The following is a 129,368-nucleotide window of genomic DNA, read 5'->3' as shown; positions in this document are numbered from 1 at the left end:
ATGGATAAACACTGTGTGGCATATATAGATGATGGAATATCATTCAGCCTTGAAAACGAAGGAAATTCTGACACATGAAACCACATGGATGAACCTTGAAGGCACTGTGCTTAGTAGAATAAGTCAGGCACAAAAGAAAAAATACTGTATGGTTCCACTTACAAGAGGTACCTAGAGCAGTCAAATTCACAGAGACAGAAAGTAGAACAGACGTTGCCAGGAACTGGGGAGAGGGAAGAATGGGGAGTTACTGCTTAATTGGTATAGTGTTTGTTTGAGTGGATGAAAAAGTTTTGGGAATAAACAGTAGTGGTTACCCATCATTGTGAATGTACTTAAGGCCACTGAATTGTACACCTAAAAGTGGCTAAAATGGTCAATTTTATCTAATGTATATTTTACCACAGTTTTTTTCAAAAGAGAAAGGAGATATGGGCCTAGACTGGCCTCTGCCTCCAGCTCTTCTCTGGCTAGTATCCTCCCATGCAAACGAGGGGTTCCATGGATGGACTTCAGGGAGCTTATTACAAAAGTTGTGAGCAAAATTGAGGCCTCTCTTCAGATGCAAGGCGTTCAAGATCTCCTTTTTTTTTTTTTTTTTTTTTTCAAGATCTCCTTTAAGCGGGAAAAAAAGAAAAGTTCAGAATAGTATGGATGGTACCATGCTGCCACGTGAATAAAAAAGGGAACAATTATATATTGTTTGTACCTGCATTATCTATTTCTTGGAGAATACATAGAAAATTCATAAATCTGGTAACGTGCAGGCGGGAACTGAGTGGCTGGGCAGGGGAATGAAGTTGGGAAGGAAGAAACTCTTGACCTATACCTTGTACCTCTGAATTTTGTAGATTGTGCAAATATCTATTCAAATAAATGTAAGTACATTTTGGACAAATTCTATGGCACTTTTGGAAATACAAAGGCAGGGCCCCACCCCCGATATTCTAATGACTGCAGTGGGAGAGGAGTCACCATATTTTCAGGAGAACAAGAGCAATAATTCCGAGCTCTCTGTTCGGGCCGTGCTCACAACACGTCCACGTACCACGTACATTATCGCGCTGAGCGCTCCGAAAGGTTTATTATCTCGGTTTGCAGATGACGAAACCGACGCTCAGAGCGTCTCTCCGCCTCACCCTGGCTCACGGTTGGGGGCGGGGGCGCGAGCCCGGGGCCTCCTCGGCTCAGCGTCCCCGCCCTCGCCCTTGTACCAGCTGGCGGCTCTCGGGCGCCCCTCGCAGGCCTGCCGGCAGCCTTTTCCCGGATGAGGAGGGCGGGTGTTCTCTGGTTTGCAGAATAAAGCCACCTTAGGCTGGGGACAAAGCCTGGATTTTGTGTGCGTGTGTGAGAGCTCAAGTGTGCATAAGTGGATTGTGTGAGTGTGTGTCTCTGTAAGGAAAAGTGTGTGAGGTTCCTGCGTGTCTGTGTCTAACTGTGTGAGTCTGTTGTATGAGTGTGTGCTGATGGTGTGAGTGTAGACTCCGTGTGTGTTAGGGTTGGGTGGGGTGTGCATCGGTGGAATGCGGGTGTTTGTGTGCACATGTGTGCACATACGCGCGTGTGCATGTGTCCCGGCATTGGTCAGTCTCTGTCCTTGACCCTGTACAGCTCTGGTATCACCTCCGTGAAGCCACCCTGACCTCCCTCACCAGCATGGCTCAGTCTCTCCTGGTGCTCTCTGTGTTCTGTGTACAACCCCATCACCCCGCCTGACACACTTTATTAAACCTTGCTGCTAGCATTCCTGCCCCTCCCCAGTCTGGGCAGGGAGCCTGAGTCCGCATGGGACACAGCACATGGTAGGGGCCCCATCCATGCTTGTGTGTGTGTCTGATGTCACATGCTTGTGTCTGAAGGTGTCAGGGTGCATGTGTTTGTGGGGATGGGGAGGGGTCGAATCTGACAGAGCTGAGTATGCCCATTCTGTTTGGATCCTGGGGGCCTAGAGTCCTTCTCCCACATTTCTCACCCACAGACCTCCTGCTCAGGGCTGCCTGACCCTGTGACAGAGTGCAGGCCATCTCTCACGTGGTTACTTGTGGGCCCAGGGTCAGCCAGACTGTTTTTCCTCTGCGGCCTGATTTTAGGTTGAAGCCGCTGTCCCTGGGCTGGAGAGGCCAGGGGCTGCTTTGGGGCACCAGCCCCGCCTCCTATTGGCTGCTTGGGACTTGGATCTCTCGGAATTTTGTTCTTTCAACTGGTCCTGGAGTCAGTTCTAAATTGTCAGGCCAACCTTAAATGTCCCTCTCCAACCCCCAAGCACAAAGCCTGAGTCTCCAGCCCCTGAAGTCTATTATGTTCACTCTGGTAACAACTTTTGTCCATCTTTATTTGTTCTGTCTTCTATACATAGAGCCTAGGACCCCAAGCTCCTATCCCCTCAGGAAGTCCTTCCTACTATCTATTTTCTTTCTTTTCCAACCAGGGTTTGAGGCTTCTCCCCTTTTCTTCCACTGAAACAGTCCTGAGAGGGAAGGAATGGAGCTCAGTGGTTACAACTCAGACTCTAGAACCACACTGTCTGGGCCTGAATCCCAGCTCCACCACTGCCAAGATCTTTAGCTCCAGACAAGTGTATCAGACCAAAGTCTTTCTCAAATTAGATAATTTGAGGAGTGTTTCATAAGAGGATTATGTGCAAAGGTATGGGCAGGGTGTTGATAAACCACACAAGGGATAGTGCATTACCCCAGAGCTAGTAGCAGTGGCTTAGTTACCACCCTCAGGGGCCCAGGAGCTGGAGGGAGCATGTTTCCTAGAATCCGGAGAGAGAGGGCCCCCTGGCAGGCCCTACAGCAACCTCACAGAGGGGAGGGGCAGGTAAACGCCCAGGCTTACTCTCCTCCATCTCATCTCCTATTAGTGCCACTCTCCACAGCCAAGCCCTACAGAAGCCATGGGGCAAGGCCTTCAGCCTCCTGGCCACAGAGCAGAGTGGAAAGGGTGGAGAAAGGATCTGGAGTGGCAACAGAAGATGCTCAATGCACCCTGCTAGCTTCTGTTCCCTCACCTGTAAAACAGGCTATTAGGGGACTTCCCTGGCAGTCCAGTGGTCAGGACTCTGCGCTCTCACTGCCGAGGGCTCGGGGTTCAATCCCTGGCCGGGGAACTAAGATTCCACAAGCTGCGCATCGTGGCCAAAAAAAATTTTTTAATTAAAAAAAAAAAAATGAAACAGGTTATTAGTCCAACCTTCCTTCTAGATCGTCATGATGATAAAAGGCGAGGATGTGTATGAGGCCTTGAATGCTGTTCCAGCATATGCTGAGTGCTCAGTGAACATATCCAACTGTCTGCGTGTTGATTTTAATGATGAACTGACATGTCAAACTTAAACCGGTCTAAAACAGAAACTTTGAATGTTTTCCCCTGCCAACCTCTTTCTTCCCTAGTCTTAGTGAGTGGCACGACTATCTGTGCAATGCTCAAGCCAGACACCGCAGTGTCATCCTTTAGGGATGAAAGCCTCCCTCTCCCTCTCTCCACATCTCTCCATCATTCCATCCTGTCTGCTTTTCTCCAAAATACATCTCAAATCTGTCTCCCTCTCCCCATTTCTACTGCCACTATGCTAGTCCTCCTAAAAGCCCTCACTGGTCTTGCTACACCTACTGTCTGGTCTCCCCCACCCAGCTAAAGTGTTCTAAAGCATCACTTGGGTGTCACTTCCCTGGGTGAGCCCGCTGCCCTCCAAGGCCCTGCTTCGGTCCCCAGTTTCACCAGGGACCACACCCCTCTACCCCAGGCTCATGGCCTCACTGCAGCTTGCCCTCTTTCTAGCACCAGGCTTTTTCCTTCCTTGGAGCCTTGGCATATATTATTTCTAACCCCTCAGAAAACCCTTTGCTCCAAATTGTCCCCACTGGTTCCTTCTCCTCCTTCAAATCTCAGCTTAAATACGATCACTTCAAAGAGGCCTTCCCCAATCACCTCATCTAAAATACATCCCCCGGGACTTCCCTGGTGGCACAGTGGTTAAGAATCCACCTGCCAACGCAGGGTACACGGGTTCGAGCCCTGGTCCAGGAAGATCCCACATGCCGTGGAGCAACTAAGCCCATGGCCCACAACTACTGAGCCTGCACTCTAGGACCCGCGAGCCACAGCTACTGAAGCCCGCATGCCTAGAGCCTGTGCTCTGCAACAAAGAGAAGCCACCGCAGTGAGAAGTCCACGTGCCGCAACGAAGAGTAGACCCCGCTCACTGCAACTAGAGAAAGCCCACACACAACGAAGACCCAATGCAGCCAAAAATAAATAAATAAAATAGAATACATCCCCCTGTCAGGACTTCGCCGGTGGTCCAGTGGTTAAGACTCTGCACTCCCAATGCAGGGGGCCGGGGTTTGATCCCTGGTCAGGGAACTAGATCCCGCATGCCGCAACAAAGGTCCCTCACCCTGCAACAAAGATCCTGCGTGCGCCAACTAAGACCCTGCGCAGGCAAATAAATAAATAGCTTTAAAACAATACATCCCCCCCCTTCTCCTCATTGGCTTCTTTGTCCCAGCAACCTGATTCATTCCTTCATAGAACTTACAAAGCATGTAGTTATATATTTATTTGTTTGACACTTGTTTATAGTCTGTCTCCCAAACTATAAATTCCATAGAAGGGTACAGGTTCTGTCTGTTTTGCTCAGCACTGTATCTTCAGGACCTGGCACAGAGTAGGTGCTCAATAAATATTGCAGATGGTCAATGAGCAAATGGTAGCCAACGTGATAATGACAGTGATGCTATCAGAGCCCTTCCAGAGAATCCCACTACATGATCAAAATGCTCCCCATCCCCTTTCTTCAGTCTCCAGTCCCTACCCTAGATCCCCTGCTTCCTAGATTCATCTCGGACTAACTTCAGTAAAGTACAAAAAAAGGGACCATATCACTGGCAAAAAAAAAAAAAAAAATCTCTCTTCAGGTTGATGACCGGACAGTGTGAATGGATTGAAAATTTATCAGGAAAAATGGATGAGAGAGGGGGGATGCCAGAATACAGGGGCAGACAGCCAGCAGGTCTGGGGGAGGGACTCTGTGTGGGGACAGGGGTGGCCTATTGGGTGTGCCCCTTTTCTTTTCTCTGGTGCCCTTTGATAAGACCAGCAGTTTTGTTATCCTCTCCCCCTCTCTCTCCACAGTCCGGGCAGCCCCACCTCCACATTTTGGAAGCATGTCAGTGCAGGACAACATGCGACCCATGTGGCTTTGGTCATGGATCTCTAAGTCCCAAAGGGATTTAGCAAAGTCCATCCTGATTGGGGCTCCAGGAGGTAAGAAGGGGCCGCAGATGCCATTGAAGAGAAGGGGAAAACGAGGGTAGAAATCAGGAGTGGGGTGGGGATGTACAAATGATCCATATCTGCTGCTGGCTACGAGGTATTTGGGGAGGATCTGTGTTCATCGGAGTCTCCCCTGTGTTAATTTATGGACCCTGGTCTGGGCTTCTTCTCCCAGCTTCTCGCAGCATGGGAGCCACGGGGTATTCTCGTGGTTCCTGGACTCTGGCCCCTGGTGCACAGGGCTTCCAGTGACAAGGGAGACACTGGTGACACTTTAACCAGGATGCAGAACTGATTCCCAGCCCAGCTGGGCCTCATGCCTCTGACAGCCTGACAGCGTGGATCAGACCCCCAGAGATAGACAGGTGTGCAGTGGCATGGAGGGTGCGGCTGGCAGTGGGGCTCCTCTTCCTCTGGGTTGGGCTAGGTCAAGCTACTGGGACCTCAGGACCTGGAGTAGCACTTAAGGGGCTGAGGAAACTCAGAGGAGGGGGTGGGAGGCCAGCCACTTGCCCGGCGTTGGAAGGAAGAATACAGGGACCTTAGGAGAGGGAACTGGGTGATTCTCGGCCTGGAAATGAGGGGCCACTGTGAAGTAGATATCAAGGGGTTGCTGAGGCTGAGGGAAGTCAGCAGCTAAAGGGCAAGAAGTTGGGGGTTGTGAGGGATCAAATAGCTGGGTGATCAAGAACTTGAGCCTGGAGTTAGTCAGACCTGGATGCGAATCCCATCTCTGTTAGTTAGAACTGTATGACCTTGGGCAATTTATTGAAACTTGCTCGGCCTCTGTTTCCTTACCTATAAAATGGGGATAATTACAGAGCATTTAACAGAACCTGCTTCCGAGCACCCTTGAAACTAAACAAGATAATGTATGCATAATGCCCAGCTCATAAGAAGACTCAACAAAAACTGGAGAACTGAGGGCAGGAATAGAGACTGTGCTGAGATGAAAGGATGGGGAGGAGAAGCAGGTGCCCACGCAGCCCCCCTTCTACTGCAGGACCAGCGGGGTACCTGCGGCGGGCTAGCGTGGCCCAGCTGACCCAGGAGCTGGGCACTTCCTTCTTCCAGCAGCAGCAGCTGCCAGCTGCTATGGCAGACACCTTCCTGGAACACCTCTGCTTGCTGGACATCGACTCCGAGCCTGTGGCCGCTCGTAGTACCAGCATCATTGCCACCATTGGTAAGCGCCCTCTATCTGCTCCTGCAGCATCACAGGGCCTCTTGGGTGTTTCTCAAGGTGCTGCCTCATCTTTTGTGTCCTTTGAGACTTCTCCCTGTTTGACTGAGGTCATTCATTCAACAAATATTTGTTGAGCGCTTGATAGACAAGCTTCCGGGTCCTGGGAGTAGATCAGTGAAACGAAATAAACAGACAAAGATCCCTACCCTTGGAGAGCTGACAATCTAGCTGGGTGGGACAATAATTAATAAACATAATAAATTATTTTTAAAAATAAGGGAATTCTTTAGTATGTTAGAAACTGATAAGTACTGTGGAAAACAAAAAAAAGAAAAGAAAAATCAAGGATGGTAAGGGGCATCAGGATGCACGGGCAGGAGGGAGGTTGCAGTCCTAATAGAGAGTCAGGGTAGCCATTGCTGAGAAAATTAGACCTGAGCAAAGACTTGAGGGAGATGAGAAAATGAGCCATGCAGATGTCTGGGGGAAGAGATTTCTAGGCAAAGGGAAGAGTCAACGCCAAGGCCCTAAGTCAAGGAGGCTGGAAACCATCAAGGGGAACAGTAACAGAAATGAAGAGGTTGGGGGAAAGGGAAGGTCATGTAGGGCTTTGCAGGCCATTTTCAGAATCTGAGTTGAGTTTTCCTCCAAGTATGATGGGAAACTACTGCAGAGTTTTGAGCAGGGGAATGGCATGCCCTTACTTATGTCTTAACAGAACCACCCTGGCTGCAATATTTGAAAGTAGATTGGGGGCGGGGGCGAGGGCAGAAGCTGCTGCTACAGTATTTCTGGTTTAGAACAGGTGGTGGCAGAGGAGCTGGTGAGAAGTGATCAGATTCTGAATGTATTTTGAAGGTAGAGCCAACAGAATATGATGGATTGGATATGGGGTGGGGGTGGGGGTGAGGGTGAAAAAGGAGTCAAAGATTACTCCCAGGTTCTTGACGTGAGGGACTAGAAGACTGCATTATCAACTGAGCAGGAAAGGCTGTGGTGGAAAGGTTTAGGGGGGAGGAGATCAGTTCAGTTTGAGGCATGTTGAGTTTGAGAAGCATATTAGACATGCAAGTGTGGTACAGAGTAGGCAATCAGATACACAACTCTGGGTTCGGGAAAGGGGTCTGAACTGGAGACATAAATTTGGGAGCTGTCGGCATATTGATGGTATTTAAAGCCATGAGACTAGTTGAGACCACCAAGGAAGTGAAGGTAAAAGGAGCATCTAATGTTAATGGGGGTAAAGAGCAAGAGAGGCTGAGAAGGAGCAGCCAGTGAGGTAGGAGTAAACCAAGAGAGGGTGGTGTCCTGGAGGCCAAGAGAAGAAGGGACATCAAGGATGTGTGTCAAATGCTGCTGATGGACCAGCTAAGATGAGGACTGAGAACTGACCATTAGATTTAGCAGCAACACAGAGGTTTTTGGTGACCTTGACAAGAACAGATGTAGTGGACAGTGGGTACAAGGAGAATAGGGGGAGGGGAATTGGAGGCAGCAAGTACAGAGATAACTCTTGCAGTGAATTTTGCTGCGAAGGTGAGCAAAGGAATAGGGCTGTAGCTAGAGGGGGAACTGGGGTTAGGAGTTTTTTTTTTTTTTTTTGGATGAAAAATAACAGCAGGTTTACATGTTGATGGGAATGACCTAACAAAAAAGGAAAACTGATGACACAGAGGACTGGGGAATGGCTGAATCTGTTTTTGAGCAGGTGAGAAGGAGACCCAGGGCACAAGTGGAAGAACTGGCTTTAGGGAGGGACTGGAGAGGTTGGTCAACTGGGTCTCAATTACACAGCCATCCTATCAGCAGAGCAGGGATGGGATAGAACTCGACTCTCCTCAGTCCAATATGAGCCTCTCAGCTCTAAAGCCTGGTACCCCAAATGCCCTCACGTGGCACCCACCCCCTTCTCCTACGCTGGGGTTACCCCCACACCGCAACACTTAACATCACTGCCAACAGTTACTTCAGGTCTGGCTGAGCCCACCTTTCTAGGGCCTCACAGTGCAAGGAGGCTTGTGTTAGCTGGAGAGGGTAAGGGAGTTTCTGACCTGCGAGCAGGGGTGGCGTCAGGGAACAAAGGTCAGGTAACAGTACTTCTGTGGCCTGGGGCAGCTCTGAGGGTGGTGATGGGTTCACCTGTCTCTCAGGTTTGGGGAGAAAGTTGTCTGAGTGGGATCTCTGGTTCCAGGGCCGGCATCTCGCTCCGTGGAGCGCCTCAAGGAGATGATCAGGGCCGGGATGAACATTGCGAGACTCAACTTCTCCCACGGCTCCCATGAGGTTCAGGGCGGGGCCGCGGGGAGGCGGGCGGGGCTAGAGGATGCCCCAGGGTCCCGGCCACCTTCCCCTGAAATCCTCCCTCTGTTCCCATCCCCAGTACCATGCTGAATCCATCGCCAACGTCCGGGAGGCGGTGGAGAGCATTGCGACTTCCCCGCTCAGCTACCGACCCGTGGCCATCGCTCTGGACACCAAGGGACCGGAGATACGCACTGGGATCCTGCAGGGGGTGAGACGCGACCTGCGACCCGCCCAGTCTTGGGGACCGGGAAGGGGCCGTGCGGTGCGGAGGCAGTTGCCCGTAGGGCGGAGCATGGGGAGGGGCCGGCCCCCACCGAGGCAGGCAGAACTCAGTCCTCCTCTGGCTCCGCCCCTAGGGCCCTGAGTCGGAAGTGGAGCTAGTGAAGGGCTCCCAGGTGCTAGTGACTGTGGACCCTGCGTTCCGGACGCGGGGGGACGCGAACACCGTGTGGGTGGACTACGCCAATATTGTCCAGGTCGTGCCGGTGGGGGGCCGCATCTACATTGACGACGGGCTCATCTCCCTAGAGGTCACGAAAATCGGTGCGGACGCGCCTCCCGCCCTGGCCCTACGCAATGCGCGCACTCTCTTCCTTTTGGCTCCCGCATTCGCCCTTCACACCCACTACACCTTCCCCTGGCCACCCGTCCTGCGAACCCTCGGCATCCAGACTCCTGGGCTCACCCTGGGTTGCGGCTGGACTGGCGGGTTAGTAGTTTCTTCCACAGAAGTCCGCCCTGTGCCTATTCGGTGCAGAGCCCAGGCCAAGGACCAAGAGATGAATACGACATGGTTCCGCTCTCTTGGGGGTCCAATCCTCGTGTTCCCGCTGCCCTGACTAAGCCCCCGGCCTCACCCCTGACCTTAGCTGACTCTTTCCATGCCTGTAGGTCCAGAGGGGCTGGAGACCCACGTGGAGAACGGCGGTGTCCTGGGCAGCCGGAAGGGCGTGAACTTGCCAGGGGCCCAGGTGGACCTGCCCGGACTGTCCGAGCAAGATGTCCAGGACCTGCGCTTCGGGGTGGAGCATGGCGTGGACATCGTCTTTGCCTCCTTTGTGCGGAGAGCCAGCGACGTTGCTGCTGTCCGGGCTGCTCTGGGGCCGGAAGGACAGGGCATCAAGATCATTAGCAAAATCGAGAACCACGAAGGCGTGAAGAAGTGAGCCTTGGTCTTTGTTCCCATCAGGCCCTATCCATCCCCATCGCCCCTCCCCTTCTCCTGCCTGCCTCTCCCTGGCATCTCCTGGCTCTTCCCCAGCCCTGACTCCCCCAACCGCCCAGGTTTGATGAAATCCTGGAGGTGAGCGACGGCATTATGGTGGCACGGGGTGACCTGGGCATTGAGATCCCAGCCGAGAAGGTTTTCCTGGCTCAGAAGATGATGATTGGCCGTTGCAACTTGGCGGGAAAGCCCGTTGTCTGTGCTACACAGGTCTGGAATGAGCCCTGGGGGCAGGGCCCTCTGTGGGTCTGGGGACACCTGAAGGTGAATACCCACACCTTAGGTCTCTAGCACGTTTTGCTGTCCAGTGTTTGACCCTCAAACAACGAAGCTAGGAAGAGATACTGGGACCCCCATTTTCAGATGAGGAAACAGAATAGCCAGGATCACATAGTCTGTGAGTGTGACACTGGCTTTAGGGGCCCTCAGAGAGTGTGGGAGTCCGAGAAGTACTTCAGGGCAGGGTCCCCAGTCAGAGTATGACTCCTACAGCTCTGACATCCAGATGTCCCCCAGATGCTGGAAAGCATGATCACTAAGCCCCGGCCAACCCGGGCAGAGACGAGTGATGTGGCCAACGCCGTGCTGGATGGGGCAGACTGCATCATGCTGTCGGGGGAGACTGCCAAAGGCAACTTTCCTGTGGAGGCTGTAAAGATGCAGCATGCGGTAGGAGCTCAGAATGCAAGGCAAACGGGCTGGAAAACCACATCCCTTCCAGGTCCCAATAGCCTTGCCCAGCCTGACCCCCTGGTGCCCACAGATTGCCCGGGAGGCAGAGGCTGCTGTGTACCACCGGCAGCTCTTTGAGGAGCTGCGCCGGGCGGCACCACTGAGCCGGGATCCCACCGAGGTCACCGCTATTGGCGCTGTGGAGGCTGCCTTCAAGTGCTGTGCTGCTGCCATCATCGTGCTGACCACAACTGGCCGGTGAGGGGGACACTGGGAACGCCAAGACAGGGCTTTGGGCCAAGGGCAGGCTGGGATGGGCCCCAGGCTTGGGTTTTGTCTCATCATCAGAGGAGAGGCGGCTATGGGAGCTGGAGGCCTAGAGAGGCAGATCCTGAAGCACACCAGGAATTGTACCTGCGAACCCCAGGGGTTTGGAAGGGTAAGGTGGCATCACTGGATGCATTGGCTTGCAGGCCATTTAGGCTCCTAGGGCTCAGAGGCAGGTCCTCTGCATTTAGCCCACAAAGCCTTACAATGCTGGGGTGTTGCAGAAGGGCCCAGAAGGTCTGAGTTCAAGTCTTTGCCTGTGATACCTTGGGTAAGTCACCCAGGCTCTGTAAGCCTGTTTTGTTCATGGGGTTGTGAGGATTAACAAGAGACATTTGTAAGTTAAGTACTATATAAAGGTGCATTCCCAGAAGGGTTTTCTGTTTTTCAAAGCAGTTTCTCCTTATCTCATTTGATATTTTTAAAAATCATCTCATATCCTCCTTGTGTGGTAAGAAAGGCGGGTATTCTTATACCCACTTTACAGGTGAGAAAACTAAGGCCCAGAAAAATATGATGACTTACCTAGGGTTACACAGCTTATTGCTGGCACCTGGAACCAGAACCCAACACTCTTTCACTCTTCTGGGCTGACCTTGTCTGCCTCCTTCAGCTCAGCCCAGCTTCTGTCTCGGTACCGACCTCGGGCAGCAGTCATTGCTGTCACCCGCTCTGCCCAGGCTGCCCGCCAGGCCCACCTGTGCCGAGGAGTCTTCCCTGTGCTCTACCGTGAACCTCCAGAGGCCATCTGGGCAGACGATGTGGATCGCCGAGTCCAATTTGGCATTGAAAGTGGTGAGCCACCTAAGCTCCTTCCCCATCCACCCCTGGACTTGTATCATGAGTCCTCCAAACCCACGCCCCACGCCCACCCAAAAGGGCCTTGCCTCTCTCCTCTGGTCCCAGATTTTCTCTGTGAGATTCACTAAGACTGAGATATTTGGGCTTCCAGGGGTGGGGGGAATGTGCTGAGGGAGGAGGGCAGAGGGAGAGAGGTCAGGGGTCAGGGCCGTCCCTAAGAAGTCGGCTCAGCTGCTGCCTGCACCAGATGGCTAGAGCCAGGCCTGACCCAAGGAGCAAGAGGTGAAAAGAGAAAGGGGAACCCAGTCCCCTGCAGCTGCAACTAAAATCTAATTGACAATTGGCTATGCTCATACCCCACCTCTTCCTATCAGCATAGCAATACAGGTAGACAGACTTGCTACTTAGCAACATGCCACCCCACGGGCATATGTGCAGCTCTGATATACTACAGTGGTCACATTCCTGCGGTGCCACCTGTGGGACACACTGTACAGTTTGCCTCAGGCCCCTCATTACCTACCTAGTGGGCTTGAAGAGGCGAAGGATGGTAGCTCGTTCTCATTACAGGGCTGGCCTGGGTTCCTCAATGGCTGATTAGCATCTTCTCCCCTTCCTCCTCCCAGGAAAGCTCCATGGCTTCCTCCGTTTTGGGGACCTGGTGATTGTGGTGACAGGCTGGCGACCGGGCTCCGGCTATACCAACATTATGCGGGTGCTGAGCGTAACCTGAGGTGCCCCTCCTCCTCTGACCGAGCCAGCTCTGGACCCGTCCCTCCTTTCTGCTCCCTCCTACTGCCCCACCTCTAAGTCTTCTCTACTCCCAATCCTCCCTACCCTAGGCCACATCTGCCATCCAGGGTGCCCCCTCCCCCTCTCCATTTCGCACAGGCCTTGAAAGTCTGTATCCAATTAAGCCCTGGCCATCCAACAGCACCAATGGTACATTCCCTGCATCTGATACTCTTAACTGGTCCCTAAAATACTCTGAGCCTTTAATCCAGTTTAACTGATTAATTCTATTCCCCTAGTCTTCCTGTACCTGGGGGCAGAGGTGAGGGGAACAGGACAATCATGTCCACAGTCTCCACAAAATCTCTATTTAAAAATTATTTCACATCCATGCAGTTTGATGTCCTTACGTGGCCCTCACGATAATCTGGGCATCCCCCGAGAAGAGTGCCACCTCTTTCTTCATTGTCACTGTCAGTGATATCAAAGCACCACCCTTTTGGGGAAGCTAGGGTAGATGGAAGGCGGGGAGCCCCGAGAGCCAGGCAGGCTCATCCTGTCACTGTCTCTACCACCTCTAGGCTTGCAGGCCGCTCCCTGGCTGCTCTCATACCCACCTCATGGCTTGCTGGGTCAGGTGTCCTGCTACCTCCTCCTGTACCCCAGAATGCCCACTTTGTTCCCACACACAAGCCAGGAGCCAAAACAAGTGTCTCTATTTTCTTTTTAAACCCAGGTGTTTGGAAGCAATATAAAACCTCTCCCACACACCCAGAACCCCAGAACTGCCCACCCAGGAGAAAAGGAGATTTAGGGTCCTGGCCCCTCATTCTTTGATGCTGTAGAGTAGTTGTGGGGACAGAGGGGTGGGATAGGGGGTTTCTCTTGTCCCTGAGAAGGCAGAGGTACTGGCTAGCCTGCCCTTCCCCAGGCTTGGATACCTCGGGCCCTCCCCTTACTCCTGCACCAGTAGCAAACTCAGTAGAAAGGAAAAAAAACCTAAAAATAAGACCAGTCCTCCTCTCCCTCTCAGGTGGCCTTCCTGCTCCTACCTAGTTAGGGAGAGGGCTCAAGTATTGCCACTGATGGGAGTTGGGCAAGGACCACAAGAGCTGGCATGGAGGGGCTCTGCCCATTCCTGTCTCCCTACCAGGAGGGGATGGGAGAGATGAATAAATGAATGGGTAAATAAAATGAATTGATAATAAATAAAATTAGCAAATGAGTGAATAAATACAATTATTAAATGATTGAATAAATAAGAGTAAATAAATAAGGAAGGGAGCAAGGAAAGAAAAAATTCCATCTAAGGATTCACTTGCCCCCAATCTGTGGGGAATCTACGCTGGCACACTAAATAAGGGGGCGTCAACAATCCCTTAGCTTCAAGGGGGTCGTCACCGGGACAGGGGCATAGGGAGGAGGTGGCTCCCAGTTTACAAAAAGGCAGTTCTATCACAGAGACAGAGAGTGCAAGGAACTTGTCAGGAGATGTGTGTTCCCACTCAGGGGGTATAGACAGGGAGGGTCCACGCATGGCAGTAAAGCTGGATGCCCACACCAGGGACCCAAGACATTTGTTGACAGCAGCGGGGGGACAGGTAATTGGCAGTGCCCAGCTGTGCTAGCGGACAGGAAGATAACCGTGCCAGGCAGAACCTGCAAGGTCATGGGCAGGAAAACAGAGACATCTAGTTACTTGGCAGTGATGGTGGTGGCAAGTACCTGTGCTTAGTAGGATGGGATCATGGACCCAGGCCTGCACCTGGCAGGACCACAGCTAGGGGAATACCCTCATCAGAGGGCTTGGAGTCACTTCTACTTGGCAGTGGAGACATACAGCGTCTGGTACAGTGCCTTGAACATGGTAGGCGCTAAGTATCTTTGATGAATGGGTGAATGGATTAGGAGAATGTCAGGTTGCAAGGCGCCTGAGCTGAGAACAGAGACCATCTTCTTGGTACTAAGCGGAGATACTCCCATAGGGCAGTGTTTCAGGTCCCCTTGGTGTCCCCAAGAGGCGTCTGCCCTCTGGCACATGCTACGGCACCCGAGAGCTTACCCAAAGGTTTCACATGTTGGAAGAGAGTTGGGGGCCCCGGGGAGTGGCTGGCTCAGGCACTGATGGCCTGGGGGGCTGGGCTGTCCCTGGAGGCTTAGCCAGGAGCCCTGAGGGGGGCAGGCGTTCACCTCCTGAGCCCTTACACCCAGGAGAGCCATCACCTGCTGCCCGCTGAGGCAGAGAGGGCTGGGAGGCTGAGAGTGGGCGTCCCCGAGGTCCTAGTCGCCGTCCACCTCCTCCTGGGGGAGGCCCCAGCAGTGACACCTGGGAGCGCCCAGCCCGGGATAGGCTGGCATGGAGGGTTCGGGCAGGTGGGGCCGGCAGGCGGGAAGTGGATGCCCAGGGTCCCCGGGCCAGCAGAGGGCCGGCTCGGACAGGGACAAGTGGGGAGGCTGGGGAGCCCGCTCCTGCTGATCTTCGAGCAGAGCGAGCAAGGAGGGTGACTGGAGAGTCGGGGGAGAGGGGGAGAGGGCCCCGCTGGTGCGTCAGGGCAATGGCCACATTGGAGGTCGCGGCGGCTGCTTGCAGGGGTGCGTGCACTAGTGGCTCCCACAGCACCGGCTTTCCGCTGAGCCGAGCTCCTGTGCCTGGGGCCAGGCCCCGAACACCCCGAGCCATATCCCTGTCGTGTTGCACCAAGTGCTGCTCCATGATGCCCCCACTGCTGCCTGGACTTGGCTCAGAGCGCTTCCGCTGCAGTATGGAATTCTTCTTGCCTAGAAATTGTCCCGGGGGAAGGAGTTAAGGATAGGAAAGGAATCCCAGATGAAGGTTGGATATCAAAAGTATGAGGGTAACAAGATGGAGTCAAGGGATGGTGGTGGGGTGAAGGTAGGGGATAGGGGTCAAGAGTATGGAGATGGAGTTGGGGGATGGAGATTGGGAGATGGGGGTTGGAGGAAGAGGGTCAGGGGATGAGTATGTATCACAGATGGTGAGGGTCAGGGACTGGTACTCAGGGAAGGAGGATTCAAGGCATGGGAACTTGGCGTGATATCTCCAGGGGTAGGAGATGCTGAGTGGTAAGGACAGTGAGCCAGTGTTGAAAGCCCTATTGGGGCATTTGCTGGGACTAGGTTGGGCTGGAGTGTGATGCTGAGGTGCTGGAGCCTGGGCCCTAGGACGCTGGGGACTCCTTGCTATGGACAAGGGGTGAGGGCACAGCCTGGACCCAGAGCAGACAGGGTGGAAAGGCCTCACCAATGCGGCGCAGCCGATCCATGGCCACTGTCTCGAAGGCCCGGCGCATCATGGGGAACTCCTCGAGCACGGCGTTGAAATGGTCCACGCTGAGCGAGTAGAGGCGGCAGTAGGTGTCAGCACGCACACTGGCTGTGCGTCGGCCCCGAGTCAGCAGACAGATTTCTGGTGAAGTTGGGAGGAGGCCTTCAAAACCACTGTCCACAGAACTCCCTCTCACTGGGCCTGCAGCAGCTGACCCAGATTCCTCAGGCTCCTCCCCAGATGGGAGAAACTGACAATTACCCACCCACCCAGGGTCCCTAAATGCTCCAAGCATGGTTGCTCTCCAGACCTGCATAATTACTGTCCTTCTCAGTCTGTCCAAATTAAAGCTGATAACCAGGCAGCTCTTGCTGCCCCCCAGACTCCTAGTTATTCCACTCCACTTTAATTCCCAACCCACCTCCACTGCTTTAGCCCAAGGGGTAGGCCTGGGGCAATGCCCTCTGTGTGCCCTCCCCTCCCACCCCTTTGAAGGAACACCAAGGGCAACCCAGAAGGAGAAAAGCAGTGCCAAAGGGCAAAGGGTAACACAATGGGGAGGTTGGAAGGTGGTGGGTGATTTGGGGACTGAGAGAATATATGAGCCTCAAATCACTTTGGGTAGCAGCTGGCAGAACTGCCCCCACTGCCACAGGCTGGGTCCCTGATTCATACCACCAAGGCATTCCACAAGGGAGCCACAGAGGTCAAGCCCCTGGGAGAGCACTGCTTTGTTCCTATCTTTCCCTCATGGAAATCTCATGAGATCCTTGGATTTCACTGCTTAAGGGTTCTGAAAGGCCCACTGGCCCAGTAATTTTCAACCTGGCTATACATTGGAATCACTTAAGAAGCTTTTAAAAATACAGAACTCCAGACCCCAGACCCAGAGATTCTGACTGAATAGGCCTGGGGAGGAGCTGCAACCCTACGATCCCGTAGCATAGCCAGGTGAGGACCCTGATCCAGGGGAGCAGTTGCCCTCTGCTCCAGACCCCCCGACCTTCCCTGAGGCCTGCTGACCCCCAAAGTATGATCCATCAGTGAGGCGGGTGTCCCGGGCGCCACGTGCCAGCACACTGAGCAGCCCATGCTGGATGAAGTACATCTTCCTGCCCACGGAGCCCTCACGCACCACGAGGTCCCCCGGCTGGAAGACCTCAAAGCGTAGCTTGGTGAGCACGGCCGTGACGAAGCTGGGGTCGGCGTGGGCGAACAGTGGCATGTGGGCCACAAGGCCCCGGCAGGTGAAGTTAATGATCTCCTGGGCAGGGGAGGGGCCTGTCAGGCAGGCTGTGCCCCCTGCCCCAAGGTGCCCCCATCGAGCTCATCTGTCTCCAGAAGCCCCACCCCTGGGGTCACGATCTGCCAGAGGACGGGTATGCTTCAGTGGGCCTGGGACCATCTCTAAGCTCCTGCCTTCAGAGCTCTCCCATGAGCCTTCACGGGACCATCCCCCACAAATAGAGACCCCTGCAGCCCTCCCCAGTATATTTCACCCCTATAAGAGCTTCAAGAAAGATCCTAGCCCCTAAAAGTCCTCCAAAGGCCTGACCTCCCATGGGGCCCTCTGTAGGCCCCACTCCCTGTAGGTGCACCTGCTGACCAATAGCCCCCACCCCAGATGGCATCCCAGAAGCCCAGGTCCTTGAAGAGCCTCCCTCCAGGGCCCCGCCCAGTCCCACCTCCCGAAGTGGTTCGCTCAGCTCTCCTAGGATGCTTTCCTCGTCAAACATCTTGCCCTGGTAGCGGTGCTCATAGTACTCATGGATGCGCTGCCGTGTGTCAGCTGGCAGCTTGTGGAAGGACATATACTGCTCCACCTGCTTGTACTGGAGAGCCAGCCGATGGCCAGCAGCAAGAAAACACAGAGACAGATGTGGAGCCAGAACAGTGTGTGGGGAGCGGTGTGTGAAGGAAGGTCACAGACGTGGGCCAAACCCAGAGGGTTGAAACATGGAGGCAGAAGGGTATATAGATAATGGTGGATACAGGGAGGACACAGAGCACAATCACAAGAAAAGCCAGACATGGCCGGGGGTGGGGGCGGTCCAAGGACAGGTGCATTGGTCCAAACAAGGAAAAGGTACACACATGGCACAAATGGACATGGGGCAAGGCAGGACACAGAGATCCAACAAGGGCATGCGTCAGAGTGGGCTCCAAGTTGAGCTACCCAGCCTCCAGCACCCCTCCCCTGCCTTCTCCTGCCCCTGCTGACCTTCTCCTGGTACTGACGCCGAGAAGAGTCCAGGGACTGGATGAGGGCAGTGGCGTGGCCGATGAACATGGCGTAGCATGTGGCACCCACGATCATGCTGAGCATGGTGAGCCAGACGTCGGGCATGCCCACAGGTGCCTGCTGCCCGTAGCCAATGCAGAGCATGTGGCTCATGGCCTTGAACAGGGCGTGGGAATACTGGCGGCCCCACGAGTAGTTCTGGGGGCAGAGTGTATTGCAGAGCTGGGCATAGACCCCTCAGAGCCTCATTCTCCTCCTGCCCCCTCTTCTCTTTCAGTCCTTCTGTCTGCCCCCTTCTACTTTAGACCTGCCTGCCAGGGGAGGAACTTAGGTTTGGTTCTGGGGGGCCTGAGACAGAAGGGGCCTCTTTTACAGCATGGGGGCCGCAGTTTCTGCCTAGGTTTCCTTCCCTGCCTGCTCCCTCCAACACACAGACACTTCTTCCGGGCCTCTTTCCACTTTCCTCTCACCTCCCCACCTCCTCTCTCCTGTCTTCTCTTTTGGCCATCTCTCCATCATCTCCCACCTCCTGCCCCCTTTGTTCATCCCTCCTGCTCAGGGAGAAGAGCCCTTGGAAGGCCCAGGAGGGGCTGAACTGTGGGGAGTTCTCACCACCATATGGTTGATGGAGACCCAGCAGTCGGGAGGGAAGTCCTGCAGCATGGGGACCAGGAACTGCAGACAGCCATCCCAGTGACATAGCAGCAGCATCATTCCGATGAGGTTGAAGATGCGAACCACAGCACTGGCCAGGTCATAGGTCATGTGAAAGATCTGAGGAGTCCGAGGAGGGGCTGCTGTGGACAGGAACCCCTCTCTGCCAGTACTTCTCCATTCCCGGCCTTGCAAATACTCTCTTTGAATTTCTCTCTAGCCCCGGCCCTCATGAATGTTAAAACTGTGGCTATTATTCGCTCGTATAGAGCTTTACAGCGTATATAGCTAATACAAAGGAGGCTGTATTACTACTCTCATCTTATAAAAAGGAAAATCGATGCCAATCATGTGCCCCAAGTCACACAGCAAGTGTCACAGCAGAGACTCAAAAAGGTCTGCTGCACAAGTTGCCCAAGTGTAGCCTGGGAAAGAGAAGAGAGGGCATTTCACAGTGTAATGTCCCCGGGGCATATATAATGTCCCCGGGGCATATATATTTTTATTCCCCTCCAATAATAAAAATAATAATAGGTAATTTACTGAGAACTTACTATGTGCCAGGCACTGTTCTAGGTGCTTTACAGGTATTAACTCCTTTAATCCTTACAACCTTATCATGTGTAAGTATATTTAACATTTTCATTTTATAGAAGGGGAAACCAAGTCTCATACAGTAAACAGTAAAACTGGGATCTGACCACAAGCAATGAGATTGCAGAGCCCACACTCTGAACCACTAAACTCTGCTGCTGTCCTGAAGCTGAAACTCAAGCCTCTCCCACACTCTGCAATTCGTAACTCCTCTCCTACACCTTCCTCCCAGAGTCCAACTAACCCTCAAGTCTTTGTCCAGCAGTTGTGCTCCACCCTCCTGCACCACCACCTTCTCACCTTGAGGACCCATCCCCTGAACACTCATTCTGTCCCTGCTTCTCCTCTATCAACTTTGGAGACAGCCCTCCCTTGGAAGCCCCACCCATCTGCCCCACCCCATAAAGTCGCCAGGAGCCCCACCCATATCGCTGTCTGGAGTAGTCTGCAAGCCCCCTGCCCACCTCCCCACCCCACCTCCTCCCACTGGTGTATGTAGCGGATGAGGCGGGAAAGGCGGAGCAGCCGCAGCAGGCTGAGGATCTTGGTGAAACGCACGATGCGCAGGGCCCGAGCTGTTTTGTAGACCTCGGTGTCCAGTCGTGGCTCCAGCTCCACCACCAGGAAAATGTAATCCACAGGAATAGAGGAGATAAGATCAACCAGGAACCAGGTGCGCAGGTAGCGTGTGCGGATGGCCCGCGGTGCCAGCAGGATCTCAGCACCCTCCTCTACCACGATGCCTGTGCGGAAGTTGAGCACCAGATCCATCAGGAAGAAAGTGTCAGAGAGGACGTTGAAGACGATCCAAGGTGGGGAGTTCTCCTCCTTGAAGAAGGTGATGCCCACAGGTAGCACAATGAGGTTCCCCACCATCAGCAGGAGCATGATCAGGTCCCAGTAAAACCTAAGGTAGGGATGGGATGGGAAGTAAGACCACAGTGATATTTCACAATGATGGTCAGCCACTAGACTAAGGGTAGATAGTCTCTCAGACAAAAGTGGGCAAGGATACAGAACAACAGAATGACCATTCACAGCTAGTGGGAGTGTAAATTGGGACCACCATTTGGAAAAATAGTTTGGAATTATCTAGTAAAGTTAAACATTTGCATCCCCTGCAACCCAGCAATTCTATTCCTAGGTATACACACATTCAAGGGAAAAACGTGCTCCAGGAGATATATACAGGGATAACAGCATTAAATCTGGAAATAATCCAAATGTCCATCAGTAGAAAAATGTAGATAAATGAGATAAACACAATAGATAAATACACTATGATACACTCATACCCTGGAATATTATACAACTGTGAAATCACCCAACTGCAGTTACATTCCGCAGTACGAAGGAATCTCACAAATTTAATGTTGAGAAACAAAAGGATACACACTGTATGATTCCACACATACAAAATTCAAAAATAGGCCAAACTAAACTGCGTCATTTAGGGATTCACAGAAAAGTGGTAAAACTATAAAGAAAAGTAAGAAAATGAGTACCAAAAGTTAGAATAGTGGGTTTGGGAAAGGAATGTGAGAGCAGCAGGGAGCCTTCTGGGGTATCAGCAATGTAGTCTCTCTTGACCTAGATAGTTGTTACATGTGAGTTTGCTTTACAATTATTCTTTCATATATGTGTGTGTGTGTGTGTGTATATATATATATATCCTGCTATGTACTATACTATATATATATCTACCTTATATATTCACTATATATCTCTCTACTATATATATATCCCTACTAAATATACCCCTAATGTGCATATATATATTCTTTATATAGTAATATATATGTAATATCCTTACTATATGTATATGATCTATGTCACTATTATTAAATATTCTTATTATTAAATATTTTTTAAGTTAAAAAAAGGTAAATACCCTGTGCTGATCTCATAGGCTTGTTGAAAAAATACGCACTGAGACAACGGATGTGACTGTGCTGTACAAGCACTATTTGGATTATGACTCACCCACTCTTTATCCCCAGATTTCTGAAGAGGTTGCTGCTTTTCCCATCTCTAGCTCTCTGTCCATTCCTAGTCTAGGACTTCATGCCTTCCCTAGCCCTCCCCAGCTTTCCCCACCCCATCTCTCCTCCCCAACACAGTTGGGCCCATAGTTCCTGTTTCTCTGCTGGGATCTGCTCATCTGTGTCCCAGGGTGGAGATGATCTGTCCTGCCTCCCAACTGAACTACCTTTTCAGGTATGCCCCTCCCTCCTCCACAGCACCTCAGACAGTGCTGCACATACAGAGAAGCTCTATAACAGATCCTGAGACAGCAAGGCTTGAAGCTCTGCACTCCTTTCCTCCCCTAACCTCCCTGTGCCCAATGGGACTCTGGCTGAGCCCAGGCAAGGGTATGGGCAGGGGAGAGCCATACTGCTGTGGTGGAAGCTGTGAAAAGAAGAGGTCAGGAGGGAGTGAGGTGAAGCCTTCATTCAAAGAAGTTCATTGGACAATCTCAGGGTCCCAAGTAGCTATGGTGGTTTCAATTCCAGGACACACCTAGATGCAGTATCAACCCAGGACCCAGTCCCTTCTGACTCTGACTGCAAAAATCAACCCTTTCAGCCCCAGAAAGAAGTTTGGTGGTCCCCAAGTCCAGGTCTCCAGGAAGCCCTTCAGACTGTGTGATTTCAATCAACAACAAATCCTGGATCCCCTCTTCTTCTCTTTCCTGGCCACTGGAGAAATCCTGTACTGTAAGCTGGGAGAGGAGAGGGAAAGAGGGTTTGCCTAGCCATAGAGCATCTTCACAGCCTGACTCACAGGCAGTCACAAGCCTGGCGTGTGATGCAGGAGAGAGGACAGAAAAGAAGCACAATAATAAGGGGGATACATGGCTTCTGGGGATACATCTGAGGGTGAAATGGGGGAGGGGAGGGAGATCCACAGGAGACTAGAAAAGGTGCACTGGTAGGGTGAGAATGAGGCAGTAAAAAGGAGGGAAATGAAAGGAAAAATGAGAGAAAGAGGAACATTTAGGGAGTGTGTATGTCTGTGGATTAAGATGATGTCTAGGTCTCCAATTGTGTTTCCAGGCCCCTGATTCACACCTCATCCTTTCTGCTCATTTAGCTCCCCAGGTTAGGTGCTTTGCATGCATCCTTGCCACATCCAGAAGCTGTCCTTCATTTCCCCCAAGGACAGGGTTGCTCTCCTCCCCTAACGACCTTGATGTAGAGGTACAGCCTGATGGGGACTATGGAATGGCCCCACCCCCACTCTTCGTTCCTTCGGTCTGGTAGTCACCTGGGCGGTGGTCATATGGGGGGTGGCCTTGCCCCTGTGTTTCTGTCTCAAATCGCTCTGCGTCCAGGCCCTACCCTGCCGAATGCCGCCTTCAGCACCAGGGACAGCGATCAGAACTACTGTCTGGACACTCCCTCCTCCCCTTCCGCAGCGTCCCTATTTTTTCTGGTCGCCTGCCCTGCTGAACTAGGCGGGTGCTGGGGGTGGGAATGGGGACAGTGGGAAATGGCGGGGCTTGGTTTCTCCCTCAGGCTGACCCAGAGCCTCGGAACATGACAAAATTCCCGAGATCCCCAGCAAGCAGGACAGGAGGAGAGAGCAGTCCCTAATTCCAGTATTCCCTGTGGTGCAGGTAGGGTACCGGGTTCCTGAAATGGGAAATCCAGGTCTCTGTTGTCCGCTTGTCCCTTCCGGCGCCCCCAGCATGAAAAGTCACCAAGGACCTCCGGCTGGTGATCCTTCACCCAAGAATTCTCGGGCTAGGTTGGGGGAAGTGACTCTGTCGGCCCAACAGGGGACCCCTGAGCCGGAAATGAAGTGTCCGTGGAGGGTGGGGCAGGCCCGGCCCCCCTGTCGCGGCCCGTGAGGGTGGGATCTGTGTCCCCCGCCCTCCCTGCCGGACCCCCAGTACCGGAAGTCGCTGTAGGGGTGGATGATCCAGGCCCCCGCTGACTTGACCCGCTCCTGCTCGATTTCCACTGCTTTGTGGCTGCCGAACACGCGAAGGGAGAACTTGTTGACCGTGGGCTGGAGCAGCGTCCCGAGCTGCCTCCTCTTGGGCTCGGGCCCGGTCCCGGGCCTGGACCCAGGGATCGGATCCGAGGCCGTGGTTGTAGACGCCGGGGCAGCAGAAGGCGCCCTCTCCAGCCCAGGGGTCGCCCCATCGCTGGCCCTAGTCGTCGGCCTCTGCTCCGCCTCCATGACGCCCGTTAGCTTACACGTTTGGCCTCCTAGACCCTGCCGCGGCCATTCGGGACCCCCGACCCCTCCCGGAGTCGGAGCGGGCGCAGCCCGGCTGACTCGGAGCGGAGGCGTAGTCGGCTGGGAACCGCCGGCGCGCGGAGAGGAGGGGGTGTGTGCGACAGACTCTCCCGCGGGCGGCGGGCGGGTTGCGATGCGCCCCCTGGCGAAAGCCGAGCGAAGGCTGGGCAGGGCGGGCGGAGGCGGGGCGGACCGAGAGCCATCCCGGGAGGGGGCGGGACCAATGTAACCTGTAACCCGAGGGACGCCCCCCAGGCGGGCGTGGCTTAGCCAATGGGGGCGGTCCTCCAAGTATAGGAAGAGAAGGAGGGGAAACGAAGCCAGTGCCACGGAGAGGGCATGGTCTAGAGTTGAAGGGCTTTTATCCCCTGAGTGCCAGGGAGGCGGAGCCGCCTGCGAGTGGCGGGTAAACCGGATGCTGGTTGTAGCTCGTGAGGCTCGGGAGGGCGAAGAATTGGGAACCAGTGGAAGAGATGGGGAATAGCTTTTAAGATTCTTCTTACCCACTCTCGCTTATGGACTTACTGCGTTTCACTTTTTTTCTCTGAGCACTCTCCTAGGCATACTCCTTTCTTCTGACCTCCTCCATACTGCTCCTCCTCGTATTTCATTTCCGAACTCATCTGCCAGCCCTCACCAAAAGCAATTCTGCCAGTTACTGAGTGGACGCTGAGGATACAAAGATGAACACAAAGTCCTATCCATAAAGCCAGTGCTCCTCTATGCCCGCAGATGAGACAGGTAAATTACAGTGCTATGTGATGTAAAGGGCTATTTTGGGGGTTTTTTTGGCTGTGCTGCGCGGCTTGCGGGATCTTAGGTCCCCGACCAGGGATTGAATTGAAACCTGGGCCTTCGGCAGTGAAAGTGTAGAGTCCTAACCACTGGATCACCAGGGAGTTCCCTGAAAGTTCTTAAATATCTCAAATTCTTCCCCTCATCTCCACTTCTTATTGTCACTGCCTTATTTAAAGCCCTCAGAATTTTTTCACCTAGATTATTTCAGACGCCTCTAAACGGGTCTCTGAACTCTCTCAGGCCAATTATTTTTCCAGTCTGCCAGAGTTACCTTCCTAAATCCAAATGTAGCTATATCACTTGCTTAATGTCCTTCAAACTTCCCCATCTTCTATAGGATTACAGTTAAATTCCTTAGAATGACATACAAGGCCCTGCAAAATTTGGACCTAGTTTCAACAACCTTTATTGTGTTAGTCCCTCTCTTGAAAGCCAGGAGTCCAATTCTGTTTAAATGTTTTGTTCTGCTTTGTCTCCAGACCTTTGCAAATATATTCTCTGCCTGCTATCCTTCTCCTCCAATTCACTTTCCAACAGTTGGTTCAGATGTCATCTCCTCTAGGAAACCTAATTAGAAACAAATTTATAACTCTACTTTCCCAAGCTAGGGTCTAGTCTACAGCTTTCTTAGTGACCAGGGCACCGCTGTTTATAACACCTCTTGTCACACAGCTGCCAATATTTGTTTACAGGTCTTTCTCTTCCATTAGACCATCGGTCCCCAACCTTTATGGCACCAGGAACTGGTTTCTTAGAAGACAATTTTTCCACGGATGGGGGGTGGGGTGGGGGATGGTTCAGGTGGTAATGCGAGCGATGGGGGGATGGTTTAGGCAGTAGAGCGACGGGGAGCGATGGGGAGTGGCAGATGAAGCTTTGCTTGCTCCCCTCCTGCCGCTCACCTCCTGTCGTGTGGCCTGGTTTCTAACAGGCCACTGACAGGACAGGTCCATGGCCCCGAGGGTTGGGGAGGGGACCCCTGCGTTAGACTGTGAAGCTGTGAAGAACAAAAGCCTTACGCCTGCCACAATGCTGGACACATAGTGAACACTTAGTAAATGCTTGTTGAATGAATAAGGGAAGTGTTCATGGAAGAGCAAGTGAACTACACTGCCCTCTTCACCCCTTAATTATTCTTCCTCTTCTATTTTAGGAAACTTCCTAAACCATTTCTGGCCATCTGATTATCCACCATCCTGGCTTCCCTCAGATATTTTACTTGAATATAGTTATACTCAGGTTATTTTTTTCATTTCCCTTATTATTTCTCAATTCCTTTTGTAGCGTCTCTAACTCTGCCCAGTTTGTCTCAAGGTCCTTCACTTTCCTTTTAATTCAGTAAATTTACACTTCTCATATATCATGTGTAAGTACGTAACATAAAGTTCTCAAAAAATTTCCCTTTCTTTGGCACCTGATTCTCCACCCCTCCATTTCTCAAACCTTTCCTCCAAGGCCATACCCCGCTCCCCCACCCACCCCGAAACGTGCGTAGCTTTTGCTCAGGAGGAAAGGTGGGAGCCATTCTTTGCTGTGGTTAGGTTGCCGAACTGTTTTAAGAAATGAACTTTCACAGGCTATGCTTGAGAATCACACCTCACCACCAAGTCTCAAAAGGTTTGCGGAGCGGCGACATTCCGTAAACAACAACCCCTTCTTTTCAACCTCCAAACCTAACAAAACAAACCACAGAAGTCTCATGGAATAGGTAAAAGATCGAGGAAGGATACGGAAGGACACGAGGGGCTTGGGGGGGGGGGGCGCGGGCCTGATAATCCCCGACAACTCCCTCCCCGCCCCCACGAACTTCCGCCCTAGCACCTCCTCCGCTCTCACGGACTGACTGCCGCGAGCTACGCGAGGACGCGCTGGCGTGCGCGGTCCTGGGGGCGGAGCCCAGGGGTAGCTGGGAAGCGACGCAGGGCGTGCGTGCGTGCGTACGTGCTCGCTCGCGGTGGCGGCGGCGGATCGGAGAGGCCAGAGCCGGAGACCGAGCTGGGATCGGGCCCCGGGCGGGGGCGGTGCGAGCGGCGCCAAGCGGATCCTGGGGGCGGGGACGGAGCCGGGGCGGGCGGGACTGGAGCGGAGGCCGGGAACTAGGCGGGAGGTCCCAGGGTCTCGGGTTAGGGGGGTGGAGCCGCACTTCGTCGCCGCGGGGGTGCCGGGACTCCGGCCTCAGTGCCGCCGCCATCACGGACTTCCTGTGGGACAAGCGCACGGGCCTCGCCGCCAGAACGGTGAGCGCGCGGGCTGGCGGGCCGCGGGGCCGCGCGGAAAGATGGCGACCGCAGGGCGGGCGGGAAGAAGATTGGATTGGGGGCAAGGGGTCTGGGCGAAATTAGGAGAGGGGGAGGGCTGAGAACTGGAAAGTGGCAGAGGTGAGGAGTAGGAAGATGAGACGGAAGGTCGACCTGCCCTAGATGTATTCTGGAAGACAGGTGGGGAAGTTGGGAGGGATCAAAGTAGGAGAAGGGGTGATGAAGTACGGATAGGAGTGGTTCCAGAGATGAGAAAGAGCAGAATATCAAAGTTGGACCAAAGCCGGAGAGGGGAAAGACACCACCGTGTCACTTGGAGGATATGGAAAGAGTTTTACCCTAGGAGTTATTTCTGAGTGAGAAAGAGAAAAAAAAGATGCACAAGTTGAGAAAGGTTGCAGGCTGGAGATCCTTGGGGGAATATGGAGAAGGACAGCCAGTGAGGGACTTTGGTGGCAGTATGTATATGGTGAGATGACATTTGTGTGGCTGTGCTAAGCAAGGTTGGATTACCTGGGAGAGTCTTGTGCTTGCATCTTCTTGGTTTCCTACAAGCCCTGTTAGGCCAGGAATGAATCAAATGCCACCCTCCTCAATTTGAGAAGTAGCTCAGAATGGGAGCCAGATGTTGGAGCCATGCCTTTTCCACACCTAATCCTACCCCACCTAACAAGACTTCTGTCCCTGGGCCTATTTAATTGCTTTCTGCTCTCCTCTTCTCATCTTCCTGGATTGTGACAGTGATGACCCTCTGATTCTTTCCTTGAAGGAAAAAAAGGATTTGTGCACCATGCCATTCCAATTCCAATAACCAGAAGGTGGCCAGCTTTTAGCCAACTGGTGCTGATATTAATTAAAAACCAGTTATTCTGTACTTAGTAAGCACAAAAGGGGAGGGGCTGGATGGGAAGTTGACTGCAGCTTGGAGCCATATGTATTTAAAACCACTCAAGGGGGATTTGGCCAGTGATGTGAGAAATGATTAAGATAGTTCAAGGGGCCAGACCCAGATCCCTGTAACTTGCTTATATTTGGTTTATACAACTATATGTAGAAACCTGGGAAACTGGATTCCTGCCTTCAGGACATGGATGGCCTATTTGGGGAGATAAGATACACTTTTAATGATTGTAAAACATTTGTGATAATAGTCTGTAGTAAAGCATTATTTTGTTGAGTTATGAGGAACTTAGCATGGCACAGATCTATCCTAGATACCAGCCAATGATGAACTGTTGCAGTCTTCTTCAGTTACACAGTCTCAACTGTAATGAGCTGTGGCCCAGACCTGAATGTCTTCATGAAGGCATGTTTGAGGAAAATCAGAATAGAACAATGAGCTGAGTGGGGGGGAAGATTCCTAAAGTTTTAGTGAGAGTTAGTAGGTGAATATATATACTCCATTAAGGAGGAATTGTAAGCACAGAGGAAGACTGAGGAAGTTGTGAATGGTTAAAAAAAAAAAGTAGAAATTGAAGAGCAGAAAGCAGCTTAGCATCTCTGGAGCAGCCAGTCCTTGGAGGGGACTTCTGAAAACTCAGAGCTCGCCCCACTATTGCTACTTTTCCTTCCCTTCCAGATGCCTCATCCTCGAAGGTACCACTCTTCAGAGAGAGGCAGCCGGGGGAGTTACCACGAACACTATCGGAGCCGAAAGCATAAGAGACGAAGAAGCCGCTCCTGGTCAAGCAGCAGTGACCGGACACGGCGGCGCCGACGAGAAGACAGCTATCATGTCCGTTCCCGGAGGTGAGCCTTCAGGAAGAGAAACTCACACTTGGCCCACTCACTTATTCGTTTATTCAACAAAGATTTATTGGTTTCAAGCTAAGTAGCTGGTGGAAGGTGATGCTCAAAACGGATAACAGAATAACCCATTTACACTGTGGTGTTAAGAGTCTTATCGTAGAGGAAGTATATAGTAAGGGGCTGAGGAAGCATCCAGCAGGTTTGGTCGGCAAGATGTGTAGTTCAAGGAAAACGTCCCAGAGAATGTGACATCTAAGCTTGTCTGAAAGACGAGAGAAGTGTCCCAGACAAAGGGAAAGCAAGTGCAAAGGACTAGGGCCTAGAGGTAACTAATGAGCTAATAGACAAGACAAAGTAAGGCCTCCATGGTTTTAATAACTTAGCAGCATGTTCAGTGGGAGGGATGGGTTAGGGATAGTTTGGAGCAAAGCTGGATATCAGTCAGGAATAGCTCAGAAAAGAAATGGCTCTTTATTCCATTACATCACTGGAGGGGAAGAGGAGCTCCTCAGAGGGAGTTGTTCTGCCGGTGTTTTCAGAGGTTTTGGTGATGTGCAGGTGTGGGCATCCTCCTCTGTGCTTAGTTACTTCACTGCCCTGGGCCTTGGTCCTCACAGAGAGACTTGAGTGTGTGAGAGCAACTTTTCTAGCGATACTCCTTGTCCTCGGTGAGGGAGGACCTTGTTACATGGTATGACAAGGAATGTGGCCTGAACAGATGCACTTAATGGGTGTTTGTTGTCCAACAGCAGCTATGATGATCGTTCATCCGACCGGAGGGCGTATGACCGGCGATACTGTGGCAGCTACAGGCGCAATGACTACAGCCGGGATCGGGGAGAAGCCTACTATGACACAGACTACCGGCATTCCTACGAATATCATCGGGAGGACAGCAGTTACCGCAGCCAGCGCAGCAGCCGTAGGAAGCACAGACGGCGGAGGCGGCGCAGCCGGACATTCAGGCCGCTCATCTTCGGTGAGTGTCAGCCCAGGCCCTTCCTCTCCCCACTCTTCTTCAGCCCTCTGGGACCCTGGTAAGTGAGAAGTATCCTTGTTCTCATCTGAGCATTTGGGGCATGAACACTAAGGTGGGCACTGAGTCTGTCTACTCTCTTGGAAGCTCTCCGACTCTTGGAGGGCCCTGGAATCTGCTTTGGAGATTGATGGGCACAGAGCATTTGTGAACCCCAGTGCCCTCCCTGGCATGCTGGGCTTATTGTGTTGGGAGCAGCTCCTCCACCCCCCAAGGCCTCCACTTTCTAATGGGGACCTTGCTTGTGAACTGCCTTTCTCCCCCATGGACTCCATGGCCCCGTCAGCAGGTGGGCTTGGGTGGGGGCAAGGGGAGACCTGTGTCCGCCTGGAAGGGCATAGTGTAGAGCATGGGGTTGTGGGTGACATTGGCAACGACACCACTTCTCTGCTCTGCCCGTGCCTCTCCCCGTTCCCATTTTGGGTTTGGGGACTTGGGATTATGCGCCGCTCTCTCTTCTCACCCCGATCCGCCTTACTGCATCTGACGTGTTCCCTTCCACTGTCCCCCATCATCGTCTGTCCCCCCTGGCTGGGCGCCTGTGACCGGTGACCCCTCCACCACCCACCCCGCCTCCCTCCGGCCCCCGCTCCGACACCTGGCTTGCTCCGACCCCCCCCGCCCCCCGACAGCAGCACAGCAGCCGGAGAGCCAAGAGTGTAGAGGACGACGCTGAGGGCCACCTCATCTACCACGTCGGGGACTGGCTACAAGAGCGATGTACAAGCCAAATCGTAACAATCCTATAGCCTGTAATGGTCCCATAGCCATCCTAACGTCCCAAGCCAACCCAAGTCACAGCCTCTTTTGCCTTTTCTCAGTGGTGTTGTTTATCTGGGTGGTTTGAGTTGCTGTTGAGAATTGACCTCTGCTGTCCACTCCCAGCTCTCATGGCCCCTGGGTTAAAGGTGGTGGGAATCATGCAGGGGTTTTCTTCCCCTGTGACCATCTGTATCTGTTCCCCCTTCCTTCATCTCCTCACCCCAGGTTGCTGTACCCTTTTTTCTTCGAACTCAGCTCATTCCCCACCTTCTCTCCCTCCCTCTCCCCGACCCTGCTCTTTTTCATTTCAGATGAAATTGTAAGCACCTTGGGAGAGGGGACCTTCGGCCGAGTTGTACAATGTGTTGACCATCGCAGGTAACTGTCAGCCCCGCTCTGTACTCCACACCTGGTAGCCATAAAGAGATAGTGAGGGTTATCTGGGGCTTTTTTGCTAATGAACCATAGGTAGGATATCTTAATCCCCAGGCAGCCCTGTTCAGTCTGAGATGTTCTTGAGATTCCAGCAAAACCCTCTCCTGCCACCCTATAGGGGCGGAGCTCGAGTTGCCCTGAAGATCATTAAAAATGTGGAAAAGTACAAGGAAGCAGCTCGACTTGAAATCAACGTGCTGGAGAAAATTAATGAGAAGGACCCTGACAACAAGAAGTAAGTGAGTGAAGGAGTATGTGGGAAGTCTGAGAGGCTCCACCCCTACACAGGAAAACCTTCCCGACCTGGACTAGACAGGCAGGGGAGTTGTAGACCTTCTCATCCATCCATCTTTGGTTCATCATCTTAGAGTAGTAGAACATTAGGGCAGGAAGGGAGGGTCTGTGACATTCTCTAATCCTTTCCCCTTGTTTTCAGGGCAGTTAGATTGCTCTGAAGTTTGGCTCCGACCCAAGATGGCCTCAGTAGGGATGTGCCCTGGAAATGGCCCTGAGACTGAGAATCAACATTTTCATCAAAAAATTAGTTGTGCTTTTAATACCTAGAACTATGCTAATGAAGCCACAGACATTTATGTGTAATTTTTCTGATCACACACATTCCATAATCCAAATGTAGAATAAGAGTATTAAGCAAAGACATAAGTAGGTATAAACATGGGCCCAATGATGGCTGATGGTGAGTGAATTTCAGGAGCGGGAGTTGGGGTCAGAATGCAGAAGTGGCAGTTTGACAATTTACAGTCCACACTGAAGCCTGGCGCTTGGCAGCTCCTCAGCAAGTAGAACTTTTTTAACTATTTAAAACGTTGCAGGAAAATGGTTTGAAGTTTCACAGGTAGTACTTCTCTCCTTGGGTCTGCCAGAAAGGCCATTGCGTAGCTGAACTGAATTTTCTTGGTGATAATAGCTGGCATGTTTTTATACAAGTATGTGGAATCAACAGCTATGCAGTCCCTCTTTGTTGGAGGGGTGGTGGGCAGATGGGAGCTCATCAGACATCCCCCTTCCCCCATCTCTCTTCCCAGCCTCTGTGTCCAGATGTTTGACTGGTTTGACTACCATGGCCACATGTGTATCTCCTTTGAGCTTCTGGGCCTTAGCACCTTCGATTCCTCAAAGACAACAACTACCTGCCCTACCCCATCCACCAAGTGCGCCACATGGCCTTCCAGCTGTGCCAGGCCGTCAAGTGTGAGTGGGGCGGGCCGAGGTGGACTCTGGGGCAGCCCCTCCCTCCATTGGACCTCTTCTGTCTCAGTTGTGCACTGCTGAAGCCCCTAAACAGTCAACTCAGTTATCTGCAGTTCTTTTATTCACTATCATGGTGACATCTCTTTCTCTTCTGACTTAACTCCTTCACTGATGTCCTTACCATCACTGATTACTCTTACTCCACATTCAACCTAGCAGGAGCTGGAAGAGAAAGTGTTTGAAGTCAAAGCACCTAATTACCTCTTTTTTCCTTTATTCCCCTTCCTTGGGAAAGTTGAAGTCAGGCAGCAAGCACAAAGAGACAAAAAAGATTCCTCGAGCTAGAGGTTTACATTTGTCTGAGCTGAGAATGCTCTCTGTTCCCAGCAAACCAGGCGGGAGCAGGGAGTAGTGCACCCAAGGGGCCAGGTAGGGACTAGTACATACTTCCTCCTGAGTCTTCATAACAGTACAGTTTCACAGAGTTGAATTCACAGGAGTCAGATAGACACATGTCAAGTCAGTGTAAAAATGCAACCCATAGGGACTTCCGTGGCAGTCCAGCAGTTAAGACTCCATTCTTCCACTGCAGGGGGTGCAGGTTTGATCCCTGGTTCGGGAACTAAGATCCCGCATGTCACTTGGTGTGGCAAAAAAAAAAAAAAAAACCAACCCGTAGCAAGCCATCTTTATACATTGGTTGAGAAGTACATGTATATCTGATGTTAATAAGTGTAGGGCTTCTGACATGGATGGACCTAGAAACTGTCATACAGAGTGAAGTAAGTTAGAAGGAGAAAAACAAATATTGTATATTAATGCATATATGTGGAATCTAGAAAATGGTACAGATGAACCAGTTTGCAGGCAGAAATGGAGACACAGATGTAGAGAACAAACGTATGGACACCAAAGGGGGAAAGTGGCAGGGGTGGTGGTGGTGGGATGAATTGGGAGATTGGGATTGACATATATACACTAATGTGTATAAAACAGATAACTAATAAGAACCTGCTGTATAAGAAATAAATAAAATTCAAAAATTAAATAAGTACAGGGCTTCTTAGACTAGGCATTTCATTTGGATGTAGAGCAGAAAGCAGCTTAGTGCTTCTGGACCTGCCTTCTCACCAGCTTTGAGATAGGTGACCAAGCCTGGGGTCAGCTGGTACCAGTTAGCTCTGGCCACCTGGACCAACCCTGACCTGGCCTTCTCCTCTGCAGTCCTCCATGATAACAAGCTGACACATACGGACCTCAAGCCTGAAAATATTTTGTTTGTGAATTCAGACTACGAACTCACCTACAACCTAGAGAAGGTAAGATGGACAGGGTCCACCCCTTGGCGAGTGGGCACAGGTGGCCATGCCACTTTGCCTTTCTCTTAGCCCTTTCTGTCCTCCCTTTTACTTCTTTCTCCCACATTTTCTGCTCTGGCTCTGACTGAGTAAAACTGCAGTACCAGAATAGATGGAAGGGGAGAGATACAAGACTTAAATTGGAAGAGAATTTGGAAAAAGAACCTCAGTTAACTTCCCAGTAGAGTGAAAATGCTTTCAAGGTTCTTGGTTTGGGCTTCCTTTTCTTTCTGTAAGGAAAGCTCATCTCCACTGACTAACTGGAGATCATGGAGATCTCAGCTAAGGAAGCTATTCCTCACTTTGCTACCTGCTATATATTTTGAGAAATACTGTACACTAGTCACCTGGGTATACTCTTCAGATGCATAGAGACTTGCATGCTATTCCAGTTATTTCTAAATCTTCTTCCTCCCCCACTCCTAAAGTAGTCTGCTGGCTGTGGGGGCGGCTGTAAAGCAGAAGGCATGTGTGAGAGCAGGCAGGAGGTCAAAGTTGTTTTTTTAAGGCTCAGAAGTACTTTAGAGAATAGTGGTGGAAGCTCGGTCTGTTCATTCTCAGTCTCGGTGGCAGAGGTTCATGTTCTTCCTGCTTTGCTCCTAGAAGCGAGATGAGCGCAGTGTGAAGAGCACAGCTGTGTCGGGTGGTAGACTTTGGCAGTGCCACCTTTGACCATGAACACCATAGTACCATTGTCTCCACCCGCCATTACCGAGCACCGGAGGTCATTCTCGGTAAGGGGGGAAGGACAAGGTTGTCCAAGTAATGTGAGGGGGTGTGGTGGTGAGGATAGGGCCCCCCTGAGCCTCATAGTACCTTTTCCTTCCCATTCCTACCCAGAGTTGGGCTGGTCTCAGCCTTGTGATGTGTGGAGTATAGGCTGCATCATCTTCGAATACTATGTTGGCTTCACCCTCTTCCAAGTAAGTGGTGGGTGTTTTATATGACCACTAGGTATTCTACCTAATTTCCTTGTCTGCTGAGGAGCTGCCTGCTCACTCCACATTGCTTATCTTCTTGGCGGCTAGACCTCAGCATCCCCTCTCGGTCCCATGCTCAGTTCTGTCTTTGTTTCCCAGACCCATGATAACAGAGAACATCTAGCCATGATGGAAAGGATCTTGGGTCCTATCCCTTCCCGGATGATCCGAAAGACAAGGTGAACCTCGAGCGGGAGGGACTTAACCCTTTTCCTTTTCTCTCCACAAAATTGGTCTCTATCACATCATTTCTTTTTCTTTGACACCTGCCCTCCCCTCAGCTACTCTTGAGATGAGGGAATAAGGGAATCATCCCACAACAAGAGGAACCTCCTGATTCCTCAACTTCCCCCTTCCCCTCTAGGAAGCAGAAATATTTTTATCGGGGTCGCCTGGATTGGGATGAGAACACATCAGCTGGGCGCTACGTTCGAGAAAACTGCAAACCACTTCGGGTGAGCCGGGCTGGGAATAAATTGTGCCCACCACCCAGAGGTCACTTCCTTCTTAAGGTGTTTTGCCCCTGGAATGCATTTCACAAGCCGAGGGTTAGGAAAGAAGGGAAGGAAAACTGAAAGAAGACATCTTTTGTTGATAGAAGAGAGATAAGAGGGAGTGGTTTTATGGAGGGAATGAGGTTAGACAGCCATGTTTTTCTTGAGCCAACCAGAGATGAAAGCAATGTCCTGGATTCTTTAGGTCAGGCAAAAAAGAATAAACTACCTTTGAAGAGGTTACATTTTATTGACGAGCTAAAGAAGATTCATGAAGTTGACAAGGATATACAAGTAGAACTTTCAAAGAGTATGAAGGAATAATTGTGCTAGTGGGAAGGTAGGGTGAGCTGTGACATCAGAAATGGTCACGGTGTGGTCATTCATAATGGTAGCAAGCAGAGCTGTGGTCCTTCAGGATTGAAATCTAGGGCCTTGAAGAACGCAGGGTTTGTAAGGCATCGTGCCTCACCTTTTTCCTGCCCTCCATCACCAGCGGTATCTGACCTCAGAGGCAGAGGAACACCACCAGCTCTTCGATCTGATTGAAAGCATGCTAGAGTATGAACCTGCTAAGCGGCTGACCTTGGGCGAAGCCCTTCAACACCCTTTCTTCGCCCGCCTTCGGGCTGAGCCACCTAACGCCAAGTTGTGGGACTCCAGTCGGGATATCAGTCGGTGACGATCAGGCCCTGGGCCCCTCTGCCACTCTAACAGCAGTGGGTGTCCAGTCCAGGACACTGGTGCTTTTTTATACAAGAGAACAGAGCCGGAGCCCACTTCTTCCTACTGGCTCCCTATGTACCTGTGAATATGTGAAATAGTGTAAATATGAAAGAACTTGGACCTATCGCTTCAACCCCTGCCTTGTACATAATGCTATTCCATCTCACACTCTTCCCACCCTCACTTGCCCCTTCACAGATGAGTTGGATGGGGGCAGAATGAGGTAACCAGATGGCATCTATCCCATGTTTTATAAGGAATTTTGTACAGTCTTTGTGAAATAAAATGACGTGCTTCATCCGACCCCCATCCCTGGAATTTGAGGTTTGGGGGTGCTGGGGTGGAGGGATGAGAAGATTGGCAACGAAGGGAGCCCCATCTTATCCTCTAAAGTTAACTATAGTCAGGTTACCAGTTTACCTGTCCAGTTTGTCTCGGGAGGAGAATGATGGGTGGGTAACAATTCTTGACGGTGAGAAGGGTTATCTGGAATGATATGGTTTGGGAAGGAGGTTCGATTACTCTTAGGCTGGGCCCCAGGATAGAGCCAGAAATCCAGATAAAAAAATTTGCTCAACTGGGTTCCTGGGAGAGTACCACCACCGGTCGGAAGACCCCGGTCGTATGTCTCGGAAGACTAGGAGGGACCGGGATTCTGACGCGAGGCCTGCTGGGAGGTGTAGTTCGTTAATTGAGGGAAGTCACGTGGGGAAGGGGCGGTACTTGGCGACCGAGACTGAGTTAGAGGTGTCACGTGGGGCACTTCCTTCTTTGCCTTTGACCGAGACGCAGGCGCAGCCCTCCTGCTGCTGCGGGGATCCTTGTGACCCTTCCGGTGTGTAAAGCCAATCCGTGCACAGAGAAGCGGGGCGGACCTAGAGGAGCGGAGGGAGCTCTGAGAGCCACTGCCGCCGCCACTGCCGCGGCAGGGGCGTGGAGGGCAGGGGGCGGCCCAAGCCGAAGTTGCAAACATGGCTCAAAGCAGAGACGGTGGAAACCCCTTCGCCGAGCCCGGCGAGCTTGACAACCCCTTTCAGGTGACTTGCGCCGGCCTCTTTGGGGCAGCTGGGGTGATTTCTCGAGTCTAGAGGGTCGGGCTAACTTGTATTCCCGTTCGTGACATTTGATCCGAGGAAGGGCCGCCACGTGGGAGTGACGACTACTCCAAACCAGTGAGCATCCTGGGGGGGCGGGCCCTGCCCCTTAAGGAGCTGGTACTAGCAGTGTGGCGTGAAGCATTGGGGGCAAATATGGGGACAACAGCGTGGCCCCCAAGCTGCAGTCCTTGGAGCCACAGCAATTGAGAAGAGGCCCCTGTGAGTTACCCCAGAGGTACCAGGTGCCAGCTGAGCCCCAGATCTTTGCCCACAGGACCCAGCTGTGATCCAGCACCGACCCAGCACGCACCATGCCACGCTTGACGTCTACAACCCTTTTGAAACCCGGGAGGTGAGATTCTGGGAGCACGGGTGGGTGAGGAAGGGTAGGGTATGCTAACAGGCCCACTTTGTTGGGGTATAGGGGACGTTTTTGCACGCAAAGGAAGAAACACCGTGATCTTAGCTCCCTGAGAGAGGCCAGTCTGCCATGGGATGCCTAATCCTTCTAAAGACACTAAGGCCAAGGATCCATCGGTTTGAGCTCTAAATGTCAGTCTTGGGAGGACCTAGAGTCTGGCAGGGCCTGATGAAGACCCTGTCTGGGGAGCCTTTTTTGAAGAAAAAAAGGGATGGGGTCGGTCGGAGTTGTGGAGAAAACACACTATGTTTAGGTATACAGTTAGAAAACAAAGGTTGAAGAAGACTAGACCTGTTTGTCTTACTGCAATAGAAAAAGGTAAGAGTTTTTAAAAGTTTAAGGAGGTTGATACAGTAGATTAGTGCTTTGAGTCCTGGGTAAGGAACTCGATGTGAGGGGTTATGAGGGCTGCTGCAGGTTGTAAAAGAGTTCTCTGATACAAACACAAGAACTAGCTTTCTAACAACTGGGGGAGGGGCTGCCACCTTAGGTAATGAGTTCTAGGTCTAAAGGTATTCAAGTAGACTCTAGATTCCTGTGTTATGAAGGACTAGATGATCCCTAAGGTTTTTTCCAAACTCAACAGCCACCACCAAGCTATGAGCCTCCTGCCCCTGTTCCGATAGCTCCACCCTCAGCTCCCCCTTTGCAGTCTTCAAGAAAGCTCAGCCCCACAGAACCCAAGAACTATGGCTCCTACAGCACCCAGGTAAAGGGGGTGTATGGGTAGGGGTTGAGGAAAGGGGCCAGCCCTGGGGTTCAGGACTCACATTGCCCTCTGCTCATACTGGTCAGGCTTCAGCTGCAGCAGCCACAGCTGAGCTGCTAAAGAAGCAGGAGGAGCTCAACCGGAAGGCAGAGGAGTTGGACCGGAGGGAGCGAGAACTCCAGCATGCTGCCCTCGGGGGCACAGCTAGTAAGTGGATCCTTGATAGGGTTGGGGAGGGCATCTGACAGGTTCGAAGTCTCAAAAAAGGACCTCAGAGCATGGGCACTGGAGCCATACTGCTGAGTTTGAATTTGGGTGCTATGTCTTATTAAGGGTGAGCTCTTAGGCAAGTTATTTAATCTTGAGTGCCTCAGTTTCCTCACTTGTAAAATGAGAATAATGTTTGTACCTGTTTGACAGGATTGTTATGAGGGTTAGACAAAGTCATCTATACAAAATGCTGGGCACAGTGCTTAGAAGTTGTAAGTCATAATAAACACTCAGTATTAATATAACTTTTGCTACTTGCCCTTGTTTCTTTGAACCCTCAAATTGGAAACAGAAGAGAGGACCCGGAGGTGAAAGGAAGGGGGAGTGATTTGTTGGTCTCTGTCTCACTTGTGAGATCCTCCTGCTCTTTTTGTGCCTTACAGCTCGACAGAACAATTGGCCCCCTCTACCTTCTTTTTGCCCAGTTCAGCCCTGCTTTTTCCAGGATATCTCCATGGAGATCCCCCAAGAATTTCAGAAGACAGTATCTACCATGTACTACCTCTGGATGTGTGAGTAGTGAGAAGCCTTTTTGAAGGAAAAGTACAGGTAGTAACTTGTACATCTTTCTTTTCCTGGAGCCCACTCACCCAGAACTAGACACTTCACCTATCCTCAGCATTTGAGTTTAAGGCTCATTTCTCCAGGAATCTTCCTGGATTACCCCTTTTATAGTATTTAGAACTTATTCTCCAGCCTTCTAGCAAATGTATGTTCTTGCCCTCTCCCCCTTCCCCCTGTCCTTATGCATAAATGTATTCTGAATCCTTTAAATGTCTTTGCCAAGGGGATCACACATGATTGAGATTTGCTAGTTCTGTCTCCCCTGCTGAGGATGCTGTGAAGGCAGAAGCCGCCTTCCTCTCCTTAGTCGGCCACATTTGGTGAGGGCTGTGGGGTGGGCTTCTAGGGAAAGGAGCTTTCACTGACCCATCATTCTGGTCCTCTAACCCTTAGGCAGCACTCTGGCTCTTCTCCTGAATTTTCTTGCCTGCCTGGCCAGCTTCTGTGTGGAGACCAGCAATGGCTCAGGCTTTGGGCTCTCTATCCTCTGGATCCTCCTTTTCACCCCCTGCTCCTTCGTCTGTTGGTACCGCCCCATGTATAAGGCTTTCCGGTAAGAAGGGGGAGTGGGGATGGTGGAAAGGGAGGGGACTTGGATGGGTCCCATTCTGCTTCTCCAACCCTAATTCTTTGCCTACACTTCCCTTTCTTTCTCTTTGCAGGAGTGACAGTTCATTCAATTTCTTCGTTTTCTTCTTCATTTTCTTCGTCCAGGATGTTCTGTTTGTCCTCCAGGCCATTGGCATCCCAGGTTGGGGGTTCAGGTCTGTGAGGCTGCCATCTACCTTCACCCCTTCCTCCCACTCCTGTAGACCAAGTCAGCCTTGGGTACTGGCATAGGAGTTGTTCAGAAAAAGGAAATGTGGTTTTTATCCTTGGGAGGTGCTAATTTAACCAGAGAGACAAGATGTCCTCCATGATAGAGAGCCCAGACACAACTCTCAACAGACATAGATTAAGGGAAAGATGGCTGTGGTCAATCTGAAGAGGCTTCCTGGAGGAGACATGTGTAACCATGATTGGAGAAGAGGAAGAATCCTCAACAGAAAGGTCTGTTTGGAGTGAGGATGTCTGGAAGATCTTGGAGAGCTGGGAGCTGATCGTTCAGAAGCTGGGATTAAACTGTGAAGAGAGTAGGTGTAGTTTGGGATTGCAGTGCGTGGCAAGCTGCCAGACTGACAGGAAACCGGCCCCTGGTGGGAAGACATAACCAGCAGAGAAGCTGGGGGGACAGAGACCCAGCTGTGAGCAGCCCCTCTTCACTTCCACATACCTTCCCCTCCTTACAGTGGCTGGATCTCCGCTCTGGTGGTGCTGAAGGCCAACACAGCTGTGGCTGTGCTCATGCTGCTGGTCGCCCTGTTCTTCACTGGCATCGCTGTGCTGGGAATTGTGATGCTAAAGCGGGTGAGGGGCTGCAGATGCGGCTGGGAGAGTGAGATGGTGTGTCCCTGGGGGCATGGGTGGAACATTCAGGAGCAACTGAGGAGGGCCAGGCTGACGGATGGGTTCTCAGCTAATGGACCTGGGAGGCGGGTGTTGTGGGGTATGTGTGGGTGTGGGTTGGTAGGGAGCCACGAGGGAAAAGCTGGAGCTGCAGGCTGGTGAGTGGTGGTGATGGCGTTAGATTGGAGTGGGGTAACAGCGGCCAGAACGTGCTGTAAAGTCTGTGCCTCTACTTGCAGATCCACTCCTTGTACCGCCGCACAGGTGCCAGCTTTCAGAAAGCCCAGCAAGAATTTGCAGCTGGTGTCTTCTCCAACCCTGCGGTGCGAACCGCAGCTGCCAATGCAGCCGCTGGGGCTGCCGAAAATGCCTTCCGGGCACCGTGACCCCTAACTGGGATGCCCTGGCCCTGCCACTTAGGGGAGGTGACTTAGCCCCCATCCCTGAGGTCTCTGGGACTTGATGAGACGTCACTACTTGATGTCTTCACTATAGTGCCCCCAGTCCCACAGCCATGACTGCTGAACCTGACTTAAGGGTGTGGGGAGCCCAGTGTGACCCAGTCACTGCTTCCCTCCCACTCCCCTTCCCCCAATCAGGCCACACTGCTGCCACCTCTACACACCCCAACCCAGATTCCTTCTGCTGTGCCAAGGCTGTTGCTTCGGTTATTTAAATAAAAAGAAAGTGGAACTGGAACACAAATCACGCCGTTTCTGGAATTTTAACGGGAACTAGGCCTCATGGAAGAGAAAGTGGAGGAGACTAGAATGGAAGCAGAATGTGGACTCCAGAGGGAAGGTCTGACCTGGCCTTAGTGTAAATGGAGAGCTCTCGGGGGTGGGACAGCAGCGCCCGATGGCAGGCGCAGGAAGAGGGAGGGAAGTCCACGGCTGGGCTGGGGTGGAATCGCGGAGCTGCCAGGGAGCCTAGCTCCCTACCTTTCTCCATTAATGACAGGAAAGAAGCTGCAACTTCTCCTGGGAACACAGCAGGCCGAGAGGCCTGAGAGGCTGGGTGGAGCTCAAGTGGGAGCCGAAAGCGTTGTTAGCTCTCGCGGCCAGCTCGCCCTGCAACCCTGCCTCCTGCTCCCTCCCTCCCTCTCCCCTTCTCCTTCTCCCTCCCTCCTTCCTTCCCTCTCCCCCTCCCACAGGGTCTCTGGTGGGGACTACAACTCCAGGGGTGCGCCGCGCTGGCCCTCGCACCATGCCCCTCCTCCCGCACCATCCCATCCCCATCCCCATCCCCCGCCTCCAATCCCGGACCTGCTGCAGCCGAGCTGGGGCAGCGGGGGTGTGGTGGGGAGGGGAGCGGGGCTGGCGACCCAGGAGGCGGCGGCGCCGCCGCAGCCTCTCCCCACCAGGCAGCCTCGGATCCCACTGGACACTGAGGGCATACCGACCGCGCCTCTAGAGTCACGCCGCCTCTCCCCTCTTCTCTAGACTTCTTTCCCATCCTTCTCGCCTTCACCCTTCCCACTCTTCCCTGGGTTCCGGACCGCCGCCCTCTCTTCACTCCCGGACCGGCCCTTCTCGGCGCCTCTCTTCTCTAGGGAGATGCGATGAGCCGGTGCCCCCGCGTCCTCATCGCCGTCCCGGGCACGGTGCCCGTCCAGTGCCCGTGGTGGGGAGGGAGCACTCCGGGGCCCCTCCGTGACGCCCCTCCCTTGACCCCCTCCTCAGCTGGAGTCCCTGGGCCATGCCTCAGGGGACCCAGCCAGGGGGTGGGGTCTAGAGCGAGGCGGGTGGAGAGGAGGAAGGACGGGGCTTCGGGCGCCTCTGAGATGCTCCCAAGCGTCAGCGGGGCCCGAGCGAGGCTCAGGCAACCGGGCGGCAGGCATGATGCCCTCGCCTAGTGATTCCAGCCGCTCGCTGACTAGCCGGCCCAGCACCCGGGGCCTTACCCACCTCCGCCTCCACCGACCCTGGCTGCAGGCTCTGCTCACGCTGGGGCTGGCTCAGGTGCTCCTGGGCATCCTGGTGGTCACCTTCAGCATGGTGGCCTCATCTGTCACCACCACCGAGAGCGTCAAGAGATCCTGCCGTCTTGGGCTGGATTCTCGGTGAGTTGGGTGCACAGTTGTTGGGTGGGGGAGGCTCCTCGGGCCCCACCCCTCCACACCAGCTGCCAGTCCAAATCCTGGCCTCTCCTCCCTCTCCTGGTCCTCCTCCTCCTTACAGAGCTGGGTGCACTCTGTGGTGAGGGCTCACTCTGTGCCTCCCCTGTCAGGCTGAGCCTGTGCCCACTCTATCCCCAGCTGGCGTTTTCCGGGGTGGTTGGCATTGTGTCTTGGAAGCGGCCGTTCACTCTAGTGGTAGGTGCCAGGGTCTGATGCCCACGGGGAGGCAGGTGCCTAGCACCTGAGGGGATGCCTATTTATGCCTCGAAAAGGGAATTGACTCTCCCATTCACGCTGTCCAGGCACAAATGTCCTGTGAAGGAGGGTGGCTCCCATCTGCGGTAGAGGGTACTCTTGGGGTCCCAGCCCTGAGTCTGTGCCCTGTTTTCCCCCAGATTTCCTTCTTCTCCTTGCTTTCGGTGCTCTGTGTCATGCTCAGTTATGGCTGGCTCTGTTCTCTCCTGTAAAAACGCTCAGCTGGCCGAGACTTCCAAGAATGCATCTGGTGAGATTTGAGGAAAGAGAGCCTGAGAGTGCTGGTTGGGGAGGTGGTGCAGGACAACCTGGGCTTGTCCTGATTCAGGCTGCCTCACCCTTTCCACTCCCACTCAGGACGGAAAGGTCTGTGTGTGCTGCCCTCCTGTTCCTCTACTGCGGGCCCTGTCCAGAGTCAGGGCAGGAACTGAAAGTTTGCCCCTAACTCCACCCTGTGATGAAGCCCGAGGGGCCCTCAAGGTGAGCATGCACCCACCCCCCCACCTCCGCCATTCCTTCCTCTCCGGCCATCTTCCTGGTTCTCACCCTTCTGCCTCCTCCTGGAGTCCTCACAGGCCCCGAGTATGTGGGATTTACTCCACCCCAGGTTCCTCTCACATCCCTCTCTCTCTCTTGCCTTCCCCAGAACTTGCTCTTTAGCGTCTGTGGGCTCACGGTTTGTGCCGCCATAATCTGTACTCTCTCTGCTATTGTTTGCTGCATCCAAATCTTCTCCCTGGACCTTGTGGAACACGGTGAGTGGGGAGCTGGGGTCCAAGGCTGAGAAGGTAGGATGCGGGCAGGGTGTGTGTGCTGGCATTGGGCTTGAGGGGTGATGTTACAGTGCTGGCTTTTGAGCACCAGGGGCTGTGGGTCACCTGTTAGGCATGTCTGTTGCAGGGGTATTTAGGGGGTCCAAAGGAGGGTGAGGAGGGAAATGACAGGGAGTAAGAGAAGTACGTGATGCCAGTCTGGGGGCATTGAAGAGTGGCACTAAAAGTTGGGCGGAGTCAGGAAGGTCTTAGATGGGGGTGGGGATAATGGGTTGATGTTCTGGTGGGGACAGAGAACAGATAGTGATTCTGGGTGCAGAAAGGTCCATGTAGAGGAGGACTTTCTAGATGGGCAGGGCAAGAGCTGAAGGTCCTCGGCTGGGGCAGGGTTAGAGGAGGAACTGGTTTGGCAAAGGGGCCAGACACTGAGCTTCTTGGAGGGGGTGGGGCCAGAAAATGTAGATGAGAGAGGAGTTTGGGAGCCAAGGAGCTGTATTCCCAGAAACCAAGTTTGCTGACTTGCTTGCTCCCCAGCAGTTGGCCTCTGAGCACTCAGTCTCAGGCCATCTGGGGCCTCTGGCTGTTACATCCTCGCCCCCAGCCCCTCTCCTACACACCATGCTGGACTTGGAGGAATTTGTACCGCCTGTGCCCCCGCCGCCCTACTATCCCCCAGAGTACACCTGAGCTCAGAAACAGATGCACAGAGGTGAGGCCAGTGGAATCTGTGGGGAAACTAAGGAAGGCGACTGGGGCTGAGGCCGGGGATTGGTGGGGAGGGATCTTTTGGAATCGGAGTTCTTTCCCAGGCGTTTGACCCTCTCCCTCATCCTGCCAGCATCACCTACAATGGCTCCATGGACAGCCGGTGCCCCTGTATCCTACTGATTGCCCCCCTTCTTATGAGGCCCGTCATGGGGCTACGAGGAGACAGCCAGGTGAGAGCAGGGTTTGGTGTGGGCTGGGGAGTCAGAAATAGAGCCTGAAAAGCTGGGTGAGCTACTGTCACTGGATAAAGATTATACTATTCTCATGATCTTTATAGCACTAGCCACATTCGCTGTCATTTTTGATCTGCCTGAGAGCTTGGAGAAGTGGGTGGGGTAAGAACTATGATTTCCATTTTACCAGATGTGGAAACTGAGGCCCACATAAGTGACTTGAACAAAGTGACAAAGCTGGACTGTAATCTAGGTCTCCGAGCTCTGTCCAGCCTGTGGGATGGCCTAATCAGTGTGTAGGGCTCGACCCTTGACCCTTGTGTCTTCTGCAGGCCACTCTGTTTGATCCTCAGCTTCATGATGGCTCCTGCATCTGTGAGCGAGTGGCCCTCCATTGTAGATGGTGAGCAGAAAGTGGGGAGGGTGGACAAGGTCTGGGATGCCTGGGATAGCAGAGCTGGGTGTGGGGGGCAGAGGGGGAGAGATGAGACCGAGTTTGGTGGTTGAGGGACAGATGAGGGGCTGGGGCTTCTTGCAAACCTGGGCTTAGTTGTCTCCTCTGAGATAAAACTGGAGGCAGGATGGCCCGCAAGAGGCTGGGCCTGAGAAAAGAGGAACCGCCTGGGCCCGGCCAGGCTGGTGCTACCCGGCAGCCCCTACCATCCACAGTGTCCATGGACAGCGGGTCTCTGGTGCTGTCAGCCATCGGTGACCTCCCCGGGGGCTCCAGCCCGTCGGAGGACTCGTGCCTGCTGGAGCTGCAGGGCTCCGTGCGCTCCGTTGACTACGTGCTCTTCCGCTCTATTCAGCGCAGCCGCGCTTGGCTACTGCCTCAGCCTGGACTGCGGCCTGCGGGGCCCCTTTGAGGACAGCCCCCTGCCCCCGGCGGCCCCCGAGAGCTGCCCGCTCCTATTCCTGCTCTGCCCCCGAGGCCCCACCCCCGCTGGGTGCCCCCACAGCTGCCCGAAGCTGCCACCGGCTGGAGGGCTGGCCGCCTTGGGTGGGACCCTGCTTCCCCGAGCTGAGGCGGCGGGTCCCCCGGGGAGGCAGCCGGCCAGCTGCAGCCCCTCCCCCCCGAGCCCCGGCTCGCCGCTTCAGCGATAGCTCAGGTTCCCTCACCCCACCGGGGCACCGGCCTCCTCAGCCGGCTCCCCGACCACCGCTGCTGCTGCCACGGTCCCACAGTGACCCGGGCATCACCACCTCCAGCGACACCGGTGAGCCGCCACAAGGTTCAGGAGAGGGCAGGCACCGGGAGTTAGAGGGCCAGTGATACCCACCAGGATTTGGGACACTGTTGAGGTCCCTGGGGAGGAAGAATGGGTAAATTCACTCCTGCAGTAGACACTTCTTATGTCACCTCCTAGAAATACATCAATAGCTTAGTGGCTAAACGAAGAGGATTTGGTTTTTGGAACGCAGTCTCACAGTTCCCAGCTTGGGCTAGTTACCTACCCTCTCCAAGCCTCAGTTTTTCACCTGTAAAACAGGTATAATAACAGTTACCTCACCATAGGTGCTGTGGAGTTACTGAGGCGAGATACAGGTCAAGTGCTTAGCCCTGGCACAGAAAGTGTTTGTCATTACCATTATGTGCCAGGTACTGGAGAGGCTGCAGCAGGGCACGATAGTGCCTTAGTCCCTGATTTGGTGGATCGTACCATCTAGTTGCTGGTGGACCTGAGCAGAGATGATGCCCCCTTGGTTGGGAATGGGGTGTGGAAGCTGGGCTTGAGTTCTCAGGAGGGCCGTGAGATTGGAGGGCGCATCTACTGAGCACTCCCACTCAGTCCCTGTCTCTCTCTTCCTTCTCAGCTGAATTCAGGGACCTTTATACCAAAGTGCTTGAGAAGAAGCTGCTTCCATTTCCTCTGCAGATACAGGTGAGGCATGTGGTTGGTGCCCAGGGGGCAGTGGGTAGGGGAGTAATGCCTGGCCTTTTCTGCACCTCCCATTCCACCCACTCTCCCTCTCCCTCTCTTCTGTGTCTCCAGGGCTCTGCTCTGAAGCCTGCCTCTTCCGTCTAGCCCGTTGCCCTTCCCCAAGTTGCTACGTGCCCGCTCAGCCGAAAAACGGCACCCTGTGCCCACCTTCCAGAAGGTCCCCCTGCCCTCAGGCCCTGCACCTGCCCACTCCCTGGGGGACCTGAAGGGCAGCTGGCCAGGCCGCGGCTTGGTCACATCGTTTCCTCCAGATGTCTAGGAAGGCCCCAGACCCCATATGGGAATGGAGCCCATGGACATAAGCAGGTAGAGTGAGGGGATCCAGGGAAGACACCCGGGAAAGCCTGGTGTTTCAGGTGGGACCACACTGATGCTCTTTCCTGTGGCCCCATCTAGGTGCCCCGGAGCCCATGGGGCCGGCCAGGCCGAGAGAGCCTCCACCTTCGCAGCTGCGGCGACCTCAGCTCCGGCTCCTCCCTGAGACGCCTCCTGTCTGGCCGCAGGCTGGAGCGCGGCACCCGCCCCCACAGCCTCAGCCTCAATGGGGGCAGCCAGGAGACTGGGCTCTGACCTGGGCATCTTCCCACACTGAACAGATCCAGATGAATGCTGGGGCCACAGGCACCAGCTGGTTGGGACCAGCAGCCTCCAGCACCCCCTTACACTGGCTGACACAAAAAGAAACCTGCTGAACACCCCCAGAAGTATCCCTTTCCCTCTTACCTCTAGGGGCTCCTGCTGCTTGCCTCTGCCCCTCCAGCCTGGGGAGACCTTCTGTCCTGCGCTGCATGGGTGTTCAGGCTGTGCGGAGAGATGCCCCTGCTTAGAGAGTTGGAGGAGGAAATAAAGTCCTGTTCCTCCTGCATGAGAGTAACTCTCTCTGATTCACCATGGGCCCTGTGGCCAGGGCAAAGGCATGTCCCGGTTGTTCAAGCACAAGGGGCTGTATGCCTGTGCAATGGGATGATGAGGCATGAAGGGTCAGAAAAATCTGGGTGGCCTCTCAGCTCTGCCACCTTTAGCTGCATGATCTTGGGCAAGTTATTTAACCTCAATTGCCTGATCCATAAAACATTGTGAGGACGAAAGTTTGTAAAGCTCTTAACACACTAAGTAAGGCTTCAATAAATTTCAATTTTCCCTTCTCTTCTGGTTCATCCTTTGTCACCATTGAAATTTATTCTAGCATCTCTCATAGTTATGAAAACTCGCAAGACACTGATATCTATTTCCAGCTACCACACAATATCTCTGCCCCTTTTCATAGCCAAACGTTCTTTCTCTTCCTTCCTTCCACTCTTGAGCATGCATTCTCTCCTCGCCCATTCCCATCAGGCTCCTTCCCCTACCTCTCCCCAGGCACTGCTCTTTTTCTTTTTAATTTTAATTTTATTTATTTATTTTTGGCTGTGTTGGGTCTTCGCTGCTGCACATGGGCTTTCTCTAGTTGCAGCGAGCGGGGGCTACTCTTTGTTGCGGTGCCCAGGCTTCTCATTGCAGTGGCTTCTCTTGTTGCAGAGAACAGGCTCTAGGCACGCGGGCTTCAATAATTGTGGCGCGCAGGCTCAGTAATTGTGGCGCACGGGCTAAGTTGCTTCGCGGCATGTGGGATCATCCTGGACCAGGGATTGAACCTGTGTCCTCTGCGTTGGCAGGCAGATTCTTATCCACTGCACCACCAGGGAAGCCCCCAGGCACTGCTCTTGACAAATTTTTCAGTAAGCAAAAAAGTTAGACCCACTGGCCAATTCGCTGCCTGCATTTCACTTGAACTCTAAGAAGCATTTAACCCAGATAATCGGCATGATTCCTCTTGAATTTTTCCCTTTCTTGTCTTTGAAAACATCATACTCTCCTAATTTTTCTCCTACTTTACTGTCTTGGTATCATTTGTCAGAGTTCGCACCTCTGCCCAACTGCTTAACGCTGGCGGGCTCCAGGGCACTTCCCTTGGCCCTCTTCTTTTTTCTACCTCCAGTCTGTAAGTGGCCCTATCAAGATCCATGGCTTTAAAGGCCATCTATGTGTTCGTGGATAACTCTCTCCTTCACCTCTCCGTGAGCTCCAACCTCCAATTTGACATCTTTGCTGGATATTTAATGGGCCTCTCAGACTCAAGATGGCCACAATGGAACTCTTGATTCCCACCCCAGCACCTATTCCTCTTCCAACACCCCCATCTCAATAAGTGGCACCACTACTCACCTAGCTGCACCTTCCATAAGCTGGGAATCATCCTCATTTCTTCTTTCCCCTTATCCAACACATCTGATCCTACCCTGAATTCATCCATGTCTCACCAGCTACCTAGCCCTAGTCATCACCCTCTCTCCCAACCTCCTGATCTATTTCCATTCTTCCTACAATCCATTCTCCACCCAGCAAAGTGACAAGAAATCATGTTATATTAAAGTTCTGCCTAAATGTACTGGCTTTCCACTGTATTTAGAATAATCTCCAAACTCCTTATGAAAGTATGGTCAGGTACAACCTGGTCCACTCTGCTTCAGCCAAACTGCGTTGCACAAGGGCCTTTGCACGAGCTAGCTCTTCACCAACACGAAACTCGATGTCCTATATCTGTTGCTTTCACCTAATTCGGGTCTTAGTTCCATTCTCACGTTTTTGTTGAGCACTCCCCATTCTATCATACCGCCTTGTTTTGAACACCTGTCACTATCCGAAATTACCTTGTTTTTGTTTTCTGTGTCGTCCCACAGAATGCAAGCTCCTGAGAGCAGGGTCTTGCTCATTGCACTGGATCTAACACTTAGTAGGTCCTCAACAAACTCATTAAGTTATTAAAAGGCAGAGTGGGACCTTGTAAACAGCTTGGAGACCCTATGACTTTGGGGATAGCCGTGGGGCCCTACAGGAGAGGAAGCGGGTAGGGAGAGGCACTGCCCATAGATGGCGTCTGGCTGCAAGGCTTCCTGAATAATTCACCATCATAACAACCCAGCTTCAGGGAGGGAGAGTTAGGGCGCAGCCAGAACGACAAAATGAGGTAGCAGGGATTGGAGACTGGGATTCCCAACGGGGCAATTTCTGGGCACTGAATGTTCCCTATCCTGAGGCTCCCAAAGGAGGAAGTTCAAGAATCCATCTTCAATCTCCCCCAACCCTTAGAGTGTGCTGGCGAGTGTAAAACGAGGCGCATGCGCGCTTCTCCCTTCCCGCGCCCCCTTTCCGAATAGACCCCCAGATACGCTTGCGCCCTATTAGGGCTACGGCTGGTCAGCGAAAACAGTCCGTCCCCAGCACAACCAATAGGACGTGAGGAAAGGGCCTGCGTCCCGCCTCCTGACGATTCGGGGGTCTCCCTTCTTGAACTAGGCCCCGGCCCCGCCCCGCCGGCCTTGCGGGGCTCGCGGCTGCGCGTGGTGCAGTGCAGCCTAGCTCTGCTGAGCCCCCTTCTACCGCCCCGCCCACCCCGCTTTGCAGGCTGCTCTGGGATTTCCCTTCGCCTCCGTTTGGGGCTGCTGTTTCGCTTCCCCGACGGTAGGCGTAATGGATTTTGCACTTTTGGGATCTTAACTCTCCTTTCCCTGCGTCTGCACTTCACCTTTTTATCATCATTGTTATTATTAATTGTAGGGATGGTTGTATTTTACTAATGAAGAAGAGGGGGAAATCTTCAAATCCTCTTCTACCCACTTGCTTTTTTGAGGGGTGGAGTGGAAAGAAAGTCTATGTAATTTATCCATTCTTCAATCATCCGACAGATGTTCAATGAGCACGGGACGAGCACCGGGTGCTGTGCTACGTACTGGGGATACAGACTGATCCCCGCCCTACTGGGTTTTCTCACGGACAGATCAGCAGACAAAGGAGTTAGCAGGCCACTGGGTGCTATAACTGACATTAAACCATTTGTACAATTAATTGCAAATGTAATAAGAGCTACAAAGGAGATGTAAGGGCTCCTCACACACAGGAGGAGTGTGTGTGAAAGGAGAGAATTTCTTGGAGAAGATGACATATGAGCTGAGTTCTGAAAGAAAGATGAATAGGCACTACCTAGGCTAAATGGAGGTGAAGAGTGATGCATACTAAAGAGCCTTTGGGAGGATTCTGAGGCAGAAAGGATGTAGAACAAGGGGGCCAGTCTGTGGCAGCCTGTAATTGGAGGCTGGTCTCCGTCGTGCCCCTTACAGTCTGATTCCTACACAGCAGCCAATGTGATCTTTTAAAAATATAAATCTGATGTTGTCACTTCCCTGCCCCAAAATGTCCAGTGAATTTCCATTTTGGAACAAAATTCAGACTCCTCACTGTGGCACCCAAGGCCCTGGAGAAGAACTTGACCCCCAACCTTTTACTCCAAACTCACTGCTTATCACTGTCCCACTCACTCCTTCTGTCCAGCTTCCTTACTCCCCTTTTTTTTTTAAGATTTTTTTTTTTTTTGATGTGGAGCATTTTTAAAGTCTTTACTGGATTTGTTACAATGTTGCTTTTGTTTTATGTTTTGGTTTTTTGGCCTCAAGACACGTGGGAATCTTAACTCCCGCACCAGGGATTGAACCGGCACCCCCTTCATTGGAAGGCTAAGTCTTTTTATTTATTTATTTATTTATTTTGGCTGCGTTGGGTCTTTGTTGCGGTGCGCAGGCTTCTCTTGTTGCAGAGCACAGGCTCTAGGCACGTGGGCTTAGTAGTTGTGGCATGTGGGCTCAGTAGTTGTGGCTTGCGGGCTCTAGAGCACAGGCTCAGTAGCTGTGGTGCACGGACTTAGTTGCTCCACGGCATGTGGGTTCTTCCCAGACCACGGCTCAAACCCGTGTCTCCTGCGTTGGCAGGTGGATTCTTAGCCACTGAGCCACCAGGGAAATGCCTGGAAGGCTAAGTCTTAACCAATGGACCGCCAGGGAAGTCCCCCTTCCCCTTTATTTTGTTTCATAGTTCTCACGGCCACCTGAAATTACCTGTTTTTTGTCTTCCACCACCACTAGAACATAAGCTCCTTGGTCCATTTCTCCAAGGACGTCGTTGTTGAGCTGTCAAGGAGAAAAACTACCATGGCTTCCAGTTCTTTGACAAAACCTCAGATGCGTGGCCTTCTGGGCAAGCGTCTGCGATTTCATATTGTTGGAGCATTCGTTGTCTCCTTGGGAGTTGCAGCTTTCTATAAGTTTGCTGTGGCTGAACCAAGAAAGAAGGCATATGCAGATTTCTACAGAAATTATGATTCCATAAAAGATTTTGAGGAGATGAGGAAGGCTGGTATCTTTCAGAGTGCAAAGTGATTTTGGAATATAAAGAATTTCTTTGGGTTGAGTTCCATGGAAGTTTGTCACTTACCTGTGTTCCTGCACTATGAACTACTAATATCTGGGCTAAGGAATAGTTTCTCATGATAAATAAACGATTAACAAAAAAAAAAAAAAAAAAAAAGCTCCATAGGGCCAGGGACTTTATAATCTTATTCATTACTGTATCAACAGGGTCTAGAACAGTGCCTGGCACATAGTAGATGCCCAATTATGATTTGTCAAATATGTGTCTTGGGGAGCACATAGCAGGGGTGCACCCAGCTCATTCAGGGGTGTCAGGAAAATGGTACTGATGGTAGGGACATTAAGGCTGAGGAGTTAATGATGAAAAAGAATATTCATTTTTTTCAAGAGAGGAGAAGAAAATAGCATAGAGCAGATAGGCAAGATGCAATGTGGCCTATTAGACGAAATGTGATTGGAGCATATGGTCCAAGTGGAGAGGTGAGAAATGAGACTGGAACAAAGATGCCAGGTCCCGGTAGCCCTCTTAAAAGGCAGTATGGAGCCGTTGAAGGATTTTAGGAGGGAGAGTGGTAGCTTCAGAATTTGTATTTTAGTTAGACCATCCAGTTCTTGGTGAATGGATTGGAGGAGAAAAGTAGAGTGTAGGAGGCCAAGCAAGAGATGTTTCAGTGGCTTAGAAGAGAATAGACAGGGAGAAGGGTACAGGGAAAGGACAGAGTCAAGGATGAGCCCCAGGTTCTGTGAGGAAGAGGTTCTATTCATGGGGAAAAAAAACACAAGAGGAAGAGTGGGTTTGGCTGGAGGAGATGATGGTCCCGCTGAAGTGTCTGTGAGACACCCAGAGGAAAGGTCTGGAGGGCAGAGTCACATCACAGAGTCCATCCCAGGAGAAGGATTGGGATTGGAAGTGGAGATTGTGGAACCAGAAAACAACTAGAAGGTTAGTCAAAGCCATGGGTTATCTCTGTGGAGAGAGCATGACGTATGAGAGGAGAAGGCCTAGGACAAAACCCTAAGGAACAGACAGAAAGAGGACGCGAAGCCTGCAAAAGAGAAGGAACAGCCAAAGAAGTGGGAGGACATCCAAAGCAGCAGAGTGTGGAGTCATGAAAACAAAAGAGAGTGCTTCTAGGAGGTAAAAAGTCCAGTCGAATAAGGGCTGAGCAGGGACTTCCCTGGTGGCGCAGTGGTTAAGAATCCACCTGCCAATGCAGGGGACACGGGTTCGAGCCCTGATCCGGGAAGATCACACATGCCACAGAGTGCCACAACTCCTGAGCCTGTGCGCCACAACTGCTGAGCCTGCGAGCCACAACTACTGAAGCCCCGTGCCTAGAGCCTATGCTCCGCAATAAGAGAAGCCACTGCAATGAAAAGCCCATGCACCGCAATGAAGAGTAGCCCCCACTCTCCGCAACTAGAGGAAGACTGCACACAGCAACAAAGACCCAACGCAGACCGAAATAAATAAATAAATAAATTTATATTAAAAAAAAAAAAAGGCTGAGCACTATTCATTGGACTTAGCAACAGAGGGATCATTAGTGACCTTGGCAAGAGCAGTTTTGGAGCCAGGAGGGTCCAGTATCAGCCCGTGGAGTGTAGGAAGTGGAGAGAAGTGTAGCAACTCATTCCAGAGGTTTGGCTCTGAGTAGTATTACATGCATTGTTGCATGAAATCCTCATAACAACCCATGAGGCAAGAGTTTTGGAGATGAGAAAACTGAAGCTCTGAGAAGTCAAGAAACTTCCCAATATCTCAGTTCTAGTGAGAAATGAAGCAAGGATTTCAATCCTGTACAATCACTCGGGTGTTCATGCTGAAACACCCTTCCTTATTGCCTCTTCTTGAGGGGAACAGGAGAGAAATGGTGGCGGCTGGAGGGAGCAAGGGTGGAGGTAGAGGCCTCGCACAGAAGACTCCTTCTACTGTACCTGGAGGGAAGAAACGAAACCTGGATAACAATAACAGTAATAATTCCAGCCATCTATATGGAATTTTACAGTTCACAAGGAACACCTCAGATTTTTTTTTTTTTTTTTTGTGGCTGCGTTGGGTCTTTGTTGCTGCACGCAGGCTTTCTCTAGTTGTGGTGAGTGGGGGCTACTCTTCCTTGTGGTACAGAGCCTTCTCATTACAGTGGCTTCTCTTGTTACAGAGCACAGGCTCTAGGCGTGTGGACTTAGTAGTTGTGACTCGCGGGCTCTAGCGCGCAGGCTCAGTAGTTGTGGCACACGGGCTTAGTTACTCCACGGCATGTGGGATCTTCCCGGACCAGGGCTCGAACCCCTGTCCCCTGCATTGGCAGGTGGATTCTTAACCACTGCACCACCGGGGAAGTCCCTTCTCAGATACTGTTATCTTCAATGAGCCTCATTACAACCCTGCATGGGAAGCTCAGAACAATAAGGAATGAGCGAGCAGGCTCACAGTTGTTCAGTATTTGAATCTTACTTCCTGTTGCCTCCACCAAATCGCCTTAGTTAGGTCTCACTCTCACTGTAATAGTCTTGTTCAGAGCTAACCTCATTCTTCCTGAAGTTCACCACTCCTTTGCTTCAAACCACACCAAGGACAGTCTCTGAAACACTGACAAGCAGGACCTTAAACAGCGAGAAGGTGCGGTTGGTAACTTAACCCATTCATTCATTCAGTAAACTTGAGCCCCGATTCTGTGCTTGTCTCTAAGTGAAGAGTTCTAAGGTTTCAGAGAAATATTAACCATGAGATTTGCCCTGTGACCATTTATAAACTTACAGAAGACTAAAAATATGCAACTGAAATATCTGGGAGGCTGTATGACATGATGGCTAAGAGCTTCTTGGGCTTCAGGGTAGGACAGACCTGAATTTAGACTTGACTCTGCCACTCACTTGACCTAAGTCAGTTTTCTCGTCTGTAACATGGGGTTGTCAGGCTAATGCATGTAATAAGCACTCATGAAAGACTGGCTGTTGGTATCTTGAGAAAAATTATAGGGGAGCATGTGAGGTACAAATACTTTCCATTTGCACTGGGCTTTACAAGTATGCTATGGTTATTGTTTAAGAGTTGGTTAATCAGGGACTTCCCTGGTGGTCCAGTGGCTAAGGCTCCGTGCTCCCAATGCAGAGGGCCCAGGTTCAATTCCTGGTTAGGGAACTAGATCCCATATCCTGCAACTAAGCTTCCGTGTGCCGCAACAAAGATCCCACGTGCTGCAACTAAGACCCAGCACAGCCAAATAAATAAATATATTTTTAAAAAGAGTTGGTTAATCAAACTAACTTTATTGCCATAATCATTTGGCAACATATGCATGTATCATCAGTTGTACGCCTTAAGCTTACACAGTGTTACGTCATTTATATCTCAATAGAGCTGAAAGAAAAAAATTGGTTAATCAGATGAAGCCACACCCTAGCAATTAAGGGGCAGAAGGGTCTCACTGGAGAAACAAGTCATTTGATGTCAGTAATCAGGAGGAGTGGTGTATCTTCAGATCAGAAACCAGAGCTGAAAGGACAGGTTCCAGGTTGACTGGTAAGGTTTATCCATTCATTCATCTCTTGAGTATTTTTTGAGCACCTACTCTGCTATGCATGGCATAAGAGTGTCTCTCTTTGGCTTGACCATGGGGGTGACAGTGGGACTGGGAAGGAGGCACCCTCCTTGGGGAGTTGATTTGAGACCCAAAGAGCAAGGAGCCTGTGACATGGTACTTGCCAGGCTCCAGGGCTGGAGTTTGCTATCTGAGCCACAGGGCTGGCTGAAGTGGGATCAGAACTCTTGTGCTGGGTCAGCCAAACTATTTTTGTATTTCTGCTTTTCGCTTATATTTATTTCCCAGTTGTCCTCCCTTGGTGTTTAGCTAAGTCTTTTAAAAGTGCTGTACAAGGGCTTCCCTGGTGGCACAGTGGTTGAGAGTCTGCCTGCCGATGCAGGGGACACGGGTTCGTGCCCCAGTCTGGGAGGATCCCACATACCGCGGAGCGGCTGCGCCCGTGAGCCATGGCCGCTGAGCCTGCGCGTCCGGAGCCTGTGCTCCGCAACGGGAGAGGCCACAGCAGTGAGAGGCCCGCGTACCGCAAATTAAAAAAAAAAAAAAAAAAAAAAAAGTGCTGTGCAGGGACTTCCCTGGCGGTCCAGTGGTTAAGGCTCCGCACTTCCACTGCAGGGACACAGGTTCGATCCCTGGTCGGGGAACTAAGATCCCACATGCCTTGCGGCACGGCCAAAAACAAAACAAAATAAAATAAAAGTGCTGTGCAAAGGGGACCGAGGAACGCATTTGTGGCCACCTAGTACGTCCCTAGTGGCTACTTCAACCTGGGCGTTTGAGGTGACTCCCCTAAGGACAGTGGTTGTCAGTCACCCCCTAGCGGGCATTTTGGAAACGTCTCTTTAGTGGAGACCAGGATTAGGAGGCACTTTGAGGATTTAGTGGAAGGACAGGAAAGGTAGACCATCTATAACATGGAGGACAGTCCTGCACAAAGAAGAATTGTCTCTCATTCTACTTGACTTTGGGATGTTCTGCTCAACAATATATGCAAAGGGCTTCCCTGGGGGCTCAGTGGTTAAGAATCCACCTGCCAATGCAGGGGACACAGGTTCGTGCCCTGGTCTGGGAAGATCCCACATGCCACAGAGCAACTAAGCCCGTGTGCCACAACTACTGAGCCTGCGCTCTAGAGCCTGTGAACCACAGCTACTGAGCTCACATGCCACAACTACTGAAGCCCACACGCCTAGAGCCCGTGCTCTGCAACAAGAGAAAGCCCCACTCACCGCAACTAGAGAGAGCCCATGCACAGCAACAAAGACCCAATGCAGGCAAATAAATAAATAAATTTATTAAAATAACAACAACAATATATGCAAATATAAAATCAAATATAAATCAGCAGGACTTCATTATATAATAATGCAGAAAAGTTTTACAAGGTGTTTTTTTGTTTTTTGGAACAGCCCAGTAATTTAGGAGGAGATCATTATGGAGAAGGAAGCTTAAATAAAATACATTGTCTTGACATTATTGCATCTGTCTACTCAGTGTATTAGAGCACTTCCAGCTATGCAATATACTTCGTTTAAAAGAGTTTCAATACAGTAGCGTACCTGCAAAAACAATGAACCAACTGCAAATATGTAATAAAAGTAAAGTTTTTTTACTAGCTTCATTGAGGTGTAATTTACATACTATAAAATTTTCTCCTTTTAAGTGTACAGTTCAATGATTTTGAGTAAATTTACTGAGTTTTGCAACAGTTAATCTCCATTCCCACTCCAGCCCCAGACAAGCACTAATCTATTTTCTGTCTCTACAGATTTGCTTACTCTGGAATTTCATATAAATGGAATCACACTATGTGTGGTCTTTTTGTCTGGCTTCTTCCACTTAACATGATGTTTCTGAGGTACATTCATATCGTAGCATGTATCAGCATTTTGTTCCTTTTTTTTTTTTCTTTTTTTTTTTTCATTTTGTTCCTTTTTATTGCTCAATAGTATTCCATTTAATGAAATACCACAATTTGTGTATTTATTCACGAGCTGATGGACATTTAGTTTGTTTCCATAAATAACGCTGCTGTAAATATTCATGTGCGAGTCTTCGGGTGGACAAATGTTTTCATTTCTTTTAAGGAGATACCTAGAAATGGAGTTGCTGGGTCATATGGTAACTCTATGTTTAACATTTTGAGAAACTGCCAAACTGTTTTCCAAAGTGGCTGCACCACTTTACATTCCCACGGGAACATATGAGCGTTCTAATTTCTGCACATCCTTGCTAACACTTGTTATTGTCTGTCTTTTTGATCATAGCCATCCTAGTGGCCATGAGGTGATATCTCATAGTGTTGGGGTTTTTTTTGCGGTACGCGGGCCTCTCACTGCTGTGGCCTCTCCCGTTGCGGAGCACAGGCTCCGGACGCGCAGGCTTAGCGGCCATGGCTCACGGGCCCAGCCGCTCCGCGGCATGTGGGATCCTCCCAGACCGGGTCACGAACCCGCGTCCCCTGCATCGAGAGGCGGACTCCCAACCACTGCGCCACCAGGGAAGCCCATCATAGTGGTTTTGATTTGCATTTCCTTAATGACTAATGTTGTCAAGCATCTTTTCATGCGCTTGTTGCCCATTTTTATATTATCTTTGGAGAAATATCTACTCGAGTCCTTTGCCCATTTTTTAATTGGGTTATCTTCTAATTACTGAGTTATAAGAGTCCTTTATATATTTTGGATACTAGGCCTCTATCAGAGATATGATTTGAAAGTATTTTATCCCATTTTGTGGGATGTCTTTTCACTTTCTTGATGACATCCTTTGAAACACAAACACTTTTCATTTTGATGAAGTCCAATTTATCTTTTTTTTCTTCTGTCATTTGTGTTTTGGAATCATAAATAAGAAACCATTGTCTAAAGAGATTCTGGACTTAAGCTATAAGAAGATGAGACTTCTGGGAACCTTGGGAGGAAGTAATAGTATTTACATGTGGGAGGGACATGACTTATGGGAAGCCAGGGGATGGACTATGGCAGATTGCCTCCTAGATGGCCCCCAAATGATCCCCACCTCCTGGTGTTTACACCTTTATTTAGCCCCTCTGCCCCCCACACATCTGTATAGAAGACCTGTGTAACCAATAGGGTATTGTGAAAATGATAATGTGTGACTCCTGGGGCTAGGACCTTGTGGCTTCTGCCTTATAATCTCTTAGATCACTCACTGGAGAGGAATCCAGCTGCCATGTTGTGAGGACACTCAAGCAGCCCTATGAATTATTCCACATGGTAGGGAACTGAGGCCTTCTGCCAACAGCCAGCCCCAGTTCACCACCTATGTTAGTGGCTTAACTTGGAAGCAGAGCCTCAGCCCAGTCAAGCCTACTACAGATGATAGCAGCCCTGACCAACATCTTGGCTACAGTCTTTTGAGAAGCCTCAAGTTTGAACCATCCAGATGAGCCACTCCTGAATTCCTTACCCACAGAAACTATGTGAGATAACAAATGTTTGTTGTTGCCTAAAACAAAAGAAAAAGAAACCACTGGCTAATCCAAGGTCACAAAGATTTACTCCTAGCCTTCCTTCTTCCAGAAAATTAAGCATTTAGCTCTTACATTTAAGTCTGTGATCCATTTTGCTTTGATTTTGGATTATGGAGTGAGGTAAGGGTCTAAGTTTATCTTTGTTTTTAAAATAAATTTATTTATTTATATAATATATATATTTTTTAAATTTTTGTGCTGCTTTGGGTCTTCAATTGCTGCGCACAGGCTTTCTCTAGTTGCGGTGAGCGGGGTTTTCTCTTGTTGCGGAGCATGGGCTCTAGGCGCATGGGCTTCAGTAGTATGTGGCACGTGGGCTCAGTAAGTTGTGGTTTGTGGGCTCTAGAGTGCAGGCTCAGTAGTTGTGGCACACGGGCTTAGTTGCTCCGCGGCATGTGGGATCTTCCCGGACCAGGGCTCGAACCCGTATCCCCTGCATGGGCAGGCAATGCTTAACCACTGCACCACCAGGGAAGTCCCTAAGGTTTGTCTTTTTACATGATATCCAGTCATCTCAGCACCCATTTGTTGAAAAGACTGTCCTTTTCCTTACTGAATTAGCTAAGGCCTAGAATCAAATAGTGAATTTGTGAAGACATGTGGAATGCACTGAATCTTATTCATAAAGATTGACTTTTAAGCATTTGATTTATCATATGTTTTATGTTTTTGCAGCACAGAATAATAATTACGTATTGTAAAAATGACATATGATGAAACTTACATATTGAGTTATTAATTAATGGGCTGTTTTTTGCTTCTGTTAAATCCTAATTTATTCCATTTAGGTTAGTACATATCTGACTATTTTATAATGTCTTGTAGGTAATCATGCCTAAGCATTTACTTATTGAAAACATATTTTGCTATAAAAGATAGTCCCATTATCTTTTCCTTTATATGCCAATTAAGGCAACTATATTGATTCTCTTAAATTAGTGTGTGTAGGTAAGTCATATTATCTATCATATTATCTATCATATTATCTATAGGTTCATTTCAGGATAGTAGAGAGTATGTGAGGAAATACTTTTTATGAAAAAGGGGTTGCTCAGGCTGTTGGGCTGAGATCTCCCAGGACAGGGAGAGTGAAACTTGGGAAAGAGAGGCAGACCTGCCTCTCCCCAGCTGAAAATCAATCCATCTTGCCAACCTGGGAAGCCCTGGATTCTGTTTCATATTGACAAGTTATCCCCTGACCAATGCCTTTGAAGAACACAGATCCAGAAATGTTGCCACGTAGCCAGCACTTCAGAAGCCAACTTGGGCTTCATTTTTTTTTTTTTTTTATTTTTGCGGTACGCGGGCCTCTCACTGTTGTGGCCTCTCCCATTGCGGAGCACAGGCTCCGGACGCGCAGGCTCAGCGGTCATAGCTCACGGGCCCCAGCTGCTCCGCGGCATGTGGGATCTTCCCGGACCGGGTCACGAACCCGTGTCCCCTGCATCGGCAGGCGGACTCTCAACCACTGCGCCACCAGGGAAGCCCGGGCTTCATTTTGAGCAGGTAAAACACGGGTAGAAAACATGGGACGATTTTAAAACAATACCAAAACAAACGCTGCAGACCCAGCACAGCAGCTTTTGAAAATAACCGGCAGCTAATGTAGCATTTGGCACACTGGAGGCACTCATCAAATGTCTGACGTGTGTCATAGGACCCTGGATACAAATCTTATCGGACGCAAGTCCGGTGTGCCCAACGCGTAGTGAGGCCAAACAATACCACAACGTTGGAGTTTGGAGAGAGAAAGATTTATTTGCAGGGCCGTGCAAGGAGACGGGTGGCTTATGCCTTAAAACCCGAACTCCCGAGAAAGCTTTCGGCAAAGCTCATTTATAGGAAAGGTGAGGGAGGGCTGTGGTTAGTTGTTGCATACTTCTTTGGTGTCAGATCCTTTGTTCTTGAGGTCAGGTCACGGTCAGGTTACAACATTCCTGTAAACCTCCACCAAAACAAATGTTATTCTCTATTCTGAACGAGAAAGGGCAAGGGTCCCAAAGGCTCAACCTTACTCTCTGAGGTGCCAGCCCTGGCTAAAGGAGGGGGGTCCTTGTGAGGGCCAGTTAGCCTGCCTGGGAGCATTCATCCAGCCCCTGGTCTGGGTCCTCCTGCTAGTGCCGGCCCTGCTGAAGAGGCAGATCTCAGCTGGCGGCACCCTCAGGGCCAGGTCCCCAGACGCCCTGCCCAGCCCGTCATCACTGAGGGAGCCAGGCGCCCCAGGGACCCAGCTGGCCCTCAGGCTTTCCATTTACACTGGAGAGAATGATTTGTATAGGATATGATAGGAAGGACAGTAGTTGTAGCAGAATACCAGTCAGGTGAATTCCCAGCTCACAACGATTGCCCTTCTTTGAGAATAGCCCCAACCACAGAGGTGGACCTCAAATAATGATGTGCAGTGTCCTTGCAGGCTTAACCCTGACCTCTGGCCACCCTCCCGGCGGGAGACAACTGATCTAAGCTGTACCAATCATAGAAATGTGAAGGGATAAACTGAAAGCTGGTTGAAGCTGTTACCTTTTTTTTAAAAATTTATTTCAATTAATTAATTTAAATTTTTGGCTGCATTGGGTCTTCGTTGCTGCACGCAGGCTTTCTGTAACTGCGGAGAGCGGGGCTCTTCGATGCGGTGCACGGGCTTCTCATTGCAGTGGCTTCTCTTGTTGTGGAGCATGGGCTCTAGGCGTGCGGGCTTCAGTAGTTGCCAGTACGCGGAGCTCAGTAGTTGTGGCTTGCGGGCCTCTAGAGCGTAGGCTCAGTAGTTGTGGTGCACGGGCTTAGTTGCTCCGTGGCATGTGGGACCTTCCCAGAGCAGGGATCGAACCCATGTCGCCTGCATTGGCAGGTGGATTCTTAACCATGATGCTAACCAGGGAAGTCCCTGAAGCTGTTACCTTAATGGCAGTGTCCATATACTGCAGTTGCTGAGGCCTCCATGGCCTGGGACCCATGGAGACCGCCACTGCCATCAGGCTGCACAGGTGGGGATGGGGGAGAGGTTTGCTGCTGCTTTGAGGCCTGGACCCGGCCAGTGGGTGGCTGTGGTGAGGGCTTGTAGCTCTGCGGAACACAGCCCTCAGCTCGTCCCCGGGGCACCCCAGCTCACCCGCTGGCCCCGCGGCCGGGAGGGCCTGGAGGGTCCCGGCGAGAAGGCCGAAATCTGCCTCGGCCTAACCCACTCTCTGCTGAGAGGACCACTGCCCAGGCTGGACTGTTGGTGGAGTGGGACCTTTAACCGTGGCGCTCAGGGTCCCGGGCTAACAGCCGCGAGCTAAGAGGCCATGTGCCCGCCCCGCCTCATTACAAATCCAGGTTCCACAGCTGAGTAGTCAAGCGACTTAGGGCAACTTCATGACCTTTTCAGAGTCTTAGGTTCCTCATCTCTAAAATGGGGAAAAATAATAGTACCTGCCACGTGAGAATAAAATGAGACTATGAGCATAAAGCAGCACAGAATAAGTACTCAATAAATATTATTAGCCCTTATTATAACCAACTTTATTTAGAAAATAAAATATAAAAGCCTCAAGGGCAAACCACATTGCGAGAGAAGAAACAGGACACTCACAAACTCTGTGCCTGCAGAGGGAAACAGGGAGGGGAGTGGGGCTCTAAGGCCAACAGAGCACATAGCACAGGGAGATCAGCTCTGTGCTTTGTGACCACCTAGAGCGGTGGGATAGGGAGGGTGGGAGGGAGACGCAAGAGGGAGGGGATATGGGGATATGTGTATATGTATAGCTGATATACTTTGTTATACAGCAGAAACTAACACACCATTGTAAAACAATTAATACTCCAAAGTATAAGATGTTTTTAACATCCAAGATGTTAAAAAATAAATAAATAAAGCCAACAGAGGAGGTAGGGGCCAAATGTAGTAAGTACTTAATATCCATAAATATTTGTGAGAGTGAGTGAACTAGAGGGAAGTAAGATCACCTGCCCTCTTCCCAAGAACAAGCCCTGTGCATGCATTTCCTGGAAAAACAGGAAGTCTAGATGGGCAGATTTGACATAGTGATGATGGTTCAATTCAATGCCAACAAGCTGGCACCCTACCCACCCCTGTGCCAGGTCTTCTACTTAGAATGAGTAAGCCATTCCTTTGGGGAGCTCCAAGCTCCTTCCCATAAACACAGCCCTAACTCGTTGCAGTATTTGGTGCCAAGCGGTGTGCTAGACACACATTATCATACTTACACCTCACAACAATTTTGTGAGATAGGAGTTATCTCTTCCCTTTTATAGATGGGAAACAGAGGCTTAGAGTGATTAAGTAATTTATTGAAGGTCAAACAGCCAGTAAGTGGATAGAGCCAGGATTCAAACCAAGCTCGTCTCACTGAGACTGTATTCAGTATAGTCTCGGTGAGACTATAGCTCCTATAGGGCTACAGGAACCTAGAAGAAGGAATGGTCAATATTTGCCTGGAGTGTGTTCTGGAAAGACTTCACTGAGATAATTTAGAAAAAACAAAAAGGCACAACAAACAAGTGGTTCCCAAGTGTCTACTCTGTACCAGGCACTGTGCTTATCTCCCTGACTTCAGTAGTGACCTGGTGAGGTGGTGGTATTCCCTCCATTTTACAGGTGACGAAGTAGGCTCAGAGAGCTGTAGTCAGTCAGGTCATAATTCTGTGTGTCACTCCCACTGAATCAATATGATGTGGCCCATGAGGCAACACCATGGACAACCCCCTTGTCACGTCCCACTGAGGATGCAGCTTTTGTACCACACTTTCCAGTTTCTGAAACTACGTTACACAACCCCCCCTGTCCTGTGATTTCCTTCTCATCTGCATCTGATGATGAAACAAGTGATGACTGGAGAAGCACTGTCCCTCTGCCCAGGGCCCATCGTCCTGCACTTCTCTGGTTAATATTCCCTAAACCTCACCTCTTCTCCTCCATGAAACCTTCCAGGATAAACCCCAGCATGAAGGGCCTCTCTGTGCACACCTGTTACCAATTTTGTCCTTATCTGTTACCATCCGTGTAAGAGTCTGACTCTTATGAGCCTTCTGAACCTCGATAGGGCAAAGACTTCTTAATCATCTCTCAGTATTTTGGCCTCAGTATTTTGCACAGTGAACCTCTTTTATTAGTATCACCTTTATTAGCATGACTAAAATTTTTTCTCAAGAAAGCAATGTGCCTGCTGTGGTTCCCATCCTTTGGGATTCGGGAGCCTCTACCCAATCCTTCATTCAGATCTTTCATCTAGATTCTTCCTAAAGTTGTCATCCATACATGCCTTCCAGAATTTCATAGGGTGTATAATCACCGACAGCCCAGAGGAAGACAGCAGTTGCCCTCTTTACAAGTATGGTTGGCGATTGCCTCACTTCTCGTGTCATGTGACTCTCCCATAGTTATCACATGACACATCCACTCCATTTTGCCGGAATTAACCCGCAGGGCTTTTCTGGTATGTATAGCTACCTCAGGCTCCTGCACCCCTGTTTTTTATTTAGCTGATACATCTATCCCTCCGAGGTTTGGAACCCCGCAGTCTTCTCATCTGGTGATGGTGTTTTCACGTCCTTCCAGAGAGGTGAGTGGGCCAGGGCTCCCAAATGGTCTTGTCGCTCTTTCTGGAATCCTGGCCCTCCAGGTTCTGGAATTCAGTGAAACGACACACTCTCCTCGAAACCAGGCCATCACGGCCCTTTGGATGGAGGGACAGATGGAGGGAAGGTGAGGTTGAGGGAGAAATGGTTAGGAGGAGGGGTGGAGGAGGGTCCTGGTCGGGGTGGGCAGAGAGCTATTATTAGCAGAAGGCTTGGAGGGTGTCTGGACCCAGGTGTCTGTGGGCTTTGTTCCATTCTATTAAAGGTGGGAGACTAGGCTGGGTGCCCAGAGGCAGCCGAGCCCTGCCTGGGAGAGTAGATGAGAGGTGGAGAGGGGCTTGCCCTCTAGCCTCTCCTCATTCTGTTCTCAGGAGTGTACCAAGCCCCAGGGACAGAGTAGGCATCATGGCTCCCAGCCTCATGGGATTGCTTCTGCTTCAGGCCGTGTCGTTGGCATCAGGTGAGTCAAGGAAGAGGGAGGGAGCCCCGAGGCCCCCTTCTGCCTTATGGTCCTTTGGTAGTCTCTGACATACGGTGGTGGACTTCATTAGATGCTCACTAAACCCTTTTGAGTGACTGAGATCAACTGTGGGGTACATCAAGAGAATCTTTGAAATCAGTATTCAGTCTTTCCTTCCAACTAGTGTGCCCCTTCTCCCCGTCTTCCTCCTTCATTCAGCCCTTGCCTCTCTTGTGCTGTCTCCCTCCCAGGGTGCCCGCCCCTGCAGCCCTAAAAGCTTTGGCTACAGCTCAGTGGTCTGTGTCTGCAATGCTACGTACTGTGACTCTCTTGACCCCCTGACCCTGCCTGACCCCGGCACCTTCAGCCGCTTTGAGAGCACACGCAGTGGGCGCCGAATGGAGCTGAGTCTGGGGACCATCCAGGCCAACCGCACAGGCACAGGTAACCACTACACCCCTCCCCCAGGCTGGGGTCCTCCTGGAGCTAAATCATGCCAGCAATCACCATGGAGTTTCTCCCCTGGGCACTGACACCCTTTATTCCCTGCGGATGTCCTCAGGGCTGCTGTTGACCCTGCAGCCAGATCAGAAGTTCCAGAAAGTGAAGGGTTTTGGAGGGGCCATGACAGATGCTGCTGCTCTCAACATCCTTGCCCTGTCACCTCCTGCACGGGATTTACTACTCAAATGTACTTCTCTAAAGAAGGTAAGGAGGAAGGGGACAAGGTGACATAGTGCAATTGACACTTTGACCTTTCCTTTGACCCTGGACATCCACCCATCCCTGACATATGGGTCTCTGTTAATGCCCAGTGAAAAAAAAGATTGTCCTACCCATCTTCTGCTGAGTGCCTGGGGCCTCTCAGGCTCAGAAGGTCTGCGCTTCACCCAGAGCCCAAGTTCCCCTTAGCCCTCAACTCAGACATAATTTAGGACTGGCAAGTGGTAGACAATGCCCCAACATTCTCCTACTGACTCAGACACACATATCTTGGTCTTCTTTTTTCTGCAGGAATCGAATACAACATCGTGGCGGGTCCCCATGGCCAGCTGTGACTTCTCCATCCGCACCTACACCTATGCTGACACCCCTGATGACTTCCAGTTGCTCAACTTCAGCCTCCCAGAGGAAGATGTCAAGCTCAAGGTGGCCACTCTGGCTGCCTCAGGCCCCGGTGGCATTGATGCCTGGTGGCTGAGAGGCCTCAGGCTAGAGCAGTCTGCAGAGAGACATAGAACGTGCCCCTCTGCTCTCTGTGTTCTGTCCTGGGGTGGGAGGGAGGAGGCTGATAGCTAGGCTGATACACTGGGTGGGCCAATCTGTTTATGTTCCAACTCTGGATGTCTCTCTCCTCACCACCTTGTTTCTAGATACCCCTGATTCACCAAGCCCTGGAGTTGGCCCAGCGCCCTGTCTCACTCTTTGCCAGTCCCTGGACATCACCCACTTGGCTCAAGACCAATGGGGCAGTGATGGGAAGGGGACACTCAAGGGTACATCCAGGGGATCTCTACCACCAGACCTGGGCCAGATACTTTGTCAAGTAAGGGAACAGCAGGGCCATGGGGTCCGGACCAGCCTCCCATCTTGGACACCCTGGTCTATGTCCCAGCCCTTGATCTGGTTCCGCCTCCAGATCTCCTCAGTTCACCTTTCTACCTTCTGGGTCTTTCAGACTCAGGCCCCTCAGTTTTCCCCCACCCAGTCAGGCCTCCTATTCCCCAGGGTCTCGGTTCCCTGTCTTGGCCACGATCACTCACACCCTTTCCCTCGCCAGGTTCCTGGATGCCTATGCTGAGCACAAGTTACAGTTCTGGGCAGTGACAGCTGAGAACGAGCCTTCTGCAGGGCTATTTAGCGGGTACCCCTTCCAGTGCCTGGGCTTCACCCCTGAACACCAGCGAGACTTCATCGCCTGTGACCTGGGCCCCACCCTGGCCAATAGTACACACCGCAACGTCCGACTGCTCATGCTAGATGACCAACGCCTGCTGCTGCCTCACTGGGCCCAGGTGGTAAGGACCAGGAGCTCCATGGGTGCCCTAGTGACCCCCAAGCCCAGCATCCGAATGGCTGGCTCCCGAACAGAGTGCCTTCCCTGCCCCAACTCTTGATTCCTAGAGCACCCTGGCTGGGACCAAGTGCCCAGGTGGCACCCCTGGGGTGCTGGTGATCCCCCTCTGCATCTCCAGGGCCCCATGAATCTCCACGGTTGTCACTTTAACCCCCTCTAAGTTGTGTTCATCCCACTGCCCGCTTCTCAGGTCCTAGTGCCTCTTCCAGAACCCTTTGTGCAGGACCCAGGCTCAGTGGCTCTCTCTCCCCAGTAGTCCTTCCCTTTCCCTGTACAGGTGCTGGCAGACCCAGAAGCAGCTAAGTATGTTCATGGCATCGCTGTACATTGGTACCTGGACTTTCTGGCTCCAGCAAAAGCCACCCTGGGGGAGACACATCGCCTGTTCCCCCGACACCATGCTCTTTGCCTCAGAGGCCTGTGTGGGCTCCAAGTTCTGGGAGCAGAGCGTGCGGCTGGGCTCCTGGGATCGAGGGATGCAGTACAGCCACAGCATCATCACGGTGAACCACCTGTCTCCCTTTCCGCAAAGCAGACCACCTCAGACCCCTTGCTAGTCTCACCAAAGGCTCCTCTCCAGCTTTTCCCCAGCTGGCTTACTCTTTGGAGCAAATTTTGGGATATCATGATCCCCTCTGTTGCCTTCCCTTCACAGATCTACACACCATCACCCTCGTTCCAAATGCTTGAGCGGTTACATCTGCCTCAGATTCCTCAGCTTCTCTGGCGATGCCTCTGTCCTCACAAACCCTCGCTCCTTAGATATTACTCCCCTCACAAAGGCTGAGGCAACATAGCTCGTCTCCCTCATGTGACACTTAACTGTATTCACTGGGGGCCTTTGTCTCTGCCCTGTTCCTACCCTAGAACCTCCTCTACCATGTGGTTGGCTGGACTGACTGGAACCTTGCCCTAAACCCTGAGGGGGGGACCCAATTGGGTGCGCAACTTTGTCGACAGTCCCCATCATTGTGGACATCGCCAAGGACACATTTTACAAACAGCCCATGTTTTACCACCTTGGCCACTTCAGGTGAGTGGAGGGCAGGCACCCCCACTCCACACCAGTCCTAGCATCTCCTGCACTGGGATTGTATCCCCACCCCCTCTACCCCACCCCCCACCCCCAGTGAGGAAGCAGGAAGGTGCTGAGGGTGGGAACTTTGGGAGCAGCACGCATGTCCCCCTTGCACCATCTAGGCAGGTAGTGACTAGCTGGCATTCGATACACAGACAATCCCTGAATGCCCGATGCTGGGACTGGGAGGCGGGAGGGCAGGGCACGCCCAGCTGCACGGCTTGAGGCCTGGAGAGTTAGGGCAGAGCTTTGGAAGGGTTCTAGGGGGAGGGGGTAGGTGGTAGGGAAGATGACTTCTTAAGTGAGAGACTGATGGGAGCTGCCCTCAGGGCCAGGGGGGCTGGGCTGGGGTCCCTGACGATGCCTGTTCCCACTTCAGCAAGTTCATTCCTGAGGGATCTCAGAGAGTGGGGCTGGTTGCCAGTGAGAAGAATGACTTGGACACAGTGGCACTGATACATCCCGATGGCTCTGCAGTTGTGGTTGTGCTAAACGGTGAGAGCAGTGGGGCCTGGGAACTGGGCTGAGGACAAGACGGTGGGCTTGGCAGGATCACACTCTCAGCTTCTCCCCCCCACCTCCCCCAGCTCCTCTAAGGATGTGGCCTCTTACCATCAAGGATCCTGCTGTGGGCTTCGTGGAAACTATCTCACCTGGCTACTCCATTCACACCTACCTGTGGCGTCGCCAGTGATGGAACAGATACCCAAGCAGGCGCCTAGGCTCAGCATGGACATCAAAGGGATAGTCAGCTCACATGCTGTCTGTGGCTACAGAGGGTACAGCAGGACTGGGGGGGGAGCTTAAGTGACGTAAGCCAGAGGCAGTGTTTGGGTGACTCACTCTCCCCCTCTAGTTGGTGCCAGGGGCTGGAGGCCCCTAGGGAAAGGACCGGGAGGCCCCAGTGGTCCTCCACCCCCATGCTTGTGTGAGCGTGTGCTGTGTGCTGGTTGCCTGTGGAAACTGGGCCCGGGCCCAGGGTGAGCTCACTGTCTGTACAAACACAGGGGTGGGGGGTGGATGGCAAGAGAGATTAAGGAAAGGAAGAGACTAGGAAAGCTGAACCCAAAAACTGGGAAGTGCTTGTCTTTCTTGGAGATGCAGAACCAGGTCCATGCAGATGTCAGCACCAGGGCACAGGCAGTGAAAGAAGCCAAGCACCAGTGGGTAGACTCAAGCACCCAGATGGCCCCCTTGGTCCAGCGAGGAAAAATGGCAGCCTCTTAAAGGAGAGAATGTCTGATCCCAGTCAGTGTGAGCAGTTTTATTCTGGGGGTGGGACCCCATTTCCAGCCATACCAACAATGGGGAAACACAGGAGCCTCTGGAATGCATGACAGTAGAAAAATCAGTCCTGGGAGCATGAGGATAAATCATTCCTCTTCAACCTCCTCAGCCATGCCCAGGGCCCGTGTGCGTGGGGCCCGGGCAGGTGGTGCCCGGTGGATGGAGACAATGCCACTGAGCAAGGCATAACCCGCCATGGCTGCCAGCCCCGCCAACACGGATAGGATCTGGTTCCGGCGCCGATATGGCTCCTCCTCAGTCTCTGGGTTTGCTGGTGTCTGGCGTGGAGGTGGCACCTCAGCTGAGGGGCAAGGAAGGAAGGTGGGTCGGGGGGCTGGTTTCTGGTCCCTGCCCACTCTCCGCAGAGCGAGCGCCCACCCCCCACCCATCTGCCCCTTACCTCCCTCCCAAGGGAAGTAGAGGCTGAGGATATGGGTGCAGTAGGCACACAGGTTGTGCAGCCCCCGCAGGTGGGCCTGCAGTTTCCCACTGGGCAGCTTCGCCTGCTGCAGCAGGGCCAAGTAGCTGAAGACAAAGGCATCCAGGGAGGCGGGGCTGCAGCAGAGAGAAAGGGTGGGATGGAGAAGGGGGAGAGATGGAGTCGGAGGAAGAGTCGGCCCTGGAAAGGTAGGCTCTGGGCAGCAGGGGAGGAGAGGACACACAGTTCTGGTCCTGGTGTGGGGAAGGCGCCCCAGGTGGCGCCAGCCTGCCTTGAATGGGACTCTATCCCAGGGCTGCATAAAGGGCACATTGAGTGCCCCGCAGCCCAGCAGGTCCCTCCTGGGCCTGGCGGCCCTCCCACCCTCCTGTACCACTGAGGCGGCTCCGGGCCCACACACAGCCCCACTGTCACCAGATCCAATGTCTGTCCCGAGGACCTCTTGTCCAGAGCCTGAGCCCACCCTAGCCTCTGTGGCTGTCTGAACCTGTACCTTCTTCCAAGCCACCTATGATTCCCCAGGAGTCAGACTCACGCATCTCCAAAGAAGAATTTCTGAGAGCCCAGGCGCTGAGAGAGAAGGGTCAGGCATTCCCGAGCTTCCTGGTACAGCTATAGGGGGACACCAGGTCAGCTTGCGGCTGCGGGAACAGTGCCGCCTCCCCTGCCAGGCACTCCCACTCCTGGCCACCGCCCTGGGGGCTCCTCTCATACAACAGCCCCCTGTCCCAGATGTACCTCCTTCTCCAGCTCTTCCTCCTCCTCTGGCCTGTGCTCCCCACACAGCAGCTGCAGCCGCTCCACGTACTGCCGCTGCATGCGGCCAGGCAGGAAGAAGTTGAGGGGAAAGGGCATAGCCTCTGCGTACCACTTCCGGGTTACTTCCACATAGTTCTTGGCGTCTACCCAGAAAGTATGTATCTGGATTGGGTGTGTAGGAAGGAAGAAGCAGGTCTGAGCCAGTGCACCTGCCTGACACAGGGTGGGCTTCTGGTCCCCATGCTGCTCCAAGCCTGTGGGGGTGGGGTGGGGGGGTGTCTGTGTGTATGCCCGACCCTCTCGCCCACTGACCACCCATGCTGGGAGGTCTGGGCACACTCACCAGCACCGGGAGCAGCTTCTCCTCCAGCAGAGACATAAAGGCCAAGGTGTCTGCTCCTTGCCGGGCTGACAGATCATAATCAGCATTGTACTTCTGTGGAGGAAACATCCACTGTGAGGTGGATGCTGGGGGACTCCAGGGACACTTCCTCAAGGAGGGAGGCATCCTGTCTGGCACCACCCACACTGACCTCTGAGTGTAGCAGAGGTAGAGTGTGGGGCTTTGCTCGCTGAGGCCCCCTTGCCTGGGCCCAGTCAGTAGCCTGTTGCTGTTGGCGGGAAGCCTGGACCTTGGAGCCTGCTGGCCGTCAAGGTCCCGCGCCCATTGGGGGTTGGAAGGAAGGCCCAGCCACAAACCAGGAGCAGCTCCCAGAGTTTCCACAGAAAGCTGGCAGGATGCCTGCTGACGGCAACTTTCTAACGGTAACTTCTCCGATCCAGACACCACAAAACTAGCAGAGCGGAGCTCAGATGCAGGTTGGGCCTCAGTCAGTGCCTCGGGTACTAGGGGACGCCATCCTCATGCTCCCAAGACCCAGTGAACCCACGTCTAGGGCCCCAGTGCCCAGCTCTTGGGTGTTTCTTCTATGTCATTCCATGGCCCAGGCGCCACCACCACACACATTCCAACCATACCCCCAGGTCTCAGCCTGCCACACCTTGTAGGCTCTAGTATCTGCTCCTCAGCACCCTCCTCCACATCCTGAGTAAACGTTGTCCCCAAATAACCTCTTGAGTGTGATCCTTAAATCTCTCTGGGCCTCATTCTCCCTCATGGAATAGGGATAATCATCTTTCTCTCAGTGTGGCTGTGTTAGGAGAAAACTCTTTGGAAACTGGGAAAGCTGTGTTCATACATAAGGCAACGATAGCCCAGTCCCGCCAGGAACTCTGGCTTTTACCTGGATCCCCTCTCTCCATGCCTCTCAAGCCTCCATTAATTCCCTGGTTCCTCCACCTTTGGGAAAGTAGAAATGAATGAGAGCCCCATTTCTGACAATATGTTCACTTTTGGAACTAGACCATGAAACTAGAAGAGCCCTTGGAAAGCATCCTGGCTAAGCCTCGTAGTTTTACAAATAAGCAGCTTACGGCTCTGAGAGGTTAAGCAATTTGATCAAGGTCACACAGCCAATGACAGTGAAAAGCACAGCCTAGGCCTCCCCAATCCTCTCGTAATGCTCTCTCAACTTCCCCACCCTGGCTCTTAGCCTCGTCCATCCTGAGCCCCATATTATAAAGCCCAACCTGGTCCCTGAAAAAAGGGCAATGGCCCTTAGCAATCCCTGTCTGGTGCCATCTTTTTTTTCTGGTCTCATCTTTGAGGACCTCATCTGAGCCAACTGTTCTCTCCTACTCTCCTTTCCCTTCCATGTGTCATCAGCCTGTTCATCTCTCCCTCCTCACCCAGCAGGCAGAAGTCATTGTGCCTCCAGATGCCTTGACAGTGGCCTAGCTGAATCTCTACCCTACTACTTACTACATCACAGCAACACGTCTGTGTCTCCTCAACCAGACTGTATGTTCCTTGAAGCTCGGTCCCCTGCGTCTGGTTTGGCATATATTTGGTACTCAATAAATGTGTGTTGCACTGAATTGACTGAACGTCTCTCACTGGCAGCCCCCCTACCCAAGCCACCTACCTCTTTTCGAAGGTGGGTGATGATCTTGTGTGGTACTGAGATGACCTCTCCGTGACTGGTCTGAAGGGCAGGCAGAGTTCCTGACGTTGAGAAAGAAGTATGTCCACCAGAGAGCTGCCTATCCATACATAACTGCACCACATCCCTGTCTGTCTCCTGCTCTTCCCCTTGTACACTCCCTTCCTCACCCCCCAGGGACACTGGGTACCTGAAGGGCTCCGCCAGGGGTTGGTGATCTTGTGCACCTTGAGTGGGGCACCAGTAAATCTGGCATAGGTCTGCAGGGAAGGAAGCAGAAGGCAAAGAGGCCAGGGACAAGGCCCCCACAGGGGAATCAAGAAAAGAAATAACATTTATTGAATACCTTTTGTGCTATGCCCTATGCTTAGGAATTGCCTCACAAAAAAAGAGGTAGACATTACTGTTCCCATTTTACAATGGGCAACACAAGGGTCACAGAGATTATGGACATGTCCATGATTACAAGTCAGCCAGGAAAATCCTTCCCTCTCTCTCCTCTCCTGCGATCTACCTGGTGAACACCTAGCCTCATTTGGAAGCACTAACCATTCCTTCCTGGGCAGTCTCTATGGCCTGTTCCCACTTATAACTTAGCACCTGAACATTTTATTACACTTATTTGCTGACACGTCTATCTTTCTGTGAACAACTTCAGGGGAGGGACCAAATGCTATTCATCTTTGCATGCCAATGTTTAGTATTTGGAAGAGGCCTAATACATGCTTATTAAATGAGTGAGTGAATGTGTGAAGTGAACTAGTCTGCCTGGCTCCAAAGCATTTTCTACAGAGCCTGGCTGTGGGCCCTTTGGTTAAATAAAGAATAAACTCAGTAAATGCTGTTGATTGAGGAGGAGGAAAGGGAGCCTGAGGAGAAAGCAGCAATGCCGAGCCAGAGAACCCTGAGATCGTCTAGCCTTAGTAAACCTCTGGATGAAGAAACAGCGCCCAGAAAGACGGGTTCGTCCCAAGGTCACAGAGCCAGTAAATGGATGTGCAAGAACTAAAACTCATCTTCTGAACCCCTGATCAGGCCTCTTTCCACCGCTAAACAAAACCTAGGCGGCTACGACACAGGACACTGAGTCTATACCGGCCAGCCACGCTCTTTGATGGCCTCAGTTTCCCCCACTGCACCCGTGCTGAGGCGCCCTGGCAAAATTCGGATGACCGGCTAGTCCGGGCCCCCTCCCCAGTCCTCCAGGGCGCAGCAGAGGGCGCCGGCGCCGCTCCTCACCAGCACGGCCAGGCTGTCCAGGTCCACTGAGGGCAGGCCCCAGCCCCCTGCCCAGCAGAACAGCTCCATGGGCGCCGCCATTTGCCCGCCCTCTGTCCCGGAAGCACCTCCCCCTGAGCTTCCGCCCTCCACTGTGCGGATCCGCCCCCAGCCCCTCAGGCGGATCGCAGTGGAGAGCCGGGGGAGGCCCTCAGGAGGGCGCGGCTTATCCCGGCCAGAGAGGCAGCCTGACGGCGTGGGGCGGGGCCGAGGGCTTCGGGGGAGGGCGGACGCCGCCTGATCCAGAGGTGGCTCGCGAAGGGGGGAAGGGCTCTCAGCGCGGCGCGCCTTGGAGAGTCAGGGTATCTCGGCCGAGGGGAGCCCTGAACCCCCGAAGGCGCGGCGGGCCCAGGAGGAGGGGGTTTTGTGCTCCTGGACGGGCTCTGGGGGCCCTCGCAAATCTGCACGAGGTCTGGGCTGCTCTGGGGGCCCCTCAGGGCTCGGCCCCGAGCGGGGGCTGCGGGGGTAGGGGGCGTCCCCCGAGCTGCATGTTTTCCACAGCGCGTTATGTTTGGAAACGGCCCCGCGCCTCCTGTTGCCATGGAAACAAAACAGGGGCGGTGGCGGCGGCCGGAGCGAGGCCGGGCTGGGCCTGAGTGGGGGAAGGGGAGGTGGGGCTCGCGGGCTGTTGCCTTGGTAACGGGAACAGAGGCGCCCCTCTGCTTCATCCGGGTCACGGCCTGTCCGCCGGTACCCCAAGTGTTCCCAGTCTGGCCCCCGGCCCCTGGCCTGTCCTTTGGTCTACTCCTGTCCTTGGTGTCCCTTTCCTCTTTCCTGATTTCTTCAACCTCACTGACCACTGTTTTAGACTCTCCCTCCAGTTCCCAGCGGAGGCTTCCAGACTCGAAGTTTTCCTAGGAATGAGGGAAAAACGGAGGCGCAAGCACAAGTCATGCCCCCCCTCCCCCAATAAAGAGCACTTGCTCTATCCAAGCAGCAAACTTCATGCCATGCGGCCATCCCCTGGGCACTACAGCGAGCTAGTTTCGGCCACTCCCTTGGAATTCTCTCATGCCAGCTGTGGAATAATGCCCACTGTCTGGCACTGCCCCGCCAAGGGTTCCTGCCTTCCCCAACTGTGGCTTCCAGAAAACAGTAGCATTCGGTAGCAGCCCCCAACAGCGAGATGCCGGGAGAGAGGGAGTCACCTGGGGGAGAGCACCATTAGGGAGAGGCAGGAGGCAAGGAGGCCTCCAGGACTCTTCCCCAGTGCCCCTGGTTCCAGGAGCTGGGTATGCCTCCAGGGTGATTGGCAGCTCTTTGTTTCAGCCCCCCCCTCACCGCCTGCCGGCCCCCCCCCTCAACTCCCCCTTCCAGTCCCTCCGCCCCCCAGCTCCTGCTCTCCGCCTAGCCTTTTCCCCTCCCAGCCGCCTGCCTGCCAGGGGTAGTGAGCCGGCTGAGCGGCATGGAGACGCAGGAACTTCGGGGGGCCCTGGCTCTTCTCCTCCTTTGCACTTTCACATCTGCCAGTCAGGACCTGCAAGGTAAGCCTGTACCAATCTTCTTAGCCCCCTCTCTGCCTCCTCCCCTTTTGCCCCCAGCCTAATAGCAGGGAGCATGCGGGCAAAAGGAGAGGGGAGAGTCCTGACACTGAATCAGAGAGAAGAGTTGATGAAATTATGGCCCTTTGGGGAGGAGTTGACACCAGAAGGTGGTGGATGAGCGGGAGCTGGCCAGGGTCAGCATGAGGCCAGGGCAGAGGACTCAGGAGCTGGATGCTAGCTAGGGCTGCCTGGCTGGGTTGGTGTCTGAGCAACCCCAGGCACCCCAGGGTTTGGGAGAGCAGCTCAAAGGTGGCTTCTTTCACCCCTGGGCTCCTGGCTACCTAAGAACGGGATGGGGGGTGGGGACCGAGAGGTCTGGGCCCTCCTGGAGGTCTGGTGGTAGGATGGGCCTGTGGCTGTGGGAGAGGTAGCTGGAGCAGATGACACAGGCACAGATTCTTTGCTGGCTGGAAGGGAAACCACAGATTGGCCAGGACGCAGGAGGCAGAGGAGCTGGGTCGTACGTTCCTGTAGGAGAGAGCCAGACAGTAGGAGGGTCGGAGCCTTCAGTGAGCAGCTGTTCTCATCCAGAGCGAGCATGCTGAACCCCCAGGATGGGAGGAGGGGCACTAGGGTGTGGAATGAGCCAAACCCAGCCGTGTAAAGAGAAACTGCCTTCCTATTTCTGTGCTGTGGGCACCAGGTGCTACTCCTGCCTGGGATCAGCACAGTGACTCCTTTGCGCCACCTGGTGGGAGCATCTCAAGTTTGCGGGGTGCTGTTTCTGTATTTCCAAGTGAGCCTCAGGCCTGCTGGTTCCCAGAGTGGCAGTAAGGAAGGCACAATGCCTTGTCCTCTGATGGCGACAAGGGCTGAATTTCGAGGAGGTGACTAACACTGTCAGGTGGTGATGAAGGATGCCCCACCCCCGAAGGCTCAGAGGAGAGAGCAGGCCTTAGCATTTGACAGGGGTCTGACCTTGATCATCCCTGCGTGACCAGTGATTGACCTGCTGACTGTGGGCGAGTCCCGGCAGATGGTAGCTGTGGTGGAGAAGATACGGACAGCCCTGCTCACTGCTGGGGACATCTATCTCTTGTCCACCTTCCGCCTGCCCCCCAAGCAGGGTGGTGTCCTCTTCGGCCTCTACTCTCGCCAAGACAACACACGGTGGCTGGAGGCTTCTGTTGTGGGCAAGATCAACAAAGGTGACTGGTGGGCATCTCCTTTCCTGCCGTGGTGACTCCTTTGAGCACTCTTCCTCATCCCCACTCTCAGATCCCCCTTAATTCTCCTTGGGCTCCAGTGGGGACCGTGGACCCATCAGGCTGTGTCCAGGCACCAGGGGCACCTGGTGCTTAGGAGGTGCCTCAGGAGGCCAGGCACCCAAACAATAGGGTGAGGCATCTGTAGGAATGGGAGTTGTATGTGGGAATGCCTGGGGGGAGGGGAGGCATGCCTCTGTGCCCCAGAAGTGGTATCACTGTGTCCCAGGGATCTGAACTGTCTCAGATCACTGGGACGGTTCAGTGGGTACGGAACCAGCTGCCACCCTAACGGGAGAGAGTGATCTGATGACACTGAAGACTAAGAAAGTCCTAGTCTTTGAATCAATTTGGAAAACATTTTTCGTGTACCTATTATGTACAAGGTGTTGAGAGATACATAGCTGGATAAGGAATGATAGTCCTAGAGATGTGGTATTCAGAAGAATTGATCCATCCCGTCTCTCAGCTGGGAGATGGGATGGGGGACGGTGCGCATACTGACCTCCCCTTCTGGGCAGTGCTGGTGCGGTACCAGCGGGAAGATGGCAAAGTCCATGCAGTGAACCTACAGCAAGCAGGCCTGGCTGACGGGCGCACACACACGGCTCTCCTGCGACTCCAAGGTCCGTCCAGACCCAGCCCTGCCCTGCATCTCTACGTGGACTGCAAACTGGGTGACCAGCATGCTGGCCTTCCGGCCCTGGCCCCCATTCCTCCAGCGGAAGTCAGTGGGCTGGAGATTAGGACAGGACAGAAGGCTTATTTGAGGATGCAGGTGAGCAGGAAAGGAGGACCCCCTGAGTGTCTGTGAAACAGTTTGCACCGGTGGGAGGAAGAATTGGTAGGTCCTCCCACCCTACTCTGTTTCTGTCCCCCCAGGGCTTCGTGGAATCTATGAAAATGATTCTGGGCGGGTCCATGGCCCGGGTCGGAGCCCTGAGTGAGTGTCCGTTCCAGGGGGATGAGTCTATCCACAGTGCAGGTAACACAGACTTCTGTTAGCTGACATCCTGGACCCCGGGTCCCTCCCATCCTGTTGACCTCCCTCCCCCTTAACAGCAGTTCTTTCGGCTCACCTATTCCTGGGGCTTCTGACTCTGTGAACCCAAATCTCCTTCACCTCTGACTCTATGATCTCCAAATAATACCATCCCAGCAGGAGGTGTGGGTCAAAAAAATCTCCTTTAAGGTCATCCCACCTACCAGGGTGGCCAGAAAAATAAAATGATCCAAAAAAAGAATAGAACTCTGAAGAACTCTGCGTGGGGGTGAGGAAGTTAGCTGCTTGGTCTTTCTTGGTTGACTGAGCTAAGGGTCTTGAGTCTTTTTTAGCTCCCACTGGCATCTGTCACCTACCAGCCATTTACCTAAGCACTGCCCATCTGCCTGGTCTCTCTAACAGGGATGCTCAGAGGCTCTTACCTAAATAAAGTGTCCACTTCTCCCAGATATTTCAAAGAGCTCTTGTGGTGGAAGCTTGGGAGAGAGGAAATGGAATGTACTGGGGCCCTGGCCCTGCTTCGGGTCGCCTCTCACTTGGATCCCTTCTGCCACTACCATGCCCAGGAACAGGAGGATTTGGGTTTTGACTATCTGTGAGGCAGCTCCCTTAGAGGGACCCTCATCCAGTGGAGGAAGCAGGTGCTGCTTGTGCACCACCACTGCCCTCCTACCATTCGACACCACATCTTTATTCCAAGACTCCAGCCCTTTGTTCCTGTTCCCTCCCTCCTCCTTACCAGCCAGGCCCCTCCTCACATGTCCACCCTCTGTGTTTTCTTGTCCTCTCTAGTGGCCAACGCACTGCACTCCATCCTAGGTGAGTAGGCCTCGCTGAGGTGAAGGGGCATGAAGATGGTGGGGGAGGAGCAGCTGCCTGAAACTAAGTCCTTTTCAGCCAGGAATGGGGTGGGGTTTAAAGATGGGTGGGCAGCAGTGGCAGCACCTGGCTTATTACCCAGAGAGGTCCCGGGGCTGGTGCCCCAGTTCTGAGCCTCTCTGTACCCTGGACCCTGACAGGGGAGCAGACCAAGGCGCTGGTCACCCAACTCACCCTCTTCAACCAGATCCTGGTAGAGCTGCGGGATGACATCCAAGACCAGGTTTAGTGGGCTGGTGAAGGGTGGCGCTGATTCTGGGGTGGGGTGGCGGATGCCAAGAGCTGACTCTGCCCCATCCTTCTGTCTACCAGGTGAAAGAAATGTCCCTGATCCGAAACACCATCATGGAGTGTCAGGTGTGCGGTGAGTAGGAGAGTAGAGGAGGGCTCCAGGTGGCGTCAGTGTGCTCCCCACCCCAGGGCTTTGGCCTCCACTTCTGGTGAATTAAATGGTGACTTCTAGGTGACTCTGACTGTGCCCACCCCCCACCCAGGCTTCCATGAACAGCGTTCCCACTGCAGCCCCAACCCCTGCTTCCGAGGCGTGGACTGCATGGAAGTGTATGAGTACCCCGGCTACCGCTGTGGGCCCTGCCCCCCTGGCCTACAGGGCAACGGCACCCACTGCACAGACATCAATGAGGTGGGTGAGGACCCTTTCTGGAAGGGCACAGAAAGCTGGGGTGAGGGAGTTAGGAGAGGCCCAAGAAGGTGGGGTGAATGTTGGTCAGAAGCAGAGGAACCCTGGGTTTAGGAGAGGCTGGAGACCAGAAAATACATATGAGAAGGGAGGGAGACAAGTCTGGGATGAAGACTGCAGGGCCACGCAGGGAAGGAGCTGGGAGAGTGGCAGGGGCATTTTGAGAGGGCTGGCTAGGAGGGAACCCACAGGAGGCTGGGGGTGGGATCAGAGCATAAATGAGGTTGGGGAGGGTAGGCCTGCAAACAGGGAGACCAGGAGCAGTGGTCCTGGGATCACAGGCAGGGGCCTGACCTCTTCTCGTCTGGTCCCCAGTGTGCTCACGCGGACCCGTGTTTCCCGGGCTCCAGCTGCGTCAACACCATGCCTGGCTTCCACTGTGAAGCCTGTCCCCGAGGCTACAAAGGCACACGGGTGTCTGGTGTGGGCATCGACTACGCCCGGGCTAGCAAACAGGTCAGGTTGGGTAGAGTCCGTGGACAAAAGATCTTGGCTTTGCAGGGGCGGGGGGCTTCTGGGTTGGATGTGGAGCCCTTGTGATAAATGGGATGAGGCTCCTGGCTCATCTGCCAGCTTCGCATTGGTTTTCGGTCTGGGCTTCATGTCCATGTTCAAAGATAAAGCCACACCAGTGCTCTCTCCTGTATCTGAGGAGACCCACCGTAGGTCTGGTTCTACCCAAAGTCTGCTCCTTCAGGTCTGCAACGATATTGATGAATGCAATGATGGTAACAATGGTGGCTGCGACCCAAACTCCATCTGCACCAATACTGTGGTGAGCTGAACACCTGAGTGTCTGGGTGGTGGGAATGTGCAACGCCCTCTTCAGATTTCCTGCTTCCCCTCCTCCTTCTCTAGGACATTACATGTGGTAGGTGTTCAACACGGACCCGGTTTGGAATTCTGATTCTGCCTCTTACTAGCCATGGCCTTTAGCAAGTTATTTACCTTTTCTGAGCCTCAGCATCCTCACTTGAGAAATGGGGCTATTACCCTCCTTAAAAAGTTGTGAGGAGAACCTAAAGGAGATAAGTAATGGACCTGTCCTATTAGCTGTGAGGGTCCCTCCTACACCCCTCAGGGGATGGGGATGTTGCTGGTTATGGTGGGCTGACCCTCCTTCCTGAGACACTGCCTCCCTACTCTTAGGGTTCTTTCAAGTGTGGTCCCTGTCGCTTGGGCTTCTTGGGCAACCAGAGCCAGGGCTGCTTCCCAGCCCGGACCTGCCACAGCCCGACCCACAGCCCCTGCCATGTCCACGCGCACTGTCTCTTTGAACGCAATGGTGCAGTGTCCTGCTCGGTGAGCTAGGCCTGGGGCTTGGAAGAAAAGGGGTGTGTGTGTGACCATGTTTAGGGACTGGTATGGGGGCTTGCATGGGAAAGGGAGGTGGGCCCGGGCCCAGAAACTGGTTGGTGAAAATAGAGCCTGAAGAGGGTGGGTTGTGGGGAGCCAGCCCAGACCACTAACTTCCACCCTTTGTGTTGCCCCAGTGTAACGTGGGCTGGGCTGGGAACGGGAATGTGTGTGGACCCGACACAGACATTGATGGCTACCCGGACCAGGCGCTGCCCTGCATGGACAACAACAAACACTGCAAGCAGGTGCTGGGGGCAGGCGGGCAAGTGAGCAGGATAGGGCACCCCAGGCTAGGATAGGACAGAACTCATCCATCCATTTCCTCCCCTTGACCTTTAGGACAACTGCCTTCTGACACCCAACTCTGGACAGGAAGATGCTGATAACGACGGTGTGGGGGACCAGTGTGATGATGATGCTGATGGGGACGGGATCAAGAATGTTGAGGTGGCTCCCAGATGTCCTGACCTTTCCAGCTTCTCTGTGACGCTGTTGCCTTGTCCCATAACCCTGTCCTCCATTGGCCACTGGCAGCTCCTGAGGAGGGGCCCTAATACTCCACGTTAGGGAGCCATAACCCTGGTGCCCACGATGAGGTGGACTACAGGGAAGTTGGGTGGGTGGGACGGAGCCAAGCAGTTGGGTCGTCACAGGAGTGGTGATTGTAGACAAGGGTACAGGGATGAGGAAGATGCGAGGTGGCCAGTGGTTCAAGGGAGGCCTGACTCTTTCCCTCCCACCCAGGACAACTGCCGGCTGTTTCCCAACAAGGACCAGCAAAACTCAGATACAGATTCATTTGGTGATGCCTGTGACAACTGCCCCAACGTTCCCAACAATGATCAGAAAGACACAGATGGCAATGGGGAAGGGGATGCCTGTGACAACGACGTGGATGGGGATGGTGCAGGCCTGGGGCTGAGGGGGCGGGGCATGCTGGGAAACCTCTAAGAATTTGGATATGGTGGGAATGAAGCGGGGAGGCTGAGAATTCGGGAAGGGCAATGCTTGGGGGAAGTCAGCCTGGGTGAGAGATTACCTGTGGCAGATGTCAGTGGGAACGTGAGAGAGGGTGTGGGGTTAGGCAGGGAGTGGGCAAGAGGATAAGACAAGCTACAGGCAGATTTCCTGACCAGCTGTCCTCTGGATGGGAGATAGAGCTCAGGGCTTTCACCAACCTAGAAGACAGAGTGATTCGTTCTAGTGATAACCTTGTGTTACCTGCATATCTTCTAGGCATCCCCAATGGATTGGACAATTGCCCTAAAGTCCCCAACCCCCTGCAGACAGACAGGGACGAGGATGGGGTGGGAGATGCTTGCGACAGCTGCCCTGAAATGAGCAATCCCACCCAGGTACAGGGGAATGGAGAGGGCAGGGAAGGGGTGGAGTGACTGGTGGATGAAGCCCAGCCCTTTGGATGGGAAGTGGTCAGGTCACCCTCTTTAGAGTTATCAAGAGGAGATGGTGAGAATGGGTCCCTCTCTCTCAGACAGATGCAGACAGCGACCTGGTGGGGGATGTCTGTGACACCAATGAAGACAGGTAGGGTTTTGGCCAAGAGATGGAAAGTTAGGGGATACTTTACTTTCCTCTAGGACGTTCTCAATTCCCTCTAGGATCTAACTTTAACTCTCCACTACTATCGAGTAGCAGGTCATTCCCATAGTCTACCTTCCATTCTTACTGCTGGACCTTCACCTCATCTGGCTGACCGCAAGGGGTCTGGCTGAATGCAGGGTAAACCCCAGAGACTCCTAAGCAGAAGAGTGGGGAAGGATGTGGTACCTTTAAAAGCCTTTATTAGGTGCCTCTTTTTCTGGACAGTGATGGCGATGGACATCAGGACACTAAGGACAATTGCCCACAGCTGCCCAACAGCTCCCAGCTGGACTCAGACAATGATGGACTTGGAGATGAGTGTGATGGGGACGATGACAATGATGGTGTCCCAGATTACATGCCTCCTGGTCCTGATAACTGTCGCCTGGTACCTAATCCCAATCAGAAGGACTCAGATGGTAAGGCTGGAGTCCTCAGATGATTGGGCTGGCATGGGCTTTGCTCAGGGAGAAGTGGCAGGCCTTGCTGGGGAGTGAGGGAAGGCAGGGTGGCGGAGAGAGGTCAACATCTCAAGGCCCGAGAGGTGGAAGTGTTGGCTACTGGCAGTGGCCAGGGCCTTCCTGAGGACCTGGCTTCATCCTGCCCAGGCAATGGCGTTGGTGATGTGTGTGAGGATGATTTTGACAATGATGCAGTGGCTGACCCCCTGGATGTGTGCCCTGAAAGTGCAGAGGTAACCCTCACGGATTTTCGGGCCTATCAGACCGTCGTCCTGGATCCTGAGGGTGATGCTCAGATTGACCCAAACTGGGTCGTGCTCAACCAGGTACTAGGGCAGTGGGCTGGGCGGGTGCTGTCAGGCCAGACTAGCAAGCAGGGCCTAAGGAGGGCAGCACACCTGGACCAGGGCTTTTGTCTTTACTGCATACCACCAGGGCATGGAAATCGTTCAGACCATGAACAGTGATCCCGGCCTGGCAGTTGGTATGTAAGGGACACCCAATTCAACAATTTCAATGACTTCCAAATGGAGGGGTCCTACAGGCAGAGGATGGAGCCACACATTTAGCAGGCATCCCTTCCCATCCCCACCCCACAATGGGCATCAGTAGCTTTGCTGCCCCTGACCCTGATCCCATCCACCCACCTGCCCCCAGGATATACAGCTTTCAATGGTGTGGACTTTGAAGGTACCTTCCATGTGAACACAGTGACTGATGATGACTACGCAGGCTTTCTCTTCAGCTATCAGGACAGCGGCCGCTTCTATGTGGTCATGTGGAAGCAAACGGAGCAGACCTACTGGCAGGCCACACCTTTCCGGGCTGTTGCCCAGCCCGGGCTACAGCTCAAGGTCCCGCAGCTGCCCAGATTCCCCAATCCAGGGCCCTTTCCCAAAGGCTCCCCCACCAACCCTGGGGCCTCCCCCACTGCCTGAGTAGGGGGAACCCTCTTACCCAGACATCTGGCCTGGAGGTTGGCTCCCTGGGGCTCCAGAATATTCTCCTGACTCCCTTTTCCACCCGCACTTACCAACCTGCCGTCTTCCCTCGGTCGGGTCCTGGGGTTGACCCACTGTGTTTGCCGATGCCCCCTAGGCAGTGACATCAGTGTCTGGCCCAGGCGAGCACCTCAGGAATGCCCTGTGGCATACAGGTCACACCCCTGATCAGGTGCGGCTGCTGTGGACTGACCCACGGAATGTGGGCTGGCGTGACAAGACTTCCTACCGCTGGCAGCTGCTGCACCGGCCTCAAGTTGGCTACATTCGGTGAGGGGAGGGGCTGAGCCCTCCCGAGGGACCCCAGGCCCAGCCTTCCCTTCACCTCTAGCTGGGACTCCCCAGTGACCTCCCCTCTACCCAGTGCCTTGATGCCATTGGGCCCGGACTGGGACCGCTTCTCTCTACCTCCCCTCTCACCACAGACTTGCTGTCCTGGCCCTGCTTTCTTCCTAACACCAGGCAGCTTGGGCTCTGGTGCTGGTGCTGCCGAGGACCTATAAGCAATGTTGGGCAAGTCCTTCTTTTTCTGTGCCCCATTTTCCCCTCTGTAAAATGAGGGTGCGTCTGGGAGCCTCCAAACCCCAGGCCAGTCTGTGGAGAGGCACATCACATCCAGCCCCATCACCGGTACAGCCCAGAACCTGCCTCATCAAAGTGTCTGACCTGGAAGGGATCATCATTTACAGAAGAGCTTATGGAAACCCAGACTCCACACCTCTTAGTAGCGAGGCTGAGGCTTCTCAGTTCAGCACTCTGTCCACAACTTTGCATTTCCTATTTGGTGGGGATGGCAGGGAAGGGAGGGGCAATGGCCAAGAGCCCAGAGTGCAGGGACTTGGGTTGTTTCCCCTTTAAGGTGCCTGGGGCTGCGGGGCACCAGGACAGGGGATGGGGGGGTGGACTAGAGCCTGGGAAGCTGGTGACTTCACCCCCCAGCCCATTGTACTCATCGTCATGGCAACCCAATCCTCGCTTGGAATGCGGCTGGTGCTTTGAGATGCAAAGGGGGCTGGACAAAGAGCCAGGGGCCCCAGGCCTGAGAAAAGCACCCCCCTTCCCTCCCCTTTCCTTCCTCCCTTTTCCCCACCTCCCTTCTCTCAGGCCTGGTGAGCCCAAGGGGGGTTGGGGATGAACAGGGCCAGGTCATGGTGGCACAGTGTCCACTGGCACCCTAGCACCAATGGACACCCCTATCCTGGACAGGGTGAAGCTTTATGAGGGTTCCCAGCTAGTGGCCGATTCTGGGGTGATCATTGACACATCCATGCGAGGGGGGCGTCTTGGTGTATTCTGCTTCTCCCAAGAAAACATCATTTGGTCCAATCTCCAGTATCGATGCAATGGTGAGGCTCCAGACGGAGATCAGCCTGACCTCTCCTGCCCTAATGGGAGTCACTTCTTCTGACCTTAATCATATCTCCTTTCTCAGACACAGTGCCCGAGGACTTTGAGCCATTCCGGAGGCAGCTGCTCCAGGAAAGAGTGTGAAGAGGTGGCCACCGGCTTCAGAATCCTGATTTTAGACCCTCAGGCCTTGGGGTCCATCCTGGAGACCCTGGGGTCTAATTTACAGCCCCTCAGCCAAACACAGAACCTCCTCTGGCACCCATCATTTCAGCCCCAGAGGTGTGGTGACCCCACTGTTCAGGACATGAGAAGTTTTTGAGGGGTATTTCTCAGGCATTAACGCCAGGAAAGACAACAGCACGTTGCCATAAAGTTCCAATTGTTTTCTAAGCCAGTGCAATTACTTATTTTAGGGGTTTTGCCGGGATAGTGTGGGGAGCAGGAAAAAACCTGAGGCGGGGAGAGGACTAGTAGAATGGAAGTTAGAGATCTAGAGGAAGTTTGTCTGAGTTTGGGGCACGGTGAGGAAGGTGCTGGACGGGGGTTAGGTGAAGGACGGAGGTTAGGTGAAGGATGGGGTGGTGGTCGGAGGATGGCTAAAGTCCTCCCAGCCCCACTTACTCACGGTGGCAGCGGCGACACTCCAGTCTAAGAGCAGCCGGGTTCGAGAGCCAGGAGGGCTGGGGCTGCCCCGCTCGGGGTGAGGGGGAGGCCGGGGGGCCGAGGGGGCCGGAGGCCGGGACGAGTGCAATATTGGCGGGGGAAAGAACAACACTGCACCGCGTCCCGTCCCTCCCGCCCGCCCGGGGCCCGGAATCCCGCTCTCCACCGCCTGAAGCCGGACCAGCTCGAGAACCCGGGACGCGCTGGGGAGTTAGGTTCACCTTGGAGGCCAGAGAGACTTGGTGCCCGGAAGAGGGTGAAGGGGGTGGTAAGGGTTGGGGGAGAAGGGGAGAAGGGGAGACCGCGATATCCCGGAAGGCCGCTTTCAGACGCCGGGGCGTTGCGCGCGCTTGCTCTTTAAATACTCTGACTGCGCGGCGCGGAGCCGTCGCCATGGTGACGCGTGTCCCAGCAACCGAACTGAATGGCTATTGCTTGGCAACGCCAGGGGTTGAAGTTTTGGGACCGCCCACCTAGATACTCACCCTTTCTCTAGCCGGCGGGTAGGGGTGCTTCCCCGCCTCCGGCCCGCGCCCGGGCGCGATGACGTAAACGCCCTCCGGCCCCGAGCCCGCCCCCGGGTCTGGCTGCCGCACAGTGCCGCGCCAAGCCGGCGGAGTCGAGCGCGTCTGGGAGCTGTGGTCCCTCTCCTCTTCCCCGGCTTCCCTACAATCCCGCCGCACCGAAGTGTTCTTAAAATTAATTTATCAATCTGTTTTCTTTGGGGCTAAGAATTGTTTCCTAATGAGGACGTAATTGCTTCTGTCGGTCTAGACCGCAACCCAGGACCTCCGGATGGGACTCGATAAGCTCCATGTGCGCCGTTGTGGCCCCAAGTACTCCTTGGTCCCACATGTTTCTGCCCTTCAGAATATCACTTGGTCTTCCCAAATCATGAGCGCTCACAAACGGTTTTGCACCACCCCCATCACCTTGTGCCCACCGGCCCCAAATACCACTATGCTCCGCAAAGGATAGTTCCGTGCCCCTAAATACCATTCTGTCGCCCCACCTATTCTCTGCCTCATAAATACGTAACTAATCTGTCCCATTCTCCCTCCCACATTCCGCTGCCCTCGCCAAATACCTCGGTGCCCCTTCCGTGTTAACTCTGGATCTCACCCACTTAGCGCCATTTCCTCCAGACACCGCCCCCACGCGCCTCAGTCCCCTCCTAAAGCTCCCAGCCCCTCCGTCGATGGTACAGCGTGTTCTTCCCCTTCTCTGTGCAAGCCACTGCTTCTTCCGGCCCGGGCCTGCCCTCCCCAGCCTCACTCTGCTCCCACTCAGTCAGCGCCACCCAACCTCCTCTCCCCGGACGAGGCAGCCCCTCAGCCCGCTCGGGCAGGCCCGGTGAGGCTCCCGGTGACCGCTAGAGGGCAGGAGAGCCCAGCCAGCGAGCCGCCGCTACAAGGTGGAGGACTGGGAAAGCAAAGACCCTAGGGTTCGGCCGAACCCAGATTTCATATTTCTTTAAGTGGAAATTTCTTCCCCCGCCCCCTTCTCGGGAGAAAGTCAAAGAAGGAACTCAGGCTGCTGGAAAGGCCGGCAGGGGCCGGGACTGTGGGTTTCAGGGTAGAACCGTGTGTGGAACGGGACAGGAAGCGGTTAGAGGAGTGGGGCTGTTCCGGGAAGTAGTGGGGGGGGGAGGAGGTCCAAAACTAGCACCTAGTTTACAGGTTATGGAGCCTTCCCCTTCCTTCTCAGCCCCCAGAGTGGGACTCCAAGGGACCCAGGGAGAATGGGGCAATGGTGCGGGGGACCTGAGGATGAGCTTCCCGGCCTTGCCGTGCAGGGCTTTGACCTAGCCCACTTTCTCTGTTACTGTTTTCACCTTGTCTGTTGTCCTGGGGCTAAAATAGGACCATGGGGACCCAGGTCAGGTTCCGGACTCCCTCCACCGCCTTCTGGAGCCAGGGAGTGGTTGGTGAAAGGGGGAGGCCAGTTGGAAAACGAACAGGTTGTCAGAGGCTTGAGTGATTGGAGCCCACTTACCCTATTTGAGGGGCCAGGAATGGTTGGGGAGGAAGAGGTAGGAGGTAGGGAAAGGGGGAGGAGGCGGGGCTTTGTCACCTGTCACCTGCTCTGGCTGAGCCTAGGGCGGACGTGTGTGTGGGGGGGGGGACCGGTATAAAGCAGCAGGCGCCTGTGCCTGCTCCATCACATGCGCACCGCCTGCCTGAGTCTGTTCTGCCCCCTCCCCACCACTTGGCCACCACCATGACACCGGACATCCAGGCCCCTTTCTTCTTCCTGCTGCTGCTATTCCAAGTGCTTACAGGTGAGGGGCGCAAGGTGGGGAGGGGGTCTTCCCAGCCTTCCTGTGGGTTTTGCTTCCTGGGAGATGGCATCCAAGAGGCAGAAGTTGCAGACAGGGGTGGCCCAGTCTGTGCCAGAATAAAGGAGTAAGGCCAAGGACAGGCTGAGAGGAGACAGCCCCCCAGGAGAGTGGGTGCCAGGGGCAGGCGAACGTCCTGAAAAGAAGTCTGGAGGGGGTGGGGGTGGAGTCAGGAGAGGTAAATCTTAGGAGTGGAGAAACCCAACAAGCCAGGAGCAGACAGGTATGGGAAGAAGGAGGGAGGCTGCCAGCAGGGAGGGAGGAGGAGGGCTGACCTAGGGGCCACTCCCCAAATCTTCCTGGCATTACGTCTTCCAATGCCAGAGAATGTATTTTCTCCTTGTGCTGATTTGTCCCCCAACCCAACTCTGTAACCTCAACTTCTGATAGCTGCCACCAACCCTACACTAACAATCTTTCTTACAGTCTCTGATACAAGCCAAAGCACAAGTAACTCAGGCTCGGCTGCCCCTACGGCCCACGATGGCACCTCACCCTGGGCCACCAGTGGCGACTCACCTCCGACCACCAGCCCTGCCTCAGGCTCGGCTGCCCCCCCGACCCACAGCAGCACCTCACCCCGGGCCACCAGTGGTGACTCACCTCCGACCACCAGCCCTGCCTCAGGCTCGGCTGCCCCTCCGACCCACAGCAGCACCTCACCCCGGGCCACCAGTGGCGACTCATCTCCGACCACCAGCCCTGCCTCAGGCTCGGCTGCCCCTACGGCCCACGATGGCACCTCACCCCGGGCCACCAGTGGCGACTCACCTCCGACCACCAGCCCTGCCTCAGGCTCGGCTGCCCATCCGACCCACGGCAGCACCTCACCCCGGGCCACCAGTGGCGACTCATCTCCGACCACCAGCCCTGCCTCAGGCTCGGCTGCCCCTCCGACCCACAGCAGCACCTCACCCCGGGCCACCAGTGGTGACTCACCTCCGACCACCAGCCCTGCCTCAGGCTCGGCTGCCCCTACGGCCCACGATGGCACCTCACCCTGGGCCACCAGTGGCGACTCACTTCCGACCACCAGCCCTGCCTCAGGCTCGGCTGCCCATCCGACCCACAGCAGCACCTCACCCCGGGCCACCAGTGGCGACTCATCTCCGACCACCAGCCCTGCCTCAGGCTCGGCTGCCCCTATGGCCCACGATGGCACCTCACCCTGGGCCACCAGTGGCGACTCACCTCCGACCACCAGCCCTGCCTCAACCTCTGCTGCCCCTCCGACCCACGGCAGCACCTCACCCCGGGCCACCAGTGGCACCTCACCACCGACCACCAGTCCTGCCTCAAGTTCAGTTGTCATTACAGCACATGAGGGCACCTCTTCCAAGGTTACCATGACCCAAGCCAGCAACGGCACTCCATCCTCAGTTCCCAGCTCTTATACTCCCACCATTTCTGCCAGCAGCACTAACCAGAACACAGTACCTCCCTATGCTCCCACCTCCTCCAGTAATAAGACTTCTCAGCCGTCGCATATTAGGGTCTCCCTGTTCTTCCTGTGTTTTCGCATTACGAACCTCCAGTTTAACTCTTCCCTGGAAAATCCCAGCACCAGCTACTACCAGAAGCTGCAGAGAATCATTTCTGTATTGGTGAGTAGCTGCCTTTCCTCCACTGTGCTCCCCCGAAGCAGCCTTCAGAACTCTTTGAAGACCTTGCATCAAAACTTAGTCCTTTCCCTCTCACCCCAGTTTGTGCAGACTTATAAACAAGAGGATTTTCTGGGCCTCTCAGATATCGAGTTCAGGTACAGTTCTGGGTGTGGACTCTATGTGGGATGGGTGGATGTTGTCTTGACTGTGGGGAGGGGCTGGTGCACTTGTGGTTGTGGGGGGTGGGGGGTGTGCTGACCCAGAAGCTGGGACCCACAGTTGAGTTGCCTGTTTCTCTCTGACAGGCCAGGATCTGTGGTGGTAAAATTAACCTTGGTCTTCCGAGAGGGGACCACTGCCCACAACGTGGAGAGACAGTTTGGTCAGCTTGAAGCAGCAGCCGTCACATGTAACCTGACCATCAGTGGAGTTAGTGGTGAGATCACTTCCCCAGCTGCCAGCCAGCACCACACTGCCCGGGACCCTCTCTCTCTCCAGCATCTAGATTCCTGCTTTTCCTCTTGGCACTAATAAGTGACTGCTCTGACCTCTGCTTTTCCTTTTAGTGAGTGATGCATCAGTTCCTTCCTCTACCCAGTCTGGGTCTGGGGTGCCTGGCTGGGGCATTGCCCTTCTGGTACTGGTCTGTGTTCTGGTTGCCCTGGCCATCATTTATCTCATTGCCCTGGTAAGTGCTCAGTCCCCAGCCCTGACCACAGTTCCTCTGCTAGAAGGAACCCCCATGCCCCCCATTACCTCCTATCTCCCCAGGTTGTGTGTCAGTGCAGACAAAAGAATGATGGGCAGCTGGACCTCTTTCCAATCCGAGATGCCTACCATCCTATGAGCGAGTACCCCACCTACCACACCCATGGGCGCTATGTGCCCCCTGGCAGTACCAAACAGAGTCCCTTTGAGGAGGTGAGGATGGCGGAGGGAGGCAGAGGCTTTGGCTGGCAGGGATTCTGAAAGAGTGCTGAGAAGCCCAAAGAACTTAGAAGAGGTGAGAGTGCCAGTAGGCAGTGAGGGCCTGACAAGGCTGGGGTTGTGGAGGTCAGGTGAGTTCTGGGGGAAAGGCCTTGGGAAGAGACCATGGAAGAAGGGGGACCTCAGTAGGGGGTGCCCCCACTACCAGCACTCCCAGAAGAGCATTCACTGCTCCGCTGAACTGGTGCCAGGGCTGTTCACTGGGATGCCCAGAGGCGAAATGAGTGGGGCACTGCGCCCAGGGGAGCCCTTCATGGAAGGAGCACCTGTGCCCCAGCTTGTCTCCTAAGAATGGAGGGTAGATTGAGACAGGCTAGTGGGGAGGAGGGGTCTCTGAATTGGGGAAGAAGTCTCACCAAGCCAGATGAGCCTGGGTGCTGGGTGAGGGGGAGGTTCTTGGGAATCTCCGGAGAAGCACAGACCCCTCCTCCCTCTTTCTTCCTTTCTCTCCAGGACCTAGTAAATAATTACTTGGCCACCTGGGGCTGGAAAGCTACTCCAAGTGGGGGAGGGGAGAGGAGTTTCCTTTTCTTGACCCCATTTTTCCTCACCCTGGGGACTTCCTTCTTCCAGTTTTACAGACACACACACCTCCTTGGGCTGGAGGAGCAGAGAATGGAGGGAAAAGGGGGCAGGAGGGGAAAGCAGGGGGAGCTGATAAGAGCCGAGGGGAGGGAGGGAAGGGGACCTCGAGGAGGAGTGGCCCTGTTTACAGTCACCTGGCTGCCGGTGGTGACCTGCAGGTGCTCTCTCCAAATTAACCCTTTGAGAGCTAGTCAGGCGCCTGGACCATTCACCCCAGCCACGGGGTGCCATCCAGGGGCCTTGGGGAGGAAGCTTCTCCCAGGAAAGCTTCTGCCCCTCACCCTGGATCCCTTCTCCCCCTACCTAGGTTTCTGCAGGCAACGGTGGCAGCACTCTCTCTTACACGAACCTGGCAGCCACTTCCGCCAACTTGTAGGGGCACGTTGCCTGCTGAGCATCCAGCCAGCACCAACTGCCTCCCTGGGTTTCTTCACTGCTGCAGCCCCCGCCTTGCCCCCAACTCTGTTCTGGGCTGGTGAGCTGGGCGTTCAGGTGGGCTGCCCACCGTCTCCCTCACCTATCTTAGCCCTGGTGAAGCCCATCCGAGCCCCTGGGGACAAGCCTGAGGCAGTGGCTCCCAGGAGGACTGGCCCGGACAGCTCAGAGATGGGAGTGGGAACCTGAACACGGCTGAATAAAACTTGGGCCTCCTCTGCGCTAACCGCCAACTTTTTTTTTTTTTTTTGCGGTACGCGGGCCTCTCACTGTTGTGGCCTCTCCCGTTGCGGAGCACAGGCTCCGGATGCACAGGCTCAGCGGCTATGGCTCACGGGCCCAGCTGCTCCGCGGCATGTGGGATCTTCCCGGACCGGGGCATGAACCCGTATCCCCTGCATCGGCAGGCGGACTCTCAACCACTGCACCACCAAGGAAGCCCAACCGCCACGCCAACTTTTGATCTGTCTTCTGTGACCTGTTGATAGAGGGTAGGTCAAAATGTGTGTGAGGGGGTCTGGAAGAGACCTTGGGAAAGGAGAGGGAGGAAAGAAGGCCAGAGGAAGCGGGGTTCACTTGAGAAGTAGGTGACATCGGGGCGCAGGAGTGCTTGGTGGAAGAACTCGAATCACCTGTCACCTCTCCTGCATGGCTGGCGGCGCAAGAGGAAGGAGGAAACGAAACCCAGCGGCTCCATCGGCCAGCGTGACCCTGCTCCGCCCGCACGCCCGTCCGTGGCTCTCCCTTTTCCTCGGGCCTGGTTTTCACTCCCACGCCCTCCTCTCCCCTGGGCGCGGTGCCCCCAGGCGGCTCTATTCTTAGCTGTCCGGGTGTGAAGTAAGTCCTCGGGCGGCGATAACAGCTGCAGAGTCAACAGGGCCACGATAAAGCTCCATGTCATATCCGGGGACTGGCACCGGACCCGGGCCCCTCCCTGGCCGCCCCGCCCGTCTCTGGCTCTGGGGTTGGCTACCTAGCACCCCGGGAATGGGGAAGTCGTTCTGGTTCCCTGGTCCCTTTGGGCCCAGGCATGGGGCCCGCCCCTTCAATCGCATTCCCGCAGAGCCTGGCGCCGCCGCCCGGACGCCCCGTCGCGGGGCTGACGCAAACAGCCACCGGAGCGAGGCGCCCCCTGGCGGCCACGATCGGCTCGGGCCTGGGCTGGGTACAGGTGTGGCAGAAGGCGGGGAAGCGACGGGCTTGGGGACCTCCTTCCCTCATGCGCCAGATTCACCGTGCACCCCTGCTCTGCGTTATAGCAGGGAACCCTCGATTCCCCCCCCCCCCCCGCCCCGCCCCGCCTGACACGTCCAACACAGAAACTAAGAGGAATAGGCTCAGGGAAGGCAAAGACATCACAGGAAGGCCTGGCATCACAGTTTATTGTTTATAAACCATGAAAATAACAGCTGTTGCTTGACATAGGCCTAGCAGTGCTCACCGCAGGGGGAGGCAACAGCGGGCACCAGAGGCCTTGCCAGGCCCAACCCAATGGGGACACTCAACCTCAGCTGGCTCCCCAAGGGAGACTTGGCACGTTGGCATGGGTGCAGGACAGGTAAAGCATGCAAGAGGGAGTTAAGAGGCATGCGGCTGGGGGTACAGGGACCCAAATAAATAAAGCAGGATGATAGGGTCCCTTTCCCCTCACCAGGGAGTGCCTGGGCAGTGTCCAGCCAAAAAGCCTGCACGCCCCAAAGCTGTAGTTCAGCATGGATGAGTCAGGGAGCTTGGCAGGGCAGAGGGCAGAGCTGGGGAGCATGCCCAGTGTTCCAGGTGCCTTCCCTCCCAATCAGCCTGGGGAGGAGCACAGGGCAGGGACGGGAAAGGGGCTGTCTCCATGACTCGGGTAAGATGCCAAGGGCAGGTCACGGGGCAGAGACATGGGAGTGGGAGCCTGGATTAACAGGCAGTGGAGAGAATGGGGGACATCCAGAGAGGCGAGCAGAGAAGAGTCCCTTGGTCAAGAGAAGGCCCTGGGAAGACACAGACGTAGGGGAAGGGACAGGACCACATGGCAGGAAGAGTTTGAGGGAGAAGCTTTGGGAGGAATAACCCAGCTTCAGGAGGCTTGGAAGGCCAAGGCCCAGGAGAGGCCTGGAAGGGTCAGTCCAGCTTGGCAAAGCCCCCAATGGTGACCTTCCTCTCGGGCTTAGTGCCCACGGGCTCCTGTAACTGTACTGCACCACCCCCAATAAAACAAAAGGCAGGGCACACAGGTCCCGAGCAGTCCAGGGGGCACTCCAGGAGCCCTCGGAAGGACACAGCATCCAGGAAGGAAACCCGACCCCGCTCGTAGTCCAGGCAGATGCCCAGGCGGGGCGGCAGGGGCACTGTGCAGCTGGCCGCTGGGCCATCCCTCCCTGTCAGCCCTGCATTTGAGCTGGCCCCAGCCCCCAGCAGGATCTTGCCCATGCCAATGGTTAGGAAAGCGAAGGGTGGCGACGCCTCCACTGTGGCATCCTCGGCACCGCTGTCATGCCCACTGTCCGGGTCGTACCTGCAGGGGTGGGCGTTGGGTAGGAGGACGTTGGGGGGTGGAGTAAGTGTGTGGGGGAGGGGGTACCAGAGGGCTGAGATGTTGGAAGGATGGAATGTTGGGGAGCAAGTGGTTCAAAGGATTCATCTGGGGGGCTTCCCTGGTGGCGCAGTGGTTAAGAATCTGCCTGCCAATGCAGGGGACACGGGTTTGAGCCCTGGTCCGGGAGGATCCCACATGCCGCGGAGCAACTAAGCCCGTGCACCACAACTACTGAAGCCCGCGCCGCCTAGATCCCGTGCTCCGCAACAACAGAAGCCACCACAGTGAGAAGGCCCGCGCACCGCAACGAAGAGTAGCCCCCAGCTCGACGCGACTAGAGAAAGCCCACGCAGCAGAGAAGACCCAACGCCGCCAAAAATGAAAAAAATGAAAAAATAAATAGAAGAAAAAGGATTGATTCTGGGCATTGAGAAGAAAACATGTTGAAGAGACAGGGGTTAGAATATAGGGCTGGGGGTTTGGTTTGGTAGGAAAGGGGTGTTGAAAGGAAAGCACATTGGCCAGAGAGGTGGGGGGAGGAGAAGAAAGACAGGGTATTGCTAAAGCCCATTGAAGAAATGCAGAGCTTCCAACACAGGAAGGTGGTGAGGAAATGGTGCTGGGATATCACGCTGAGAGAGCATTTTGAGGGTTAGAGAATCTTGGAAGGATGAAGGGTTAGTGACTAAGGTACTGGGGAGAGGGGGAGAGCAGAGAAAGGAAGCTGGGAAGGTGGATGTTGGGAGAGAGATGAGGGCGGATCAGTGCCTTAGATGAAGGATGTTAGAGGAATGCAGGGTTTTGGGGACCATAGGGTTAAGAGGGAACTGGTGTCGAAAAGAAGGCATTTTAAAGAAATGGGGTACTGGGGGATAGAGTGCTGGGGAGGAAGGGGTCAGGGAGAAAAGTATGTGTGGGTGGGTGTTAAACAGGATGTTGTGGATGAGACAATATGGAGATGGAAAGTTGAGGGAAGAATTTTAGGATGTTGAGAAAAGATGTGGGTGAAGGAGGTACTGGAGGGAAAAGGCTTTGTGGAGAAAGAATGTTGGAAATGGGGTGTTAGGGAGAAAGGACACGGAGACTTGGAGAGATGGTGTTTTAGCCTGAGTGACAGATGGAGGGAAGTGGAGATGGCTCCCTTTACTACTGTCCCTTTCCCCAGCCACTCTGAATATCAGTCCACAAAGCTCTTTCACTGAGCCCACATTTCTCCTGACCACAGCCACCCCCACAGCCTGGCTCTTATTACTTCCTCCTAATCTCCTCCCAGCTCCATCCCAGCAAGTGTGTCCTCCCCTTGCACACCCCCGGCCCGTCCCCAGCTCCCCCACCCAGGTCCCCAAACCCCCATCCCTTCCAGAGAGGCCTGACCTGGGGCTGATCACATCGGGGGCACCCTGGAAGCTTTCCTGAAGCTTGCTCTCCAGCCCGACGCCCACCTTCACCAAGTAGGAGGCTGGGTCTACGGCGCAGGCCCAGTAGCTGCGGCCCTGGGTCACAGCCACATCGCCCAGGACCACATCCACGCTCAGGTGGCAGCCCGTCAGTAGCCGCTCAGCAGCCAGCAGCAGGGGCAGCCCTGGAACACTCCGCACCGCTCGCTGGTCCTTGCTGATGGCCAGCCGCTCTCGGCTTGTGCCCCAGCGGCCGTCGAGGAAGAAGTGCAGGACTGGAGTTGGGGAGGGTTGAGACAGAAGGAAGGACTTCAGGGACAAACACTGGCACTGGGGGGACCTTGAGGTGTTAGCACGAGACACTGGGAGATTTCAGAACATGGAACGAGTTGCCAAGGGATGGGCAGGGGGCTCTGGGGAACAGGGCCTGGAGAACTGGAATGGGGAGCATAGGAAAAAAAGAAGGGGCATCCCATCCCAAGTGGGCATGGGACCACAGGAAGAGTTTTAGTGATGATTAGTGGGCACAGAAATCAGTCTCCCAGACCCAGCTGACTCGCTATGCTGCCTCCCACCCCTTTCCCATGGCTGCGCCATGGAGGGTCCCCACTGCTGTCCATTCCACCTGGTGACATCCCACCACCATCCACCTGCACTTTCCAGCCCGCACACTGGTGCTCTTACCTGGCTCTCACACTTAACCCCTAACTCTTCTGCCCCCTACTTGGGTGGCGATGCTTCTCTATTATGCCTACACCCCGGAGTCTCCACTATTTTCTGGAGAGTCACATTACCAACATTTATTGAGCCCTTACCATGAGCCAAAAACTCAGCTAAGCCCTTACACGTTATCATCTCACTTAATTCTCACGACAACCTCATGAGATAAGTATTGTTACTATCCCTACAGAAGAGGAACTTGAAGTTCAGGGAGGGTGAATAACTCGCGTAAAGCCACACAGCTGGCAAGAGGCAGAGCTGGGATTTGAACTCAGGCAGTCCCGCTTCAGGGCTAGTGAGAGTGGTGCACTGTGTTATGCCATCTCCCCGGGGCCCACCCAGCACCAGCGGTCAGTGCCTGGGTCCCAAGTGTACCCTGTGCCCACTCACCGGGCGCTGGGGGCGTGTGCAGGTGCACATCTTCACTGTACTCGCCGTAGCCGGCCTTGTTGCAGCCACGGACACGCAGCACGTACACAGAGCCTGTGTCAGGGTTCTCAAGCAGGGCGCTGGTGCCTCTCACCTCTTCCCGCCGCTGCCAGCGGGTGGGGCCTGGCTGGGCCGGCACATCCGTGCGCCGGAACTCAATGGTGTAGTGCCAGGCAGGTGGTGAGTGGGGGGGCAGCCGCCAGCACAGGAAGATCTGGTCGTAGGCAAAGGTGCGCTGGGTGTCAATGACCGGAGCCTCGGGCACTGTTGGAAGAGACAGCGGGGGTCAGTCAGGGCCTGGCCGCGGGCCTGGCATGGAGGGTGAGCAGGAAAAGGGAAAGCAGCGGGAGCCGGGGGGGTGAGTGTGAGTGAGAGGGATCTGGAGAAGACACCTGTCTGGGCCCTGGGCAGGGATGGGCAGGGCAGAGCCCACGGGAGAAGGAGAGACAGGAGGCCTGATGCCAGTCCCGGTCTGCCACTCCTTTGCTCTGGCCTTATGCCAGTCACGTCCCCTTTCTGGGCCTCAGTTTCCTCCTCTGTCAAATGAGGGTATGAGATCACATGGTGTCCCTTCTTTCTATGACCCTTTTAATTCTATGAATAAAGAGGAGCCCCAGGGAAAGGCAGGCAACGGCCACTGAAGCCCAGGCAAGAGGGCACTGAACAGGAAGGAGGGAACCGAGTGGGAGGGAGATAGATGCAAGAGTCAGCAAGACAGAAAATAGGGGACAACAGAGGGCAAGCAAAAGCTTGATGGCAGGGGACAAGGTCAGGGGGAGGAGAAGGAAAGTCTAGAGGGCAAAGGTCACAAGGACAAAAGGTCAGAAAGGCAAGAATTAAGAAAGGAAGGCATAAGAGAGACAGAGGGCACTGGTCAGGGGAGAGGAAGGCGGGGATGGGGTCTGGTCAGGGCAGGAAAGAGAAGGAAGCCATGAGTGGGTAGCCGGGCTGTGTGGGAGTGGCAGGGCAGGGCAGGGGGCCTGGTGGGGGGCAGGACCCCTGGGGCAGGGCCGCTGACTTGCCTGGGGTGCTCCGGAGCAGAGTCCGCGGTGGCCACAGCCTACAAACAAAGAGAGGGAGAAGCGGCGCTGAGCGCGGTGGGACGGTGTGCTTGGGTGGGGTGGGCTAGGTGGGCAGGGCGGCTGGCCAGGCCAGGCAGGAGGCTGGGGAGTTCCCCGGCGGGCGTTGCCCCCCGGGCCCGCTGCTGGGGAGGAAGGGAGGAAGGCTCTAACTGGGCACGGGGCCTGGCCATCTCCTCACCTCGCAGGAAGTTAAGCTCTGTCAGCAGCTTCATCTCACGCCCCACGTCCAGCTGGCAATGGCGGAAGGAGGAGCTGGCAGCTGGCCGGAACATCTGGAGGGCCTCCGTAGCTCGGGCAATCCTGGGATGGGGGCAGGCCAGGGTCAGGCACTGCCATCTGGGCAGCCACCTTTCCCCTTGATTCTGCCTCGCCTGCCCCTACAGCCTTGGTATCTGCTGGGGCCTTCTTCCCTGTCCATTCGGGCAAACTGCTATCAGTGTGGCCTGGTGAAAATCCTCAGGACCCAGCTCTCCATCAGGCAGTGCTCTCGACATTGCCTTATGCATGGACTACACCCACGACTGCCCCTACCCCGCAGGAGGCCGTGCCCCTGAGTACCTGTTGTGCAGCTGTTTGGCTGCTTGCACAAAGCAAGGCTGGTCTGTTTCCTTAAGCACCTCCTGAGCGTAGCCCACCAGGCCTGAGCCATCCAGCAGGCTCCGGTGCTCCTGGATCTGGGCGCTGAGACGGGCCAGCCGCTCCTGCTGGCACTCCTCAATGGCCTGAAGCAGCGATGCCCGCCTCTCCTCCAGCACAGCCCCCAGCCCCCGCACCAGCTGGGACACCTCCTCCTTGGCCTGCTGACCACTCACCTGCCCAGAGAGCAACACTTACTATCTTCTTCTTGAAGGCAGCACCTGCACTAGACTCGTGGGGCACCATGGCTAGGATCACAGAGGATCCGGGGAAATCCTCCCTACTCATTCTGATAGGGCCCGGTTCATGGCTCCAAAGGCTCCTGTACACCCACATGGGCTCAACTCCTGACCATTTGTGCTAACCTTGCTGGATGCCCACACCATAATCAATCCTGATCCCTTAAGGACTCCCCCAGATAAGAGGCCACGACTACGCTAACGTCCACCTGTACTGTGCTAACATCTTCCAGCATCTGTGCCATCCTTATCTTCCATCCCCATATCAGCTGATTCAAGCAATCTGGCAAAAGGTATCAGAGCCATCGCCTCACCCTCCCTGGTCCAGGGCTGTGCACCGTCCTCAGCAGGCAGCTGAGCCTGAGGGCATCTGAGCTCCATCCCTGCGGCTTGCTCTCCCTCTCCTGGGTGATAGACACCCTGTCTCCACTGTAGCCTTGGGTACCACCTGGCCTGGGGCACTGTTGTTCCTGATGACCTGGTTTAACCAGAACCTCGACACATCCATGGACACTACATGGGTTTCCTGAGCTTGCAACCAGGTGATCGGGCTGTGCACATCCACACCCGCTTCCTGCTCCCACTCCCAGGCAGGGCCCAGGGCCCACCTCCATGCCCTCCCTCACCTCAGTGTGCCTCACGGTCTCCTCCAGCTCACAGATCTGGGTCTGTACTGTGTCCTGGTTTCCCAGGATGTATGTCAGGCTCTTTGTCAGCTTGTCCTGAGGGGGAAGAAAGAGGTGGGCATCACACCCGGCTCCAGAGAAGCCAGCAGTTCAGAGGAGGTGTGAGAGGGTGTGAGTGTGGGTCAGCACTGGGGCAGAGTGAGGCGGGGTCCTCACCTTGAGGGCCTGGTAGGCACTGAGCACAGGTGTGATCTTGTGGCCGCTGTGGGTGCGTCGCACACGGCAAAGTTGGCATACCAGTCGTTGGCAGGTCTTGCAGTAGTGGGTCACCTCTTCTTTGTGATCTGGGCACATCAGGCCCTAGGGACAGAAAGAGCAATGAGACAGTCAGCCAGTGGTGTGTGTAAGGGTGCTGACCTACCACAGAGCAGTTTGGTGCCCTCCCTCTGCTGGCCCAATGTGGGTGGAGAGGAGTTCAGCTGGTGGTGCTCCATGGTGCCACCTGGTGGTACACCCTGGCATCAAGGAGAGCCTTTCCTGCAAGCTCCAGGCATTAGCCTTGCTTCTCCCTTCATTTACCTCACAGAAATGTGTGGTAATAACAATAATGATGGTAATCTTAGCCTTGTGCTTAATAATTAGCCTTGGCCATCTTGTTTACTGCTGTAGCCCCAACGCCTAGAATAGCACCAGGCACATAGGTGCTTGATAAGTATTTGTTCAATGAATGAATGCATAACAGACCGTTTTAGTGTATAAATAACCTTCACAAACATTATCTCAGTGATCCTTTCAACAACCCTGCAAGCACAGATATTGCAGGGCAGATATTATAATCCTCATTCAGCAGATGAGATGGCGGCTCAAAGACGTTCAAAGATTTGTCCAGTGCCCTTTTGTTACAGAAAAAGGAGCTCGGCAATGGCAACTCCCTGGCCGTCTCCTTTTGGAAGCCCACAGCGCTGGGCACGCCCTCCCACCAAGCACCACCATGCCCCTCCCTTCCCAGGCCCCGCAAGGGCTGGCTCACCTTGGGGCGGAAGGAGAGGGTGGGCAGGGTGGGCTCATGTTGGGCCTTCTGGGTGCCCCAGGGGTGGAAGAGCTTGAAGCATTCGTTGCAGAAGGTGGCGCGGCACTCAGTGCAGCCCTTGGTGGCCTCTAGTGGCGGGGGCTTGCACAGCTGGCACAGGATGGCGCCACCCACACTCACACTCTGGCGGTACCGCTCCACCACACGCTCCAGGGTCAGGTTCCGGAACAGCCCTGCCAAGCCCCGCTCCCCCAGCTCCACATCGCCCTGGCAGGCTGGGCACGGAAACATGATCACCTGAGGGTGCAGAGCACCTCGCTTCCGCCCGGGGTATGTCCCAAAGCCTGTGGATGGGCCGGGAAGTAGGGAGGTGAAAATTATAGCTGGCTCAGAGTGGGGGAAGTCTTTTCAATTAAAAAATTAATTTCTATTGTGCCAGAGCACAGCTCTCGTTAGAGCCTGGATGGGCAGTATCTCCACCCCCTGAAAAACAGACAAATGCCCTTGGCCAGTGATGGACCCCTTCCATCTTCCTGATGGACATCCCAGCATCCCCACCCCCCCACCCCACAGGTGCCAGCCCCACCTGACTTAAGCAGTCGGTCCAAGCGGTCTGGCTTGGGGAGAGTTCTGCGGGAGAGGCGGGGACTTCGGGTAGAAGGGGTGGAGGCAGGAGAGGTGGGCTCAGAGCTGGGGTCCCCACCATGGCCTACGTAGCCCTGCTGGCCCAGCACCTCCCGGGCACAGGCCTGGCATACATTGTGGGTACAGGGCAGCACCAGTGGCTGCTTGTACATCTCTTGACACACTGGGCACAGCAGTTCCTTCTCCATGTTCTTCATGCTCGTCTGTGGAGGGACCAGGAGGTTGGATCAGAGCTTGGACACCTGGGCATATCTCAACAGCCCCTCAACTGCCCCTTAAAGACCTAAAGGGTCTCAGGAATGGACAAGACAAGTACAAGGGACCAGGCAAGCTATGGATTTTCCCCAGCACAAGCTTTGGCCTGGTTCACAGGCCTTCTCAGCTCCCTGTCTCTTGCTTCTGTTTCACTCCTGCAGAGCTACAGACCTGAGGAGGAGGGATGGTTGGAGCTCGGGTCACCCCAGCCTCAAGCCCCACCTCCTTCACTGTCCCAGTCCCAGCCGGACCTGTAGCCCCTCTCACCTGGCCTTTGCCCCTATCCCCCCATATCCGGGCCGCCGGCCCCAGGCACATCTCTCAAGGATACAGCCCATTCAGCAGCTCGGTGCGGACCCCCGCCCGCTTCTCTGGCACTCCCCTGCCCCCCCCTCCCCCGCGTGACTCCTCCCTAAAGCCAGGCTCTTTCCATCCTCCAGCTCACCCAGTCTGTCCTCCTGCCGCGGCTCCAGCCTGCAGCCGCCCTCGGCTCCATTCCCCATCACTAACCCATCCGGCTTCTCCTAACCCATTCCCTTTTGCCCCCCACCATCCGGCCCTCCAGCTCCCTTCCCCGGCGTAACCCGGCCTGCCGCAACCCCCTCCCCAAGCAAGGGGGAAAGGAGCGCCCCGCCTACTTGCCCCCTCCCCACCGGAAGTACCCCTCCCTTTTTTGGTGGCGGGGGTCCTCAAGCTATGCCCCACCCCCACACCTCACCTTGGTCCCTCTCTTCGCAGCCATCCCGGTCAGGGGCGCAGCTGACACAAAGGAGGGAGGGACACGGAGGGAGGGGGAAGGAAGTGGTTGGGGGGAGCAAAGCTGGCACCGCCCCTGGGAGAGCCGGGCCCGGGTTGCCATGACAACCGAAGGCTCAGAGGCAGCCCTGAGTGGGGGTGCAGTGGGGTGGGGTCTTGCGGAGGGGCTCAAATTGGGAACTGCACCGTGGGGCGGCCCTTTCCTCGCCCCCCACCTGTCCTCAGTTTTCTTGGAATATATCCAAGCTCACTCACGCCCCCTCCTCATAGCATAGCCCCGTTGCCCTGCAGCTCCAGCCCCGGTGCACGGCTGGAGGCTACCCCAAGCCACCCGCTGCGTCCGGGTAGCTACATGTTCCTCACACCCCAGCGGATGGACGCCTTCACGGCATTCACCTCCCGGCTGCCCCCGGGATTACCCTCTCATACCTGCATCCCGACCCTCCCAGTCCTTTCTGCCATCACCCGCCCCCTGTCTACATCCCAGCATCTTGCGGGACCCCCACCTGTTCGAGGTCCCGGCTTGCCCGGGACCCCTATACTCCCCCTCCCCTTCCCCTCGACCCCACCTTAACTCACACTGATGCGGACCAGTGCATCCATGATGGAAGTGAAGGCCTGCATATCCTCACCCTCAGCCATGGCCCTACCATGCCCGCCCGCCCCCGTGTGCCCGATCCCGGCTGCGGCTGCGAACCCCGAGCTTAATGCAGGAGCCCGGTGGGGATGTGGGGAGGGGTGGGGTGAGATGTCACTGCGCATGCTCCAGGGACCAGCCTTGAGCGGCGCTGGTCGAGGTAGGAGGTGGGAAATAGTTTTTCCCACGTGGTTCTCAGAAGGCTGTCGGGTCGGGGAGTGGGGTGGGGTTGGCTGGGTAACATGGAATCGTATTTGAGGGGGAGCCATTTCTTATGTTCGAATTCTTCATTGGCTTCTAATCTTACTCACATAAAGCAGAAGGATAGTTTCAGAGAAAGATGGGCTCCAGAATGGAAGGACTAGATTTTGGTTTGGGCAAGAGTCCAGGGGAGATATCAAGGCAATGATCATGGGGGCAGGTGGTCTTGAGGAACAGGCACTAAAGCTGACATAATTGACAAAGAAGACAGAAGTGGGCTAGAGGCTATAGTCCATGGGCACAGTGACTTGAAGAGTTAAGTGCAGCTTGCACTGAGAGGCAGCAGATGCTCTGGGTGCGGGGAAGGGCGGGGGACGAGGGTGGTGGCCAAGGACGCTCTTGGACGCAATGTTTCCTCCCTTCAGGAAGAGGGCGCTGCATTCAGGCGCCAAGAGGGAGAAAGAGGAAGACGTGGGGGAGAAGCAAGTCCACGTTGGGGGCTGACGCATGCGCACAGCCAACCGTGCCCGGTTCGGCTCTCCTCTTGTACAGAGGCGCGGATTGGACCCGAGGGCAGGGCATGATGGGTAACAGGACCAGCGGGGTCCCCCACCGGGCGGACTAGTAGGGGGTCGGATTTGGGCGGATCAGCTTTCGCGGTCCTCTCCCCGCAGAACTGACGTGTCCTGGGTTCCAGACGACGGGCATTTCCCACGGGGCCGGAGGGTTCGGGGCGTCCGGGACTGAGGAATTCTTGGGGGTTGCCACGGGGTGTGGGGAGTTGGGGAGGGTGGCTGCAGTCCCGGGAGTGCTTGCAGGTGGTTGGGCCCTCGAGTTCCCGGACCTGCCGAATCTGCCTGCGGCTCCTGGAGGGAGGGCTGGGCCTGACTCTGCGTGTCTTCTCCACTCCAGTGGTGGGTACAGGCACCTCGCTGGCGCTCTCCTCCCTCCTGTCCCTGCTGCTCTTCGCTGGGATGCAGATGTACAGCCGCCAGCTGGCCTCCACCGAGTGGCTCACCATCCAGGGCGGCCTGCTTGGTTCCGGCCTTTTCGTCTTCTCTCTCACTGTATCCGTTTTGCGGGGGAGCGGGCAGAGGTGTTTGAGGGTAGGAAGGGTGGTGGGCCACTCAGGCTTGTACCCTTCCCATTAGCCAAACATCTCTGCCCCCGTTGCACGTCCTACTCCTTAACTCCCTCAACCCAGGCCTTCAATAACCTGGAGAATCTTGTCTTTGGCAAAGGATTCCAAGCAAAGATCTTCCCCGAGAGTAAGTGAAAATTGGGGGTTGAGTATTTGAACTCTCTCCAGTAACCTCCCCCAACACGGTACTGAATTTCCAGGTGCTTAATTAGTAAAGGTTTTTTAGGAGGAAAAAATATGTGTATGAAGACTGTCTGGAGACAGATGATGGTTTTGGATGCAGCACTTTATCTAGCTCCCGGAACTGGAGCTAGAAGAGAGGGCCTCTGAAAGCAAGAAACTCAAGTTACTTCCTGGCCAGTTCCCAGGGAAGGTTTGAGGGGAACAGGCAGGTTTGGGCCTGTAATGAATACATCCAAGAAGGGATGTTCTTTGTTTCCACCAGAAAAAGAAAAAGAAGGGCCAAATCAGTTGAGGGGTTCCGAGGTGAAATTGACCCAATATTAGTGAATTCTGTTTGAGATGATTGTGAAGAGCCTAAGTATTAGATACACCAGCTTTCTGTGTCAGCAGGAATCCTGACCAAATTAGAGTAACTGTCAGATTGTTTTCCTTTTGAAACGGTTCTAATCAAGAATTGATGATTCAGTTATTTATGGAGAATTAAGTTCATAAAGCCAATTAGGCGTCAAGGCCGGATCACCTAAGGGATGCCACATGCCCCAAATGGACAGCAGATGCCACCTCTTGTGAAGCCTTCACCTGGTAGAACAAAGACCTGTCACTGTAGCCCTCGTTTCTTTGTCCTCCTTATGTTTTGCTCTTTCCACCTAGGCTTCCGGAGGTCCTTTCGTACAGCGGCTTCAGAACTTCTCTCTGTTAGATTTTATTTCTAAGTGTATTGTCTTCATTTACTTCTGAAAGAAACCTTTGTAGTGTGGCAAGCTATTAGGCCCTCTTCAGGTGCCCTGCCCTCCCCAGCTGAGCAGGTGGGATTGCCCTTGCTATCTGCCCTCCCACCTTCTCTCTAGTCCTACTCTAGATGTCTTGAGACCCTTTTCTGTCCCCATGGGTGTGTGTACCCAGACACTCTGCTCTCCAACTTATGTCCAGGAACTGAGGCCCTCGACTTCCATAACTAGCCAGCCAGGTTAATGAATTGATCCCCATTGTCTGGCTTCTGTTGGAAAGGCCTTGACTCTCTTCCTTAAATGGGAGCAAGCCTTGCCCTTCAGATTCTGCTGTCACCTTTCCTTTTCCTTTTTATTGGAGGGAATCCAGGATAGAGAAGTTAAGTGATATTTGGGGCAGAGCTGGTAATGAGCGTGCATCTCCTACCTCCGTGTCCTGGGCATCAATAAGGCCATCTGAGGTCCTCCTGCTGTTGTCATGCCCTTCCCCTCCAAGCAGTTCCCCCAAGATTCAGAGGGCCCCAGATTTCTTCTAGACTCCACATATGAATGCCTGGTGTTTCCATTCTGACCACCCTCCTTGTCCCCTCTTGCTTCCCCAGTTCTCCTCTGCCTCCTGTTGGCTCTCTTTGCATCTGGCCTCATCCACCGAGTCTGTGTCACCACCTGGTAAGTGCCTGACAGCTGAGTAAGGGGTGTAGCATCCTGTCCTTTGGCACCCGATCCTCCTGTGATGGTTCCAGACTTCCCCATACGTCCCTCCCACTCTGTTCTCCCTCTGTCCCCTTCCCCATTTTCCTAAACCTGATCCTGGATTCTTTCCCTCATGCTGGTATCTGTCTGCTCTAGGAGGCACCAGGCTGGCAGCATGCCCACTGATACCATGACCTTTCTCCTTCACCCTGTAGCTTCATCTTCTCCATGGTTGGTCTGTACTACATCAACAAGATCTCTTCCACTCTGTACCAGGCAACAGCTCCAGTCCTCACACCAGCCAAGGTGACGGGCAAGGGCAAAAAGAGAAACTGACCCTACATGTTTAATAAAGTTGATTCTTTGTAGCTCTGTGAGCTGTGATATGCTGTGGGCCTGTCCTGCCCATCGCTGCATGGGCGTGCAGAATGTTGGGGCAGATGGGTACTTGCTGTTTTCAAACCTTGAGGATGGTGGGGTTTCCTTCCTCCAAGGTTCATTTTTACCAAATATTTATTGAGTGCCATCAGTGCCAGGCACTTTGCCAGGCACTGGAGTGGCACATACTTGTGTGAGAGTCTCACGGAAGAAAAGTGCATGAATGATCAGCAGTCTTGCCCTTTGGGAAAAGGGCTAAAGACTGCAGTGCAGGAATGCCTGCCCCTCGGAACTGGAATAGATCTTGGAACAGAGGAGTAAGGGAGGGAAAGGCCCCTCACCCCTACACCTCCCCATGGGGTTCCATTTAACCTGTGAGGGCTTCGTTACTCTAGCTCCCCACCCTGAGCAAATGAGCCTCCTGCCCCTTCTGCTCCAGGTCTGCAGGTGGGAATTCCCTACTGATGTTGCCCTCCTAGACCCATCTGTTCTTCAGCATGGATGTCTGCCCGTGTTTAGAAAGACTCCCAGGTTGATCACTGTCCCTATCCTCTTTGGTCTGTGCCTTCATTTTTTCTCCTCTGTCTCATAGCCAAGGAATTAAGAAACTTCCTAAGTTTTAGCAAAGTGTTGAATACATAAAACGATAGGAACAAGGCCACCAGCCTTGGAGCCAGCCTTAATGGAAGTGAGGGATGTGACTTCTCAGGTCCTGCTCTGTCCATGCTCTGCCATGAGGAGTGCCTCTCTGTCCAGAGAGTCTGTCCTTTGGGGCACCTAGGCACCGTCCCTCTTGCTGGGTGGTGTGGGCTTTAGGGTGCTTACCGTGCCTTGGTCAGCTTTGTATTCTCCACAGTGCCTGATAATGGGCAGTGAGGACTGGTGGGTTGGTTGAATGAAAGAACCTGTCCTCCTAGAACAGAAAATCCTGTACATGGGATGTGGCTGAGTTTGGGAATGAGACCCAATGAAGATGAAGAAGTGAGTCAAAGGAGTTCTGGTCAAGGATTAGAGGTCCCCCCTGCCCGCCCCGCCGCCCAAACCCCCATTTGTAGCTGGACTCCCGGACCCTTTCTCCTGTATGCCTAGGCTGAAGGAGTGCTATGCAGTTTACCCACATTGGCTGCAGAGGGCGCCACGAGCTCACATCTTCCTCCAGGAGACTCGCACCACTCCCCTGCCTGTTGGCCCTGAGGGCTGGGAGGGTTGCTGCTGGGTCTCAGGGTTCTTGCTGAGTCTCTCCGGTGGAAGCCAACTCTTGGAGGACCCGAAAGACTGGCCCATTCGGAAGGGCTGAAGCCTGAATCAAGTATTCTTGCTCTTCCAGTCTGGGAATGGAGGCAAAGAGAGTTCAGTGGAGACCAGAGCCTTCCTGAGGGGGAATGGTAGCTCTAGGCTCCAACTTACTTGGTGATGGTTGGGGGGTTACCGTATGTGGGACCCTTGGGGAGAGGAAAGGTTGTCCAAAATGGGTCCTGGACCTCCGGGGAGGCTGGGTTAGTTCTAGGTCTCGCTTTGTCAAACCTAGACTTTCTCCCGACCTGGAGTGGGAGCAGTGGGCAGAGGGCTAGGCCCCAGCCCAGGTGAGCATAGACACAGCTGGGGGATCTGGCCACCTCAGGGCACCATGCCTTCCATGATAAGAGCTTGTGTGGGGCCAGGTTAGGGGAGGACAGGGGAGAGCCTGAGCAGGTGCCAGGACAATGTCAAGGGATCTGGGCACCTGCTGCCACCCACTACATAGGCATCAGGGACAGTATGTGGCCAGGAATAATGACCCCCTGCTCAGGGAATGGGTGCCTTTACCAGGCAGGTTGGTGCTGACCTCAGCTCTCCACCCAGCCTATCCCTGGGGTGCCTAGCTGCCGGCTGCCTCCACCTGACCTACCAATTAACCCTGGGAAGGGTATCCCAGACACCAAACACCATCATTAATTAAGGGGGCGGGGCTTCCCTGGTGGCGTAGTCTTTGGGAGTCCGCCTGCCTATGCAGGGGACGCGGGTTCGTGCCCCGGTCCGGGAGGATCCCACATGCCGCGGAGCGGCTGGGCCCGTGAGCCATGGCCGCTGAGCCTGCGCATCCGGAGCCTGTACTCCGCGGCGGGAGAGGCCACGGCAGTGAGAGGCCCGCGTACCGCAAAAAAAAAAAGTAAGGGGGCGTGAAGCCATCATGGCTTCTGGAGACCCGAAGGTGAGAAGGGCAAAGGTGTAACCTCTTGGCCCCGGGATGCCTGGGTCTCTGCACCACCCCGGAGGCTGGAGGCCTAGGGGAGAGATGGGCGGTCCGCCCCTGGAGGCCAGAGGGAAGCCAGGTGTTTCCTCCTGCTCCCTCACACGTGGCCCTGACACCCGCCAGCGCCCGCTGCCTGCTCCGGAAACAGGAGTAAATAATACAGCGGGAGGGGGCCTTGGATGCTAGTGGGGGGTGCTGGCGGGAGAGGGCTCCTGACCCAGAGGTGCGCTTCTTGGGGCAGAAGGTGATGCCACCTAAAAAGAGGGTGGTGGGAAGGTGAGATGAGGGGGCTCCCCTGCCCGGGCAGAGGCTGGACTCATCTCGGGCTGGCACTGACATGAGGGGATGCCTGGCATTTAGGGCATGCCAGAAGGTGGGGGGGGCAGGGCAGACAGGGAGGGGGAGTCTACGCCAGGCCTTGGCTCCAGCCCTTTCCGGACCTTATTGTCCTTGGTGAGAACAGGACGCTGTCCCGTTCCCACTGCCCGGCCCCCCAGCTCTGCTCCCCAGGGGCTCGGGAAGGATGTTGGGAAACAAGAGAAGCCAGAGATTGGTAGAGACAGAGATGCTGAGAGACACAGAGACAGATACAAAGGGGAAAGTTTCAGTCAAAAGCAAGTATTGAAGTTCATTGTGAGCTTGAGCCAGCGCTGAGCGCTATGGGAACAGTGAACGAATGGGAAGCTGGAGGCCCTGCCCTCAGGGACCTCTGGACTGGCCTGCCATAAGCACACTCCTCCTTGACTTAGGGTTACTCACAGAGCCATCTCCTAAGCAAACAATAGGCAGAACCCTTGTGCGTGCACAGTTGGTGGCACTTAATTGCTTCACCTCAACTACATTTCGTTTCCTCCCTCCCAGCAGGCTGGAAGTTCCTCATGCTCCCAAATCCCACCTCCCGACCCCCTCAGGGCTGAGAGCAAGTTGGCCACCAGAGATTGCACTATAAATGCTATCTGGTTGAGCTCCCACCCTGGCAGAGAGAGAAGCCCCCTAGCTGGCCCTAGAATTAGGCACTGCATTACCTGGGGTGGAGGGCAAAGTGTGAACTGCCTGCCCTGGGGCAGGAAGCAGGCTTTAGAGCTGCCCTCACCCCCACCCCGCCCCCACCCCCTGCTTCCCCTGGGCCTCGAAGAGCCAGCTATTCCCACCCCAGCCTCCGCATCCCTGGGGGCTCGGGGTGGGCCTCCTTCCTTCCAACTCTCCTACCTGGGCCCACAGTTCTCAGCAACCACTCCCCTGGGAGACAGATCCTCTGAAAAGTGGAGAGAAGTCCAGGTTCCTTCTGTCTACTGAGGTTCCAGATGCACTTCAAAATGAAGAAAAACTGAGACATGTTTGAAATGTGTACACTTGACAAATTAACACTTTTTAAGACAAAATGATGTTACAATATAATCATGCTAGTCGCAAGGTCATTACAGGATTTTTAGAAATGTTTCCCTTCACAGGGAACTGCAGGCCCTACTTTATCATGTAAAGTTCTATGATAATGGGCATATCAGAGTCATTGTAGGATTCCTTCTACTTTTGTATATATTTGAAAATTCCACAGTAAAAGTTAAATCATTTGTACTGTAAATCCCTTCTTTCTGTTCTGTGGGAGGGTGACAGTGTGACTGAATGAAACCACACTTGGAGATAACTTCAGAAGCCTACATTGGAGGCCCCGTGTGGCAATGAGGCCTGAGCCATATGGCCTTTATGGTCTTTGAGGAGCCCTTCTCTGAGAATTCCACTTACCTCAAATAAGTTGGACATGTTTCCCCTACTTTTAGGCTGAGACGGTAACAGAAGGGACTGAAAAGTGGGATTCCCTTCTGCACAGGTCAGGACCCCACAGAAAAACCTCCCACACACCCCCATTCTGGACTGAAAAGTGGGATTCCCTTCTGCACAGGTCAGGACCCCACAGAAAAACCTCCCACACACCCCCATTCTGGACTGAAAAGTGGGATTCCCTTCTGCACAGGTCAGGACCCCACAGAAAAACCTCCCACACACCCCCATTCTGGGCCAAGAGTTGCTGTGAGGGCTGCTTCAAGGGAATTTCTGGGACTGAGGTGCATGTATACTGGTGTGTGAAGGCCTAGACTAACCCTCCAGGGAGATCCCTCCCCTTCCTGTTCTCAGCCTCCAGCCCCCATTTCCAGCCTCTGTGACCCGGGCCTTTTTCTGACTCAGACAGCTTCAGGTTCTAGACATATGTGGGGCAGTAGGAAAGAGCCCAGGTCTTGAAATCAGACAGACCTGAGTTCTAGTTTTGGCTCTGACACTTACCAGGTGAGGGTCCTTGGGCAAGCTGAGTGATCTCTCTGCACCTTAAATTCATCATCTGTAAAATGAGGATAATAATACTTGCCTCAAATTGTGGCAAAGAGGATTGGAATTAAATATCAACGTGGAAGAGCCTAGCATAGCGCTTAACCTATTAGGCATTTGACAAATGTCATCTTCTCCCACGTGATAACAACCATGACCTTGCCAGCCAACTTAGTGCTTTACAGATATTCTCAGTTTCAACACTTACATCAACCTTATGAGATTGACATTCTTACTCTGTGTGGTTAATTTTTTTTTTTGGCGGTACGCGGGCCTCTCACTGTTGTGGCCTCTCCCGCTGCGGAGCACAGGCCCCAGACGCGCAGGCTCAGCGGCCATGGCTCACGGGCCCAGCCGCTCCGCGGCATGTGGGATCTTCCCGGACCGGGGCACGAACCCCTGTCCCCTGCATCGGCAGGCGGACTCTCAACCACTGCGCCACCAGGGAAGCCCTGTGTGGTTAATTTTATGTGTCATCTTGGCTGGGCCACATTGCCCGGATATTGGGTCAAACATTACTCTGGATGTTTCTTTTTTTAATTTTTTGGCCGCACCGTGTGGTGTGCAAGATCTTGGTTCCCCGACCAGGGATCGAACCCGTGCTCTCTCCAGTGGAAGTGTGGAGTCCTAACCACTGGACCACCAAGGAATTCCCACTCTGGATGTTTCTGTGAGAGGCTTTTTGAATGAGATTTACATTTAAAATAGGAGTAAAGCAGATTGCCCTCCATAATGTGGATGGGCCTCATCCAATCCACTGAAGAGCTACATAGAACAAAAGACTGACCTCCCCAGAGAAGGAGGGAATTCAGATAGCCTGTGGACTTGAACAGCAATGTTGGCTCTGGCCTGCTGGGTTCTCTCACTGGTCTATGCTCATGTGGGCTAGGACCTGGCCCTCTGCCCACTGTTCCCAGCCCCAGTCAGGAGGAAGTCAAGACAGAGTGAGACCCTGCAGATATTGGGTTTGCCAGCCTCTACAACTTCATGAGACAAGACCTTAAATTTCACGGATATATCTCCTATTGGTTCTGGTTCTCTGGAGAACCCTGACTAATACATCTGTTTCAGTGAAATGAAATGGGGTAAAATGCAAGAGAGGTTAAAACAACCTGCTCAAGATTATAAGGGAGGACTGCCCTGGTGGCGCAGTGGTTAAGAATCCGCCTGCCAATGCAGGGGACACGGGTTGGATCCCTGGTCCGGGAAGATCCCACATGCTGCGGAGTAGCTAAGCCCGTGCGCCACAACTACTGAGCCTGCGCTCTAGAGCCTGCGAGCCACAACTACTGAGCCTGCTTGACACAACTACCGAAGCCCGTGCGCCTGGAGCCTGTGCTCTGCAACAAGAGAAGCCCCCACAATGAGAAACCTGTGCACCACAACAAAGAGTAGCCCCTGCTCGCCGCAACTAGAGAAAGCTCACATGTAGCAACGAAGACCCAACGCAGCCAACAATAAATAAAGCAAGAAAGAAAAAGAAAAAGATTATAAGGGAAGGCAAGGCTGGAGTTGAAATCCAGATCCATTGGTATTTGCCTTGATGCTTAACCAACATGGTTACAACACAGCATCTGATCCCTGCCACCCCTGACCTCATCTCCTCACACTCTTCCCCATGCTCCTCCATCCCACTCCTGGCTTCCATGTGTCCCATGTGCCACCCCATGGCCTTTGCACATGCTGTTCCCACTGCCTGGAACAGCCATCCAGCAGTTATCTACACTTCTATGTCCTTCACCTCATTCAAGTTTCCATGCAAATGTCTCAGAGACACCCTTCTGACCATGCTATATCACATGGTACACTGTCACCCTTTAGCCCCTCACCTAGTTATATTTTTCTTCACAGTACTTCTCACTACTTGATACATTAAATATTTGTTTGTTTCCTGTCTGTCTCCTACCATTTCATTGAAGCAGTTTGTTTTCATTGCAAGCTTCATTGGAGCAGAGATTTTGTCTCTTTTGGTCATTAGAATACTGCTTGACGTAGGTGCTAAATACATGTTTGTTAAAAGAACCAAGAACCCCACTAGCCATACACCATTGTCACACTTTGAGCTCTTTGCTAAAACTCAACTTCCAGCCTGCATCAACTCCAAACTGCTGAATCCTCAGAATCAGCTGAATGTTTCTGTCAGCGGCCAGCCCTGTTTCTGGATCCCTCCTGCCTCAGGCTATTGTCTTTTCCCATCTTGGTCTCTTCTAGTTCACCTGATTCACCCAGACCCTTCTCCAATCAGCAGCACAATCTCTGATGCACTATTTCTCCTGAAAGCCCGGCTGTGATTTTGTCTGTATGTGTTTTTGTGGATTACATGTCTGTCTGTCCTGTCACCCCAACGGAGCTGTGGGTGCCCTGAGGATGCTGATAGAATTAACACAATCTAATCACCTGGAACCTTCCTCAAGGACCCAATAATCACCATGGCACCTGCTGCCTGACAGGACACACACAGGCACACATGGGGACCTCCCACTTCTCTAAGGGGGGAAGATGCTGACCTGAGGGACCAAACCCAACACAAATACTTTGTTTTTAAACATCTTTATTGGAGCATAATTGCTTTACAATGGTGTGTTAGTTTCTGCCTTAAAACAAAGTGAGTCACCTATACTTATACATATATCCCCATATCCCCTCCCTCTTGAGCCTCCCTCCCACCCCTCTAGGTGGTCACAAAGCACGGAGCTGATCTCCCTGTGCTATGTGGCTGCTTCCCACTAGCTAGCTATTTTACATTTGGTAGTGTATATATGTCCATGCCACTCTCTCACTTCGTCCCAGCTTACCCCTCTCCCTCCCTGTGTCCTCAAGTCCATTCTCTACGTCTGCATCTTTATTCCTGTCCTGCCCCTAGGTTCTTTAGAACCATTTTTTTTTTTGTAGATTCCATATACATGTGTTAGCATACAGTATTTTTTTTTGTTGCAAATTTATTTTCCCAAATTTCTTACCATTTATTTTATAATTTTGTCCTTTATTTTTACTTTATTAGGTAATCTTTTTTCTTGAATTTTATTTATTTTTTATACAGCAGGTTCTTATTAGTTATCTATTTTATACATATTAGTGTATATATGTCAATCCCAATCTCCCAATTCATCCCACCACCACCCCACCACCACCACTTTCCCCTCTTCATGTCCATACGTTTGTTCTCTACATCTGTGTCTCTATTTATGCCGTGCAAACTGGTTCATCTGTACTATTTTTCTAGGTTCCACATATATTGTTAGCATACAGTATTAACACAAATACTTTTAAGGGGTCTTTCTTAGGTAGCCTGACCCTGGCTGGCCTTTCCAGCCTCACCTCCTGCCACTCCTCCATGAAGCAGTCTTTGTGCCAGAGACAGACACAGAGGGTTACTCACAATGCCTCTCAAGCCTCCCTGCCTTTGTTCAGGCTTTCCCTTGGCTTTGCAAGCTCCGCCCTCAATCACCACCTGAATTCTCTTACTCATCTTTCCAGTATCACCTTGGGCTTTAGGGCCTATTTGATAGAGGCTCATGCCTTTCCTGAAACAGTCAATCCCTTACTGTGTGTTGTACGTAATTTTGCATATTCTCCCATCTTTAGTGCACTTTAGAATAAGGGCTCCACGGGAATTTCCTGGTTGTCTAGTGGTTAGGACTCTGTGCTCTCACTGCCGAGGGCCTGGGCTCAACCCCTGGTCGGGGAACTAAGATCCTGCAAGCTGCGAGGTGCGGCCAATAAATAAATTAAATAAATAAATAAATAGAGGGCTCTAGATTTGGAATTTGTCTCTCACTGAAACCAAAGCTTGCCAAAGGTGGGACTTCCCTGGTGGTGCACAGTGGTTAAGAATCCACCTGCCAATGCAGGGGACACAGGTTCAAGCCCTGGTCCAGGAAGATCCCACATGCCGTGGAGCAACTAAGCCCACGAGCCACTGCGTGCCTAGAGCCGGTGCTCCACAAGAGAAGGCACCTCAATGAGAAGCCCATGCACCGCAGAGAAGAATAGCCCCCGCTCGATGCAACTAGAAAAAGCCTGCGCATAGCAACAAAGACCCAACACAGCCAAAAAAAGCTCGCCAAAGGAGAAAACTCCAACAAATGTGAGAAAACTGAAGCTCAGAGGTTAAGTTACTTGCCCAAGGTCACATAGCTAAGTAAAGGAAAGAGGCAGGACCCAACCTCAGGACATCTGGGGCTCTAAAAGCCCAAACTTTTAACCCCCAAGCTGTACTGCCTTTCATACCCTGCTATAATCACGTGTACTTGTGGCCTGCTGTAGCTGCAGAAGGGTAACGGTCTGTAAAAAGATTGAAGAGAAAGGAATGGGACCATAAGAATCTGCTGGCTTTCATCCAATGCTATCCAAAGCCAAAGACCCTGTGTCCAGTAGATGGGAGTCTCTGGAGTAGTTATATTTCCTGGGACCAGGACAGCTGGGTCAGCTTCGCTGGAGACCATCAAATGCTAACCTGTCCTTCCTTCTGCCCCTCATCTTACATTTATAGAAGCCCTCTGGGTTTCCCACGCTATGCTTGGTCCTGGAGTTACAATGGTCCTGGGTGGCCCAAGCAGGGAAACAAAACACCTACAGCTCAACATGGCAAGTGCCATCTATAAAAGAGAGACTGTGGGAGCTCAGAGGAGGAAGATGGTGTCCAACCCTGCAAGACAGGGTCAAGGCCCAGGAAGGCTGCTTGGAGGACGTGTTACTTGAACATTAGAGAAATATGTACCCACATTTTCTTGTGGCATATTTAGGGTTTCACTTTTCACATGAAGTTTTGTCTAATGCACTGTGAATTTATTTTAGTATAAGATGTGAGGTTGAAATATAACTTAATTTACTTTTTCAAATGGTAAGCTTGTTGCAAATGTTTTTCAAATAATCCCTCTTTCCTCACTGGAGATGCCATTTCTATCATATGCTGAAATGGTGTATGTTCGATCTATTTCTTCACTTTTTATTCTGTTCCATTGATCTAGGTAGGGAGATGCTATACCTTAGTGGCAAAGTTTGCAGGCTCTGCAGTCTAGTCTGACTATCTGGGGCGTACCTGTTTCTTCATTTGCGAAATGGAGATAATAATAGTACCTACTTCATATGGTGGCTGTAAAGATTGAATGAGATTATGCACGTAAAGTACTCATTACAGTGCCTGGCACAGAGTAATCAATCAATGAATGTCAGCTGCTATGACGATCCCTATCTGCCCATTCCTATACCAGTAACCCAGAAAGGTGAAATTACTAAGCATATAGCTTTGAGTCAGAGGAGACAGTCTGCTACTTACTACCCTGCATGACTTCGGGCAAGTTACTTACCTTTTACCTACTCTCCGCTTTGGTTTCCTCATTCATACATGGGGATATAAAAGTACCTACTGCAGCCTGTTGTGAAAATCAAACATGCAGTGTCACAAAAGGCATGACACATAATAGCCCCTCAATGAATGTTTAATCTTCTGCTGATTATTATGAACTATAATTTATTTTCTTTTTATGTGTTGCAGGGCAAGCCCCTTCTCATTATCTTTCCCCCCAAAATTTTCTGGGGAGTGGCAATCTTTCAGGGCCACATCTATTGTGGGTGAATAAGATAGAATTTCTGGATCTGCAAGGCTGATGCCTGGCCCCTGAACTGTGTTGAAAGTCGCTGTGGCTAGTGAGGTCTTGAGTGGGTTACTAGTAGGATTTTGGGGAAGGGAGTGGAGGTGGGCCTTTGAAGCTCATATAGCAGGTTTCTAAAAATATTTTAATTTTGCCTTAATTTTTACTTTAACAAAGGAATTTGCATAGTTTAAAAGGCCAATTATATATATTAAAAAAAGGCCAACTAGTTCTGTAAGGCATTCAATGAAAAATAACAGTCCCCTGCTCCATTCTCCTACCCCCTCCCTACACATACACTCCTCCATAAACCACTCTCAAGTTTCTTGGCTGCTTTTTTGGGTACTACCTCTATATATTTTTTGTTTGTTTGTTTGTTTTTTGGGCAGTGCTGCACGGCTTCTGGGATCTTAGTTCCCCGACCAGGGATTGAACCTGGGCCACAGCAGTGAAAGCGCTGAGTCCTGACCACTGGACCACTAGGAATTCCCAATATTTCTAAATAACATGTTCATATTATTATTTTTATTTTTCTATTTTAGATATAATCAATTGACTGCCTGCCATGGAAAATGAGGATATAGTTCTCTCTAATCCTGACTCTCTCCATATACTCCCCTCCCCCACCCTCTCAATTCAAATATATTCCAAATTTTAGTTAAGTCAACACTTAGTGTTTACATTATTATGGCTGTGAAAATATTCTACACAGCTGAGTTATGTAGTGTTTGTGCTAAGACTCTGTGGATCTGAAAAAACTGGTTTTATTAATTAACATCAGGGATATGGGGCTGAGAAACTTTGTTCTCTAAAATCATACAGTCACAAGTTTTCTGTTTGAAATCAGGCAGTGAGAATGGAACGTCCCACTGTTGCTGGAGGTTTAACGCATGTTGATCACTTTGATACAGAGAAGCAGCCTCGATTTCCAACCTAGGTGCAAAGCTTCAGATAATTGGGGTTTTGGACATAACATTGTACAATTATCTTAATTATGTAGTTATCTATTACATAATTATCTAAAATTAGTTAACTTTGTAGTTTCCAAGTGGATTCTCAGTTCACTTCTCAGTCCAGGCTGTTGTTAACTCCTTCACTTACATCTGTGCTTACCTTGAACCTGTCAAAATACTGCTTCATTTAAATATCACCTGAACTCAACCACTTCCCATATCCTGCAATGACCTGGCTTTTTCCTTTGTTTGATGAGTGGCTCCACAGTTCCCCTGGTGTGTGCTCTCTCTTGCAGCAGTAAGTGAATAAACCTAACTATCCAACTACAGTTATGTTCTTAGTGGTCTTTATCAGACAGGCTTTTATAATTCTCCTTCCTTTCTAACTCTTTGTTTTCCCCGAAGTTAATAATTGCCTGACCTTTTCTTTCACTCGGTTTTCTATATACCTATCATGAATTCATCCCCCAAATTCTGAAAGACGTATACACCTTCTCTTAATACCTTAAACACATCAGGTGATTCCTCTGTCCCCACAGTTTTTTTCCCTTAAAGACACCCTCTTGAAGCACTTCTTCTTCTGGCTCCAAGTCTTACAGGTTGCTCCTCTGAGTTTCTCTTTTAAAATATGACAACCTCTGTTCTAACACCTATCTCAGGGCACCTGTTGTCAATGCATCTGCTTTCCTGACTCCTGCTTTCCTCCTTCCACCCCAGAAGGGTCCGTGTCTTGACATCTCTATTTCTCCAAAGTCTGTCGTGACGCTCAAGAAACGTTCCACTGACTGAATGAATAAAAGAATAAATAAGTGAATAAATGAATGAATGAATGAGTGGAATTTTTGTGCAGGAGAAGTGAGTTTAAGAGGAACGATATTACATTCCCATCTAGTCGCAAGGCTTAAGGGTGTCCTCAGGCTGTCTACAAGCCCCACGCCAGCTTGGAGCGGGGTCTCGAGGGAGGGAAGCAGCACCGAAAGCCCTCTGGGCCCAGGTCGCGGCTGCAGGAGCGGAGCCGGCTGAGCACATCCTAGGTCAAGTCCGCGGCCACGAACTTGCCAGACGCCGCTCGAGGACTACAACTCCCAGAAGGCCGCGCGGCGGCGGAGCACGAGCCGTGGAGGATTCCGGACGCTGACGTCGGAGCCGTGCGGCTCTGAGAAGACGCTGGGCTGAGAGGTAAGTGTAGGAGGAGGTCTGAGGGTTGAGAGTGGAGGGCGGAGGGCGGGAGCGACAGAGGAGCGGCCCTGAGGTTAGGTGGTACGGAGGTGGGGGTGAGGTAGAAGGACAGGGAATGGGTCTCAGATGAAGAGCGGGTAGCGGGGTGTCAGGGACCTCGAGCTCTGCTTCCTCTTCCCGCAGTGACCATGACGAAATTAGCGCAGTGGCTGTGGGGGCTGGCGCTCCTGGGCTCCACCTGGGCTGCTTTGACCACGGGAGCCCTGGGCCTGGAGCTGCCATTGTCTTGCCGGGAGGTCCTGTGGTCACTGCCCGCCTACTTGCTGGTGTCCGCCGGCTGCTATGCACTGGGTACTGTGGGCTATCGCGTGGCCACTTTTCACGACTGCGAGGACGCCGCCCGCGAGTTGCGGAGCCAGATCCAGGAGGCCCGAGCCGACTTGGCCCGCAGGGGGATGCGCTTCTGACACCCTAACCTCATTCCCGCACGGACAGCCTGCTCTCCCCTCCCCCATTAAAGCGCAAGTTTATTTTCTAACTTTGGTTTGAGTATGGAGTATGGATGATGGGAATTGGGGATTCTGTGTACCAGCTGTTGATAAGTGAGAGGTAGAAAAGCCACCTTCCTGAGGCTCTCTCAGCCTTTATCTTTGCATTCTGCTGGTACTTCCTCCTATTTGCTCCGAAGGAGGCAAAGACACCGTTCTCAAGATGTCTCAGTACGGAAAAGTCATTTCACTTTCCTGGTCTTTTTAGCCCTGTTAGGAAGGACTTCTTGAAGCCTATTCTTCTTCATAACATCCAAGCTCTGTTCTTTTTAAGGCCTTCCTACGTCTTTACAACTTCTTGGTTCTTTCAAATACCTTTTCGGAGCCAACCCTACCAGCCCAAGAGTAACTGTGGATCAGACAGTTCCCGTCTACCCTTCACCAAACCAGGCAGGTTGACTATCCCTGAACAGAGAACGAGCCTTGATGGGCAAGGGGTAGGAAACAGTTTATTTTAAGGCACATTCTAAAGATTTCCCCCGACCTCCCAAATTAAAAAATAAAATCTTGAAAAAAAAAAAAAGTGATTCATCTCCCAGGTTCCATCCAGTCTTCTAAGTAAAGCCCTTTCTTTAGTCCCTGGATTCTCAAAGCAGTTCTTTTCCTTTACCACAACGCACTTCACCAGTGGAGGTGACCAGCAGGAAGAGCTGAAACAAGGTTTCTTTGGTAGTATGTTGGCATTAAGGTGCCCAGTGGTCAGGTGAACTCCCTCAGGTTTGTAGAAGTTGATAGTTCCTGTCTTGCTCCTGGGGGTATTTCCAGAAAAGCCAGAAGCGAATGAAGCTGGTGAGGATTCCTGGAAGGTTGGGCACCTGAAATCACAAGGGCTGCTATGAGGAGAGGAGCTGATTTTCCACCTCGTACATCTGTCACCCCGCCCCTGTTCTGCTTACCACAATGTAGGGATCTTTTAGTCGAAACCCATAGAACGTCCAGGAGGCAGAGGTGAGGAGGGTGGCAATGGTGAGTGAAAAGGAGAGACGTTGGGTCGATTTAGTACGAATGACCTTGGCCTGTGGGAAAGGATGAAGGACACTCCTAGCAAGGCACATAGTAAATCTCCCACCTTGCCTAAGAATTTCCTCAGAAAAAAAGTCAAACGTCCTCCCTGATCTTCTGTTACCCAACCTTTCCCTCCTGCCCCCCACTCACCCAACTCTACTAACCCGTCTCCTTCCAGGATTTGGGTCTTTCCTTCCTCTGGAGTATAAGCTACAGTCTCTGGCTATGGGAGACTTATCTTCCTTTCCTCCCTGGACACCCCCACTCACCAAGTCAGCTAGTGGTGAGAGGTACATACTGATGGTGAAGACACTGCAGAAGAGGCCCAGCTGCTGAAGCCGGGTCTCAGTGTCGGGCACCAGGAGCCAAAAGTAGCCAAAACCCAGGACAAGGACCCCCAGCAGGGTTGCAGTCTGAAGGAGCACAGCATGCTGCAGAGGAGAGAGTAGCCTTACTTCTAGATGTACCAGGAGCCCTCTCTGACTCTGCTGCTGGAATTAATTCATCCTGCCCTCTCCCAAGCTCCAGTTGAGGAGCCAGCCTTTGCCCAAGCCTCCAGTATTGCACTTGTTACATCCTCTTTCCCACCAGTGGCTTGAGCACATGTCTGATCCACGCACAACCCTGGAGGTTTCTAGGAGAGGGAAAGGTATCCTTTTTTGGTGAGCTTGCTACACAGAGTAGGAGCTTAATGCTTGTGTGAATGGGGAAGCAGAGCGGATCATCTCACTCTCAGCCACTGGCACTGACTTTGAAGGAACTATGGAGACAAAATCCCTTTCCACTCAGGTTGCTGGGCAGCAAGGCACCATCAGGCTAGGCAGAGCTACCAGCTTTGTCAGAATGGGGGACAATATGTGAGTCTCAGCAGGCTGGCTTCATGGCGGAAGGAGGACTGCAAGGCTGGAAGGGTGTTCCAGGAAAAGTTGGCAGTACCAGCGTGTCATAGTCTTCTAGGAAACAGTGTTTGCCCTGCCAGCAAGGCAGGGCAGGGCATGCAGCAGAGGAAGGGGCTCTACCTTCCGATGGCAGTAGTGCAGATACACCAAGATATACAGGGTCTGAAGCACAGCACCCACGGCGTTGACGACGATTAGCGTCCAGTTTCCCTTCAGGGCCCCATAACTCAGCCAGCTCAGGTTGCTGCAGGGTGGAGGGGAGGGACATGGGCTCGCGGGGTTGAGTGTGAGCGGGGGACCCGAGGGGCCTCGTCCACATTCCTCCTCACCCCTCCCCAACCTCCCTCAGACAGCCTTTCCCGCCGCAGGCATCGCCCCTCTCACTTGACATCCGTGGTGAGAAAGGGCAGGAACTGGACACTGTCCACACTCCGGGTCATCCGCATGTGCTTGAGGTCCGAGCTGTAACGGGGACCCGAAGGCAGGGGGGAGAGGTGGAAAGGGAGGACCAGGCTGCTGAGGCGTCGAAATCCCCGATGCCTGTCATCCTTTCTGGACAACTGCAGACCCCCGGCCCTACCCTCAGCACCCTGGCCTTCTCCCTCAGGGAAAGTGACCAGCCTTGCCCTTGTACCCCGGCCCTCTCGACCCGATTCCACTTTGACCCTAGGTTCCAGATGCAGCCTGGGGCTGCGGCCACGTCTCTGTCCTCTCTCTCTCCTTTCCTGACTTCCTGGTCCTGCCCCAGCCCAGCCCGTCCGCGCTCTCACAGGCCGGTGGAGAACATGCCGAGGGTGAAGAGCACGCAAGCTCCGGAAAGAAGCGAGTCGGCCAATCCGCCCGCCTCCATCCCTCCCCGAGTCGGATCCCGAGCTCGGCGCCTGCGGCCAGCTAGCAGGAACCGGAGCCCGCGACGCCGGAGCCCCGCCCCTTTGCGCCCCCGGCTCCGCCCCTGCGCGCTCGGCCATCCCCCCCCGGAAACTGAACCGGAACCCGGCCCACCCTCAAGCCGGAGCTCAGGCCCCGCCCCTGCGAGGGCCTGTTTCGACCCCACCGGCCCGCTGTCGGCGCGCAGGGTTTCGTGTCTTCCCGTTGCTCTCGGTTTTCTGGCCGGTCTCCTTCCTAAGGCTCCGCGGATTTGTCCCCGGCATCAGCCGCTCCACACTCTGCTTACTCCTTGGATCACCCAGACCCCCAGCTTCAGCTCACTTTCCCACAGGCCGCTAGCCTACGTGGTAGAACTGAAAAGCTTGCTACCCGGACTTCAACACGCTTTCACGGAGGGCCGCAGCTCAGAACTTCAGTTACCCAGGGATTGGGAGATTTTTCGCTGTTTGCTGAAGCCTCTTTCCGGTCTCTTCCCTAAGTAACAGGGACTGCCAGGAATCACCAAGTCTTTGTGTGATGCCCTCCCCCTTCAGCCACACTGCCGGCTTTCTGTGACTTGGCCGATCCACTGGACAAACGTGTATCACCGACCCCCCTAGTCCAACCAACTTGCTGCCGGGAACTCTCCCTCCCAGACTCCCACACATCTCTGCTGGTGGGGCTGTGGGGCGAGCCGCATGCCTCAGCTGGCAGGCGTTCCGAGCGGCTGCCCTGACTCACCCAAGAGCCTGAGTACCTGAACAGTACGCCAAAGCCCAGCGCTGAGAGGGTGCGAGTGGGGCGGAGGTTGGACAGGAGGAACTTCCAGAGTGGGGTGCAGCCTAGGACCCCACTGCTGTGGGGAGCACTCCTATCCTGGACAACCCTCAGAGGAGGAAACACCCCACCCTTGTGGGCTGGTGAGGGGCATGTATTCTTTTCAGAGAGAGGGGAAAAAACTCAAACCCAATTGCTACTGACATAGCACTGAGCCTAGCAGCAGCAGGGACTCAATGGTCATAAATTAGGATGGAAGGGCAGAAAAGCACGTCCAAAAAAACAAACACATTGCTTTATTTTGAGACAAAGAACATTGTATAAAAAAACTCCAGTTGTAGAAATCAGCAGACACACATCTAGTTCATATACAGATTCTGTACTCGTGGGCCCTGCCCTTCAGGCTACAGTCAGTCTAGGCACAGACTCTGTGCACATGGGCACTGCCCTTACAGCTACACTCTTAAGAACAGGTTGGCACAGCCCCCCTGCTGGCACAGCTCTGTGGAGTGATGCCCCAGGATGGGAGAGGATGTAGTGACTGGCTACAGTCCTCTCCGTGGCACCTCCACAAAGAACAGTCTTGGGGGAGATGCTGGGTCAGCCCAAGCATGTTGCCTCTCCTGTCCCTGGCTCCCAAGCAGGAAACTGTCTCTTGCTTTTCCTTCACAGCCATCCTGGCTCTCTCTGGGAGGGACATCTTTGCCAAGCTCAGTGTCCATCCATGTAAGCCCAAGCCCCTTTCAGCTCGGCTCCCACAGTGCCCTTCTAAGAGGCCATGTCCGCACAGCCCGTTTCTTTGGCTTAAGGGCAGGAATGAAGGGGAAAGGACTGTCCACTTCTTTGTCCATCCCTCTGAGGTGGAGGCGAGGATGGCACTGTCAGGCTTGCTGACCTCCTTTGGGTTGAAAGCTTTAATACTGACCCGTTTTGATGCTGCTGGGTGGCAGCTTGTGCATGTGGTAGGAGTGGTTCCCAGGACTAGGGCTTTGGGAGGGGCCCCAGGCAGGTGAGGGAGGCCTGCCCTGCCCCCTCAGCCCAGTTCCAGTTCTTACAATGCACACAGCATACACCTTCATAGGGTTTGCAGCAGCAGGAATGGCAGGAGCAGCACAGCCCAGGCGAGTGGGAAGAGGCGGGGGGCGGCACTGTGACCAATGCTATGTAGAACCTGCACCTCTGGGTCATCTGCAAGGTGAGAGGGCAGAGGCCCCCAAGGTGAGCGGCCCCCCTATTGGCACTGGCCCTCAGCCCAGCGAGGTTCCCCCTGCCCCTGACTGGCAAAAGAGCCACCTCCTATACCCAACCTCTTCAAGCAGACCCCCTTTTGTGCCCCAGGCCCAATTTGCTCCAGCCACCTACCTGCTGGAAGCCTCTTCTCCTGTGCATTGGCATGGGCCTGAGGACTGTGAGCTGAACGATAAGGATGGTCTTAGGTCAGGTACTTGGTACACCAAGGAGGCAGAGGGGTGGGAATGCTGGGTGGGCTGGGCAGTGGGACTTCCCAACCATCCCAGATCACTAGACCAGGCCCAGAATAGGGATGGAGCAAGGAGGCCCACAAGGCTGTGACACTCACTGATTTTGCCATTGACGTTCACCTTCAACCTCAAGCACTGGTCTTCCTGGTAGTGGATGGGTTTGGCTACAAAATAAATCCAGAGAGTGATAAGGAAGGAAACTTTTTTGGAAGAAAATATAAGCGTAAATGTCTCTGACCCTGCTTTCTCAGTCCCTACTCATTTTAACCCCTCTCTTCCCTCTAATCTTTGATTCTCACCTTCCTTAGTTTTTACCCACTTTCTGCCCCAAGTTCAGTGCAAGCTCCCATTCTTGGGAATAACCCCTGACTTTGGAGGTGGTGGTAAAAAGAACATAGACACTGTCCCCTCCCTACAGCCCATCCTCCACTCCCCCCAGCCTGAAGTTGGGGGCAACCTGCACAATATGTTCCCCTTACCCGGCCACTTTGTCCTCGCCCTGCCTAAGCCCCACTGACAGGGTGAGGCCTGGATTCATTCTGTACAAAGCTGATCTCACAACTTGTAAAATCCACCAGTGGCTCTCCACTGCCCTCAGGATAAAGTCCAAACTCCTTAGCACTTCTTAGGCCCCTATGCTCTACCCTGTCTACTTCTCCAAGCTCCTATCTCCCCACTTCCAAGTGTCCCTCCTGTTCCAGTCAGTCTGAACCATATGAAGTTCCCTGAAGATGTCATGCTCTCTTTGCACACCACGTCCCCTTGTTTGGCCAGCTCCTCTGTCTGTCCTGAACTCTTGGGTCATCTTCCCCAGGAAGCCTTCTCTGAGGTGCGCCCCCCACCCCAGACCAGCAGGTACTCAAGTCATTTCCGCAGGGCCCCTGAGCTCATATCTACCATATCACCCTGTTCTAATGGTCTGTTAATCTATGTATGTCCCTTTCCAGGTTCCTGGAGGACAGGGACTCTGTAATGTTTTATTTATCTCTGCGCCTATAGTGCCAAGCAGAGTGCCCAGGACACAGTAGAAGCTCACTCCACATTTGTAATGGGAATGAACGAAAACAGACTTCAGGATTGGAAGGGGCCGTCCGCTGCTTGCCTTCCCACTAAGCATGTACTGAAGCATGTACATCATGCCAGGTGTGTCTCCCAGTGTATGCACCTGTGTGCATGCCTCCCGGGCACTCACAGATGTAGTAGTAGCTGTGTCCCTCTTTGAACTCCTTGCCCAGGGTAAAGGGTGTGAAGCGCTGGAACTTCTCAGACAGCTTCTCTGGGCCATGCCTGGCACTGGGCTGGTTGCACTGCCAGCGGACCTGGTCCTTGGATTGGGGTTGGCACAGTTGGTACTGCTCGCGCTCCACCAGGTACAGTGTGTACCGCTCCATGGCAGCGTCTGCCACAGACTCATCCTCATAATGAGGACAGATGATGTCCAGGTAGTCATTTAACTGCACGTGTACTGTGTAGTCCTCATTCCGAAACCTGGGCATGCGCAGAGGCAGAGAAAGCTGGTGGTCACTCAGAAGCCAGGCCAGAGCCTTGAGCTTCCAAATGTTTACATGACCCCTCACATTTCATACTGGACCACCGCCCCCACCAAAGATTTTTTAAAACTCTCAACTTCCAGTATTTAATTTACTGATCTTGATCTCTTTGTTTTTTGGGTTTTTTTTTTTTTTGCAGTACACGGGCCTCTCACTGTTGTGGCCTCTCCCGCTGCGGAGCACAGGCTCCGGACGCGCAGGCTCAGCGGCCATGGCTCACGGGCCCAGCCGCTCCGCGGCATGTGGGATCTTCCCGGACCAGGGCACGAACCCGTGTCCCCTGCATCGGCAGGTGGACTCTCAACCACTGCGCCACCAGGGAAGCCCTGATCTTGATCTCTTAAATATCTTTCCACCATCTCCAAACATTCCATCATCTGCCACTAATCCTCTAAATAGCATCCACTTAGTATCTTTCAGGTATCAAGGCACTTCCCATAACCTCCCTGATATTTACCTAAGGATAGGCTTCTAAATATTTCCTCTGCTCACTCTTCTACCTATAAATATTTCCCCAACTCTATTCTACCACTTGCTCCTTTAACTGCTATTAGACCTCAATCTGAGAACCTACTGGCCCATTCTATAATCAAGATCCACATAACCCTTTCTCTTTCCCATGGTAGTACTCGGCGTCCAACAATCTGTCTTCACTTCTCTTACTCCTCTCATTTTTCCCCTTGACCCACTGAGTATATCTCACATTGTTCAACTTCACTTTTCCCCCAACACCCAGGACATCCATGCCCACAGATAATGTCCAGTCCTTTTGAGTTAAACTGCTTTAATCAATTCATCCAGTGCCCTCAAATCTCCCCTTCTAGCTACTCAAATCTATGCTCAGCTCTCCTTGTCCACTTCTCTCAAAGCACCCCAAAACCTCTCTGTCCCTTTATCTCCAAAAGCCATACTTTCACCTCTTGTGAAATGAGCTCCAGAAATGCTGGAGTTCTCAGATCTGAGAAGGCCTCTCCCCTCCCTCTTCCCAAGATGGAGCGAGCTCCCCTCCCCCAGCCCATTTCCCCCAGGCTCCAAAGGCTCCAGCCGACTGCCCACCGACCCCTCCCCCGCAGCTCTAGACACCTGGCTCCAGTCTAGGTGGGGTCCTAGTAGGGGAAAAAGTGCCTCCCCACCTCCCTCTCCAAGCCGGTCAGCTTCTCTGAATTCCACCAACCACTGCCAGCTAGAGACTCAGCAGAGTTGGCTGCCAACTTGCTTCAAACCAAAGCCAGGGGCATGGGTGGTGGGGAGAGGGGCAGGGGTTAGGGCAAGAGGCCTCTGAGGTGGGCACCCACTGCCCAGTCAGCATGACCCTTAAGAGGCCTGGCTCTGCAGGAGCAGGCCAGTGCTCCAGCTAGGCTTACCAAGGCCCCTCCCCCACCCTGGGGAAAAAGAGAGATAGAGAGAGAGAGAGAGAGAGAGAGAGAGAGAGAGAGAGAGAGAGAGAGAGGGAGGGAGGGAGGGGGCGCAGAGAGAGGCTTTTAAAATTCCTCTCTGGAGAGATAAACATAGAAGCCATTTCAGAACAGGTATTTCAGCTCTGGGTCTGGCGTCTTTCCTCCATTCCCATGACGGGCACTGACTCATTCTTCATCTACCTCTGCCACCCACCCCAGCATTCATGAGAACCTGTGAAAATTTCCCTTGTCAAATGTGGACAGCCCCCAGGACGGCCCAGTGCCCACTTGCTCTGGGCACTGTCCTCCAGGCAAAGGGAGCTGACAGGTCTGAATGGGTGGGGTACCTGCCCCTCTAGCACCAAGGAGGCCAGGGTGCAGCTCACAGTGGCACTGCCCTTCTTCCCATGCTGCCCCCTGACTGGGGCCTGGAGATCCCAGGGCTGATGCCCACTGCCCTGAGTCACCCATGCCAGCCTCATACCCACCCAGCTCATTACCACCTCGTCTTTGCCCTCAAGCTGGGCCTGGCTTAGCTGCTTGTGGCCTCCACTCTGGGCTGGCTTTCTCTTTAGTCCTGGGTATGGTAGAGTGTGTGTGTGTGTGTGTGTGTGTGTGTCCAGATGGACAGGGCAGAAGCTGTGCTTGGTGGGTGTGCCCATCACCCCCCTCCTGGGGGTACAATCTGCTCCACTTAGCACTCCTTTGACTCTTGCTCTCCATCTGGGAAAGGGGGGCAGCGGCGTCAGGGAAGGCGGGGAGGGGGGGCAAGGAAGAGGCTCCTTCCTGAAAGAGAGGAAACCTGGGAGCTTGGGAACGGAAAAGGCCAGGGTCCCCCCCTCCCTACTCCTGGCTTCCTGTCCCCTCCTCCTCCTTCAGCCAACACCTGGCACAGGCATAAACAGGGACTTTGCTCTCTCCCTCTAGGACAAGATTGGGTCAAAGAAGCAAAGAACAGAGAGCAAGGAGTGAGGTGGGGGAGGGCTGACTGCACTGTCCCGTCAGACGGCCAATGGGCAAGAGGGCATTGCCCTCTGGGTTGGCAGCTGGCTGTTCCCTCCCTGCCCAACACGCCACAGACGACAGACCCCCTACCAGGCAATGCTGCCACAGGGTCAAGAGGAAACTGGCACAATCTGTTTCTCAAGGGGAGTGGGGGGTAGGTCTGCTAGGGCTGCCGGTGGCTGGGCTGAGTGAAGTGTTTTTCACCCCGACCCCAAGGTGTCCAGCCCTCCTCTCCTGACTCCACCTTACCCCCTTCTCCCGTTTTCCTGCAAATATTGTTCCCATAACTTCAGAAAACTCAAGAACAAAGAACAAAGGGTCCGATGGAGCTTCTCCCTCCCCATACCATTTGCCTCACAGCCCTAAACCTGCCCCGGAGAAATTAACTCCTTCCTGCCCAGAGCCCTTTGTAACCCTTTTAACCCCTTCCTGTCCTCTGGAACCTTTCCCACGACCTCCCTCTCCCTTTCTCTTCAGTTTTACTACCTGAACCTCAGATACCCTCAAGCCTACCCACACACAGCATATGTGCCTCATTCATGCCACCTCAAAAGACTCTTGAGGGGGGAGGGCTTTCCAGGGTGACCTTAAATACAGAATGAACACTTAATGCTGGCAGCCCAGGTCCCTCCTGAAGGGTCCTTCCAGGATTACAATAAGCATTCTGCTTACTCCGGATGTCAAGACCTGTCAGTGTGGGCAGATGCCCAAGTAACACACAAGGAGAGGCACAGAGGCTTTCTCAGTGGAAGGGCCTAGAACAAGAGCCCTGGCGGCCAGACAGAGTGGCCCCTGCTAAAGGCAGGAACTGTTCAACGCGGGTCCCTCACTTCGGAGTAACAGGGGTGCCAGAAGGAAGGAAAAGAGGGGAAGTGGCAGCGCCTGTGCAAGCCGATGCGGGCAGGGTCCTGCCCTGGGGTGGGGTACTCCCAGCTATGGGGGAGAAGAAAGTCTATGGGATCCCTCCCGCCACCGGTCACCTCCCCGAGACTCAGGTTAGGGGCTAGCCGGGACAGTTAACCTGGAGCGGGGAGCAGTGCCAACCGGGCGCCCAGGCTGTCGGCCGGAGACTCGGGGCTTACTTGGGGTTTGAACTGTTCCAGAAGACGGTGTGGCGGTCAGCAGCGGCCAGACTGCAGCACAGACCCAAGAGAGGGGCCCAGAGGAACTCCATAGCGCGGGGCCGGGCCAGGCCGGGCGGGGACGAGGGTCTCCTCCGGGTCTGGGTTCCCGCAGGATTTCTCCGCGGCGCACTCAGCACAGTGCTCACAGCTCTGGGCCCTCCGCCTCGCGACTCCGCCTTTTGGGCCGGCGCCGCCCGACACCCCGCCCCGCCCCCGCCCCGCCCGGCGCGCGGCTGCCCTGGGCCTGGGGGCTGGGGAGGTGGAGGAAGGGAGGGCAGGGGGGAGGGGAGGAGAGGGGAGCAAAGCGCGCACCGACAAATCTGCTCAGCGCTGTGTGTTTGCTCACTCGTGGATCCGCGTGCAGCTTTGTGGGCCTGTGCTGGCTGGTGGGTCTGTGTCCCCCGCCCAGTCTCGTGCGGGAGAAGGGAACGAACTCCACGTGCGGGTCTGCTAACCAGCGGGTGCGGGACCCAGCTGGCGGGCGCCGTGCGCCGATCTTGAAGGGTGCGAGGTTGTTGATAGGTCCCGCACCTTTCCCGAGTCTTGCACACCCAGGCTCGGGCGCCCGCGTGTCCACACTCTCCTCCTACCCACCCCCTTCCTGGACTCTGCGCTCGGCTGCGTCTCCCCACACACGCTGCTGTTTGTTTTTGTTGGGTTTGTCAATGTTGTCTTTGTTTGGGAGATTGTGTCATCGCCTAGATGCCGGGAATAAAGTGCAACCCTGTGTGTGATCAAGTGTGTAACGTGTGCGGCCGGGGCTTAGGGCGCCTCTGTCCGTCAGTGCCTGTGAGAGGGAGGAAGACTCGGGATTCTGGGCCCGCGAGGGGGTTCGCTCGTTTCTAAGGCTCCAAAGGGCACTAATGACCTGTGTGTGAGTGTGTGCTAACACGTGTGTACCGTGCGAACAGGCTTTGAATATGGACTGTGAGAATCTGGGCCTGAAGGGTGACAGACTGTAACCACACATGTGCATCTGGCATGTGTAAATACGTGTGATGGCGCGCAAGTGTGAAAGCGTTTGTGAGTAGTATCACAGCCACGTGTGGGGAAGCGTGTGAAACTTTGACGTACGTATGCTAATGTTTGTGAACAGCGTGTGAAGAGGAGGGGAAACATGCACAGGAGAGCAACGTCTGGGGGCTGGGGGCTGAAGGCGGGGAGGGGGTTTTTGTGCAGCGTCCCAGACTAGGCGACTGGGTCTGGCCCAGTTTGGGCTGGGTCTCCCAGTCAGTCAGGCCCCAGTATCCAGCTCGCCACCCCGCACCCGGAGCAGTGTAAACAA

At 53.6% G+C, this 129,368-nt stretch overlaps 15 protein-coding genes across 27 annotated transcripts; 10 read left to right on the top strand and 5 right to left on the bottom strand.

The window, feature by feature from the left end:
* Positions 1 to 5,171: 5,171 nt before the first annotated feature.
* Positions 5,172 to 12,559, top strand: PKLR (pyruvate kinase L/R). Its single transcript, XM_032633404.1, has 11 exons — positions 5,172 to 5,271; positions 6,284 to 6,466; positions 8,658 to 8,749; positions 8,847 to 8,978; positions 9,127 to 9,313; positions 9,662 to 9,932; positions 10,055 to 10,205; positions 10,512 to 10,664; positions 10,759 to 10,925; positions 11,608 to 11,789; positions 12,422 to 12,559. Exons 1-11 carry the CDS (start codon positions 5,172 to 5,174, stop codon positions 12,526 to 12,528), a joined length of 1,725 nt encoding a protein of 574 aa, XP_032489295.1. The 3' UTR covers positions 12,529 to 12,559.
* A 2,029-nt stretch (positions 12,560 to 14,588) lies between these two features.
* On the bottom strand, positions 14,589 to 23,645 carry HCN3 (hyperpolarization activated cyclic nucleotide gated potassium channel 3). Its single transcript, XM_032633436.1, has 8 exons — positions 23,202 to 23,645; positions 19,781 to 20,210; positions 18,668 to 18,829; positions 18,035 to 18,253; positions 17,499 to 17,645; positions 16,837 to 17,077; positions 15,790 to 15,954; positions 14,589 to 15,305 (listed from the first exon to the last, which is right to left on the bottom strand). The coding sequence occupies exons 1-8, from the start codon at positions 23,489 to 23,491 to the stop codon at positions 14,599 to 14,601; spliced, it is 2,361 nt and encodes a 786-aa protein (XP_032489327.1). The 5' UTR covers positions 23,492 to 23,645; the 3' UTR covers positions 14,589 to 14,598.
* Positions 23,646 to 26,406: 2,761 nt separating this feature from the next.
* CLK2 (CDC like kinase 2) lies at positions 26,407 to 35,659 on the top strand. The gene is given in 16 exon segments (XM_032633418.1): positions 26,407 to 26,586; positions 28,187 to 28,356; positions 29,106 to 29,319; positions 29,321 to 29,335; positions 30,025 to 30,112; positions 30,466 to 30,532; positions 30,708 to 30,824; positions 31,636 to 31,715; positions 31,718 to 31,801; positions 33,026 to 33,120; positions 33,763 to 33,798; positions 33,800 to 33,893; positions 34,000 to 34,082; positions 34,239 to 34,318; positions 34,504 to 34,594; positions 35,130 to 35,659. Coding segments are annotated over 15 exon segments (1,500 nt in total). The 5' UTR covers positions 26,407 to 26,586; the 3' UTR covers positions 35,316 to 35,659.
* Positions 35,660 to 35,922: 263 nt separating this feature from the next.
* SCAMP3 (secretory carrier membrane protein 3) lies at positions 35,923 to 40,571 on the top strand. Its single transcript, XM_032633427.1, has 9 exons — positions 35,923 to 36,396; positions 36,731 to 36,808; positions 37,464 to 37,586; positions 37,673 to 37,793; positions 38,240 to 38,368; positions 38,814 to 38,973; positions 39,083 to 39,184; positions 39,710 to 39,827; positions 40,106 to 40,571. The coding sequence occupies exons 1-9, from the start codon at positions 36,331 to 36,333 to the stop codon at positions 40,250 to 40,252; spliced, it is 1,044 nt and encodes a 347-aa protein (XP_032489318.1). The 5' UTR covers positions 35,923 to 36,330; the 3' UTR covers positions 40,253 to 40,571.
* A 472-nt stretch (positions 40,572 to 41,043) lies between these two features.
* FAM189B (family with sequence similarity 189 member B) lies at positions 41,044 to 47,043 on the top strand. The gene is given in 27 exon segments (XM_032605602.1): positions 41,044 to 41,906; positions 41,909 to 41,928; positions 42,124 to 42,180; positions 42,381 to 42,425; positions 42,427 to 42,495; positions 42,601 to 42,642; positions 42,644 to 42,682; positions 42,685 to 42,720; positions 42,887 to 42,985; positions 43,337 to 43,342; positions 43,548 to 43,695; positions 43,698 to 43,722; positions 43,852 to 43,874; positions 43,877 to 43,923; positions 43,925 to 43,951; positions 44,287 to 44,343; positions 44,345 to 44,357; positions 44,624 to 44,775; positions 44,777 to 44,833; positions 44,835 to 45,171; positions 45,770 to 45,799; positions 45,802 to 45,837; positions 45,949 to 45,990; positions 45,993 to 46,135; positions 46,137 to 46,169; positions 46,171 to 46,203; positions 46,294 to 47,043. Coding segments are annotated over 27 exon segments (1,992 nt in total). The 5' UTR covers positions 41,044 to 41,704; the 3' UTR covers positions 46,468 to 47,043.
* A 3,830-nt stretch (positions 47,044 to 50,873) lies between these two features.
* On the top strand, positions 50,874 to 51,276 carry LOC116749600 (cytochrome c oxidase subunit 6C). Its single transcript, XM_032624130.1, has one exon. It carries the CDS (start codon positions 50,919 to 50,921, stop codon positions 51,144 to 51,146), a length of 228 nt encoding a protein of 75 aa, XP_032480021.1. The 5' UTR covers positions 50,874 to 50,918; the 3' UTR covers positions 51,147 to 51,276.
* Positions 51,277 to 63,771: 12,495 nt separating this feature from the next.
* Positions 63,772 to 68,618, top strand: GBA (glucosylceramidase beta). Its single transcript, XM_032624092.1, is given in 14 exon segments — positions 63,772 to 63,882; positions 64,127 to 64,215; positions 64,468 to 64,659; positions 64,778 to 64,923; positions 65,230 to 65,364; positions 65,589 to 65,761; positions 65,996 to 66,233; positions 66,570 to 66,680; positions 66,682 to 66,795; positions 67,160 to 67,216; positions 67,218 to 67,253; positions 67,255 to 67,325; positions 67,750 to 67,865; positions 67,958 to 68,618. Coding segments are annotated over 14 exon segments (1,608 nt in total). The 5' UTR covers positions 63,772 to 63,859; the 3' UTR covers positions 68,065 to 68,618.
* MTX1 (metaxin 1) lies at positions 68,611 to 73,241 on the bottom strand. Of its 2 annotated transcripts, XM_032624114.1 has the most exons (8): positions 73,098 to 73,241; positions 72,049 to 72,118; positions 71,841 to 71,920; positions 70,199 to 70,291; positions 69,835 to 70,017; positions 69,632 to 69,708; positions 69,058 to 69,212; positions 68,611 to 68,958 (listed from the first exon to the last, which is right to left on the bottom strand). In XM_032624114.1, exons 1-8 carry the CDS (start codon positions 73,176 to 73,178, stop codon positions 68,744 to 68,746), a joined length of 954 nt encoding a protein of 317 aa, XP_032480005.1. In that variant the 5' UTR covers positions 73,179 to 73,241; the 3' UTR covers positions 68,611 to 68,743. The 2 variants fall into 2 exon arrangements, with proteins under 2 accessions (XP_032480005.1, XP_032479995.1); XM_032624104.1 differs by having other exon boundaries at positions 68,620 to 69,212.
* A 144-nt stretch (positions 73,242 to 73,385) lies between these two features.
* On the top strand, positions 73,386 to 84,630 carry THBS3 (thrombospondin 3). 8 transcript variants are annotated; one of them, XM_032624043.1, is made up of 24 exons: positions 73,403 to 73,546; positions 74,406 to 74,620; positions 75,622 to 75,828; positions 76,407 to 76,663; positions 76,768 to 76,870; positions 77,681 to 77,707; positions 77,908 to 77,990; positions 78,080 to 78,131; positions 78,262 to 78,410; positions 78,783 to 78,923; positions 79,165 to 79,242; positions 79,617 to 79,769; positions 79,961 to 80,071; positions 80,166 to 80,273; positions 80,571 to 80,730; positions 81,063 to 81,181; positions 81,319 to 81,371; positions 81,654 to 81,847; positions 82,037 to 82,215; positions 82,325 to 82,373; positions 82,547 to 82,743; positions 82,988 to 83,160; positions 84,097 to 84,236; positions 84,323 to 84,630. In XM_032624043.1, the coding sequence occupies exons 2-24, from the start codon at positions 74,542 to 74,544 to the stop codon at positions 84,379 to 84,381; spliced, it is 2,871 nt and encodes a 956-aa protein (XP_032479934.1). In that variant the 5' UTR covers positions 73,403 to 73,546; positions 74,406 to 74,541; the 3' UTR covers positions 84,382 to 84,630. The 8 variants fall into 8 exon arrangements, 5 of the variants coding, with proteins under 5 accessions (XP_032479970.1, XP_032479942.1, XP_032479927.1 ...); XM_032624036.1 differs by having other exon boundaries at positions 73,389 to 74,620; XM_032624051.1 differs by lacking the exon at positions 84,097 to 84,236 and having other exon boundaries at positions 73,387 to 74,620.
* Positions 84,631 to 87,034: 2,404 nt separating this feature from the next.
* MUC1 (mucin 1, cell surface associated) lies at positions 87,035 to 91,074 on the top strand. Its single transcript, XM_032624141.1, has 7 exons — positions 87,035 to 87,184; positions 87,668 to 88,845; positions 88,945 to 89,000; positions 89,151 to 89,281; positions 89,412 to 89,533; positions 89,617 to 89,766; positions 90,725 to 91,074. The coding sequence occupies exons 1-7, from the start codon at positions 87,124 to 87,126 to the stop codon at positions 90,791 to 90,793; spliced, it is 1,767 nt and encodes a 588-aa protein (XP_032480032.1). The 5' UTR covers positions 87,035 to 87,123; the 3' UTR covers positions 90,794 to 91,074.
* A 1,143-nt stretch (positions 91,075 to 92,217) lies between these two features.
* Positions 92,218 to 101,940, bottom strand: TRIM46 (tripartite motif containing 46). Of its 2 annotated transcripts, none has more exons than XM_032653715.1 (10): positions 101,768 to 101,940; positions 100,119 to 100,380; positions 99,533 to 99,876; positions 98,719 to 98,862; positions 98,503 to 98,598; positions 97,560 to 97,813; positions 97,180 to 97,301; positions 95,881 to 96,183; positions 94,748 to 95,045; positions 92,218 to 93,352 (listed from the first exon to the last, which is right to left on the bottom strand). In XM_032653715.1, the coding sequence occupies exons 1-10, from the start codon at positions 101,828 to 101,830 to the stop codon at positions 92,959 to 92,961; spliced, it is 2,280 nt and encodes a 759-aa protein (XP_032509606.1). In that variant the 5' UTR covers positions 101,831 to 101,940; the 3' UTR covers positions 92,218 to 92,958. The 2 variants fall into 2 exon arrangements, with proteins under 2 accessions (XP_032509606.1, XP_032509595.1); XM_032653704.1 differs by lacking the exon at positions 101,768 to 101,940 and adding an exon at positions 101,151 to 101,640.
* A 518-nt stretch (positions 101,941 to 102,458) lies between these two features.
* On the top strand, positions 102,459 to 105,148 carry KRTCAP2 (keratinocyte associated protein 2). Its single transcript, XM_032653730.1, has 5 exons — positions 102,459 to 102,613; positions 102,939 to 103,093; positions 103,231 to 103,294; positions 104,681 to 104,747; positions 104,987 to 105,148. The coding sequence occupies exons 1-5, from the start codon at positions 102,607 to 102,609 to the stop codon at positions 105,105 to 105,107; spliced, it is 414 nt and encodes a 137-aa protein (XP_032509621.1). The 5' UTR covers positions 102,459 to 102,606; the 3' UTR covers positions 105,108 to 105,148.
* Positions 105,149 to 117,362: 12,214 nt separating this feature from the next.
* DPM3 (dolichyl-phosphate mannosyltransferase subunit 3, regulatory) lies at positions 117,363 to 117,968 on the top strand. Its single transcript, XM_032602379.1, has 2 exons — positions 117,363 to 117,430; positions 117,614 to 117,968. Exon 2 carries the CDS (start codon positions 117,619 to 117,621, stop codon positions 117,895 to 117,897), a length of 279 nt encoding a protein of 92 aa, XP_032458270.1. The 5' UTR covers positions 117,363 to 117,430; positions 117,614 to 117,618; the 3' UTR covers positions 117,898 to 117,968.
* A 437-nt stretch (positions 117,969 to 118,405) lies between these two features.
* Positions 118,406 to 121,443, bottom strand: SLC50A1 (solute carrier family 50 member 1). 4 transcript variants are annotated; one of them, XM_032654602.1, is made up of 6 exons: positions 121,191 to 121,443; positions 120,267 to 120,344; positions 120,003 to 120,126; positions 119,253 to 119,414; positions 118,875 to 118,994; positions 118,406 to 118,793 (listed from the first exon to the last, which is right to left on the bottom strand). In XM_032654602.1, exons 1-6 carry the CDS (start codon positions 121,415 to 121,417, stop codon positions 118,692 to 118,694), a joined length of 813 nt encoding a protein of 270 aa, XP_032510493.1. In that variant the 5' UTR covers positions 121,418 to 121,443; the 3' UTR covers positions 118,406 to 118,691. The 4 variants fall into 4 exon arrangements, with proteins under 4 accessions (XP_032510493.1, XP_032458243.1, XP_032510504.1 ...); XM_032602352.1 differs by lacking the exon at positions 121,191 to 121,443 and adding an exon at positions 120,653 to 120,854 and having other exon boundaries at positions 120,253 to 120,344; XM_032654613.1 differs by lacking the exon at positions 121,191 to 121,443 and adding an exon at positions 120,653 to 120,817.
* A 356-nt stretch (positions 121,444 to 121,799) lies between these two features.
* EFNA1 (ephrin A1) lies at positions 121,800 to 128,273 on the bottom strand. Its single transcript, XM_032602367.1, has 5 exons — positions 128,042 to 128,273; positions 124,200 to 124,495; positions 123,106 to 123,171; positions 122,889 to 122,939; positions 121,800 to 122,714 (listed from the first exon to the last, which is right to left on the bottom strand). Exons 1-5 carry the CDS (start codon positions 128,131 to 128,133, stop codon positions 122,602 to 122,604), a joined length of 618 nt encoding a protein of 205 aa, XP_032458258.1. The 5' UTR covers positions 128,134 to 128,273; the 3' UTR covers positions 121,800 to 122,601.
* Positions 128,274 to 129,368: the final 1,095 nt, after the last annotated feature.

The sequence above is a fragment of the Phocoena sinus genome, chromosome 1 (assembly GCF_008692025.1).
Source record: "Phocoena sinus isolate mPhoSin1 chromosome 1, mPhoSin1.pri, whole genome shotgun sequence".
Lineage (NCBI taxonomy): Eukaryota > Metazoa > Chordata > Mammalia > Artiodactyla > Phocoenidae > Phocoena > Phocoena sinus.
Note: the sequence above shows the minus strand (reverse complement) of the source record. Positions and strands in the feature narration are given on the sequence as shown.

Excerpts from the sequence above, each read along its gene's own strand:
- PKLR (XM_032633404.1), top strand. The coding sequence starts at position 5,172 with ATGTCAGTGCAGGACAACATGCGACCCATGTGGCTTTGGTCATGGATC. Across the intron at positions 8,750-8,846 it reads TCTCCCACGGCTCCCATGAG|TACCATGCTGAATCCATCGC; the intron begins GTTCAGGGCGGG and ends TCCCATCCCCAG. Across the intron at positions 10,665-10,758 it reads CTGTAAAGATGCAGCATGCG|ATTGCCCGGGAGGCAGAGGC; the intron begins GTAGGAGCTCAG and ends TGGTGCCCACAG.
- HCN3 (XM_032633436.1), bottom strand. The coding sequence starts at position 23,491 with ATGGAGGCGGAGCAGAGGCCGACGACTAGGGCCAGCGATGGGGCGACC. Across the intron at positions 20,211-23,201 it reads CACCCCTACAGCGACTTCCG|GTTTTACTGGGACCTGATCA; the intron begins GTACTGGGGGTC and ends TCCCTACCTTAG. Across the intron at positions 15,306-15,789 it reads GGATCGGCTGCGCCGCATTG|GCAAGAAGAATTCCATACTG; the intron begins GTGAGGCCTTTC and ends GACAATTTCTAG.
- SCAMP3 (XM_032633427.1), top strand. The coding sequence starts at position 36,331 with ATGGCTCAAAGCAGAGACGGTGGAAACCCCTTCGCCGAGCCCGGCGAG. Across the intron at positions 38,974-39,082 it reads CCCATGTATAAGGCTTTCCG|GAGTGACAGTTCATTCAATT; the intron begins GTAAGAAGGGGG and ends TTCTCTTTGCAG. Across the intron at positions 39,185-39,709 it reads ATCCCAGGTTGGGGGTTCAG|TGGCTGGATCTCCGCTCTGG; the intron begins GTCTGTGAGGCT and ends CCCTCCTTACAG.
- LOC116749600 (XM_032624130.1), top strand. The coding sequence starts at position 50,919 with ATGGCTTCCAGTTCTTTGACAAAACCTCAGATGCGTGGCCTTCTGGGC.
- MTX1 (XM_032624104.1), bottom strand. The coding sequence starts at position 73,178 with ATGGCGGCGCCCATGGAGCTGTTCTGCTGGGCAGGGGGCTGGGGCCTG. Across the intron at positions 72,119-73,097 it reads TGGACAGCCTGGCCGTGCTG|ACCTATGCCAGATTTACTGG; the intron begins GTGAGGAGCGGC and ends CCTTCCCTGCAG. Across the intron at positions 70,292-71,840 it reads TCACCCACCTTCGAAAAGAG|AAGTACAATGCTGATTATGA; the intron begins GTAGGTGGCTTG and ends TTTCCTCCACAG.
- THBS3 (XM_032624036.1), top strand. The coding sequence starts at position 74,542 with ATGGAGACGCAGGAACTTCGGGGGGCCCTGGCTCTTCTCCTCCTTTGC. Across the intron at positions 79,770-79,960 it reads ATGGTGCAGTGTCCTGCTCG|TGTAACGTGGGCTGGGCTGG; the intron begins GTGAGCTAGGCC and ends GTGTTGCCCCAG. Across the intron at positions 82,216-82,324 it reads ACTGGGTCGTGCTCAACCAG|GGCATGGAAATCGTTCAGAC; the intron begins GTACTAGGGCAG and ends GCATACCACCAG.
- MUC1 (XM_032624141.1), top strand. The coding sequence starts at position 87,124 with ATGACACCGGACATCCAGGCCCCTTTCTTCTTCCTGCTGCTGCTATTC. Across the intron at positions 88,846-88,944 it reads AGAGAATCATTTCTGTATTG|TTTGTGCAGACTTATAAACA; the intron begins GTGAGTAGCTGC and ends CTCTCACCCCAG. Across the intron at positions 89,534-89,616 it reads TCATTTATCTCATTGCCCTG|GTTGTGTGTCAGTGCAGACA; the intron begins GTAAGTGCTCAG and ends CTATCTCCCCAG.
- TRIM46 (XM_032653704.1), bottom strand. The coding sequence starts at position 101,291 with ATGGCAACCCGGGCCCGGCTCTCCCAGGGGCGGTGCCAGCTTTGCTCC. Across the intron at positions 98,863-99,532 it reads CCCTCTCCTTCCGCCCCAAG|GGCCTGATGTGCCCAGATCA; the intron begins GTGAGCCAGCCC and ends TTCTGTCCCTAG. Across the intron at positions 96,184-97,179 it reads AGAGCTTAACTTCCTGCGAG|TGCCCGAGGCTCCGGTCATT; the intron begins GTGAGGAGATGG and ends CTCTTCCAACAG.
- KRTCAP2 (XM_032653730.1), top strand. Across the intron at positions 103,295-104,680 it reads AGCAAAGATCTTCCCCGAGA|TTCTCCTCTGCCTCCTGTTG; the intron begins GTAAGTGAAAAT and ends TTGCTTCCCCAG. Across the intron at positions 104,748-104,986 it reads CGAGTCTGTGTCACCACCTG|CTTCATCTTCTCCATGGTTG; the intron begins GTAAGTGCCTGA and ends TTCACCCTGTAG.
- DPM3 (XM_032602379.1), top strand. The coding sequence starts at position 117,619 with ATGACGAAATTAGCGCAGTGGCTGTGGGGGCTGGCGCTCCTGGGCTCC.
- SLC50A1 (XM_032654602.1), bottom strand. The coding sequence starts at position 121,417 with ATGTGTGGGAGTCTGGGAGGGAGAGTTCCCGGCAGCAAGTTGGTTGGA. Across the intron at positions 120,345-121,190 it reads AAAAATCTCCCAATCCCTGG|CTCGGACCTCAAGCACATGC; the intron begins GTAACTGAAGTT and ends TCCCCGTTACAG. Across the intron at positions 118,794-118,874 it reads TAAAAGATCCCTACATTGTG|GTGCCCAACCTTCCAGGAAT; the intron begins GTAAGCAGAACA and ends TTGTGATTTCAG.
- EFNA1 (XM_032602367.1), bottom strand. The coding sequence starts at position 128,133 with ATGGAGTTCCTCTGGGCCCCTCTCTTGGGTCTGTGCTGCAGTCTGGCC. Across the intron at positions 124,496-128,041 it reads TGGAACAGTTCAAACCCCAA|GTTTCGGAATGAGGACTACA; the intron begins GTAAGCCCCGAG and ends GCGCATGCCCAG. Across the intron at positions 123,172-124,199 it reads ACACAGCTACTACTACATCT|CCAAACCCATCCACTACCAG; the intron begins GTGAGTGCCCGG and ends TTTATTTTGTAG.